This window comes from Peromyscus leucopus, chromosome 18, assembly GCF_004664715.2.
Source record: "Peromyscus leucopus breed LL Stock chromosome 18, UCI_PerLeu_2.1, whole genome shotgun sequence".
Lineage (NCBI taxonomy): Eukaryota > Metazoa > Chordata > Mammalia > Rodentia > Cricetidae > Peromyscus > Peromyscus leucopus.
In genome coordinates, this window is record NC_051078.1 from 39,682,694 (window position 1) to 39,794,930 (window position 112,237).

The window sequence follows — 112,237 nt, forward strand, 5'->3', positions numbered from 1 at the left end:
TAAAAGTAAAATAAAATTCCTTTTCTATTTGTGCGTGCTCCCTGATTTCATTTTAATTGTATTTGTGCAAAGAAGTCCCCCAGGGAAGGAAAACAGAGTAAATAAACCATGGCTTACACTTTTCAAAGTGCCTCTGTATGTGTTACAGATCAGGGGGTAGCAATGGGAAGAGGTTCAACAATCTGAAAAGAAAGCTAAGCTAAATATAAAAATGAATAGTTAATTCTAGCTATAATTTTCCACCATACATATGCTTTTTCAGTTCCCATGCACTAACAAAGAAACATGTGCAACTAATTCTCTATTCATTTGCTGCAATACAGAGTCCTCCCACCTACCATATTCATGGGCTGGCTTCTTCCTGTTACCCAGCTGAAGCTGAAACCTGCCAATATGGAGACCAAGCTGGACTCAATTTGCAGCCAACAACAGAACGGGGATCATTGTGAGATTTTTTTTTTCTGGGCTCAGTAGTTCTCATCAGACTAAATGTATGTGTTTTATTCTGCATTACTACCAAATGCATTCCCAAAGCATTTTCCATTTTCCTGCAAGTCACAGTTTATATTATCATAAAAGGCCAGAACCGTTCGTGGAAAGCCTGGATCTGCATCAGAACATCTGGACTTCAACCCTGGTGTGACATTTCCTCAGTTTAGAAACCTTGGGGAGACATTGTGCACACAGGGGAATGTAATACACTCTTTCAGAGGTGTGTTAGCTTGCTGGGATTGCCATAATAAAACACTGCAGAGTAGATGGTGTAAAGAGGAGAAATACATTTCCACAGAATTCTGGAAGCTAGATGTTCCAGGGTTAGTATCTTCAGGTCTCTCTGCTTGGCAGTCTTCCTTGTCTTCACAGGTCTTACTTCCATTTGTCTTTAAATTGGATTAGGCTTGTCATAACTCCTTTGGTACTTTAAAGACCTCATCTCCACATAAGTCTCATGCTGATATAATGGGGATTGGAATTTTGACAGATGAACATGAACTTAGAAAGACAGTTCAGCCCACAAGAACAGAATAACAGATTTGCTGTTGTTTGTCTTGTCTGTCTGTCTGTTTGTGATGGATTTGCATATATCCCAGGCTGGGTGAACGTCCTGTGTAACTGAGGCTGGCCTTGAACTCTTAATCCTCCTACCTCTACTTCCCAAATGTGGGGATTATAGGCATGCAGACCACATTTGGCTGGTTAGCTGTCTTGCAAATCAGATTAAGACTACTTAGCTCTAAGTAGATGTTCAATAAATGCTAGTTAAATCTAAACAAGTAAATTTTTAAAATTATTATTTCTAATGTTATCTATATATCTCCACTTGGTGAATAAATTGGTGGTAAAGGTAAATTTTAAATGACAAGACTATATCCTTATAGGAATACACAGCCCCTATCTTGTTTTTAGAAGTAATTTCATGCTTGAACTAATTCCTTTGCTCTTTTGAGATTTAGCATAATCAAGGAGAAGTTATTTTACTTTGATAGTCATAAGCTCATATGCTCATTGGAGTCATAAGAACTTTAGCATCATGGGAGTTCTGAGTGTTTTCAAAGTTTTAATAGTCGTAGCTGACTTACATTCTATTCTAAATTACAAATTTTTAGTATTTTTTACTTATTAGCGTGTGTGTGTGTGTGTGTGTGAGAGAGAGAGAGAGAGAGAGAGAGAGAGAGAGAGAGAGAGAGAGAGAGAGAGAGAGAGAGAGAGAGGTGCTGGCTTATATATGGAGGTCAGAGGACACCTTTCAGTAACCAGGTCTCTGTCTCCTGGAGATTTGATGCAGGTCATCTTGCTTATGTGACCAGCACTTTTACCTGTTAAGCCGCATTACTGTCCCCAAACCATAAACATTTCAGTTGATTGCTCAACTCCTAAGTTCAAATAAAAGGATGTGTTCCTACTGCATATAGTAAAATTGTAAAAGAAGGGAAATGGTAATTGTATTGATAAGTACATTAGTACATACTCTACTAGTGAATGAATTCATTATTGATAAGTGAAACATAAGGGGAAAGAAACCTTCCAATGCTTTTTTGGGATTTAGGCTAGAAATAGAAGAAGAAGAAGAAGAAGGTGACCCCTCTAATAGTCTCAGTCATTAAATTGTTCAGCTCCACCAGTTGAGAATGCCTGAAGCCCTGGGTTTGACCTCCAGAACTGCAGAAACCAGGGGTGCACATGCCTGTAACCCCAGCACCCCAGAGGTGTAGGCAGGAGGATCCCAAGTTCAAGGTCTTTTGTTTTTTGTTTGTTTGTTTTTGGTTTTCGAGACAGGGTTTCTCTGTGTAGCTTCACCTCTCCTGGAACTGGCTTTGGAGACCAGGCTGGCCTCGAACTCACAGAGCTCCACCTGCCTCTGCTCCCAAGTGCTGGGATTAAAGGTGTGTGCCACCACCACCCGGCGAAAGATGTATTCTTACATCTATCTCTGGAATTTATTTAAAATTGTAAATGACTGCTACATTTCTTGTTAAATGATTAAAATTGGAGTCCTATCATCCTACAAAACAATCTGTAAAGTGAGTTAGTGATTGCTGGCAGTGCACCGGGTTCTTCGTTAACTGAAATACCATTGTTTTGGACTTCCACTAAATCCATATGATTAGAGTTGATCCAGAATAAAAAGTAGAAATTTTCTTCTTTAATGGTTGATGACAATAATGATATCGGTGGCAAGGATGAAGAAAACATAATGGTCCAGTGTAGATGATTGATTTAGACATCATTATCCCTTCTGTACTTTTCATTTTGGCAAACATTATCCTCTGTTACTGACAGTGACTTGACATGATTGTAACTTTAGTGTACAGACATTATAGTCTCAAAATCAGCTACCAAGTATATTTTTTGGTTACTTCCACATTCCTAAATTTGTTACAGCCATATGAGCTTATGAAGATATTAAGCATCAAATAATAGAATTTTGTGGAAACAGTATTATATTAATAATCCTACAATTCAGTCTATATTGCTCACAAAATAGCTATTATTAAAAATATGATTGTGTGTTTTTAATATTATATTTGTTCTGGGAAAAGGCAGTTCTGTTTCACAGAAAATGGATTTTTAGTCACTTTAAATTGATGCTTATCAAGTACATTTTATTTTGTGACTAGCAATCTCTTAGAGAAAGCATGTTGCTATTTTATATCAAAATCCCCTCAAAAGCATTATTGAAATATAATTTATATATCATAGTTTATCTATTTTAAGTGTAAGGCTGTATAATATATAGAATTATGCAAATACCACCAGACTCAAGATTCAGGTTTTAGAGTGTTTTAATCTGTGCCTTGTGCCCTCCTTCTCCCCTCCCCTGCAGTCAAACCATCCCTTATCTGTGACCTATAGCTGCAGGCCAGCTACTTCTATTTTTCCATAATTTCATATTCATATTTTATCTCCATGACTGACTTCTTTTACATCAAGGAGTGAACTGTGTTCTTGCTATAGTACAGTTAACTCCTAATAATGCTTATTTATCTTTCTTCTTAAGTTTTTAAGATTTATTTGTTTTCTGCATAGGATTATTCTGCCCACATCTATGTCTGTGCACCACGTGAATGCTTAGTGCCCATGGAGACCAGAAGAGGGCGTCAGCTCCCCTGGAATGGGAGTTGCAGATGGTTGTGGGCCATTATGTGGATGTTGGAGGTCAAAACTACAAGTGCTCTTAACTGCTAAGCCTCTTTTTTTACCTTTCTTAAATGTGAAATGAGATAAGATACAACAAGTCAAACCACACAACAATAAACCCAATCAGGACATTTGTAAAGACACTCAACAGAAAGAAAATTAACTTTGTTGGCCTTTAGAGGGTTTAGATTAAATCCACATCACACTACCACACTCCTATCTGAATATCTTCCAACAACTGAACTGAAAGTATTGGTGAAGATGTGGTATAACTGGAATGTCATATTTTGCTGGTACAATTGGAATATCATGTATTACTAGTGGCAATATATAGTGGTACAACTACTATGAAGTAGATTGAGTGTGTCTTCAAAATGCAAACTGTACGTACCACATGACCCTGCAAGTCTACTCCTAGATGTTTGTCTAAGAGAAGTGGAAATATATCTCCATATAAAAACTTTGCATACATGTTCCCTTAACAGCATTATTCCTAATAGCCCCTTATTTATCTTTCTTAAATGTGAAAAGATTCTGAAAACATCCATATGAGTAACACTATACAAACTGAGCAGGTTATATTTGGGAATATATATGTATATAGCTACATTTATATGTAGCAACAACAATTAGTGAAGAAAGAGGTCATGGATTTGAAGGAGGGTTGGCAGGGGAATATGGGAGGGTTTGAAGAGAGGAGGGGGAAATGATATAACTGTATTCTCAGAAATGATAGAAAAATCTAGATGGATTTAACCTTTGCAGTGGTGTCAACAGTCATAAACTCCTCCAAACAACAAATATTTTCTTTACTATGATGTTTGTGAGAGTCACCAATGTTATTCTGAATATCACTACTTTATGTATTATTTGCTGAATTATATTCTGCTGAACATATGTGCTGCTACAAGCCACAAAAATACACCAAGTAGGATTTCAGTTGATTATAACAAAGCTAATACCTGGAAGAAGCCAAGGGCCTTCCAGAGGTCAAGCTGAGGCTCAAGGAACCTTGGTGATATTTGGCTTTTGATTATCAGCCATTTCCTGCTATGAGTTTCTTGTGTGCTATTGTAGCTTTTCCATCATTTATTGGGCACCATTTCCCCTCTACTAAAGTAATATTCAGATAACCTTCTGTGCTAACAGCTATGCACAGCCAGAACCCCAGTCAAGCCTCCCTGTAATTACTGTCATTGGCAGTATCTGAACAGGACCATCCATGGAGGGATGAAAGTACCTTATCAGAGATACCTCTGTATTCTCTAAGAACAGACTTAAGCATCCAAGGCCAAACAAAACAACACCTGTCTCCTAGGTCAGGAGGATAGCTTTATTTCTTATACAATTTAGGGTGAGACCCTCCTTTCTTATGGCCTTACTAATAGACTCCTAATTTCTTACCTAACCACTTCTAGGAATGTAGATTGAGCACATAAATTCCCTTCTTGATATACTAACTAATCATTAGCTCTCTATTGACCTCCTCCTTTACCACTCTACTTTTGGGTTATAAAAGAAAGCCTGGTGGTCACTGCTTAAGGAAAATTCTTACCTGCCTTTATGACCCCTTAAGAATTCAAGCCTGGTGACCTTGCTCTGCCAGAGGATTGCTATTGCTTGGGTTTATAACTGGATTCCTGAGAGACTTAGAAAAAACTGAGAGACAGAGAACTGAGAGAGGAGTGTTTTTGGAGAGAACTTGAAGATGAGACAGAGAAGAAACAAGAGAACCGAAGAACTAGATGGGTAAGAACTGGAGAGGAACGAACTAGATGGGAAGAACTAGATTGAAGAGCACCAGAGGAACAAGATGGAAGATAAGGAAGATCCAGATGGGGAAGAACAAGATGAGGAAGAACAAGATGAGAGAAAAGAAGATGGGAGAGGAGCTGATATGGGAAAGAACTACATGGATGAGAACATAGATGGGGCAGAATTATGATGAAGGAATTAAGATAGAACCTAGAGGGGACAGCAGATAAATGTAGAGAGAAATCAGGCAAGAAAGGAGCTAGGCATGAGAGAAGAATAGAAGCTTGTAGAGAACCGACACAGAATAATAAAGTGTATGGACTAAGGAGTTTCATGTACATAGATTCATTTCTTTTCATCAAAGACTAAATTACCAGATGGTTGTAGATTCTTCTCGGACCCTGGGTGGGGACTATCGAGGGGCTGGACCCTCATCGTCCCCGATAACATGCCAAGTTTTCTCCAGTCGCCAAATGATAGCTGTGGTGGTTTGAGTGAGAACAGCTCCCATTGGCTTGTGTTTGAATACTTGGTCCCCAGCTCTCAAACTGTTTAGGAAAGATCGTGGGGTGTGGCCTTGTTAGAGGAGGTGTGTCACAGGAGGTGGGCTTTGAGGTTTCAAAAGTGCATGTCATTTACAGCTAACTCTCTTCCTTCCCTTCCCTTCCCTTCTCTTCCCTTCCCTTCCCTTCCCTTCCCTTCCCTCCACTCCCCTCCCCTCCCCTCCCCCCTTCTCTCTCCTGCCCCGTTCTTGTGGATCAAGATGTAAGTTCTCAGCTACTGCTCCAGTGAGATGCCTGCCTGCCTGCCTGCTGTGCTTCCTGTCATGATGGTCATAGACTCATCCTCTGAAACTGTGAAGCTCTCAGTAAACTTATTCTATAAGTTGCCTTGATCATGGTGCTTTGTCACAGCAATTGAAAAGTAATTAAGACAATAACAACTTTAGTTATTTCTATTGGTTGGCTATTAGGAATAATGCCGCTATGGGAACATGTATACAAAGTTTTTATGTGGAGATATATTTCAACTTCTCTTAGACAAACATCTAGGAGTAGACTTGCAGGGTCATGTGGTAAGTACAGTTTGCATTTTGAAGACACACTCAATCTACTTCATAGTAGTTGTACCACTTTATATTGCCACTAGCAATACATGACATTCCAATTGTACCAGCAAAATATGACATTCCAGTTATACCACATCTCCACCAATACTTTGAAGTTCAGTTGTTGGAAGATATTCAGATAGGAGTGTGGTAGTGTGATGTGGATTTAATCTAAACTCTGTAAAGACCAACGAAGTTAATTTTCTTTCTGTTGAGTATCTGCACAAATGCCCTGATTGGGTTTATTGTTGTTTGGCTTGATTTGTTATATCTTAGTATTAACTTGTATACATTCTAAATTAGATATAAAAACAAATGTTTAGTCAGAAAAATGCTTTGCGAATGTTTTCACCCAGGATGTAGGTTACCTTCTCATTTTTCTAATGATTTTCCAAGCAAAGTACTCTTTTGAAATTTGTTTAACATTTTTATACATATTTTATATTTTCTGTGTCTTAACTCAAGGCTGCAAAGTTTTTCTTGTATGTCTTCATATGTTTGAATTAATTTTGATATGAAGCAAAGAGAGCATCCGAGTTCACTTCTCTCTCTTATTTTGTTTACATTTATCTAATGTATGTGGGTGTTTTGCCTGCATGGGTACCTGTGCTTCATATGTGTGCAGTGTCCACAGAGGCCAGAACAAGGTGTCAGAAACCCTGTCACTGGAATTATAAATTGTTGTGAGCTGCCATGTGGGTGCTGGGAATTGAACCCAAGTTCTATGGAAGAGCAGTCAGTATTAACTGCTAAGTCATTTCGCCAGCCCCCTCATTTCTTATCCAAATTACTACCTAGTTACTTCAAAATCACTTTCTGAAAAGATTCTTCTTTTCCCCTTGAAGGAATTGACCTAAGTATGGTTCACTTCTGGATTCTCAATTCTGTTCCATTGATCTATGTGGTTATCTTCATGAATTCTTCATGTTTAATCATCCAGAACAGGTTAATATTTAGAGAAGATGAACGTATTTGATACTCTCCACTGAAATAAATAGTTCATCAGAATTTAAATATAGTAGCGGCCAAAGAAAATAAATCTTTCTAAAAAAAAAAAGTTTTACCACACATTTTAAGACAAAAATAATGAATTAATTTGGCTATTTTTTTATTGGCACCTAGAAAAAATTAGAAGAGAAACACTTACTGCTTAAAGAAATAAACTATTGTTAACAACTACTACACTGCTTATATTCATCTAGAAAAAATATATCTGGAAAGGATAAATAAACACTATTATGAGATGGTTGTAGCATAATAAGAGCCATACCTAGTTCCTTGAGAATTGGGTGAGGTCTTTAGCCATCAGCAATTACATTAATGGATACAAAGCATAAGACTCCGTGATTGGCCCAGGGCACAGCTCAGTGTTTACATCGCATGAACGAAACCCTGGGCTCCATGCCAGCAATGCCTGTGATCCCAACACTAGGAAGGCAGAGGCAGATGGATCCAAAGCTCATGGTCACTGTCAGCTACGTAGTGAGTAAATGACAGCAGATACATGATACGAGGTCTCAAAAAATGTGTAAAGTAAAATAAAAAAGAAAGACTCACTGATTCAACCAAAACTATGGTCAAAAATTTTGAGTTTGAGGAAGAAAAATACAAGAGTTGCTACAGAACTAGAGATGCACAGATGTTTCTATTTTCAAAATGTAAGAAAGTAAAGCTAATAAGCATAATATTGAAAGCAGGCAGTCACAGGACAGATGATGCACAGTTTATTAACATCTTTCAGGAGAAGATAAAAGTTTTGCTTCACTAAATGACTGAAATTACATATCTGAAAATAGCAAACTTAAGTCCTCAATTATTTTAAGTAGTCAGTAAATATGTCTTTAAAACAAACAAAAAAACCTCAAACCTATCTCTGGAAATATATATATATATATATATATATATATATATATATATATATATATATATATATTACAAATGAATAAAAATAAAAAAAATACAGAAAGACTTGAAAATTGATTTTTTTTTTTCGAGACAGGGTTTCTCTGTGCAGCTTTGTACCTTTCCTGGATCTTGCTCTGTAGATCAGGCTGGCCTCAAACTCACAAAGATCCATCTGCCTGGCTCTGCCCCCTGAGTGCTGGGATTAAAGGCGTGCGCCGCCGCCACCGAAAATTGATTTTTGCTATGCTTTTTTTGTTTGTTTATTTTTGTTTTGTTTTTTTTTGAGACAGAGTTTCTCTGTGTAGCTTTGTGCCTTTCCTGGAACTCACTTGGTAGCCCAGGCTGGCCTGGAACTCACAGAGATCCATCTGGCACTGCCTCCCAAGTGTTGGGATTAAAGGTGTGTGCCACCACTGCCTGGCTTGATTTTTGCTATGCTTAATTCTACACTTTAAATAACTGAAAGTCTTAATGACATGGTGTAGCTGGAGTTATCTCCAGTCCTGCCTGGGCCCGCAGCCACTCCGAACTTGCTATCTACTTCTTATATCTTTTTTTAATTAATTAATTTATTTTTCTATTATCAGCTTGATACAGTATAAATTCTTATCCTAATAGTGAGATGTTTGATTGAGGCTTGCCCAGTAATTGAGTAAAGCCAAAACTTATTATAAGCCACAGTCATCCTACAGAATGGGAAAAGACCTTTACCAACCCCACATCTGACAGAGGACTAATCTCCCAAGTATATAAAGAACTCAAGAAACTAGACATCAAAATACTGAACAATTCAATTTTAAAAATGGGCTAAAGAGCTAAACAGAGAATTCTCAAAAGAAGAATCACAAATGGCTGAAAGACATTTAAGGAATTGCTCAACATCCTTTAACATCAGAGAAATGCAAATCAAAACGACTCTGAGATACCACCTTACACCTGTCAGAATGGCTACGATCAAAAACACCAATGACAGTCAATGTTGGAGAGGATGTGGAGCAAAGGGAACACTCCTCCACTGTTGGTGGGAATGTAAACTTGTACAACCACTGTGGAAATCAGTACGGCAGTTTCTCAGAAAATTAGGAATCGATCTACCTCAAGACCCAGCCATACCACTCTTGGGCATAGTTCTTATATCTTAATCCATTTCTATAAATCTATACCTTGCCACGTGCTCGTGGCTTACCGGTATCTGTACATCTTACTTCTCATGGCAGCGGCTGGCAGCATCTCCTGACTCAGCCTCCCACTTGCCAGCCTTCTCCTCTCTCCTTGTCCCACCTATCCTTCCTGCCTGGCTCCTGGCCAATCAGCATTTTATTTATCAATCAATCATAGCAACACATTCACAGCATCCCCAGCAACATGGATTCATCTCCAGTCATTCAAAATGGCCCTCTTCTCCTGGTGACAGGGAAGGAAACAAAGTGTCAACTGGGTAATACCAGAGTCCAGGTTAAATACGTGAATTTAGACTTCGAGGAAGAAGCCAGAGCTAGGAATGTGAATTTGGGCATGGTCATATACTCTTGCTAGTAATGGTTATTGTTCATTGTCAACCGAGGCTAGAATCACCTGTAAACTAGGTAGGCCTTGAGCCTATGGGAGATCGTCCTGACCACATTAAATGAGTTATGAAGACCCACCCTGTGTGGGAACCATTCCCTGGCTAGATCCTGGAATGTATCCATGGAGAAAAGAGCTGAGAAACGGCATCATTCACCCTTCCTCATTCCCTGGTTGTGGATCCAATGTGCCAAGCTGGTTCCTGTTGCCTTGACATGCCCATCATGAGGGACTGCACCTTGAACTGGGAGCTGAAACAATCCCCTTCTCACTGAAGTTACCTTTGTCAGAGTATTTCATCTCTGCGACAAGAAGTAGCTAAGGCCATACTTAGTCGTGAGACTGGAGCCCCATCCTGATGGACATGGATAGACTGGCAGGGGGCAGGCAGGGGAGGGGGCTGCTCACTGAAAACCCTACCTTGAACTCTGAAGACCTTAATAGCTGCATGTTATTAGCAATAAAAGTAAGAGAGTAGCCGGGCGGCAGTGGTGCATGCCTTTAATCCCAGAACTCAGGAGGCAGAGCCAGGTGGATCTCTGTGAGTTCGAGGCCAGCCTGGTCTACAGAGTGAGATCCAGGACAGTCACCAAAACTACACAAAGAAACCTTGTCTCAAAACACCAAAAGAAAGAAAGAAACAAAGAAAGGAAGGAAGAAAGAAGAGAAAAGTAAGGGAGCAGTGAGTGGACAAACTTCATGTCTGATGTGATGTGGGAGGATAGAGAATTTGTCTTTCAGTTATTTTACTTTTCACAGTACAATATTAAGCAAGTGTCTGATTTGAGTGGGACAAAGGAAAGAGTATGGAACGTCTGTGGTGGAAAAAATATTAAATGTCTGATTGAGGAGTGTTACAGTGAAAACAGAGGGATTGCTAGCAGCTCTGATGATGACTTAACAGCACTTTGCATTCATGAATTTCAATTAAGATTAGTAGACAAAAGGTCAAGAGAAAAGACAATTAGTGAAATAACTAAAGAAAACATTTAGAGTGAATGCCAAGAAAAAAAGAAACAAATGGCTAAAAATGCTGTAGAAACACTTGAAAATGTTTTTTTTTTCTAACTAAGTAATCAGCCCATGGATACAGGTCATAAGTGCATGCAAGAGCATATTCTTTTTTTATTATTCAGAAATTTTTTATTCATTTCATATACCAACCACAGATCCCCTCATCCCTTCTCCTGCTCCTCCCCAGCCTTCCCCCTCACCCTACCTCTCATGTCCTCCTCTGAAAAGGTAAGGCCTCCCATGGGAAGTCAGTAAAGCCCGGCACATTCAGCTGAGGCAGATCCAAACCCCTCCCTCTGCATCAAGGCTGTGCAAGGTGTCCCACCGTAGGCAATGGGCTCCAAAAAGCCAGTTCATGCACCAGGGACAGATCCTATTCCCACTGTCCAGGGGGCCCCTTAAACAGACCAAGCTACACAACTGTCTCCCCCATGCAGAGGGCCCAGGCTAGTCCCATGCAGGCTCCACAGCTGTCAATCCAAAGTTCATGAGTTCCCACTGGTTTGGTTCGGTTGTATCTGTAAGTTTCCCCATCATGGGCTTGATGCCCCTTGCTCATAGAATCCCTCTTCCCTCTTTTCAACTGGACTTTTGGAGCTCAGCCTGGTGCTCAGCCATGGGTCTCTACATCTGTTTCCATCAGCTACTCGATAAAGGCTCTAGGATGACAGAGCATTTACCAATCTGATCAGGGGGGGGGGGGGAGTAGGCCAGCTCAGGCACCCCCTCCACCACTGCTAGTAGTCTAACTGGAGTCATCCTTGTGGATTCCTGGGAACTTCCCTAGCACCTGGTTCCTCCCTATCCCCATGATGTCTCCCTATATCAAGGTATCTCCTTCATTACTCTCCCACTCCATTCCTGTTTCAGCCCAAACATACTGTTCCTTTATGTTCTCATGCCCCATCCTGTACCCTCCATTGCCTATCCTCATCCCGTTTACTTATAGAAATCTCATCTCTTTTCCCTTCCCAGTGCGATCCATTCATCCCTCTTAGGGTCCTCCTTGTTACCTACCTTCTCTGGAGCTGTGTGTTGTAGTTTGGTTATCCTTTGCTTTACAGCTAGTATCCACTTATGAGTGAGAACATATCACATTTGTCTTTCTGAGTCTGGGTTACCTGGGTTACCTCACTCATGATGATATTTTCTAGTTCTATGCATTTGCCTGCAAATTTCATGATGTCATTGTTTTTTACTACTGAATAGTACTCCATTGCATATATGTGCCACATTTTCTTTATTCATTCTTACGGTTGAAGGTCATCTAGGTTGTTTCCAGTTCCTGGCCATTATGAATAATGCTGCTATGAACATAGTTGAGCATGTGTCCTTGTAGTATGATTGAGTATTCCTTGGGTATATGCCCAAGAGTGGTATAGTTGAGTCTTGAGGTAGATTGATTCCCAATTGTTTGAGAAACCACCATACTGATTTTCAAAGTGGCTATACAAGTTTGCACTCCCACCAACAGTGGAGGAGTGTTCCCCTTGCTCCACATCCTCTCCAACATAAGTTGTCATCAGTGTTTTTTATCATAGCCATTCTGACAGATGAAGATGGTATCTCAGAGTCTTTTGGGTTAGGAACACACCTACTGGTATAATAAGACATTTGGCAGCCTAATCCCATTACCTACACATCCTGTGCACACATCCAAGCAATGCTCCTAGCAACCCCAGAATCCCTCTCGGTCCCCACTTGCGTCAAACAACTCACACACTCCTCTGAAAATAGTGTAAGTTTCTCCTCCCCTAACAACATCAAACTTAGGCAGTTTCTATTCAAATATGTTCCCAACGTACCCAGGATGAAGAATGAAATGGTTGATTTGGCCAGAACATGTAAGCAATATGTCAAACTGTGTCCTTTAAGTGAACTTTTTTTTAATTATTGCTTTTATTTTTTGGAGATTATTGTACAATTACAGCATTTCTTCCTTCCCTTTCTCCCTCCAAACCCTCCCCTAGAACCCCCTTGCTTTCTTTCAAATTCATGGCCTCTTTTTCATTAATTGTTGCTATACATATCTATGTGTATGTATGTATGCATGTATATCCACACATACATGCATGCATACATACTCACACACAAGTAAGTACAGCCTGCTCAGTCTGTATAACGTTACTTTGATGTGTATTTTCAGGATAGACCATGTGATGTCACATAACCAGTTGGTGTGCTCTTCCCTGGGGAAGACTATTTCTCCCGCTTTCAGCATTGTTAGTTGTTTGTAGTTCCCTGAAGGGTTCAGACCTTGCAGTCTTTCCTCTCTCCATGTCTTCTGCATGTCCTTTTGCTCTTGTTTTTTGTCCACTTTGTGTGTGGGCTGTCATGTTGGTGAGCCCCTATGGGTGTGACTTCTAACATTTCCAGTAAACACAATCTTTACTACACTGTTGGTGGGAGTGCAAACTTGTACAGCCACTTTGGAAATCAGTATGGAGGTTTCTCAAACAACTGGGAATCAATCTACCTCAAGACCCAGCTATACCACTCTTGGGCATAGACCCAAGGAATACTCAATCATACGACAAGGGCACTTGCTCACCTATGTTCATAACAGCAATATTCATAATGGCCAGGACCTGGAAACAACCTAGATGACCTTCAACCAAAGATTGAATACAGAAACAGCAAATTCCCTGATTCTCTGGCTCTGACAATCTTTCCACCCTCTTCCTCAGTGAACGCTAAGCCTTGTGTGCTGTGGGATGTTCTGTATGGCAAATGTTTTGCTCTGATTGGTCAATAAATAAAACACTGATTGGCCAGTGGCTAGGCAGGAAGTATAGGTGGGACTAACAGAGAGGAGAAAAGAAAGAACAAGAAGGCAGAAGGAGTCACTGCCAGCCGCTGCCAGGACAAGCAGCATGTGAAGATGCCGGTAAGCCACAAGTCACGTGGCAAGGTATAGACTTATGGAAATGGATTAATTTAAGATATAAGAACAGTTAGTAAGAAGCCTGCCATGACCATACAGTTTGTAAGCAATATAAGTCTCTGTGTTTACTTGGTTGGGTCTGAGCGGCTGTGGGACTTGTGGGTGACTGAGATTTGTCCTGACTGTGGGCAAGGCAGGAAAACTCTAGCTACACTTGCGTACAAGAGTTGTGTTGCTGATGTATACACCGGGACTGGACTCTACAACTCTGTAATTGCTTGTTTTCTATAATGTTCTGTGTCTGTTGCTAAGAGAAGTTTCCTTGGTTGGGTGGGTGGGTAAGGATTCTACTTATCTGTAGGTAAAAGGACAAATGTTTAGAATGTAGTTAGGGATTATGCTGGTTTACTAAAGTGGTGGTTGTAGGTTCTCTTCCAAGATCTATGAATTTGCCAGCCCTGGGTAGTTGGCTAGGTTTCTGATACTTGAATTAAGCTCCACAAACCAAGAGAAGTCCAAGACTGCCAGAAGCTTGAAGAGGCAATGAGAAACTACCTTCAGAGAGCATGACCCTGCTGACTATTCTATGTTAGTGTTCCACTGCTGTGATAAACACTGTGACCAAAAGTAACTTGGGGAGGAAAGGGTTTCTTTCAGTTTCCGGTTGGAGTCCATCATGAAGAGAAGTCAGGGAAGGAACTCAAGATAGAGTAGCCTGGAGGTAGGAACTGAAGCAGAGGCCATGAAGAAATGCTGCATTTTGTTGCTCCTGATAGCTTGCTCAATTACCTTTCCTAGCAACCCAGGACCACCGGCCAAGGGGTGGCACTACCCATAGTGGGCTGGGCCCTTCCACGTTAATCATTAATTAAGAAGAAGCCCCCACAGACCTGTTCACAGGCCAATGTGATGGAGGTATTTTCTCAATTGAGGTTCCCTTGTCCCAGATGACTCGGCTTGTGTCACATTGACAAACAAACAAACAAACAAAAAACCAATAGCCAGCACACACTCACTCAAATTTGACTTCTAGCTTCTAGAGTCTGGAGGCAATAAATGCCTATCATTATCAGCTACCCAGTTTGAGGGGTTTTGTCATGACCACCCTTGGAAATTAATATATGAAGTTAATCTCTACATGATCAAACCACGATAGAAATTCTTAAAAGGTCAAGTAAAACCATTCCCTCACATAGACTGAATTCTTACGTTTTTCTGTTGCACTTGTATACAATAAACATTGTTAGATCTGATTTTAAATGCCTCCTATGACGACACCTGCACAGTAACCCAGCCTAAAGAAAACACATGCTTATGCCGATTGGTTTAACTTAAAACACATGAGAAATTGCAGTTGGGATTCTAATGCTGTTTGGCAATCATACTGTATTGCTCTATTAATTTATTCTCCCATAAGAGCGTTTATCTGCCAGGTGGTGGTGGCGCACACCTTTAATCCCAGCACTCAGGAGGCAGAGGCAGGTGGATCTCTGTGAGTTCGAGGCCAGCCTGGGCTACAGAGTGAGTTCCAGGAAAAGGCGCAAAGCTACACAGAGAAACCCTGTCTCAAAAAACCAAGAGAGAGAGAGAGAGAGAGAGAGAGAGAGAGAGAGAGAGAGAGAGAGAGAGTTTATCTTTCCTTTCTCAAAATCTTCAGTACCTACTCCCTAATCCCTAGAACAACCTATCTCAAGAAGAACACAAAACACCTTTAAGATTCTTATGCAAGCTCCCATACCTTCATTTGTTCCCCGGGTCCCTCTTCTGCATCTGCTCATAGCTAAAAGCAACCCTCCCAATTATGCACCATATTCTGAGTGTCCCTCTCATGCCAACCTAAAGAAATTGCTCCCAAATTCCCCTTTGCTCCTCTTGCATACAATGTCTCCTGTTGAGTCGTTCCCATTATCTAATATTTGACATTTAATAAACCAAACGATAAAAAAAATAGTGCTAACTTTTTTTTTAGCCTGCTTCACTTCCAGTCACACATACCCCTTTCTTCCATGGGGGTGACATTTATTCCAGTTTATACTTAATTAATTAACTCGTGGCTTAATTATTAATGGTGCCCTTTTCAAATGTTTCAGTTGGCGCTGCAGTCATGGGGTCCTTTTGAATGTAAAACATCTTGAAAGAGTTCGCTGGTCGCTCTCTCCCAGTTTCTCTGCTTCCATCCTCCGAGGACCTGCTGCAAACTGGAATTCCCTCACAGCTGCTCCTCTGAGACTGCTCTTTCCTGTCCTCAGCCATGCTCACACTGTGAAATGGAACGGGTGCTTTTGGCCTTCGGGCAGCATTCACCACAGTCGATCACCCCCCATCCCAGTCGATCACCCCCCATCCAAGACCATCATCCCCCCATCCCAATCGATCACCCCCCCATCCCAGTCGATCACCCCCCATCCCAGACCATCATCCCCCCATCCCAGTCGATCACCCCCCATCCCAGTCAATCACCCCCCATCCCAGACCATCATCCCCCCATCCCAGTCGATCACCCCCCATCCCAGTCGATCACCCCCCATCCCAGTCCATCATCCCCCATCCCAGTCGACCCCCGCATCCCAGGGGTTGGCTTTCATAGCTATCCCACCTTCTCTGCTGTCCCTTAGGGGGAAACACATGTGCCAGCTGGTAGAAGGAAGAAGGAAGAGGGAAGCACAGGCCCCTCCCTTTAAGGGAACGTCCCACAAGCAACATGCCACTCTTCCCCTTCCTAAACATGGCCACCACAGCTGCACAAGAGGCCTGGAATTATGTTATTCAGATACACATTTGCATGCATATATATGCAAATACATTTTCATGTATACACATGCTCCAGAAAACCACCTAAGCACTGGGGAATCTGTTATTATGGAAGAAGGGAAGAGAAAATATTAGAGACCAGTTAGCATAATAATTTTCAAGCTTACTATAGGAATTTCTTCCCTAGTAATATGAAAAAAACAACCACTTTAAAAATATGATGAGAGGAGGTGATAAAGTTAATAACAAAAATATTTCTATTTCACATAGCTCAACAGTATAGATTTGAGGACCCAGATATAAGTTCATGTAACTATAGTTACCTGCTTTTTTAGCAAAGATGCCTAAAATATACACTGGAGAAAAGACAGTATCTTCCCCAAATAGTGCTGGGGAAGCTGAGTTTCAACATGCAGAAAAATAAAACTAGATCCTTATTCATCACTGTGCACAAAGCTCAACTCCAAATGGATCAAAGACCTTAACGTAAGACCTGGAACTTGGAGGGAAAAGTAGAAAATGTGCATCAGCTCTCAGGCACAGGTAGGAATGTTCCAAATAAGACTCCCATAGTTCAGGAAGGAAGACCAAGAGCCCACAAATGGGATGTTAAGAAACTAAAAACTTGTGCACAGCAAAGGAGACTGTGAAGCGGATAAACACACAGCCCACAAAGTGGGAGAGAATCTTTGCCAGCCACTCACCCGACATTCTTGAGTTCACATAAAGAACTAAGAAACTAAACATTAAGGTAATAAACCACCCAATTACAAATTGGGCTGTGGAACTGAAGAGAAAATCCTCAAAGGAAGAAATGCAGACGGCTAGAAAACACTTAACTTTTGAAAGTATTCAACATCCTTAGACGCCAGGGAACTGTCAACCGAAACTAAAAACTTCATCTCCCCTGAGTAAGCATGGCCGTCGTCGTCAGCAACACAGATCACAATGCAGATGTGTGGTGAACGGGAACTCTTACACACTGATGGTGCGGGTGTGAACCAGTGCAACCACTTTGGAAATTAATCTAAGGATTAGAGCTGTCACGTGATACAGCTATACCATTCCTATGCATATAACCCCAAGGAGTTTAGATACAAATACAGACCATGGCAGCCCCAATTCCTTCATAGACGGGATGGATGGTCTCCAAGTTCCACCCTGGACTAGTTGCTGGTTGCCTGGGGGAGGAAGATCACTCTGTGCCATTGGTACATTTCCCATGTTCCTGTGGATGGTCCCACGGCCATGCACATACGGGAAGCACTAACTAGACTTCGTGGGTTATAAAAAAGAAAAACAAAATACTTCAGTCTTATTGTTATTGTTTTGGTTTTTCAAGACAGGATTTCTTTGGATAGCCTTGGCTATCCTGGATCTTGCTCTGTAGACCAGGCTGGCCTTGAACTCAGATTTCCAAGTCCTGGGATCAAAGGCATGTGCCACCACTGCCTGGCTCTTTAGTCTTACTATTTCACAGATTTCTTTTGCTTTTCCTTCACTGAAATTTAAAAGCATCAAATGTGTATAGAATCAAATGTTCTGGAGAATATGTCTTGTAAAAGTGATGGTATGGCCGGGCAGTGGTGGTGGCGCATGCCTTTAATCCCAGCACTCGGGAGGCAGAGCCAGGCAGATCTCTGTGAGTTTGAGGCCAGCTTGGTCTACAGAGTGAGATCCAGGACAGACACCAGAACTACACAGAGAAACCCTGTCTCGGGGGAAAAAAAGTGATGGCATGTACACTGCATATATAAAGAGTTCATAGAACTGAGAAGCAAAATACATAGGTCCCCGAGACATGTAAGAACAAGCTGGAGAGCTGGCTGCTAATTTACTAACTCTCTTTTCTTCTAAAGACACTTTCAGCTATCCTCAATTCTGAAAACCACCTTCTTGAACCCTCTGGAAAGTCCTCTCTTAGGATAATAATATTGCTTGATGCAGTTGATATACATTCAAGAATCCTAAAAAATCAATGCAACATACACTCGGTAAAAAAAAAAAAAAAATGTTCATTACAGAGTTGGGCACAATAATGTGCACAGAGGCACTGGGGAACACCCACAAAATTAATAGAAGAGTGATTGATAAATTTAATCTACCCATGAAGTATTATACAATAATTATAAAGAAACCAGTCATATCAGGAAACGTTCATCAGAAAAATATTCCATAGTTGAATAGATGCTAAGTAATTAGTGTAATTAGGAAATAAGAAAATGAGAAGTAACATTAAAAAATCCTTTATGTGCTCAAAAATGTATTAAAGTGCTATTTCCAAAACAAGTGGAGAGACCACCACTTGCGACATTCTCCGTGGAGCAGATGAGGCCAGGAGGGTCAGTGACAGAATGTGTCCTGCTACTGCGTTGAGGAGAGGGGGGCTGAGAGCTGAGGATGCCTGTGGTCTCCAGAAGCTGGGGCACCTTCCACAGCCAGAAAGGAAACAGCCTCCGTCCCGAAGCCAAAAAGAACCAATTTTAGCCACAGCCTGAATGAGCTCGGAAGCAAGTTCACCTTGGAACCCCAGAAAGCAATGCTGTCACCTTTTTTCAGCCTTTGTAACTAGGAGAGGGATCCAGCTGAGCCACACTGTACCAGGAAATGGTACCGTGACATATTTCTGGTAGTTTATTGCGCAACAACAGAAATTAATGAAGAGTGAAATGTAGTCTACTTAATGGGTGTCTGCAGTGGGTATAAGGAATACCTTTCAACTTAAAGTATGGCGATAAAATATCTATCACCTGGGAGAAAACTTAGTATCGGGCTTATACACAGGCAGGACTGCCAAGCGCATTGACTCACTTTTTGTTCTATAGTGCAGAGCCCCCCACAAAAGCCTCATCTGTGTCAAAATTGTTTACGAGACTCATTAACTGAGTAGAAAACATATGATTGTGGATGGTTGAAATGCTGCAGGTCCAGAGCCAAATTATCTTGCTCTGTCTTTTAAAACTCAGTCGTGTGTGTGTGTGTGTGTGTGTGTGTGTGTGTGTGTGTGTGTGTGACAGAGACAAAGAGACAGAGAGAGAGAGACAGAAAGAGAGAGACAGAGAGAGAGAGAGACAGAGAGCACCATGAAGGCCAGAAAAGGGTATCAGATCCCCTGGAGCTGGAGTTGCAGGCAGTTGCGAGCCACCATATGGGTGCTGGAAACCAAACTGGCGTCTCTACAAGAGCAGCAAGCACTCTCAATCTCTGAGCCATTTCTCCAAGCCTGGAGTTCCTTTAGTCTCTTTAATAGACATGCATTGCCCGTCTCTGTTTGGCCTAACATAATCGTGACTGTTATATAAGTCCTTTCCATACGTACTAACAAACCAGGAGTTTTCATCAACCCAAAGCCTAGCTAGTAATGTCGTCAGACGGTGTCTGAGACTCGGAGCAGAGATCGGTCCACCTTCCTGTAACCTGCTTGCCTGGCATCCCCACCTGGAGAGTGCCTTGATCCACGAGTCCTTGTACTGCCACCTTAAAAACCTCAGTTCCCATGTCATAACACAGTATTCGAGGCAACCCGAATTATCAGTGTTGCCAGGCCACGGTGGCTCATATTTGGCTCCAGAGCAATTTCCTTTGAGGTGAGAGCTTTGTTTTCATATTGACAATTATAACATCATCAAGGGAAGAAATTGTACAGTTGTCCAAAGTGAATCTGAGTAGATTTAAAAGAAGTAACTAAGGAATAGGTCTCAAGTATTTTGAGAGACAGCTCTGAGATCAGTGGTTCTCAACCTGCAGATTTCGACCTTTTTGGGGTGGCATATCAGATATTTATGATTATCAACAGTAGCAAAATTACAGTTATGAAGCAGCAACGAAATAATTTTATGGTTGGAGGTCACAACATGAGGAACTGCATTAAAGAGTTACAGCATTAGGAAGGTTGAGAACCACTGGGCTAGGTCAATAAGGCTAACAAAATCATCTACTTACAGATCACTGCATCACCTCCTTCCCAGGCCACTGCCTTCATATAAAGGATTGGTAGGGATGATGGGAAAACTGACTTTCCTAATTCTGGGTGTAAGTCACCCGAGGACTGGAAAATCACAGGTAGTCCGGATTTGTTTCCGGGTGGTAGATGATGCCTGCTGCCTTTCTGTTGATAGTTTCATGGGGCACAGTGTAACCATTCATTTACACATTGCTTATAGCTGACTTCGCTATGTGACAGGGTTGGGTACCTACAACAGAGACCACAAAACACATACCCTTTGTATAAACATAAATACTTTGCCCTTTGCAGGGAGAAAAAAAAATGTGCTGACTTCTGTCCTAATTGCTGCAATTAATAAGCACCCCTCCCCAAATGAACCTGAACCAAATTAAAGTTATACTAAACTAAAAGTTCAAAAACCCAACCACGGCCAGGCGGTGGTGGCGCACGCCTTTAATCCCAGCACTCGGGAGGCAGAGGCAGGCGGATCTCTGTGAGTTCGAGGCCAGCCTGGGCTACCAAGTGAGCTCCAGGAAAGGCACAAAACTACACAGAGAAACCCTGTCTCGAAAAACCAAAAAAAAAAAAAAAAAAAAAAAAACCCAACCACAATTACAAATGTACATACAAACACTTACGTATATTTGGGAAACCTGACTCGGCAGAAATGATCTTGAATGGTTATAAATCATACACATTACACACTGAGGATAAACGGTTGAAACCCATAAAAACATACTCCTTGAAGTATCTGGTCCAACAGCTGTAGCTTCTGGATCCAGCTACATATCCACGGCTGCTACCTTTGCGGGCCCTCACACCTCTGGCCTGCAGGTGGCGCTTTTCAGACTTGAGGACCAGTGTCATTTTGAGAAGTCTTCAGTCCTCAAAACTGGATTACATGGATTGACCTTATCAAAACATATTGAAATTGTCCACTTACCCTCACCTCTAGATTAAATCCACCTGGGAAGGGAGAGCTGGTTCCTCTCAGACCACTGCCTGCCACATAGATGCTAAAAACATGTCCGTGGGGTCATGAGTACGTCACATCTCACTACATCCCTCCTCAGTAAGACTGGCTTGAACGTTGGTGGTGGTTAGCAGACTGTATTTCCTCCTGTGTCTTTCTGGTGGGTTTCTGTTTGTTTGTTTGTTTGTTTTTCATTTATTTGGAGCAGGATTAGAGGGCAGAATGGTGACAGCTGCAGGCACTGTTCCCTCCTGTAGCCTCTTTCCTTTGAGACTGAGACAGTCCACCCTGCTGGGAAGCTTCAGGAAGTCCCTGAAACTGACAAGATTCACTAGGCCCCTCCGGCCAACAGTAAGCAATAAAGACTGCTTAGTCACTCTTGAACAAAGCAAGCTGCAAAGAAGACTCTTGAAACCAGACCAGGTTCCTGGAAGAAGCAGAAACCAGCCACGCTGCCTGGAAGATGGTAGAGCAACTGAGTTACTTGGAAAAGGCACTCCCAACCTGTTGAGCTGCCTGCAGGCTGTGCAGTGTGCTCCAGGTTCCCAACTTTTGTGAGCTGTCGCCCTTGCTGGGGTGGGCCTTGGTGATGCAGCTGTCTTTGAGTTATTTCTGGTCTTGTGTGTAACCCCTCACCCACATTCCTGTAAGTAAAACCAATAAAACTCAGGATTTACCAAGTTGGACTTTGGTGGTATTCGTACTTTGGTCCGTCATGGGCTCCCTATTTGGAGTGAACAGATTTGTGTGCTACATCTCTCCAGGAGAAGCTTTGTCACACACCTTCTTCCCCAAGTGGGTTCTTAAGATCTAACTCAGGTCATCGGGCATGACACCTACATCTTTACCTGTGGAGACATCTCAGTGGCTCCAGTCTTAGTCTCTTCTGGTACTGTGTGTGGCCATGTAATTCAAATACAACCAGCACTCTAGATCCGGTGATACGTCTGAACCAATGATGGCTTGGGCAGATTTGTGATCCATTCAAGAGCAGTAAAATATAATCAGTCACATGATGAATCCCTGGGAAAGGGTTTACTTTGAAAGGTACATGTTCACTTGACATCAAACCTGACAATATTCATTAACTAATTTTTTAAATAAAAGATTTCAGAATTGAAAAAAGATTAGCACTAGTGATTTTTCCTAGTACTAAAAATGTATTTCACTCATTTCATAAAGCATAAAGGATATTGTTTTCATATTTCTCAGGAACCTTTAAATGTTTTGACATCAAATGTGCTGGCCACATATATGCTAACTCCAATATTTCCACATTCACATGAGTTGTCCTATATGCCAATGGTAATTCACTGGGTTACCTCTAATGGGTCATAAAAACCATCATGCTTATTATGTCTTCCATCATGTTAACTTTGGACTTCTCAAGAACCGAACAAAAATGTACCAAATATAATTAAACAAACTGATGGTATAAAAACATTACTCCGTATTTAAAAAGAAAAGTTAAAATATTGAAATTGAAACTAGAAAGCTAGCTCAGCAGTTAAGAGCAGGTACTAACTAGTCTTCTAGAGGACCTGAGCTTGATTCCTAGCACTCACGTGGGCTGGCTCACAACCACCCTTCACTCCGGCTTCTGTAGGCACATGTACTGACACACACCACCCACACACAGACAAGCACATACATAGAACGACAAATACTAAAAGTGTATAAATTAAAATTAACTTGCTGGGCTGAGGAGATAGCCCAGTTGATAAAGTACTTGCCACAGAGGCATGAGAAGCTGGGTTGTGATCCCTGGGACCCATGTAAAAAGAGCCAGGCATGATGACACATGTGTAATCTTCATGTTAGGAAGACAAGTGGGTCTCCGGAGCTCACTGGCCAGCCAGGCCGGCCAAATCAGCGAGCTTCAGGTTTGGTGAGAGACCCTGTGTCCAAAAATAAGATGGCAAGTAATCTGAGAGGACAGCCCACATCAACCTGCAGCGTCCACACACATGAACACACGTGTGCAATACACACATGCATGCAGAGACAGACAGACACACACACATCATAGCGCCTCTGGGTACAAGTTAAAACAGGATTATTTGTGTGTTTGAACGAATTAGGCACAACTGAAATTCGGAGTACCCATCACTCTCCCAAGAGAAAGCATTTCAGACGCTGCTCACTTGGACTCTTTCCACTCTGTTCAGCAAATGGGTTTGGCAGATCTCAACAGCCATACCAGCATATGTCACAACAAAAGCCAGATGACACTGAGTAGCAGTATCATGGTGGTGTGCTTACTTTCCACCTTGACATCAACTAGAAGTTCAGATGTTCCAAATTCTGCGAACAGTAGGGCCCGGATTCCCACATTGCTACTTTACATTTTCCCCACTGTGGACACACAGAGTCCCCACCCCAACTTCTAGTCTCTGCCCATGCTCCATCTCCATCTCTCTTAAATCCAACTAAGGAAAAATCTAATACCTGAAGAAAAAAAAAAACAACTCTTCAATATCTTATTTTAGTCTTTCCATAAATTGACTAAGCACCTATGTCCAGTACTGTATTAGGCCCAAGAAATGCAGTTTAATAACGACAATGACATAAACCTCCTGTCCTCGTGGAGTTTACAATCGAGTAGATCAGACACTAATCAGATACATCTAAAGTTACAAAGGCATAGCGCAGGAGAGGTGTGGTCAGGTGAGAAGGTCCATCAGCTGGTCTTAAAGAAATCAGGGGATGTTTCCCTTAAGAGATGGGGACAGGCTAAGATCTGAGAGCAACAGGAATGAGCTACGCAATGAGAAGCGACGTGTTTCAAACCTCTGAAATGTGTGCACAAAGCATGTAGTTTTCCTTCCAGATGCTTAGATCAGGACAAGGACAGGAAGACAAAATAAAACACGGTTTAAAAAAAAAAAAAAAAAAAAACGGGGCTAAGTGGTAATGAGAATAATAGCTGGCCTCTACTTTAGGTGTGTTTTAAGTGCTATGTGTACAGCTTAACCTTTTGAATGCTCAGAATTAACATTGGATGGCAGTACTTTCACACGAGGTCAAAGACTTATTGTTGAACTATAATAGTAAGCTACTAAGGGTTTTTATTCTAGGGACTAGAACAACTTTGATTAAAATTGCCTAAAAGTCAGCATGCAGTGTCTAGTTGGGTTTTATTCCCTATCATAAGGTAACTCCATTTAAACTCTTCGTGAGGATAAGTATACTTTTTAGGAGGCTCCCATACCAGTCGGTTTCCGTATGGCTTTTTCAAAAGGCTTGTACTGTTAGTGATCCCTCCCAATACGATACCCATACGAACTCACAGTGGTTGTGAGAGCACGCACTAGTGAGACAGAGTTCGAGCAAGAAGGAAGAGGCAATGAAGACCACCACCCCAAGCTGAGAAGCCACTGTCAGTTGACTGCTCATGGGAAGGTCAGTGTTGTTCACTGGTGTGACCTCGGTGTGATGACCACACTCCAGGACAGGTCCTACCGTCCAGGAGGAGTTGGCCAACACAAACTGGATTTGATGGGCAGACGACATAAAGCTGTGTGGGCAGGGAGGTGGGAAGAGCGCTGGGAGGGGTTGAGGAGGGGATGAGTATTATCAGAGTGCCTTGTATTCAATTATCAAAGATTTAATAAAAGCATTATCAATGGCAGAGGGGGCTCTGTTTAGAGTCAAGATCAAGAGTCCGAGGAGAATCCCAATGACTGTAGCACAGGCAGTGAGGAGACAACTGGAGCAATGCAGAATGAAGTTGGTGATGGCAGCTCAGTGCTTGGGAGAGCAAGCAGACGGACCAGGTGAAACGCAGACTTGGTGATGGAGTGCGGAAACAACGTGTCTTGGTACGAGATCTAGGTGACGGCGATGTCTGGACCAGGGTTGAACATAACACTGAAGCACATCCTTGGGTAGTGTGCTAGTCTGAGTGAGCATGCCCACTGGCTCACACATGTGGATAAGGGGTGCTGTTTGGCTAGGTTTAGGCAGTGTGGCCTTGCAGGGGGAAGTATGTCACCAGGGGCAAGCGTGGAGGTTTCAGGGCCAAGCACTATCTGTAGTTGGCTCTCTCAGCTTCCCGCTTAGAGTTCACACCGAACTGTCAGCTATTCCAGCCACCGCGCCTGCTGCCTGCCTGAGGCCCCTGCTCCGTCATCATGGATTCGAACCTTCCGGAAGCCTGAGCCCAAATAAACCCTTCTTTCTATCTGGTGCCTTGCCCCATGGTGTTTCATCACATTAATAGAAAAGTAATAATACAGGGGTAGATATGGGGGGAATTAGACAGAGGAGTGGGGAATGAATATGATTAAATCCATTGTATGCATGCATGGGATTCTCAAAGAATAAAAATAAACTAAGTTAATAGAGTATTATTAGATAAAATGTAAGTTTCATGCTAACAATTCTACTCTCCAACAACTAATATCAAATGTTAGTATTTTGAATTTCTAAGATATGAGAAAAGAATAAATATAATACACAACAAAATGTTCTTGGCATGTTAAGTGAAAAAAGCACACACACACACACACACACACACACACACACACACACACACACAGTGAGGTACTGGCAAAAGAAGAGACACAAATTCAAATATGAATGAAACAAATAGGAAGCCCAGAAATAAGCCTATGAATTTATAACCAACTCATGTTTGTTCAAAACACCAAGAATACAATGAAGAAAAGATAGCCACTTTAATAAATTGTGCTGAGAAAAATAGATGCAGAAGAATGAAATCACACCATCATCTTACACTAAATTCAAACATCAACTCAAAATAGATTAAATACTTAAACAAAAAAAATCAGATGTTGTAAAATTACTAGGAAAAAAAAAAAAGGAGGAAAAGCTCTATGACATTAGCCCACCAAAAAAAAAAGTTTAAAAATATAATCCCTGAGCTAGGGGTGGTGGCACACACCTTTGATCCCAACACTCAGGAGGCAGAGGCAGGTGGATCTCTGTGAGTCTGAGGACAGTGTGGTCTACAGAGCGAGCTCCAGGACAGCCAGGGCTACACAGAGAAACCCTGTCTCAAAAAACCAAAAAATAAAAATAATAATAATTATTATTGTATATATAAAGAAAAACAGGTAAGAAGGTGATTCATCCCTTTACCCCCTGCCTTGGCAAAGTCTGCAAATGAAAGATTATGTAAAATAAAAATACATACTAGCTCGCTTTAAATCAAGACCACATTACTAATTGTGCTTCAGTCAACTTAACTCTGAGCATCAGAGGTTTTTTTCCCTCACATTTCCAGCAGCTCAGTCCTGCTGACCTGCCACATCTGCGGTAGAAACATCGGAGATATTTCCTGAATCCTAAACCACTACAAAAAAGTACTTTCTATAAATAAAAAAACAACCGGACAAAGCATTTGGAATGCTCAGGATATTATCATCTCTGTTGTTTATATGATTTCTTGGGAAGGCCAAATACATTTTAAAGGAATAAGGAAAACATTCAGTGTCAGTAACATTAAACAACATAACATTGTACCATAGAAAAAATGTATATTTATATAGAATAGGTCAATCCTGAGAAACAGTGTCAGCTCAGAAGTTCATGTCCCATCCATCCTCCTGTGTGAGTCTGTTTTTGCTGAATACATACCTAGAAATCAAAGGTTAGCAGGCTATACATTCCAAAGCTCTAATTAGATCTTTGCACTTAATCTAAGGCTACATACAGTTTAGAGTAACATAGTTTCACATGATGTTGTAAATACTCTGAGGTAAGATAGTAACAATTTAATTTGTTCTTAGCTGTATGTTGGCTCCCAAACAGTGCCCATATTTTTAAATGACTTCAACTGAAAAGGATGATATGGGGAAGGTGAGAGGTAAATAATGCTCATAATAAAATTGAAATCACTCTGACACGAAATGTAAGAGAGTATGCAGTTTCTGCCAAGTCCTCAGATCCAGGGATGGCTGTAAGTCATGCCCACAGCAAAGCACCACAAATGTCAGAGCAAGGGCCGGGGTTCCCAAGTACCTTTAAGAAAGAACAGTCCAGCTGTATCGTGGCCTATCTTAGATATATTTACATTTAGGGATGTGAGACTTAAAATAAACACCACTTACTTTATCAGAAATATATTGTCTTCAAAAACCTGTTTCTTAAAATACTCATGTACTTTTATTTCATAATTCATAATTAAGATTCTCTCATGTTGTTTTCAACCTTAACCCCCAGAAAATAGAATTCAAAATTTACCAATTACTCTTATAGAACACTGTGAGTTTGTATGTGTGTGTGCACACATGTAAACACACAGAGACACACATCACAGAAATTTAATCAAAACTAGCTTTATATTTTCATATGAGCAAACACGTGTGTAATATGATACTACAGGAATGGTAGGAAATTGTTTTATGTGTGTGAAAAAAATTCTCTGAAAACATTCTCCTTAAAGAGGACAGATAAAGAAATATTAAAATAGTATTAATTGAAATTTTTATAGTTACAAATACTGCCAAATATAGCAAGAAAAATTGTTTTTTTTACTTCTAATGATAAACATTTAATGGAATGTACAAGTAATGCTTTTAAGTCACTTGCCCACATACTATAATATTTGTGCTTTTTATTTTTACATTTGTACCTTATGCAAACCTCCCCATCATTTAAGGTGCCTTTCTTTTCACATTTTCAAGTTACTTTATAAACTCAGTAGGGTCAATAGTTTTCAGTTTGTAAACTCAGTAATTATATAATTTATTAATCTGATTGGACTTTTTACAGCAATTAAATATAGAATTTAAGCACATAATTTTAATAACATTTAAAATGTAAGCCTTCTTTTACATTAGCCCTAAAAGCATCTGATTTTTTTGTAAATAAGAGTAAATTATTAACAGTGAAATAAATGCAGCAATCTGTATGAGCACAACAGGTCTCGTTTTTCTTTTTCAAATGTTTCTAAGGAGACAGTGAAATCAGGACCTGGCATCTCGTCACGGTTTTACAGTGTGACAGTGTGAGCTGCTGCCTCGGCTGGACCGTCCAGCAGCTGACTGACCGACCCCCGCACCCGAGTTTCTCACGGCTTTGGAACACTCATCACTCCACCGTACTGTTTCGCTTTATTTTCATGGAAAGGAGAATCTCCCCCTCACTGGTTACATCCGGGTTTTAAACACAACCGTCCGACTCCAGAGCTGCAGTCCGAGTTCTCGTGGCCACTCGAGCTACTCAAGGGCCATCCTCTTCATTTGATGGAGAAGGGCGTCTCGGGCCGAGTGCGCCTCCGCGAGCGCCGTTTTCGCTTGAGCCAGCTGCTGCTTAAGAGACTCGTTCTCCTCCAGGAGCTGAAACGACACAATCGGAAAACAAGCGGCTGTCATCGCTTCCAGGAATGTAACTATTTTATGTGGCATCACTTGGGATGGTAAACCACCCAGTGCTGGTGAGCAAGTCCCCTTGGGCTGAAAATTGCTTCCAGGAGCTATTTGAAAGCACTTACTATGCAATTAAAAGTGTTCCTAAATTTTGACCCAGTAATTCAAAATACTAATTAACTTCTCAATTTCAAATGTAACAGTGATTTAGTTTGGCCGTAACATCCTTGGGCCTCTGTGTCTTCAGTCACAGTGACCTCCTTTCTCCCTTCTAAGCCTCTGTCCTCTGGCTTCTCTGCCAGCTCCTTCAACTTTACACCTTCCCCCATATTCCTCTTTCCATCTCAGGAAGAACCCTGAGTTTCCACGGTCTATTAGATTTCACAGTCGGTCACTTTCCCTCTCTTAGACGGCCTTTTCTATCCATAGGTTCAATGGCTCACAGACAAGAGACATCCTGGCCCAGAGCGAGTCTCTCCTCATCTCCAGACTCACGTTCCCAATAACCCAGTAGGCATTTTCTTTCAGTGGTCAAAACTTTCTGAGTCTTCAAGTACTCTGCCCTTGCAGCGCCACAGCGTATGAGGATGCAATGAACACTAAGGATGGTCGGTATTTACAGAGATCAATTACAGGTCAGTTTCTACACAGTCACTTCTGCCATCTAGGGAACCCTTGAATAGATCAATGCCCTCCTCCTCCTGCACAGAATTAGAGCTCTGCAGAACAGTGCTGTGATTTATAATTGCAGACAATCAGAAGCAACTTGGATGTCAAGAAATGTCAAACAGAAGGCTCAGAAATGATAATACATCCACATCCAGCCACTGAAATAAGCTTGAAGCAAATGTAATAATATAAGAAACATGCTATACAAGGCTAAGCGAAATACAGTATACACACTTGAAAACTAAGTTACGATTCTGGAAGGACAAAAACACTGACAGTACTTCAAGAAGGAGGAGTAAACGGGATGTTTTCTTCCCTTGCTCAGCATCAATAACCCTAGCATCTAATGCTCACACACAGCAAGTCATCAATATGCTTTATTTAAATGCATCAACGGTGTTTTAACTATTAGTATTTTAGTAACTGTCATGTGCTAGAATTTCCTATTACCTGTTTCCTTGTAAAGTCAAAAGCGCATTCAGGACAGCTGACGGACTGAGAAGGCCAAAGGACCTCGGGGCTTGTCTGAGTGGCCTGGGTGATACTGTGTTGCTTCCGCACATCACACTTCCCACTGGTCAGCACCACTGAATCACTGTTGGCATTGTCTTGGAAATCAGCTCCAGTGTTAAACATGTGAGAATCTGATCAAACAAATAAAATGCTAAGATAACAATTCCAGGTCATTTGACAAATCTTTAAAGTTCTATTATGAAGCCTAATTTTAAAATGAGAATATAGCTGTTAGTATGAGGACCGTGGTATGTGGTAGAAAAATAGGGGAAGAAAAAACACAGTAAAATAAAAATCTCACTCTTTCAAAAGATCTCAAGACAATAACAACATGCCAAGAAACTAAAAAAAATAAGATCAAGATGCTTGTGACAGAGACATAAACAACCTGTACAAAATATTGGTAAAGTGAATACCCCACATGTGAAAATATGAGGAGACCCTGGGCAAGTAGTAAGGAATGCAAGATTGCCTTACGTTAAAAAAAAATCAAATAATTCTATACATGTACAGAGTTATAAGGGCTATGCGATCGCTTCAGAGCCTGTAGAAAAGGCTCCTGAGGGCTGGCATGGTGGCACATGTCCTTAATCCAGCACTTGGGAGGCAGACCGGGGCAGCCTGGTCAAGATGTGAATTCAAGGACAGTCAAGGCTATGTAGTGAAAAAAACCAAAAATGAAAAAAGGCACTTGAAAAATCCTAAACCTTGGGAACAGAAGGGAATTTCCTCATTGTGATAGAGATAGACACCCCACAGCTGTATACTTGGTGGTACTTTTCCTTTGTCCAAATCAGAAACACGACAAGGATGTGTTTTCTTACAACCTCAATACTGTATGGTGATATTTTGTTTGTGCTCTAACAAATAAAGCTTGCCTGGAGATCATAGTGTAGAACTAGCCACTAGTTAACCATAGAGGCCAGGCAGTAGTGGTTCACACCTTTAATCCCAGCACTTGGGAGGAGGAAGCAGGAAGATCAGGAGTTCAAGGCCACCCTGGGCTACACAAGACTGAACCAGTCTAAAAGAGAAACAAAACCAGGCAGTGGAAGCCCACACTTTTAATCCCAGCACTAGGGAAGTGGAGTCAGTAATATAAAGCAGGAGGAAACAGGAGCTCAGCCCTCTTCGTTCTGAGGATTCCGTAGAGGTAAGAAGTCTCTAGTGGCTGACTCCTTTACTTCACTGATCTTTCAGCATTTACCCTGGTATCTGACTCTGGGTTTTTATTATTAAGACCAATTAGAAACCATGTTACATTACTGCCCTGGAGGTTCCTAGCCATCACAACTGGGCAGGTAAGGAAATTAAGAAATTCAAACTGAAAGGGAGGAGCAAGACACTTACAGGTAATAGGATCTTGTACACACAAAAAGCATAAGAAATTGCCTAAAAAATTAGACAATTGGAGGGTTGGAGAGATGTCTCAGAGGTTAAGAGTGCTAGCTGCTCTTCCAGAGGTCCTGAGTTCAATTCCCAGCAAGCCACATGGCAGCTCACAACCGTCTATAGGATCTGATGATCTCTTCTGGTGTGCAGATATGCATGCAAACAAAAAAACTGGTATACGTAAAAATAAACAAATCTAAATAAAAAACTAAACAATTAGAACTAATAATTCTGTTCAGCAAGGTTATAGAATTAAAAAACAGTAGTGCAAAAATGAACTATATTTATGTACCACTATACAGAATAATCTTAAAATGAAATTAAGAAAATAATTCCAAGCTGGGCATGGTGGCATACACCTTTAATCCCAGCACTCGGGAGGCAGAGGCAGACGGATCTCTGTGAGTTAAAGGCCAGCCTGGTCTCAGCCTGAGGTCCAGGACAGCCAGGACTTTTAAACAAAGAAATCCTGTCTCAAAAAAAGGAAAAAATAATTCCATTTAAAATGTCTTCAATATTGGCATGAGCCCTGTGTTCAACTCCCAAAACCACCCAAAAATACTTTCAGAGAAAAGAATACTTAAATTTAGAAAAACTGTAACATATCCTCTGGGCCACATGCAGCTGTGTCTGTCTATAGCCCCAACCCTAGAGAGGCAGGGGAAAGATGCCAAGTCCCAGGCTGGCCTGGGCTGCAAAGGAAGACCATCTCTCAAAACAAAAACCCCTATAACTCTGGAAATTTATATCATTGTTGCAGAGATTAAAGATGATCAAAACAGACAGAAAGCATTCCCAGGTCCACATACTGAAGACTTAATATTGTTAAGATGGCAATATTTTCCAACAGACTTATAGCTTTAAGGCAGTATCTATCAGAATCTGAGCTTGCTTCTTTGTGGAAATTATTAAGCTGTTTCTAAAACTCATGGAACTACAAGAGAATCCGGAGTCAAATGATACTGAAAAAATACAACAGTAATGGATGACTTCCATTTTCCATGTCAACACTTCCTCTAAGACCACCTAGTAACCAAGACAGAGTAAAGCGGCCCTAAGGATGCATGGAATTGCAATATGGCTGAGAACCCAGAAGGAAATCGTGTCTGTGGTCCCCAATATACCAAATACCACCAACTCCAACTTACCATGTTGAGTTAAAGAGCTACATTTAAGAACTAAGTCTATAAAACTCTTAAAGGAAGGCATAAGGGTATGTCTTTGGGCTTGGTGATAGATTCCAAGGAAATCCAAAAGGGAACAGGAAAACTAGACTTCATTTGAATTAAATATGGCTATGCTTCCCATCTAGTTAAGTTCTCAAGATGTGTTTATTTTGTTTTATATATTTGAGTTTTGCATGTGCATCTGTGCATTTGTGTGTCGTAGAAACCAGAAGAGGACATTAAATCCTCTAGAACTTGAACAGGTTTTCACCTAGGGCCCATGACCTACCTTGTCTAAAGTTCTTGGCCTCATTTAACAGTATGAGGTATAAGCTCAATCTCATGGAACCGGCTTTAAATCCAATTAAAAACTGGTTGGTTACTATTATAATATGCATGCTACTACTGCAAGAGTGGGCATATCTCACAACCAAGTTATTACTGTAGCTCATAAGGTGGGATGGATGCCTACTCTTCTCCCCACTAGTGTGTCCAGCACTGCCCAGCACTATGGATGCTAGCTAGCTAGTAGGAGTGAGTGAAGCTTCCAGTTGAGGACCAGCTCCAATCCTCCATATTCTATGCCACAAATATGCGGTGTCTTCAGCAACAGACCTAACCTTCACAAAGTGGAGAGTAACCAAGTTGGTTACGCTATACTGGCAACATGCTATAATGTTTAAGGAAGACTGTGGAACCCCACTGGCTAACAACTCAAGATGTAACCCATTCTGGGGGTTTTATTTGGTAGCACATTATGTCTAGTTGGGGTATTGTCTTCCTCATTATATGATGACTATATTTAAATTATATGTATGTGAAAGCTTCTACAGTCATAGGTCACATGGCTTTCCAAAGGCCTTTAGTCCTATTAATCCTCCCATCCCACTTCTCCCTTTATTCCTCTATAGCCTCGAAGAAGCCCTCCTTCCCCTGGTCCCTTCCTGGCTATGCAACCTCTGTGGGTATTCTAAATCAAACACTCATGTCTAAAGCACAAAGCAGCATCCATATATAAAAGAAACAGGCAATGTTGGTCTGTCTGGGTCTCGGGGACCTCGCACAGGATGTATGTTTCTAGCTCCATCCATTTACCTGCCTATTTCATACTTTCATTTTTCTTAACAGCTAAACAATTGTGTAACCCAGGTGTTCCTATGGGGAAATGGAAGGCAGAGAAGAGAAAGTTCCTGGCTTGCAGGCCAGCTAGCCCGGAGTAGAGTGGTGAGGGACAGAGAGACTCGGTCTCAAATAAGATAGACGAATGTGCACACACACACACACACACACACACACACACACACACACACACACACACAGATGGGAGCAGGGTCACACAAAACCACAAAAGCCTTTCTTATTTTCATTCAAGACTCATCTGCAGAACAGGTATCAAGCTAACTACTGATGAGTTATTTCCAGGGTTTATATATAAATATCGTAGACTAATGTGCCAAAAGCGTTCCTCGGTCATCACTACTGCCAATCCTCACAATGAGTGACGTAAGCATCAGCACGTAGATGACTCAGTGACGTCACTCTCTGTACCTCTGATGTGGAAAGAGCCGTCATCATTCCTCTCCACCACAAGGTGATCAATATGCAGAGTCACAGGGCTGGGCTGCAGGGACACTGTGCTGCTCCGGGGACTGTCGTCCTAGAGGTAACCGACAAAATATTGGCGTGTTCTTATTAAAATATTAGAATAGGTGGTGCACGTCTTTAATCCCAACCCTCGGGAGGCAGAGGCAGGCAGATCTCTCTGTAAGTTTGAGCCCAGTCTGGTCTACAGAGTGAGTTCCAGGACAGCCAGAGCTACATAATGAGATCCTGTCTCAAAGGAAAAAAATAATTAAAATAGTCAACCGAAATAAACAGGACTTTAGTTCATTCTACTTTTAGTGAGTTATAAGTTTATAACTATATAATTTTAGTTTATATATCAAGAAAATTGCTCATTCGTTTTCATAAATTCTACCAGAGGACATCATTTAGAGAAGGCATGATTTCAGACATGAATCAAAGTCCAGAGAAGGTAATGCAGACATTTCTGAGACCAGGAACTTAGCTCTTCGCGTACTTTTAAATTTATCTTGGTGTTGGAAACTTGTATCTTCATTGGCATCACAGCGGCGACAGTGTCATCCTCCAAAAAGTGTTGGATATTCAACAGAGAAGAGGTCAGGAACTCGGTACTGAAGTTCTCTATGTGGCACTGGAGAAACCCATTTTTTTCTGCCAGCAGTGAGTGTATTACAGCACCAGGCCCACTTTGAAACCTCAGCGAAATCTCAGGAGAGGATTTGGGGTGAATTATAGCATTGTGGTCAGAACCTATGAAGCAAACATAAAAAACTGTTACTTTGTAACACTACTCAAAAGAACATTATATGCCATTAAGATTACAGTAAAAATATCAAGGAAACTACATATTAAAGGAATGTATGAAGCAGCTTTAATATTTATTAATTTACATGATTCTAAAATATAAATAAGATATAAGCATCATAATTTCACTTTTTCTAGGTAATTTCCAAATACAATACTGGCAGCTTTTCTACATTGTCTACTTTCTCATGACAGGGAAAATTCATGATCCACTCTGAAAGGATGTGCTCTTCAGACCAACCCCTGTGTGAGCACGCAGCGTTGTCTCTGGAGTAAGATGACCGCGGCAAAGCGGCCAGGGCACTTCAAGTGACTCTAGGCTCTGCACCTTCTTCACTAATCCGGGCCTTAAACAATGTTAAACTACACAGATAAGATGTTATCGAAACATTCCTGAAGGACACTTAAAAGTCAAATCATAGTAAAGAATATATGTAACTCATGGATAATTACATTTATGTATGGCTTGACTTTGTTCCAAGAAAGAATTTGAGTTGGTTTACCAAGATAAACACCAACATCTAAGAACAAATTTTAAAACTTCAATATAAGTTTTATAGAACATCTGGGGAGATGGCTCAGCGGTTAAGAGCACTGGCTGCTCCTTCAGAGGATCTATGTTCAATTCCCAGCAACCACATGGTGGCTCACAACCATCTGTAATGAGATCTGGCACCCTCTTCTGGTGTTCAGGCCAACATGCAGGCAAAACACTATACATAATAAAAATTTTAAAAAATCTCAAAAAAAAAAGGTCTGTTTACCCCTACCTCCCAGGATAGAAGTGACAGCGTACTTTCTGATACTATGCAAGCCAGTATTAATTTCTATACATTACGTATCATACAGAATTCTATACACATAGCAAAGAAAAATTTCACTCTGGCATTTTATTTAATACGGTTTTCCTTGAGCTGAGTCACAATAAAGACAGGACTATTAATGAGCCATGCATAGAACATAAGATAAATTTAAAACATATTAAGCATTTTGTGTGGAAAGTGGCTTAAAGAAACCCCTTACCAATTGGACGATTTCCAAGGTAATGCCGCAGACTGATGTTGCCTAACTGACTCGGCGTCACCTGGTTCACTTGAAGACAGATTTCGGTGTCTTCTCCTCGGATGTCAATCTCCCCGTTAATGCCAGTGATTTTAAACACCACAACTGACATCTATCAATGATTGTATAAATGCTGTTAGTACACCAAAGAAAATTAAGAATAATAAACGAAACAACTATTAACCTCTACAAATACGATTCTGACTTATCAATCAAAGTGCCCTCGCGGCCCAAAAAGCCTAGTGTTTGTGTTCTATAGCTTGAGCGTCTCCATTCAAAATCAGAAGTCACTACTTTCCAGTGATAATGCGAGGCCACACAGAAAATTCCACACCATTACGCTGTTTCACAAGACTATCAAAAACTGTATAAAATTACCTATAGGCTATGTGTATCAGGAATCTATGAGACATAACCAACTTTGGGTTTAGAATTGGGTTCTATACACAAGATATCTCATACTTACTTGTAAAAAGTTCTAAAATGCAAAAATTTGACTACTTCTGTACCCAAGAATTTTGGACAAAGGATGTTCAATCTTGGTAGGAAAACCCTAGCTGCTTTTGTTTTCAATCAGTAAAGAGAAAGTATTTTAGTTACAAAGAATAATAAGGTGACATTTCCACTCATGAATGGATGTTCACTGAAAGTAGGGTATGTCTAAATCCTTTCATAATATTTCACTGTGTCAGAACAGCTAAAAGAAACTAGCAACCTATTTCCTCTGGAGAAGGACCTGCATTGTAAAGACTGACTGACTGCCATCTGTGCCATCCAACTTAGAAAGTATACTCAAAGGGAACTAAAATATCCACCAAAATATAAGTGAGACAGAAGATGGAAAAAATGAAGAACAGACCCGCTCCCCACCCTTCTTCAGTACAAACAAAACAAACTTAGACAGTGAAGCACAGGAACAGCCAGTTGATTAAGCGGAAAGAACTTTCAAGAGTAGAGGCAGCAAAGTGACTCATTAGCATTGATGCAATCACTGTATAAAGTCCTACCCGATGTGCATGCATCAAGATGAAGGACAGACGCTGATGCAATCACTGTATGAGGTCCTACATGTGCATGCATCAAGATGAAGGACAGACACTGATGCAATCACTGTATAAAGTCCTACAGATGTGCATGCACCAAGATGAAGGACAGATGCTGATGCAATCACTGTATGAGGCCCTACGATGTGCATGCATCTAGATGAAGTACAAACATTGACGCAATCACTGTATAAGGTCCTTATGATGTGCATGCATCTAGATGAAGGACAGACATTGAAGCAATTACTGCATAAGGTCCTACAATGTGCATGCATCTAGATGAAGCACATCCCAGACCTCGGGGATGATTACCAGATCATCGCGGCTCTCCGGAGCGCCCTCTGAGTTGGTACTGATGGCGTCTGGAGAGGCTTCCCCACCACTCTGCATGTTTACACTGGTGTTCACACTCTCTGCCGGGCTCTGGCCATTTGTATTTGAGTTCCTTTTAATTGCTGAAATAATACAAAAGTAAATTAATAAATTAGAATCTCTATATATGTTCCAGCAATGTTTATATTTATCAAAAATGGACTACCCCCTTTACCTCTTTCAAGCAAAGCTTTGTTTAAATAGCACTAAGCAAATTAGGTCAAATTATGGTCTCTTAGTATAACAATCAAACATCAGAGATACTGCGCAGGCTAGATTGATATCAAATTGACACACCCATAGCCATCTGAGAGAAAGAAACCTCAACTAAGAAAATGCCTCTAAGATAGGGCTGTGAGCATTTTCTTAATTAGTGATTGATGGGGAAGGCCCAGCCCATTGTGGCTGGGGCCATCCTTGGGTTGGTGGTCCTGGTTTTGATAATAAAGCTGGCTCAGCAAGCCATGGGGAGCAAGCCAGTGAGCAGCACCCTCCATGGCCTCTGCATCAGCTCCTGCCTCCAGGTTCCTGCCCTGTTTGAGTTCCTGTCTTGACTTCCTTCAGTGATGAACAGCAATGCTGAAGTGTGAGCCTAAAAAACCCTTCCCTCCCCAGCTTGCTTTGTGGTCACAGCGTTTCATCACAGCAGTAGAAACCCCAGCTAAGACAAGATACCCCAGCCCTAAATGTGGGAAAACGACGACGACGACGATGACGACGACGACAATGATAGTAAGAATGAGACAGAGAGGCAGACTCCTGCTGCTGAGGCACACCGCCGCTGTAACGGGAAGTGCTGTCACTCCCCGTCCCCACCTCCCCACCCTGCACCGCCTCAGTCGGGGTGCCTCTCTGACTTCCGGGACGGCTCGCCGTGACTTTCCAGCCGCCTGAATGTTTCAGTGTTGTGCTCCCGTGCACCTCCGGCTCTCTACGGTAACAGATCATTTCTGTGTCTGTCACAGACCAGTACTGTACAGTACATAGAGAACTGTCACCAAAGCGGGATGACAGACGGCAAAGACACACTCCTACCAGCCCCGACTCAGCACTGTGCTCACTATGTAACTACCTTGTCTCCCCCCTGCTGGTGGTCAGTGTGGAATGCTCGGCAGGTTGTCCGCCTGCCGCGGCACCACAGAAGGTGTTTGTGATGGTAACTGTGGTATATGATGTTAATAGAGCATTTCAGAGTCTTCCTCACAGTCCAGGGATTAAGGATTCTACGATGGAAAGTTTTGCTAAACTGTACAAAATGTGAAACAGCTTTCCAGGCACAGGTCAGCAAGATGGCCTAGCCTGACAACGGGAGTTTGTCCCTGGAATCCACATGGTGGAGGAGAGGGACAACTTCTGCAAGCTGCCCTCTGACCTCGACACGCAGGCCATGGAAAACGTGTGCTACCCTGCCCCCCACACTCCAACCGGCAGGTAAATGGAAGGAAAGAAAAAGGAAACAGATGTAGGAAAACTAAACTGGGCTCAAATCATAAAGAACAGTTTCAGAAAGAACTAAGGAGTCTAAATTTCACAGCCTTGAAGCAATGAGAAGTTCCTGAGATCAAACTGGAAAATAATATGATCAGATTTATATTTGGGGGAGTAATCTGCTTATGGAATGGGGAAAAAAAAAACAAAACCAACCTGCAAATGAGCAAAGGAAGATGTGGGAGACTCACTGAACAGCCACCAGGAGGTGACACACTCTAGGAATACAGGGCTGGACGGACAGAAACTACGTCGTTCTGTCTGTCCGCCTGACGTAATTATCAATCACTGGTGTAACGGTAAGTACTAAGTAGCACTTCTTGTCAGAGCGTTCCTCGCTGATTACCTTTGCCCAACAACACATGGCTATCGCTTCCGTCGCTCTCCAGCTGCTCTTCCAGCATCATGCTGTCCAGTGAGACGGTGTCCAGGGAGACCTGGGAGGCACTCCTTTTCATGGTCTTGGAAGAAACTGAGAGTGGAGCTGGGGGGGCTGGGCAACGTTCCTTAGCTTTCACACTGTTAGCAAACAAAATTAAGAGGAAATTACTGCAGGTGTAGGAAAGAAGTTCACCTGAAAATACTCTCAAGATCGAGCTGTGGGAGAGCCAGTGCCCCCTCTAGTCCCAGCACTGGGAGGCAAAGGCGAACGGGGCAATGGCCTCCTCGCCATGCCAGGCCATCAAGGAAGACAACTTGTAGTAAAGCTAGCGTATCACACAGCATCCGAAAATACCACCAAAACGTAGAAGCTCAAAGGCTTCCCCCATTAGGAAAATAGACTCGTTTAATTCTACCAAAGGCACATCTTGTCACGAGGTTCCCTGGTCCCAAACAGAAGGAATAAATAAGCCAAAGGAAGGACAACAAAACTAAAACCATCTACATCCCAACGGTGTCGTTACCTTAAAGAGGACTGGGACTTAAGTGCTCTGGCTGTGGGCACCTCCTCTTTACTGTCCTCCAGGTTCTCGGGGAGGGAAGCCCCTTCAGGAAGGAGCGCTTCGGCTCTGAAAATTGACTCGATCGTTTCACTTCCTTTACCAGCTGAAGCATTTGAAGGTGCACTCTGACTCCCGCCGCCATTCAGGGAGTCACCTCTGTGGTTGAAGGCGCTGGCCGAGTCCGTGCGGTCCCGGTCCTTCCCGGGACTCTCCTCTGACGTCACTTCTCCTGAGGCCCGCTGGTAGACGAGGCCGCTGCTCTCATCCTCGCTGATCTTCCCTAAGTGTTTGTCTGATATGTAGTCCAGAAACGACGTGCCCGTCTGCAGGTTTGTGTCGCTGGCTGACTTAAAGAGCAGAGGATCCTTTAGAGGGACGTGGCTAAGGTCAACACTCATCGACCTGTTGTCGGACATGTGATTCAGAGCAGCGTTTCTGATTCGATGGACACCGCCACCGCCTTGTTTCCTCCTGGAAGACAAAAACCCCCCGTTGTCGGAGGGCAGGTAGTCGGGGAGCAGCGGGCTCACACCTTCAGAAGCAGGAGAGCGCAGCGTGCTCGCGTGGTCCACGGGGTGCAGCAGCAGGGCCAGCTCCGCACTCCTCAGCAGAACCCCAATGCAGACCGAGGTCTGAGAGGCAGGGCTGCCGGTCACGGCCTCCACGTCCTTCCGCAGGGTGTCCGAAAGCACAACCAGCGACTCGTGTATGAAGAGCAGCAGCAGATACTGGTAGTGATTGAGCTGCATGCTGACATGTTTATGAACACGGACCAGGACGTGGACATCCGCATCTGAAGACGAAGAGGGAAACCTTAAACACGGTTCAGACGCGGGTCTCGGACCACCGTTTGTCAGAGGCTCCGACTCCGTACTGTAGTATTCCTTCAGGAGCTTCTTCCGCTTCATTCGGCCAGCCAGGTCACTGGATTCACTTTGTGAGGAATTAAGAGACACCTGCTCACAAGTCTGGAGCTCCTTCTGTAACTCGGCATATCTCGTTGGTTGGCAAATCCAGATAGACAGAGGGAAGGAGTCTACGAAGCTTATTGGCCGCCCCTTTCCGCTTTTCATCCCTTCATAGTCTATCCAAAACTGGGAGAAGTACACCGCCCACACATCGGTGGCAGCAGACGTTTTCAGAGTGTTCTTATTCAACTTGGGAATGATATTCCCTTTATAAACTTCATGCATTTTGGTATCTTGTTCGTGAGCATGTCTCTGGAAGATGGGATGAAGAAGATTAAAACTGTCACAGGATTTGGGGAATCTAGTGTAGGTTTTGCTAAAGAAGTCGCAGTCTTTGAAGTCTTGAAACAAGGCCTCGAGATCCGAGTGGCGGCAGTGGGGGCAGTGCCTGGTGTTGGTGGCAGTCATTTCCGAGCTCTGGATAGACACCGTGTGGGGCTGATCTTGATGGCAGCCTGCTTTCACTTCAGAAGGGATGACAAACTGGAAGGGAAACAGTTCGTCTAGTTCAATTTACAAATCCCAACATCTTGATAAAACACAACAAAGTCTTGCAATTCTGTTTATGATACTTTCCCCAAAATACTTCCTTCCTCTCCTGATATAAATCCCAACTTCTCCCTCTGCCGAGTCTTCTAATAAATTAGGTTAACGAATTCACCACTGAAGAAGAGGACACACATCTTGCAAGACATCACGTGTGTTAACAATGCTCATGGTTATGTATTTTTAATCATGCAATAATCAGAAAAATCCAGGTGTGGAGGATGTAGCTCACTGATAAAAATGCATGCTATTATATACAAGGCCTTAGATTTGACATCCAGCACCACAGTACATAAGTGAATAGGTAAATAAATAGATGCATTTTTCAAAACTTACTAAGTGTTTATGAGTACACTGGGAAAAACTAAGTCTGAAAAACAATACTGATATTATTGTTAGTATTTTTAAATCCAAGTGTTTTAGGAGATGACAAGATAAATGACAGATGAGACAGACAGATGTCATCAGACTCGGATGTCTGGGCTGGGTGAGAGAGCGCACATCTGTAAACCCAGCACCAGATAAATGACAGATGAGACAGACGGATGTCATCAGACTTGGATGTCTGGGCTGGGTGCAAGCACACCTGTAATCCCAGCAGTAGGGAGAAACAGGCAGTTTTGTTCTGTCAAGAGAACAAAGCTAAAATGATGGTCAAACTTACTGAGATAATTCTCAAGAGTGAACTGAATCTAGTCTTTGAATGTTCCTATCAAAGAGTTCAAAGTGGTTTCTGGGTACTGTTTATACCCAGAAACTACAATGATCGTTATTTAGTTTGATCTCAAATGCAGTTCTATCTCAATTTATGCTAAACTGAGAAGATTTTTTATTTATGCCAGGAAATGTAGGCTATTTTTTGTGTAATTTTTTTAAAAAGAGGTTACAGTATATAATACATCAACAACAGACCTTGCAATAAATTGTCAGTTATGTCCAGGGTTTACTCCATTTACTAATCTGTTTTATATTTTAATCTTTTCCCTTTAAAAATCTAAGAATGTACACAGCTCAGATTAGCAGCTACTTACTCACAATTAAAAGGCCACTTTTTTGTTAACTTTGGATATAAATAATGGAATAATATGAACAAACACAACTCATACAATTTAAAAACTTTGTTGCAAATTTAACCTTTTTTAGAAGAAAACAATGTATAAACCCCGTAGCAGGGGAGGAAAGAACTAAAGATTTTTAAAGAGCTCTTTTGTAACATTTGTTTGTTTGTTTGTTTATATTTAGTGTTTATATACAGAGGTGTGTGGAGGTCAGGAGACAACTTGCAGGAGTCAGTTTTCCTTCCACGGTGTGGGACCTGAGGACTGAACTCGGGTAGGTCATCAGGCTTGGCTCTCAGCACTCTACCTGCTGAGCCAACCCACGAAATATTTACATTTTACTGCTATAGCTTACTTCAAGATAAACAGAGTTAGAGAAAAATTAAAATCATAAATAAACAAATGGGAAGAAAAGCAGTCCCTTAGATTTTCTATAACTGAAAATCAAAATTCGATCTTAAATTTCAACATAAAAATTGAAGATTATAGTTAAGTTAATTCACATCTAAACACTGTGTTATATCCTGAAATTATAACACTGTCAGTTGTATTTCTATAAAAATGGCTTTGCCCTCAGCTAGGTGTAATGGCACATGCCTTTAATCCCAGCACTTGGGAGGCAAAGGCAGGCAGATGGATCTATGTGAGTTCCAGGCCAGTCTGGTTTATATAGTGAATTCCAGGACACCAGCACTACAGAGTAAAACCCTGTCTGTCTGTCTGTCTGTCTCTCTCTAATCCTCTTACACACACACACACACATACAAAGAAAAAACAGCTTTGTTTTCGAAGCCTCTTGTATACAATACCTTTAGCATTAAGCCATCAACTCGAATATCAACGTGCTCATCAGACTTTGAATTGTCATTCAACTTGTACACAGCCATGAACTGATTAAGACTCTGCTTTAAATCTAGTAGAAACTGGTTTAACCATAAAATGCTTCTTTCATCTACAGTAAACTGTAGAGCATTCAGCTGGCTATACAGGTTGGGAGACGGAACTGTGGAGAAAAGAATGATAAGCACCATTAATGAACAGATGGTTATATTTCCTGAGAGAAGATATTCTTAACAAGTTGCCTTCTTTCTTAATAAATATCACATATGAAGTTAGATACGTGGCTAACAGCAAATACAGACATAAGACGTTTTTCAATGCTTCATTAACTGAAAAATATACTTTAATGTAAAATTAAATGTATAAACAGGAAGTACTACTAGATTCATACAGAAGCAAACTTCTAAAAACATCACCTTTTAAAAACACTGTCAAAGTCACGGCCCGTGTGTCCTGTCTTAAATCCTTCACTATCTGCATCGCCCTCTGTGTCCTCTACAGCCAGTCTGCTAGGAAAGCCATGTGCTGGACAAAAAGCCCAAGAGGAAGGAGCATGAGCAACTCACTTCCTCTTTAGTAAAGGCCTAGAACAGAGCTTTGGGCAGAGCAGTAATTCAAGTGTCTCGAATAATCTGTTAATACACACTAAACTAATGCTGATAATTAAAGGGAATTTCACTTCTGAAACCACAAGTATATTAACCATAAAAGCTACAGGTTTCCGAACAGTTTGACAAGGTCTTTATTCTGTAAAACTAAGAATCCTGACAGAGGACCCCAATTTTCCCTGTAACACGTGACACACCAAGTGAGGCTCCCCGTGGTTTCTAATAACAATGGTTCATAGTTAGGATAACCATAACTAATAGTTCAACAACAAATTGAACTATTCTTTCAATTTATTGGTACTAACTCCTACAGAACCAACTCGTGTTCTTAGTTGGATACATATAGATTTGTGTTGTTCAAAAGAAAAAGGCCTTTACTCCAGGGATGAGGTGAATGTCTTTCCACAGTGACACATCTGTACTCCCACAGGCCTAAGACCAATGGTGTAGGCTGAGGACGGACTGAAACTGCCCGGACCACCCTTAACTCGTTCATGCCGGGAGCTGGAGCCCGGTAACTGGAAGAACTTGAAAGACAGAAGGAGCAGCCAGTGAGATGGTTCTCGGGGCTGTGAAGATGACGAAGGTGACATTAAGTAGATAGGCGGGATTATTGGTCCAAGGACAAACTGTAAGAACAGAATATACGCCTGGAAGTAAAATGTGGACCTAGACAGCAGACATCCCTTCATCAGTCTGATCTGTAACAAAACTGAGTATGAATGGAATAAGTAATTCCACTGAGATGGTGGATGCCCAGTGCACATCACTGTCAGCAATGGCAAAATTCCTATAGCATCTGGGCTAAGGCATCTTAATGATATCCAAAGACAATACAAAGCTTCCACAGGCATACAGTTCATTTTAATGATCTAAACTTATCTAAAACAACTACTTCCTATGCATATAAATGTCTCAATTAAGTAAAGGAATCCTAGCAGGTAAGCATGAGCTGGGCTTTTGTAAGGATATAACAACTATGCACACGCGCATTATGTTTTCAAGTGGTCGGAGAGGAAACACACCACAATGCTCCCTTCTGTTGTTAAGGCACCATGAGTTAAACACTAACCTGAAGTACATGAAACTGAATTTAGGTCCACAAGGTGAAAACATGGTTAAAAAAATGTCAGGTGGCAAGAAACTATGTTTCTGAAAAGTAAAACCTTAAGAAGGAGAGGCAGGAATGGTGTGGTCTCTCCATCCCAGAGAATCGGGAATGGTATGCTCTTCCTATCCTGGAGAATCAGGAATGGTGTGCTCTCTCCATCCCAGAGAATCGGGAATGGTATGCTCTTCCTATCCTGGAGAATCAGGAATGGTGTGCTCTCTACATCCCAGAGAATCGGGAATGGTATGCTCTTCCTATCCTGGAGAATCAGGAATGGTGTGCTCTCTACATCCCAGAGAATCGGGAATGGTATGCTCTTCCTATCCTGGAGAATCAGGAATGGTGTGCTCTTTCCTCTCTGTATATCCATATACATGATAAATACTTTGTTTAGAGTCTTTGTTTTAAGTGACCAGTGCAGTAGCACATGCCTTTAATCTGAACACTGGAGGCAGAGGCAGGAGTTCAAGGCCAGCCTGGTCTATATAGCAAGCTCCAGGACAGCCAGGAATACATACAGAGACCCTGTCTTTAAAAAAAAAAAAAAAAAAAAAAAAAAGTAAAGCAAGAAAATAGGTATATGGGTATGTAATTTTGAGATTAAAGTCAGTCTTAAAAATGTTTTAGGAGAGAGAGAATGCATGCACAGAATTTCAGATCAAATTAAGAAAAAGAAATCCCAACATGTAGGAAACCAAAAGAAAGAATGAATATTCTACCAATAATCTGCATTTGACTTTGGGGACTTGTATTCATCTCTTCACTCAATTCATAAAAGCAAAAAAGATTCACCAAAGGTCTACATTTTATGCATTGTGCTAAGGACAAAGAACATAAGAGAAATAAAGCATGGTCCAATTCCATTAAAATTTCTATACATGAGATAAATACAAAATGAAAAAAGTGATTCAAGCCTCTCAGAGACCAGTTGTGATGCCAAGGTGTTTGTCTTTAGTAATAAAGGAAAGTAGAGTGCGGAGGAGAATGCTTCACACTCTGGCAGGGAGGGAGGGAGGGAGGGAGGGAGGGAGGGAGGGAGGGAGGGAGGGGATTTCTAGTTAAAGATGGTGAAGGCAGCAGCCTAGAGAAGACTAGAGAGCAAATGTAGCCCCCAAGCTGGGCACAGAGAAGGAAGGACACTGAGCAGCAGAGGGCTCTATGTGGTATTTCCAAGAGGGTCTCCAGATGACCGGGTAGCTCAGAGATATTCCTATTCTTATTTGTTGTTCTGGTGGGCGTCTGCTTGTCTCAGGCTGTGGTGATGCTGGGAACTAGAAGCAGGCATCAGAGATGCCGGGTGAGCATTCTAAACTAAGTCATACCTCAGCCCTAAAAACGTATCAACTTAGCTAGCAGAATCCTTTACTGGACTATAATCTTAAAGGAAGGGGGCAGGATGCAAATCAAATATGAAAAAGAGGCACATGTGTTAAAAACAAGTTCAAGAATACTGTATTTCTATGAGCCAAACTGCACACCCCACCCCATGCCTACAAACTTTTGTTTACGTTTTTAGATTCGGTAACTCAGTGACTATCTGGAGCCAGAGCTCCTGAAGAGGAATTAAGGCAAAGTGAGTCCATGTGAGAGGACCTTGTCCAGTGTGCCTGATGCACAGTGGTACACACCTTTAACCCCAACACTTAGGAGGCAGAGACCAGAGGCCAACCTGGTCAATACAGCAACTTCCAGGCCAGCCAACCAAGGCTACACAGTGAGATCCTGTCTCAAAAATGTTTGAAGGAAGTCATATAACCTGGAAACTAGTCTTAACTCCAAAAAAAAACCTTACTTGCAGAATGATGTGTTTTAATTAAATACAGCCATCACTGAGGGGTTCCAGCAAGATGAGACAAGGACAGACAAATGACTGTCCCGGGCCCTGGGGAACAGTACGGTACTGTGGGAAGGAAGCAATGGGTAGACCATGCCTGGGGTTCAGTTGTGCCGTTTCATTAGAAGACACTGAGAAAACGTTTCAACCCCATCTTCTAAGAAGAATGGTGGAGAGAACAAGTGATAAATGCACATACACAGAAAAATGCTGGAAAACGGAAAACTGAGGGGGGCCTAGATGTCATCAGTTTGGCACAAATAAGGGAAAGTATAATAAAATACTAGACATTTCTCTAAAGTGATTTCTAGAATGCCTTATTTTATAATAAAAGCAAAAACAACTTCAGGAGCATCAAAAATTCGTGTTGAAACTAAAAGCCTACCTTCCTAAGTCGACACTGGGTGGGGAGATGGGCCAGCTGCTCTCCCGCAGGCCCCAGGTCTGATCGCCAGCTCCCATGGGGCAGCTCAGAAGCACCTGTAACTCCAGTTCCCAGGCATCTGACACCCTCTTCTAGCTTCCTCACACACTACACGAGGTGGTGCACAGACATGCATGCAGGCAAAACATCCATGCACATAAAGTGAAAACTTTTAAATAAATACATCAGCATTAAGGAAACAGACCAAGTCTTGCGAGGATGAGGACCCGAGTCCTCAGAAGCCATGAACAGAAGCCAGGTCTGCCCAGCTCTAAGCCCAGCACGGGGAGTAAAGGCAGAGAGTCCCTGGGGCTGCTCAGCCAGCTGCCTAACATACCTGGTTATGTATAAGCCCCAGGCCAGGGAGACATCCTATCTCAAAAAACAAAGTGGGTCCAGCATGGTGGCACACACCCTTAGTCCCAGCCCTCAAGAAGGAGAGGCGTGTACATCTATGAGTTCAAGGCCAGCATGGTCTACACAGTGAGAGTACCAGGTCAGCGAGGGCTACATAGTGAGACTCTGTCTAAAAAAGCCAAAGAAAAAAACCAAGCAAACAAACAAAAATCAAAGTGGACAGTGCATAAAAAAATGACACCTGAAGTTGGTCTCTGACCTGTATATGCATATATCTGTGTACCTGAATACACATACACATACACACACACACACACACACACACACACACACACACACACAAAGATCTCAACACAAAGGAAGACTTTATTTTGAAGAATTATGGTGAAATGAAACAAAAGTGCATAATTTTAATATTCAAATAAACAAATATATAATCATTTTAACTGTAGGAAGCCAAAAGAGCCAAGAAAAATTCTTTACAACTAAAAGGAAACTTCAATTTTTTTCAATTTTAGTAAAATGGAGATTTATAATTCTCACTTATTTGCAAAGGAAAAAAAATGACAATTTTCTCCAATAACATTCATTCATACTTCATTTAACAAATAGGTAGTAAGCACAAAAAAGCAAGAAAAAAGCAAATAAAATCAATGACAAATGCCACAAGATTCCTGCCATCAAAGATGGTACAGTAAGGTGGAAAAAGAACATATGAGTAACTATTAACAATGTGTATAAATTTAGTATAAAGGGTATGTCCTAAACACAGTGATAAGAGTAGATTTTCCTGCATAAATTGATAAAACCCAAAATATTCACCCAATAATGAACAAACAATAGCTAAGTAAACTCTCTTACTTGGAAAATCTTTCCCATCTGGATAGTAATATTCTGTGAACTCTATATAGATAGCTGACATTTCTTGTGGAAGATACAGGGATTTTTTGTTGCAGGAAATCATACTTTTGGGGGAAGAACGACATTGCTCTGCTGTAGAGACCTGAGAAAACAAGTTTGCTTAAATTATACAGAATAAAGCCCTTCCCAAAGAACTTTCACAATGGACATACACATCACTTTGCATCTTAAAATACCATCTTAAAGTCTCTTCTGGGCTCTGTGGGTAAAGGTACTTGCTGCCAAGCCTGATAGCCACATGGTGAAGAGAACAGAGTCCTACAAGTTGTCCTCACACCTCAACGTATCTGCTGTTGTGTGCGGGGGTCAAGGGGTGGGTGACACACTAATACATAAGTAAATGAACAAAAATAATAATTAAAATGAAATATTTATTCGCCAACCATTCAGAAAACTCTATAACCAATTCAGATCTTTACCAATTAAAAACTTAACTTCGCTACACAGAGAAACCCTGTTCTGAAAAAAAAAAAAAAGAAAATAAAAGGCTTCACTTTGTACATTGTCTTTGGTAAACTTACTATTTTGAGCCTTAAAAATGACAGGAAACCAGCAATAATTGTATATTATTAGTCAATATAGATAAATAAGTGGCAGATTCAGGACACAGTGGATTGACAGCCAGAATAGTTTCTCAGTATATTCTTTATAATTCATTATAGGTTCTCTATATTGTGAAAACATGTTAGAGTTTGCCATTCAGAAAGAAAAACTCTGCAGACAGATGATGGTGTAGTCACCTAATGTGAATATACTTAATGTCAATGAATTGTAATTTTAAAATAATTATAATGAGGGCTGGAGAGAGATGGCTCAGAGGTTAAGAGCATTGACTGCTCTTCCAGAGGTCCTAAGTTCAATTCCCAGCACCACATGATGGCTCACAACCATCAATAATGAGATCTGGTGACCTCTTCTGGCGTCCAGGCAAACGTGCAGACAGAACATTGCATACATAACAAATAAATAAATCATAAAATATTATTAGTATCATTATCATCATCATCATCATGAGCCGGGCAGTGGTGGCGCACGCCTTTAATCCCAGCACTCAGGAGGCAGAGGTAGGTGGATCTCTGTGAGTTCGAGGCCAGCTTGGGCTACAGAGCGAGATCCAGGACAGGCTCCAAAGCTGCACAGAGAAACCCTGTCTCAAAAAACAAAAACAAAACAAAATAAAAGAAATAAACAAAAATAATTATAATGGAAAAGTATGTCAATTTTACAGAAATAATTGATGTAAAATACCTAACTATAAATAGTTCAGTCAAATCATTTGATTTCTTAGTTATTCCCAAGAGGACTTATTTTTAAGGCCCTAGATAGATTGTTTTCACATTGGGTTGGGGATGTGTACAATCCCTGAGGTTCAATCTCCAGCACTACACAATCCGGGCATGGTGCCTCATGCCTGTAACCCCAGGACTCTGAAGGTGGAGCCATGAGAAAAAGTTCAAGGTCAACAAGGCTGGAACACAGGAGAGCCACTATAACAAAGAGAGTATTAATTCTCATCAGATGATGTTTTATCGATTGATTTATTGGGCTAAGTTAGTAGGCTTGGAAAATATTTTAAGTTTCATTTGTTCAACAAATGTGTATATTTCTTTTTCATTCATTATTATTATTAAAAGTGTGTGTGTGTGTGTGTGTGTGTGTGTGTGTGTGTGAGTATGTGAGAGTATGTGTGTGTGTGTGTATGTGTGTGTGTGTGTGTGTAAGCGCACACGTGCCACGGTACACCACGGTACACACGTGGCAGTAAGAGGACAACTTCAGGGAGTCGGTTCTCTCATCCCATCACGTGGGTCCCCAGGCTTGGAGGCGAACACCTTCACCTGCTGAGCCGTCCCGCCAGCTCCGCGTGCGTCTATGTCTTGTGTGAAGTATTAAGAGAGTATATTTTCTGTTGACAATGTTTCTTCTTGAAATAATCCAATTTTCTTCTTTTTACACAAAGATTTGAGAAAGTTTACATCACATTATTTAAAAACTCCTCTGCACATACAGAAAAACCTAAATTATGTCAATTTAATAAACAAAAGCATATTTTAATTGTTAAAGTTATTAAAACGGAGATGAAATATCACTATTTTTTGTAACTTTTTTTTAAAATAATGTTTCTGGATACAGTTTTTTCACTACACTATGAACAATTTGAGATTATGAGTACTTGTTCTCCCTCATTTCTCTATGGTTTTATTTAAACGCTAAGATTTAAGGTTTACTTTAAAGCTGGGTATGGGAGTACATGCCTGCAACCCCAGCATTCAGGAGGTAGAGGCAGGAGTAAAAACAGCTCAAGGCCAGCCTCAGCTACATAGGGAACTCAAGGCTAGCCTATGCTACATGAGAGCCTGTCGCAAAGGAGAAAAAAAACAGCAACAATTAAGTAAGCTGCATTATATAAATAGTTTGTAAAGAAAGCTACTGCACAATGAGAAAATAATCAGGGCTTTAAGTGTACTTAAATAAAAACTTTTTAGATAAAGCAAGAGACTTACTACAATAAATGAGAACAGTTCATAAATAATTATATGAACCTAAGTGTGTCTATTTTTAAAAACAGGTCAAATAGACTTTTGTTGCTCTTGAAGACTGTGATATCAGGCCATGTTATATGATTACAGCTTGAGCGAAAGAGCGTGTAGGGGCAGAGTTCTTCCCATAAAAGTGAATTCACACTTTATAGGAGCAGAGTACAGCAAAAAGGCGTTTCAGGTTCTTCCACACAGACCGCTGTGCTCTAAGAAATTTGGTCTCCATGAAGAGCTCTGGGCTCTGCCCATGCTCCCTAGAGATAACTACAGACTATCATTTTCTCCTCACAATGCCAACTGATAAAGGCATGCAAATCGGAAGACTGTAGGCTGGACTGGTCACACTTGAAGTCTTATTAGTGGTTAGAGGTCAGGGAAGACGTTGGGTCATCTGCCATTAGTCTACTCAAAAATAAATTCAACCACAAAAGCAATCCTTCACGTATACAGTACACATCTGCACTGTGGGGCTAGGAAGGGACCTTGGGCCCAGTGAGCTACATCAACAGCCTGAATTTTACATCTAGAAGCCGTCCAGACTGTGCCCTGTGCATATGGCAGGCTCTACTTGTTCCCTTTTTCCTTATAACCAAAGTGAATCTGACAGATTCCAGTGAGTGCTGTGAGGACTGTGAGTGCAGCACTCACCCTGGTGTAACTTAGGGAGCCCCAAACTTGTAACAACCTGCAGTTCTATTCCCTTGACCTCGGTTTGTCCAATTCAAGATAATCACATAAATACAAATCAGTGAACTGTTATTTTCTACCCGGCATAATTTGCATTTCATAAAATTACTCTAGAGCTTTAAAGATAAGTGGTGGGGTTAATTGAGTTGCTTGAGATGAGGAGATCTAACACATACCTGGTATATATTGAAATCTGCAAGTCTAACGACAACAGAGCTGGACATCAGCTTGGCTTTGGATGGCTGAGGTAACACTGGTGGTGCTTTAGGAGTCCCTTTCAGCGTGGACTCTTTCTCTGTGAGAAACAAAAATTCCTCTCAATTCATTATAAAATTACTTTTCATAGCTACTCTTCTGCTACAGAGAAGACTACTAGAAACAGAAGAATGCTCCATTTCTCAAACAAGATAATACACAGAGAGACAAGTATGCCTTTATAATGGTTATTCTTTAAAACAAGAATCATATTTTAATTATATTTAAGTCACTCTCTCACAATGTTAAAAGTGAAAAATTAACAAGCCACTTAAGAATCTAAATACTCTAAGAGGACATTACTATTACTGGTTATACTAATCTGGGAAGTATTGAGGACTAGGGATCTGACTCAGCAGTTAAGAGCTCACGGTTCTCTTGCAGAGGACCCAAGTTTGGTTCCCAGGACCCATGTTAGGCAGCTCACATTCACTGCCTGTAATTTCAACTCTAAAGGACCCTGTGCTCTCTTCCGACTCCACAGACAATGCACTCCTGTGCATAAACCCATACACAAACATACACACATACACATTATTAAAAAGAAAACCACTGGAAAGTGCTTTGGTCTATAAAACCATTAGTCTACATCATCGGAATTTAAAATACTGCTTCTCATTCTCCCCTCGGCCCCTCCCCCATTTGAATGAACATGAGGGGACATCATTTGGTGAAATACCTGTTTGTGTGTGCTGGGGAGAGGCATGTGTTGGGGATTTAGGAGGTGAACCTACATTATGATCCTTCATAGCCTGTTTAAGCATTTCAACGTTGCATTCAAATTCATGTAACAACTCGTTAGCCCATCCATTCTTTGTTTTGGTTGCATCACTGAAATACATCCAATGATTACAACTATCTCCTGTAAAAGGAATAAGAGGAACTTCAATGTAAAGCTTTATATAAAACTCAGTCATTTTCTCAAGAGAGCAGCCTTTGTTCTGTTTTGAGAGGTTTTGATTGCAGGAGGGCTCACCATACCAGGCTTAAGTCTTTAATATTAAAAAAAAAAAAATCAGTTTATTTCTCTAACAGAATAAGAGCAAGACAGAGGAAAAAAGTATCAAAAGCAAATAACCCAGGTGACTTTCTATCTAGAACCTATCCTTGGGAAACAATGCTCAATTCAAAGCTAAAGATTCGGGCAGTTTTCACAGATGCTCAATTACCTGGCAAACAGCTACTGTAAAGAATCTCGGAAAAACACCAAGGAAAACCCTTCATCAAGACTTGTTGTCAAGTGACTAACCGTAATCTAATACCTAACGCTGACAAGATGATGGTTATCAAACATTTAAGGAAACAACAGAACTACACAACACAGGTTCCAATCATCAACAGATACATGTTTGGAGAGGACAAAGCAAAATCCAGACTAGGTTTCTTTGTAATGACTTAGAGAAGTTGCAGGAACACACAAAAGTTGAGAAAATAAAGTCTGCTCCATGACTATCTCCCCTTCTAAAATAAAAAGAATCTCCACAGTCAGAAAGCTTTTCTCTTCCCTCCAGACTGAGGCTGCATTGCTGGGTGTCCTGAGTGTCCTACTGCCCCCGGTGCTGGGCTCCCAGGCCTAGACAGCACAGCGGCCAGCTGAAAGGGTCTGGAACCCTTCCCAACTAGGGCAGGCCCTGAGACATGCCCTCCAAAAGCAACCCTGTCTGTGCCGACAGAGAATTGATAAGCACTGACGGGGAAGCCTGACATAAAAATCTTACTGCTTTTTAAAAGTACTGGAAATTCTATTATATTTTGTTTTTGTTTTCTTATTAGTGTAAATTACAAAATGAAAACAAATACTACCAAATCTCAGACATAGGTGTGATGGTTGAATTACTTGATTTGGCAATAAATTATCCTATTTTATTTTTGTTATTTGGTAGAAAAGAACATATCAATACTTGATGATTAAAGAGCCTATTAAATCTTATTTACTGATGAATTTAGAAAATATAGAAAAGTGGGAGGAAATTGCAAAATTATTTAAAAATTCAAACTATTACGACTTGATTTGTCACAAATCACAAAATAATACAAATACATGTTGTTATAATCCAATTCTTTATGTTTTAAAACATGTATTTAGTACTGATTTAGATAATTGTAATTCTTCTTCTCCTTCCTTTTCTCCCCACCCCCTTGCTCTGTGATGCTGTGGATCAACCCTACAGCCTCACACAAGCTATTCAAGTTCTCAACCATTTAGTGATACCTTAGCCCGAATCGGTCAGTTTCTAATTACAGTTTCTAATAATCTACATGAACCTCATTATGTCTAAGACAATTCTATATTCTTGGTAAAGTGCTGCCAGAAGAAAAACAGTAACAATATTGTGATCTCTTTTCTTCCTAATAAGTAAAAACAAATGAACAATTAAATTTTTTAAAAAATTGGCTATGTCATTTTAAAAGCAAGATTTGCGTATTTTAAATAAATTATTATACACACCTGCTTTATGATAAGGATAATAGTCTATGGTCAGCTGTGTGAAGGAGAGCTGCATAGCACCTCCACTAATACGTCTGTTGGACTCTGGGAAGAGAAAAAGAAGTGAGGGAGGGAAAAGGAGAGAAACACTAAGTAAACATTTGAAACATTGACTTTACCATTTAAGTCAGATTCCAAGTAGCAACAGTAAGTATACGTACCCAATATAAGTGATTAACTGGTTTATATCAACTAGTGCAACTTTTAGCATAGCTCCAGTCCTCATCTGCAGCCTTTGAAGTCAGCCCGTGAGAGGGCTCAGCAGATTAAAACACTTGTCAGCAAGCCTCAGGACCTGAGTTCAATTCCCAGCTCTCATAGAGGAAAGTCTCCCAAATGCTCTCCTCTGGCTTCCACATGTTTGGAGCTAATTGTTTCAGTACTCAGAATTTTTGTTTATTTGTTTTGGTTATTTGAAAGTGGTAAGCTATGTACAAAGCACATTATGAGTAGTTTCTGAGGTAGTGCTCAGTAATAAAAACAGTATTCTGAAGTAAAACCTACCAAACAGGTGAAATAAACATGGTAGGTAATAAAAGTGTCTTGGTTAGTTTTACCATCAGATGAGTTTTTTGTAAACTGATGACTATTTTGAAGCCTTTAAGATTTCACAACAGAGATGCCACTGCAGAACCCATACAGTGTGGGAGACATCACAATCCAGGGTACTTATGAGAGAGAAGTCACTGCAGAACCCATACAGTGTGGGAGACATCATAATCCAGGGTACTTAGGAGGGAGAAGTCACTGCAGAACCCATACAGTGTGGGAGACATCATCATCTAGGGTACTTAGGAGGGAGAAGTCACTGCAAACCCACACAGTGTGGGAGACATCATCCAGGGTACTTAGGAGGAGTAATAGCAGGTAAGCCAGGGCTTAGAAAATACTAAGCAAAAATGCTTAGTTTCACCAGCTCGTTTTGTTACTGTGCTTTAAAAAATTTTGGGTTTTTCCTTTTCAATCACTAAAGCAGAAAATGACAACTATAAATCAAAAGACACAAAGTGGGCAAAGAAAATGACAACAAATTCCTTTACAAACCCCACATCTTCTGCTCTCCATCCCTTCGTTTTTGGGCAGTACTGGACTGACTGAACCTAGGGCCTCTCACATGCCTTATACGTGCACTATCACAGAGATAGTCCCCCAGACGTGAGGGAAGAAAGTCGAGAGAGGGTCTAATTAACTCGCCCTACGCTGGCTCTGGACTCACTCTGTAGCTACTCACTGTGTAGAAACACAGACCTTGAGTTGGTGATCCTCCTGCCGTGAGGCCCCAGTGCTGGGATCGTAAGCCTGTACACTAGGCCAGCTCCCTCTATCCTTCCGATTGTTAGCCGACTCCTCCCCATTTCTCTGATGGCTGGAGAATAATTGCTTCTCCTAAGACTTTCTCAGCTTTAAAAACAATAAAACCCAAAAGATATTCTGACACAGGCCTGAAGAACTCAGGTCAAATATCTCCATTTTTAAGGGATCTTCGCTTCCTTCTAACACTCACCAAAATGATCTAAACACTGTCTCTGAGGTAAGCCTGCCTGCTGAACTCCCCCATGACTAGTGGGCCATTGACTCTGTGAGAGAGAAGCAGAAATACCGAGCACTCCAAGTGTGGAACGTGGGTTTTCAAAGTGACCAGGGATAGCTTCCTGCCTGTCCTATTACCCCAGTCCACTCAACACAGGCACACAAACTGAAAAAGGAGTCAGTTTCCTTATGAAATGCTGGGGGAGGGGACACAATGTTAGAGAGCCACACAGTCGTCTTTATGTGCACAAAGAACATGGATTCAGGGCTGCAGAGATGGCTCAGAGGTTAAGAGCACTCACTGCTCTTCTAGGGGACCTGAGTTCAATTCCCAGCACCCACACAGTAGCTCACAACCATTTGTAACTCTACTTCCAAGGGATCCACATCCTCTTGTGGCCTCCAGAGGAACTGAGCACACACCAGTGCACAGACACACTTGCAGGCAAATTACAAGACAACACAAGTTGATAGACAGGTGAGTTAATCACAATGCTTACCACATGTAAACACTTATGAATGGACTATAGGATAAAATGTATAGATAGTTTCAAAAGGCAATTCGAAGTTACTTTATTCAAGGATGTCATTTATTCAGTCTTGGTTACTGTTGCTGTTTTCAGACAGGGTCTCTTTATGCAGGCTGGCCTCAATGTTTCAAATGTTTCCTTTCTACACCAATCTGAATGATGATATTTTAATAGATACTATATATAATAAACAATACAGTATTGCAGTCAATTTGTAGAAAAGGCAAATAGTTTGATGTAAGATTACCTTTTTCTTTCGCATGAATATCGTCACAGATGTGTAGATCTAGATGTGAAATCACTAGATGGTGGGAGGTTTCCTTAACATCAAAGTCATTGAAGAATTTGACAATTGCATCGTTGAGATCAGGAGCATTGGCAGCCTGTGGGGTCTTCACGTGCTGGCTGGATGAGGCTGCAGTAGAGCTCTAAAGATTCCAAACCACATTATCACCGCCTGCTCACATCCTCAGAATGTCACACACGAACAAGCAACCCACAAGAAATGAGCATGATATAGTGTATGTTGTATCAGCAGCTCAGCTGCCTTAAGAATACCTTCTGAATTATATAAAAACAAAACTATACACAATCTGACTGCAAGCCTAATAAATTTCAGCAAATATCTGTACACACTTACATTCTTAGTTTTCCTCATCCTTACCTCTTCAATCAAAGCTGCTTTCTCCTCTGTATTTCTTTTTATGGCTAACAAAACTACATATTATCATTCTTAAGTCTTCAGCTTCCTTATCCGTAACTTCCAGAAGATGTAGGTATTGCTTTCCAATCTGGTTTGTTATGTCTTTTGAGTCATTATCAAAAACTCCTGCACACACTTCCTCTAGACTGGCTCCATTCTCTGTCCTCCTCATTAGCTCCTCTTCTATGACGCTATGACACTGTGACGCTGTCATAAATCGACTAAACTGCCCCAGAGAAAATTCCTACTAGCACCCAGATGCCAAAATGTACAAGGCCCCTCTTGTCTACACAGTCCACTTGTGCAGGAAAACTGCCCTGCTCTCGTCCTGTAGGCTGTCCCTAAATTTAAAATTAGGCTGACAGGGCAAGACATGGTGGCACACACCTCCCAGCACTCAGGAGGCAGAGGCAGGTTGAGCTATATAAGTTCAAGGCCAGCCTAGTCTACAAAGTATGTTCCAAGCCAGACAAGGCTACATAGTAAGATCCTGTCTCAAAAAAAAAAAAAAAAAAAAAAAAAAAAAAAAACAAAAACCCACAACAATAAAAAGTAAAAATAAATAAATTCAGCTCCCCCAGAGAGCTCAGGAGGTGGCACTTGGATAAGCATCACAAAACGGGCAGGATGAGACGGGACTCGCCGTCAGCTCTGTAGGTTTTTACTTGTTTCCCTGGCTATAAGCTCTGTAAAACTCTGCTCACACCAACAGGTAGAGCAGATGAGGGGATTTGTTTTCAAAATGGAATTCGGTACTTTACACTCCAAGTTACGTGCTAGGATTGACGACGTGCTTTACCATATGATATTGCTTCCAATAACCCAATCCTTCTACAGTTCTTTCTATGGTATATTCAAAACAAATAATGGAAGTCACTCGTCACTTAGTCATGAGAATCATTCATTTCTGGCAGCAAATATTCAAATTTCCTGTTTTGTTCCCAGAAGTATTTGTTCTTCCTGGACAAATCCATCACAGACTGGATTTTTGTAAGAGGGTGACTTCAGTTTCTTAAGAGGGTAAATGTAATTCTGGCACAGGAGAACATGTGGAACATCCCAAACCAGCATATTCTCAGGAGGTCAGAAGAGATAAAGAGCACATTAAGGTAGCAGGTATAGAACTCATTTCCTTAAAATGCAAGTCTCAGGAAAGAGTGTAGGGTGAGTGTGTGCTATGTGAACACAGGTCTCTCTCTGTGTGTCAGCATGTGCAGGTCAGAGGACAATCTCACCTTCCACCTAATTTGAGACATGATCTCTCTTTCGTAGCTCAGCCCACAACTTCCTGGATTCTCCTGTCTGCACCCCATCTTGTCACAGACACACACACTGTCTGCACCCCATCTTGTCACACACACACTGTCTGCACCCCATCTTGTCACACACACTGTCTGCACCCCATCTCGTCACACACACACTGTCTGCACCCCATCTCGTCACACACACTGTCTGCACCCCATCTTGTCACACACACTGTCTGCACCCCATCTTGTCACACACACACTGTCTGCACCTCATCTTGTCACAGACACACTGTCTGCACCCCATCTTGTCACAGACACACACACTGTCTGCACCCCATCTTGTCACACACACTGTCTGCACCCCATCTTGTCACACACACTGTCTGCACCCCATCTTGTCACACACACTGTCTGCACCCCATCTTGTCACACACACACTGTCTGCACCTCATCTTGTCACAGACACACTGTCTGCACCCCATCTTGTCACAGACACACACACTGTCTGCACCCCATCTTGTCACACACACTGTCTGCACCCCATCTTGTCACACACACTGTCTGCACCCCATCTTGCCACAGAGGCAGGAACTAGAGACGTTTTGAGGGTGCTGGGGATCCAAACTTGGATCCTAATGATGGTCCAGCAAGCACTTTCCCACAGACCCGTCTCCCTAGCTTGGTTCTTCACTCTGAGACACAATCTCATTAAGTTCCTTGCAAAGCCTCCCCAGATTCTGCAGTCAGTTTAAACTCCGGGGCTCCCCCCACTCATTCACCGCCTTCTCTCTTGGTTCTTCCCTTAGCACTGATGGAGAAGCCAGGTGTTTCGATTTCCCTCTCCCCAACACTCTCAAGCTATTGAAGGCAGGATCACACGTCTACTTTTCCGTCCAATTGTAAGCAAGCCAGCGTGAACAGCACGAAAGCCTGCAGTGTATGGCACGTCCATGTACCAAGCTCCATCACCAACAAGCTAAGATTGCTCAGAGGTATTAATATTACTGTGTTAAAAAAAACTTCATAGAAGTATGATTTCATAACATCTCACAAAATTTTAGGATGAGAAGTTATGAAATTTACTTCTACTTTTAATAAAATAATCAAATACACTACCCACTGGAATTTTCCATGTCTCTTCTACAAAGATATTTATGTATTAGTAATCAGGATTTAATACTGGGAAACACTGACAAAAAATTTTTTTTTATTCAGTTAAATGACACTTCTGACTCCCTATGGCCAACCCAGCACCAGTCATCAGAAAATTCTAGCGGAAGCTTTGTTTTCAGCTTTAGTGTCTCTGGACAGTTGTAGCTATCCAGCTGCCAGCCTTCAGTGCCTTCTCTTACACACCCAGGTTTTTCTGCCCTTTACCTCAAAAAATTAAACTCATTTCTAACACAAAAACTAATTGGTCTTATAGTATAAAACCCAGACCCAGATATTGGGGTAAATGCTGAAAGATCAGAGAAACAAAGGAACAAGCCACTGCCTCGTCTCACCTCTAGGACTCCTCAGCCTGAAGTTCCTCAGTTCCTGTCTCCTCGCGTCTTATATAACTTTCTCCGCCCACCATATAACTTCCTTTTAGTGCTAGAATTAAAGGCGTGTGATACCAAATACTGGGATTAAAGGTGTGTGCCACCACTGCCTGGCCTCTATGTTTACTCTAGTGGCTTGTTCTGTTCTCTGATCTTCAGGAAATTTTATTAGGGTACACAATATATCACCACACTGATTTTTTTTTTTTTTTTTTTTTTTTTACTTCCTGAAAAGGATTACTGGGCTAGGAAATGACTCGGTGCATAAAAACACTTACTATACAGGCATGAAGACTTGAGTTCAAGTCCCCAGCACTCACGTAAAAAGTGGGACACTGCCAACTCCAACCCTAGCACTGTGAGAGGACGTGATAGGATTCCTGGGGTTGGCGGCCATTCCAGCAGCAGGCTCAGTGAGAGACTATCACAGGAAATAAGGTGCAGGAGATGAAGCAGGAGACTCAACACACTCCTATGTCCACCATGCTCCCATGGGCGTGCACACATAAGGTTATACCATCAAATACTGCTACACCGCCAATAATTCTGTGCCCTGGACAAAGAGCTCCAAACAGAACAAGCACTAGACACACAGTAATGTCACATATAACATTATACTTGAATGGATTTAACCAAGAAGATACTTGGTTTCAGTGTTACAATATCACATAAAGGAAATAACCAACTCACCAATCTGTTGACACTAAGTTAAATGTTGTCTTTTTTTCTGTGAATTTGTAGCATACCTGTGCAGGTTCAGGAGCCATACTCTTCCTTTGTTCTGTTGACTTTTCTATTGCTTCACTAAGAGACTTTGCATACTGCACCATAGCCTTCAACTGGGAATCCGTTAAAACCCATAACAAGTCATCCAGTATTAGCACTAACTTCGTTGCGATGACATTGCAGTCTTTCAACTGTAATAAAAATGATTTAGAAAATTAATCCAAGACTAAAACTTACAACACCCTTACATTTATTAAAAGCATAAAGATTGTTAGTAGGATTAAATGTGGACGTGGATACTGCCTCCATTAAATAAGTATTTGAGCCTTCAGGATGGCTCAGTAGGCAGAGTCACTTGCCACCAAGCCTAATGGCCCGAGTCCAACCCTCAGGACCCCCGTAGTGGAAGGAGAGATCCAACATCCCTAAGCCACCCTCTGACCTCCACTAATAGCATGGCACGTGTCCCCCTTCCCACGAGATGAAGAATAATGAAAATGTAACAAATATTTATTGAGTGCCTATAAGACAGAAGACTATTTCCCAAAGCTAGAGATGATAGCGCTAAAAGAGACAGACAGGTTTCAGTACAAATTACATAGCATGTGCGTAATGTCTATGTGCAGGTGACAGCGCCTAATCGCTTCTGTTAACTGAACTCATCCTACCTGGGAAAGTGGAATTACAAGTCATCAAATACAAAAGGCCATTTCACCCACGGTTCACGTTTCTGGGAATCTCTGGGAAGCTCCGAGAAGCCTCCCTTCCTGGAACTTACCACAGCCATTTACGTTAATATGCCAGTGACACAGAGCACAGAGCACGCTGCTGAGTCTGTAATCGGGCCTGTTTTTAAAGGTATCATCTCCTCATTAAAGCTCATCACCAACCCCACTGCGCTCGCTCTCAGGCTCCAATACTCTTCCTGCTTGCTTCTTCGTTTATATATAGTTTCTAAGTTACCAGCGCCATCTTTTGTTGTCTGTTTGAGGCAGGATCTCTGGGTAACCAGAACTCTGCCTTCCGAGTGCTGGGCTAAAGCTGTGTGCCACCACGCCTGCCCCCCCAGCCAAATCTTAAAAACTTACTGATGGTTAAAGTGTTGGCTATCAATAATAAAAACCATGGTTGAGCAAAATTCAGTAAGAGAAACCTCTTCCTCCTCCTCCTCCTCAACTTCTTCACCACCCCCACCACCCCCCCCACCCCCGTTGCATTTAAGGACTAAACTCAGGGTCTTATTCATGCTAATTAAGCAATCTACCACAAGTTACACTCCCAGCCTGTGAAATGAAACTGTAAGACAGTAAATATTCAACAAATATCTGAATCTTAAAAAAATAAAATAAAATAAATAAAATAAAAAGATGCTGGAGAGATAGCTTAACAGTTAAGAGAAATGACTGCTCTTCCAGAGGACCCAGGTTCAACTCCCAGCACCCACATGGCAGCCCACAGCTGTCTGTAACTCCAAGATCTGATACCTTCACACAGACATACATGCAGGCAAAATACGAGCGCACATAAAATAAAAATAAACCAATTATTGTAAAAGATAAATAAAAATCCATTCAGTTGTTAGGAATACTAACCTTTGAGCACTTAAATCCTCATCTCTCAGACAGGAGTGCTGTAACTACCCAGCTCTCCATAGACTAGACCATTATCCCAGTCTGTCTGCGACAGCGTCCAGATCCACCACTCACGCTGTCCCTGTGCCACCTGACCATCTCCTGCCTGCTTTATCACCAACATAGGGACCAAAACGACCACTGTACTTACTCTTCTTTTAAGGGTGACTCTGATTTTTGACTGGTTAGTTATTAATCGAACAGGAGCACACATAATTTCAAGATGTGAACTTTGGGTGGCATCTGCTTCAATTCGAATCATCTGCCAATTAATTTCTTTAAATGTCAGAATCTAAGGAGAAAACAGAGATTAGGAGCACACACTCGTGCAAAATGAGAAAGTGTACATTTATGAAAGCAGAGAAATAATGTACCTTCTCTCTCCCTCTCCCTCTCCCTCTCCCTCTCCCTCTCCCTCTCTCTCTCTCTCTCTCTCTCTTTTGGTTTTTGGGTTTTGGGTTTTGTTTTTTTGAGACACGGTTTCTGTGTGTAGCTTTGCGCCTTTCCTGGATCTCGCTCTGTAGCCCAGGCTGGCTTTGAACTCACAGAGATCCCCCTGCCTCTGCCTCCCGAGCGCTGCGATTAAAGGCATGCGCCACCACCGCCCAGCTAATGTACCTTCTCAACTAATTTTTGTGACATTCTAAAAATGTTTGTCACACTACTTTCACTCTTCATCAAACTCAGCAGTGTACATTCAGAATTTACTCATCCGTGAGACTCTTGGCACTTTCATTTAGGAAATAACACAATCAACAAGTAGCTCTAGAGTCAGGTCTGAAACAGTGTCTGAATAAAACCCAAAAGGAGCTAAAGGCACTTACTGCGAAAAGCTGACCTGAGCTTGATCCCTGGAACCCACATAAATACAAGAGAGATGAGACTCCACAAAGTTGATCTCTGACCTCCACATGCATGCCATGGTGCATGCATGCATTAGTGCATACACACACACATGCACACATGCTCGCAAAGACATACGTGAACAGGCATACACACACACACACATGCACAGACACATAAATAGTCACATGTATATACATGCATATACACATGCACGCACACACACAGAAAATTTTAATTAAAAAGTAGGACTCATTACTTTCATAAGGTGAAAGATGTATATAGTAAAACATTAAAATACCAACATTTTATAATTAAATTATTTAGGTTAATAGAAAAGTACACTTATAAGTCCAGAAGAAAGAAATCTACTAGAATGTGATTCTGGGCAACCATAAATGTAACTATTTTATTTTGGGGTGTGTGTGTGTGTGTGTGTACGTGCACGTGCATATGGTGATATTTCATTTGTACTGAAATGTGATTTTATTTGTATGCTAATAAATAAAGTTGCCTGGGGGTCAGAGCTAATAGCAAGCCATAGCAGAAGCCGTGCGATGGTGGTGGTACACACCCAATCACATGACAGGCAGATCTCTGTGTGTTCAAGGACACAGCCAGCATGGAGACACATGCCTTTAATCTCAATACCAACCATAGAAACCTAGAGGTCTGTATAGACAGGTAGTGATGAGAAGGTCATGTGGTTGGGTTTACAACCAATGAGAAGGCACAACAGAAAGTCAATAAAAAGACAGATACACAAGAAGTAGATCTCTTGCTGAGGGGAAGGACAGCGGCAGTGGGTGATAAGAAGGCGGTTTTAAGTCTCAGCTCTTAGCTACTGCTCTGACCTCTTGGGCTTTTAATTCTGCCTTTGGCTCTGTGTTTCTTATTTAATAAGACTGTAACATCTATACATGCATGTATATCTAAGTACATGTATGTGTACCATATGTGCATGTGCCTGTAGAAACCAGAAAAGGGAGTCAGATCCCACTGGCACTGGAGTCAGAGGTGGCTGTGAGTCTGCCAGTGCAGGTCCTGGGAATCAAACTCAGGTCTTCTGCAATAGTATCAAGTACTAGCTGCTGGGCCGTCCCTCTGGCTGCTTTTTAAATTGATTTTGTGAGCATGTGTATTTATGTGTACATATGTGTGGGCACCCATGTGCCTCAGCAGGAGCCAGTTCTCTCCTTTGGGTCCCAGGGATGTTATTTAGGTCATCAGGATCGGCAGCAAATACCTTTAACCACTGAGCCATCTTGCTGGCTGCTGGTGCAATTTTAAATATCTCTGTTTATTTATCAACAACTAAAATGCTTTTTAGTACAAAAAGCCTTTTACCTCTCCTCTTTGTGGATCTTGGATTCGAGTAAACCTCAAGTCTGCATGTTCCCAGTGAGCATTGACACTATAGATTCGGAGCTGAGACAGTTCGAAGGAGGCGTTGAAAGCTTTTGCTCCAATTCTGATGACAATAGAATTCACAGAAACAGTAATTCCCTCCACAACTTTTTCAGCAAAGCCATATTCACTGGAAAAACAAAGCAAAACAGAAACAAGATAAAGGAAAAATAAAGTCATTAAAAATCACTGCTGGGGCTGGAGCGATGGCTCAGAGATTGAGAGCACCGACTGCCCTTCCAGAGGACCTGAGTTCAATTCCCAGCAACCACATGGTGGTTCACAACCATCTGTAATGGGATCTGCTGTCCTCTTCTGGCATGTAGGCATATATGCTGGCAGAATACTGTAAGCATAGTAAATAAATAACCCTTTAAAAAAAAATCACGCCGGGCGGTGGTGGCGCACGCCTTTAATCCCAGCACTCGGGAGGCAGAGGCAGGCGGATCTCTGTGAGTTCGAGGCCAGCCTGGGCTACCAAGTGAGTTCCAGGAAAAGGCGCAAAGCTACACAGAGAAACCCTGTCTCGAAAAACCAAAAAAAAAAAAAAAAAAAAAAAAAAATCACTGCTAATAGTCTTACATAAGTCTATATATACAATGCCCTAATATCTAACTCACGTTTCCAAAGTAAAAAATGAAAAAAAAAAAAAACCAGTCTTACTATACGCTTTCCTACCTTACAATAATATTAAAAGTATTTCTACCTTTTCTCCAACTCCTTCTGACTCTAACCAATCTAGAGTAGTACAATTACTCTACATAAATTTTAATCCATACTATGAAATCTCAAGTCTCTAGACAGAGAAGAATTATACAGTTAACATGACAGCCACCTTCCCTATCACTGTTACTCCTAGTCCGAATCTAAGCTCTGCAGCCAATGTCATCTCAGCACAGAACAGATGACATCATACTAACACACAGATCAGCCTAAGCTGGTTCGCTCCTTCCCGTGTGCATCCCCGGAGCCCCGAGCAGAGGTGCTGAGCTCCTACCAGCTCCTAAATAATATTTTTAAGATGTATTTTTATTTTATGCATATGAGTATTTGGCCTGCATGTATGTAAGTACACAGAGGCCAGAAGCCGATGCTGGAGCAGGAATTTCAGAAGGTTGTACACAGCCATGTGGGTGCTGGCAACCAAATCTGGATCTCTGCAAGGGCAGCAAGTACACCTAACTCCTAAGCTACCGCTCCAGCTCCAAAACAAGTAATTCTTAAAAATCCATTTCAGTCGGGCGGTGGTGGCACACGCCTTTAATCCCAGCGCTCGGGAGGCAGGTCCAGGCCAATCTCTGTGAGTTCAAGGCCAGCCTGGTCTACAGAGCGAGATCTAGGACAAGCATCAAAACTACACAGAGAAACCCTGTCTTGAAAAACAAAAAAACAAAAAAAACCCAGAAAAAAAAAATCCATTTCAACAAAGCTTATGTAACAGTCCAATGTTAACTATCTTTTTGTTGTTGTTTTTCTTTCTCTATGTAGCTCTGGCTGTCCTAGAACTCACTCTGTAGACCAGGATGGCCTCAAACTCACAAAGATCCACCTGCCTCTGCCTCCCACATTATTTAGGAATGACAAGAGTTCACTGATGCATAGGAAATGAAGTACAGAGAAATATTAAAGTTTCAAGACTCCTAGTGGTTGCCTGAAATCACAGATATTACCGAACTCCATACGCTAATTTTCCTATACATATACACCAACAGTGGAGCTGCATTTATAAGTTAGACACAAGAGGTTAACAGTAACTAATAATAACAGAGCAATTATAACAATACATGGTAATAAAAGTTAGGAGAATACAGACATTCTTAAGATAACTTTGTTTTTGAAACAGGATCTCAAATAAGTAGCCAAGGATGACCTTGAACTCCTATCCTTCTGCCTCTGACTCCTGAGGGCTGGGATTCCAGTCATACACAACCACATTTGCTGTATGTAATGCTGGATAAATCCAGGGCCTTGAACCTGCTAAGTAAATACTCTTATCTACTGAGCTACATCCCCAGCTCAAAATATCTTATGCTAAACACACCCTTCTTGTGATAATGTAAAAGAAATATAGGCCTATGTGATGAGATTAAATAAAGCAAACAGCTAACATATTATGATTTTTGTGAATTCCTATATACAAGAAAGCACCAATACATGACAACTGACCAATAACCCAGGCAGCTGCTGACTAACTGCCTATACAGCATGAACACACTGGACTAAAGAATGATTCACATCTCCAGCTAAACCTCAGTCTTTCATGACACTCATAATGGCATACATTTTTCAAACTTATGAATTGTTTAGTTCCAGAATTTTCCATCTAGTATTTTTAGAATGTCACTAGTCACAGTTAAATGAATACATGGAAAGTGAATCTGCAGTTAACTACAGTAATAAAAAATTAAAAGAGTATCTGATTTATAGAATGTTAAGCTCTTCTGCACTGCCTTCGGCTACTCATTACTATTTAACAATATGATAATCAAGAGAAATGATAAAATTTAAAAATAATCTGCTACTAACTAAATGTGGAAACTGTCTCATAAAGAGGTAGCTTAAGCAGAGGGTATCTGAGGTGAAAGGATTTTATATTCTCCTGTCCTGCTGCTGCAGATAAGAGAACCACCGCCATAGAGAGGAATACGCTGGGGGAAGAGAGAAGAGAATGGAAGAACGAGATGGGTAAGAACTTGAGAGGAACGAGCTGAGATGGGGAAGAACTAGATTGAAGAGCTAAAAGAGAGGACTAGAGGAACGAGATGGAAGATGAGGAAGAGCCAGATGGGGAAGAACAAGATGAGAAAGAGCCAGATGAGAGAGAAGGAGACGGGAGAGAAGCTGATGGGAGAAAGAACTAGATAGATGGGAACCTAGAAGGGACAGAACTAGATGAAGGAATTAAGATAGAACATAGAGGGGACAGTAGATAAATATAGAGAGAAATCAGGCAAGAAAGGAGCTAGACATGAGAACAGAACTGAAGCTGTGTATAAAGGATGTTATGCCAGAGGAATTAAAGCGAATGGATCAAAGAACTCTGAGTGCGTAGACTGATTTACCGACCCTAAAGATTCTCTGCTGGTTGATAGAGCCTTCCACGGACCCTGGGAGGGGACTATCGAGGGGCTGGACCCCCATAGTCCTCGTTACCTGGCGCCACGAACAGACTTAACTGTTTAGGTACTCAGGGGACTATGAGAAGTAGGTACTGAAGCATATCCAGGGATAGAGGTATCGCTTCACAGAGAGCTGCCCAGTTAGAGGTTCAACTCTCCGGGAGGTACGATTTTGGAGACCTCCGAAGTATCACCTATAACCAGCCCTCACCGAAGGATGCTGCAGATCCCGGGGACACCGGCCCCCCCGTTGGAGCGATTCCCTACCGATATCCACCCTTCTGAATGCTTAAGGGAAGTTCCTTGTTGTGTATCCTGCATTTTGGGCGTTAACTACTTAGATGCAAGAATGCAGAACATTGAGTCTGGAATGTGGACCATTGACAGCGAACTTCTGCCATCCGGGGGTTCCTCCATTTGTGCTGTAAGCCTGTACGTATTTAAGGTTTCTTCCCTCTTTCAATAAACGGCATTCGACATCAAAAAAAAAAAAAAAAAAAAAAAAAAAAAAGAGAGAGGAATACGCTGTGGTAGCCACAGAGAGCAGAGGACATGGCTTACCTCTGTCCTGAAGCAGTTGCAATTGGTGATGGACCGTTAGGGGCTCGTGGCTCTTCACATGCACTCATTTCCATTACAACTTTATCTAGAGACTAATACAAAATTAAATAATTAGAGATCTATGTGCACTGTGAAAGTATGAAGTGTATTTTCTTTCATTTATTTAGGGTCAAAGTTAACAGTTGCAAAAATGCTAAAAGGGAAGAAAGCATTCACTCCTCCACAAGGCACTGATCTCCTGGTGGAAAAGGTTACATATACATTCTATGAGTCTGGGGGAGGAAATACAGAAGCAGTCATTAACTGATGAGGTCACTAGATTTAATGGCAGCATAAACTCTAATCCCATTTGTATCCTCACATTACTGATAAATTATATATTAATGAAAGGGACTGAACTACATCTAGAAGTCTTTTCTTGAAATCTGAGACATAAGACATAAACTAAGCAAATTATGAAATGAGCAAGGCAAACACTCCCATAAGAAGAAAACTATCTTTTCCAGGTAATTTTTTTCTTGAGGATAGATCTAATGCTTTTAATAGAGAGTGTACTTACAAATCCAGACTTCTTCATTCTACATTTTAAATATAGCATTTATCACTATCTAAAAATCATCTTATTTTATTGTGTATTTGTTCAGTCAACCTCTGTTAAAATATAAATTTCTTCAGCTCAAAAAACTGGTGATTTCAGCTGGGCAGTGGTGGTGCATGCTTTTAATCCCAGCACTCAGGAGGCAGAAGCAAGTGGATTTGTGAGTTCAAGGCCAGCCTGGTCTACAGAGTGAGTTCCAGGACAGCCAGAGCTACACAGAGAAAAATCTTATCTCAAAAAACCACACAAAAGAGAGAGAGAGAGAGAGAGAGAGAGAGAGAGAGAGAGAGAGAGAGAGAGAGAAGAAAAAGAGAGAAAACGGGTGATTTCATAAAGAATATTTATGGAATGAGGCTAGGCTAGGGGTAGGAATTAACATGTTCAAGTACACAGATTCAGTCTGGAACACCACCTCAAAATCTGGAATGAATGAGTGAATCAGTGAAGACACGTGCTGCCAAGGTGGACACCTGAGTTTCCATGCTGGAACACATGGCAGAAGGAAAGAACCAACTCCTGCAAGTTGTGACTTTCTGGGTCAAAAGGGTTACTATGTGACACCCCGCTCCCACACCTTGAGGACGAATGAAGAGGTGCTGGGGAAAGATGGAGGCCAAGGGTTTGCTCTGCTTTGTTTTGTTCTTGTTCACTTGCTGTCTTTGTTTTGTTCTTGTTCACTTGCTGTCTTTGTTTTGATTTGTTTTGACTTTCTTTTGGGAGGGACCCTGCAAGGGTTAGGGGAAGATATTGGGGGGACCGGAGCTGAGTGGAATTAGGGAGCATGATGTGAAATTCCCAAAGAATCAATAAAGAAATTACATTAGAAAGGGGTTAAGTGATCTATCTTACTCAATTTTCTTTACATTACAGAACACATGACCAAACTTCCCAAGGAGAACAAAAACACAAAAAAGCCTGGGTCAAAAGTTATTGAAGTAATTCTATAATACGTCAGAGAAGAATGAAAATATGCAATACACCAACTGGATACAATGCCCTAGAAATAAAACCTTTAAAATCCCTCTTAAAGTTCAAGCTTCTCATACAACAGCTGAAAAAACTAAGCCCAATAAAAATAAAGCAAAAGCTAATAGATGGAAAGTCCAAGAAACAAAATATTAATATTTATAGAATAATTGATTTACACATGTAAATGCTTATTTTTCAAACAGTTTCACTACTCACCAAACAGATGGGATGTGTTTTCAGTTTTGTCCATGGAATCTACAAATAAAATATTTTCTTTAAAATGAATTATTAAAAATTATATGAAATACTAATCAACAGACATCTCTGTATATAGAAGAGAGGCAGCAACTTACAATATACATCTCTCCCAGACTGCAAATTACTATACAATTGAAATCAGGATCTCTATGTTATAGGAGAAAATCACTGAAATTATCTAAATAAGATAATCTACATGTTTTAACAGTCCTTAAAATACATTTTAATTACATAATTTAAGAATTCTCAACAAAGCATAATCAATGTTCTGTGTATCAATTTGTTTGACTTTAGAATTCCAACCAGTATTTTTGCAGCTATTCAAATAAATCCAAATCATTGATGAAAAATGCCAGCTACAACAAAGGAACAATGTTCAAACAGACCCAGTCATATCTTGGTTAATATTTGAGTCATAGACCCAAAGTAATGATGAATACCAAAGGATACAGAACGCTTTTCCAAAGGAAACACAAATTTTACTTTTATTTAAAAAAAAATTAGCACACATTGTCTCTCCCGAGCCAGCTCTCAGTCTAAGCCTGGCCTCTACCAGCACGAAGTTGGATGAACTGACATAGGATTAGACACAAACGTCAGGAGAATAGTAAGAACAATGTTAACAATAGTAAAGGAAATAGAAATCCTTAAATTTCTCCAAATTACCAACAAACACATGAAAGCGGATAAAACTCTAAACTAGCACGATAGCATGATGTCTACAGTAACAAATGACAATTCTCACATTTAAAATAAAGCATATAAATTTAAATCATTTCAATTGATAAGAAATCCTAAGGGGGGGATTATCATTGAATACATGCCAAAGTGAAGTAGTTAATTTATAACCAAGTAATTGTAGCAAACTATCAATAAAATTGTTTTAAACAAAATGTAACTGTAAGTTATTGGTATGACCTCAATTGCACTCATAAGGGATGAACAATCATCTATGTAGCTAGTTTCTGTGTAAGCTGTAGGAACAAAATGCTTCTTTATGGAATGACCTGAAGCTGAGTACTCATGTTCAAGGCTAGAGAGGACCAGAAGCTGACACCATGCGAAGTCTCCCCAGCCATCCAAGTCTTACCCTGATGGACGCTTTGTTACAGAACACTCTGTTGATAGCCAGCCAAGTGGGCAAATCCAGCATGTTCTGGAGCACCTCCTCATCCAGCTCCAGGTTCTTCAGCTCGCCTTCTCCTTTCAGGGTGCTTAGATTTATTTTGTCAGGAGATAAGTTTTTGGTAAATCTGAAAGGAAACACAAGTTACATTTATTTTAGTGTTAGTTAATGTTCCCCAGAGTCATCCTAACAAATACAGAGTATTAAAAAAGTAACAGCAACACTGACCACCGGAAGATCACAGGGATGGGATTTTTTTATCCGTGTCCACTGTCTTCATTGTTGCTTGATCTCTCATAGCCAAAGCTCTCTAATATTAAGGCTACAACGTAGGGGCACAGAGTTGAATGTCATATTCCTATCATAGCTGAAGGCAGGTTCTCATCACCTGTCAAACTGGATGAAAATGTAGGAAGGACACACGACCGTTTTCCAGGCACTATGGTCTTGACCCACTCCCTAGCACATTTTGTTCACTGTAGACTCCATCACAGAGGAGAGACACCACTGTGCTGTTAACCAAGGTAGAAGAAGTCAAGGGAAATGAGGGGCCCCTCTAACAGCAGCTCACATGGCAGCAGATATCGGTCATCATCCGAAGAACGATGCTCGACGGTCATAATGAGGATCGACCCAAACTACTTCAGAAATAAATTCTGGCACATGCATAGTGTTTTTAAAGTTTCTGAGGAAGGGAATCACACAGCTCCACTTAGAGGTTGGTTTTGGTGTCCTCTGGGTAACTCTCTAGAAATCAGTTATTCTGAGCTCTGAGGTAACTCTAGAAGCGCCCCTTGTCCTTTCTATAGGCTTAGCTACAGGAATCCGAAACTGAAATGTAAAGTACTTAATAACTGCTGGAAATCATAAGGACAGTGAACCTGTAACTGCAGTTGGACTCTCCACCATCTTTTTCTAAGAAGCATTCTTTAAAAGGCTTTCATGTAGTAAGGGCTGGGGATGTAGCTCGACGGTCATGTTTGTCTACCATGTGTTGGATTTGTCCACACGGCTCTGCAATCAACAGTTTCTGTAATGACGCTTGTATTAGGGGATATCTGTGGAAAACCTTTCCTATTTCCTTTTTAATTTCATCTCTACTTTTTAACATACTGCTTGAGATAATTCAACAAAGCATTTAATGGGTATTTTTTAATTAGAAACAAGTCAATGTAACAGTGAATGTGCTATAAGAGTTTTCCCAGGAGGGGAGAGACGGGAGTGACGTCTCGGTATCTAAGGACACTCGCTGCTCTATCTATCAGGAGGGGTGGAGTTCAGATCCCGGCACCTACAACAGACAGCTCGCAAACAGCTGTGGCTCTAGCTCCAGAAATCCAACACGCTCTGCTGGCCTCCATGAGCGAGCGCGCGCGCGCACACACACACACACACACACACACGTGCATTCACACAAACACATTTCACATAGATATGTACACATGTACAAACATAAATTAAATAAAGCCTTTTAAAAAATATTGACTGACGGATTGATTGATTGATTGATTGATTGTGTGTGTGTGTGTGTGTGTGTATGTGTATGTGCATGTGCATGTGTAAGTGCCCAAAAAAGGGCATCAGATCCCTTCTAGCTGGACAGTTGTGAGCTGCCTGATGTGGGTGCTAGAAACTGCACTAGTGTCTTTAGGAAGAGCATCAAGCGCTCTTAACAGCTAAGCCATAGCTCTCTAGAGCAGTGGTTCTCAACATTCCTAATGCTGTGACCCTTTAATACAGATCCTCCCGTTGTGGTGACCCCAACCGTAACATTATTTTCACTACTACTTCATAGCTGTAATTTTTCTATCATTGAGTCATAATGTAAATATCTGATATACAAGATATCTGATAGGCAACCTCCAAAGGGGTCAAGACACACAGGTTGAGAACCACTGCTCTAGACCCTAAAATAAAATCCTTTTAAAAGATTTACCCTGTGTGCCAGACAGAATGAGAAACTTGGACTTACATGCTTGATATCACAAATAATAACAGTAAACTACAAATCTATTTCCAGGACTTTCAGATATATTACTCAAACCTGAAAACAACCCCGTCTCTCAAATGAAAATCTCTAAATTTACCTGGCCACTCTTTATAAGTGCATTACTAGGCCTACAGGAAGGCTCCGTAGCTATGGGTACTTACCGCCAAGCCTGATGACCTGAGTTCAAGCACTGGTCCCACACAGGGGCAGGAGAGGACTCCTCTGCATTGTCCTCTGATTTTCACATCTGCTCAGTGGCCTCTCACCCATGCACACCCATCATACACAACAGGAATAAGTAAGTACTTTTTAAAGCCCTGTGACCGTGGAGAACCAGAATGATACAGTTGAGAGCAAAATTACCTTGGGCTCTCTAAGCCCCCTAAATATCCATTCCCTGCCCACCTCTGTGTTTCACCTGACACCCTGTAACTACTAGGTAAATCCATGGGAATGTACCACTCAGTTTCACCAACCAAAGACTAAGCATGTCATCAGACATCACCTGGAGCCCACAGCAGCGATTTCTTCCACTGGGCTATAACCTGCCTAGCTAGTGTCTCCACCAATGTATTGGATGTGACTTGATTTATGATTTCATTTGCTTTTTTACTATAAAAGCTTCATGAAACTGTTACCACGCTGAAACTGGTATTTGGGGTTCTCTGAATCTGTGTTCCTGGGCCATGGTCCTGACAGCTGTGGGTTTTGTTTTTTTGTTTGTTTGTTTGTTTTGTTTTTTGTCAGCACAAGGAGGTCAAAATTCATGGAGACCAAAATCACTAATCACTGTTATAAAAGTGTTACATTCCACATTCAGAATTCAGCATTTAATCTCAGGAACAACCAGAAATTGGTGAATAATTACATGAGGAAGGAAACTCGCTTGTTAAACACATTTAAGTGCATCTCATCCTTTAGATGCTTTGCCAAACTGACCAACAACAGCTTCTGAGAACACCATTCTTCTTTCTTTTTTCTTTTTCTTTTTTTCTTTCATTCATTTGTTTATTTTGGTTTTCAGGGCAGGGTTTTTCTATGTAGCCCTGGCTGTCCAGAAACTCACTCTGTAGACCATGCTGGCCTCAAACTCAAAGAGATCCACCTGATTCTTCTCCAAGTGCTGAAATTAAAGATGATTAAAGGCCTATGCCACCACCACCTGGCTACCATTCTTCTTTCCGTATCCGCCATCTCAAAGCTCCAGAATGCCTACCTCTTCCTCTACCAAGCAAACTCCTGCTTCTCTTTTATGGTGTAGTGCTGTAGTCCGGATGACAGATGCTCCCCCAAGAACCCTGTGCATAAAGGCTTGGTGTGAGACCGAGACATTAAAGAGGTGGGGCCTACACTGGGTGGTGGTGGCACACACCTTTAATCACCTTTAATCCCAGCATCGGGAGGCAGAGGCAGGCAGATCTCTGTGAGTTCAAAGCCAGCCTGGTCTACAGAGTGAGATCTAGGACAGGCACCAACACTACACAGAGAAACCCTGTCTTGAAAACAACAAACAACAACAAAAGAGGTGGAGCCCGATGACTTAGAGCTGCTTTATCTCACATACACACACACACACACACACACACACACACACACACACACACACACACACACACACAAAGCCTGCAAATGTCACAATGGATAGCTAACAACCCAATTACCTGACAACTGGGCCCTCATTTTGCATCTGTCTCCTTGTCTTCAATTTCAGATGAGATTCCTGCTCAGATCTGCACACAGGCCAACTAACCATTTAAGGAGGATCTGCATAAAACTGGAACCCAGGGTTGGCTAGCCCTAGATACACTCATCCTAACTCAACTCCCTTCCAGACTAAGGCACCAAGATAAAAGTAAAGTACTTCCAAGATTTGCAAGGACATCCAAAGGTTAGTTTTTACCCAGGTTCCACCTGTCCTGGAGCAGCATCTAGAAGCTTCTGGTCTTTGCTTGTAACTTGTAGTCACCTTAGGACTCTGGGACAGATTTTTAGGCAGATCACTTCATGGTGAGACTGCCTCTCTTCCCGACCCCCAACCCCCAGTCCATCCCACAAAACGGGGGGGGGGGGGGACCACTCTCTACTGACTTCTCTAAAACCTAGAAACTCCAGAACGGAGACGAGGACCAGCCAGAGCACAGTATGACAGACTCCTTAATTCCCGCCTCCCTCCCACCCCTGAGCTACTGTTTCTTCCTGCTGAATGCTTGATCTTGTCTTTACATTTTGGTCACACAGATTCTATTGCTGCCCCACCTTTCCGCCACTGGCTGTCCCTTGAATTCAGGAATGATGGTTGAGTCAGGCCTCTGACCGGTGACTCCTGTGACTGGTTTTTAGGTCCTTAGGGCTCTGGTCCCCCTGTCTTGTTCTCACTCCCACTCTCTCTGACTCCTAGAGTTCAAGATATAATCACTTGTTTGTTCCCAGTGTATTCTCCAGCCATTGCTATCTGCCATTTGCACCTGGTGATGCAGCCAGGGATCAATCCTGAGCCACTTGGACCCTGAGCCCTCAAAACTGTGAGCTAAATACTTCCCACATAGCCTGTGTCAGGTTCTCTAATACAGTGACAGACTATGCAGGTCAAATGGAACTAAGAAACACTCCCCGGCTTCTCCAAGTAGGCAGCCATTCTTTTCTGCGTATTTCTGGATTGTTTGCACTGTAACAATGGCAGGCTGTTATCAGAAGTTGACACTTCCGTCAAGGATTATTTTGAAGAGCTTTATAGACTTCATCTGAGCTAATAACTCTCTGAAGTGTGTATAATTATAGCCTTCATCCTAAAAGTGGAGAAACTAGGCTGGCAAAATGGAGCAGCAGGTGGGGGCATCTGGTGCCAAGCCTGAGAACCCACATGGTGGAAGATGAGAACCAAATTCTGCAAGTTGTCCTCCCCCTTCCACACTCACTCTATAACATATACACATGCATACACACAATAAATAAGTAAATGTAATTTGAAATTTTTAAGTGGTGAAACTAAGTCATTAAGATGTTAAATAATGGGCTGGAGAGATGGCTTGGTGTTACTCTTCAGAGAAGCCTGGTTCAGTTCCCAGCAGCCACATAGCAATTCACAAGTTCCAGGAGATCCAATGCCCTCTTCCGGCCTCACTGGGCACCAGGCATGCACACATGGCATGTACACAGACACACATAAAGGCAAAAACCCATACATACAAAATAATGAAAACATTTTTTAATTTTAAAAATGTTAAATAACATGCTCACAGACATACAAAGGCTAGAGTCAGGAACTGACACAGGCAGTCTGGTTCCTGAGCTCTACCGATGATGATAAAGAAACCAGAAATACACGTGGGGAAAAGGACAGCATCATCAACAATGGGTGCCAGTCAAACCGGATGTCTGTGTGTAGAGAAGCAAATCGAGCCATACTTATCGCCCTGCACAAGACTTCAAATGGGTCAAAGACCTCAACAGAAAACCAGAGACTCTGAACCTGCTGTTAGTTCTCCTGGTTGTGTTTACCAAGTTGAGTGAGGAAATGTCAGTTCTTGAGGGGACCAGAAAGTCAACAGAAAGCTCTGCATCCTAGAGACAGCAGGAAAAGGCACTTGGCTTCCACACTTGAAGAGGCCTTTTTCTATACTCTGGAACACAAAAATGTTTCCCCTTATACGTGACGAGCAAATACTTCCAAGAAATAGTTTCCTATCATTTATTTTATGATGCACTGTTCTATTTGATGACACATTCTCCATCTATAAAACTACCAAACTTTATTTTTTTGAGACTGTCTCATGTAGCCCAGGCTGGTCTCAAACCTGTTATGTGGCTAAGCATGACCTTAATTTCTGATCTTCCTGAATGCCAGGATTACAGGCAAGCATTCATATGTCTAGTTTACATGACACGGGATCCAGGGCTTCGTACATGCTAGGCAAGCACTAGACCAATAGACCAACTGAGTTACACACTCAGGCCCATGTCGTTAAATTTTGCATATGCTTCGCTTTCAGAGTTTATCACCAACTGGCCTATGGCACGTTTGATATAAGAGAAATATTTTGTATATGGGGTTACCAGGCACATTTAGATATTTACTCTCTATTCATTTTTTAATCAGGCAAAATTGTTTATCTCTGGAAATAATTTTAAGTGTAGTTTGCTGGAGTTTTTGTTTTGCTTTATTATTTTCTATGAATATTTTATCTGCATGTATGAGCACCATGTGTTTGCCTGGTGTTCAAGGAGACCCAAAGAGGCTGTCAGATCCCCTGAAACTGGAGTTACAGATGGTTGTGAGCCACTATGTGAGTGTTGGGAATCAAACCCAGGTCCTCTGGAAGAACAGCCAGTGATCTTAACTACTGAGCCATCTTGCTAGCTCCAGAAAAATAATTGTGTGTGTGTGTGTGTGTGTGTGTGTGTGTGTGTGTATGAGTTTATATGTACCATGTATATGCAGGTGCCTGGAAGAGTTATAGGTGGGTGTGAGCCTTCTGATGTGGGTTCTGAGAACTGATCCTGGGTCCTACATAAGAATAGTAAGCCCCACCCCCTTTTTATTGAGCCCTCATACAGCTCTGACTGGCCTGGAACTCACTATGTAGATCAGCACTGAACAACTCATGAACACACGTGAAAACTAACACCCTAGAGTTAGGAGGGGTGCGTTAGGCTTAGTTCTTCATTTTTATACTTCTCAGTATGCTCTGGAAGGAGTATTTACAACTTTCATAAAGACAAAACTTCAACAAAACACAAAAAGAAAAGCCTGGCAAAAGGTGAAAGATAGAAAGGATGAAAATATACGTAATTCACAGCAAACTGTTTTCAATTTGGTTCATAGTAATTTGGTTCTGCAAGGAGCCTGGGCCTGAAGATGAGACACAAAGAGGTCTGAATCCCAGTTCCGCCACAACTGTGTCACCTCTCTGACACGTGCTCATCCGTAGAATGGAAAATGCACTAAAATGATCTTACAAGTGGGCGCTATGTGAACCAGCCGATCCTAGCCAGGCGTCGTTAAGAAGCCTTCTCCTCCGTCTGCCTTCGTCTACTGAGCGGTGACTGCTGTCGCTGCCGTCTACTGAGCGGACTTTCATTAAGTGTATATTGCATGTTTTCCCCACGTGCAGAAGGGGAAAACACTAGACTCAAGTATTACCGTATGGAAGAGTGATGTGGCCACCTGTATTTTTCCAAGTGTTGCTGCAGAGTCTCTCTCCTAAGTTTACTTTGGAAGTTCCCAGACAGTGTAGTAATTCTCATGAACATTATCAATGAAAGGGGCATAGTACTGGACTTGGCTCTAAGTAGAATACATTCTAATCTGAATCAAGTCGATCATGTTAGCTTAGTGAATAATCATTATATATCTGAAAAGGTACCTAACTATTTTAAAGCTAAAGTGTCAAGGGGGAGGGGAAGAAACCTAGCCCAATGCCTTACACTTGAGAATATTTATTTGGAAGACAGAAAGAGAGGGAAGAATGGAACTGTGAAAACCTAAGGAGTATATTAACAGGAACTCAAAGGGTAATAGAGAGGAGAACTGCCTGGCTCAAATATGTCAAAGGGGAATGGCCCCAGAGAAGGGATCAGCAAAACTCTTACTCATTTCCTGTTCTCGTTCTCTCTTTCTCTCTCTCTCTCTCTCTCTCTCTCTCTCTCTCTCTCTCTCTCTCTCTCTCTCTCTCCAGTGTTGGGAAGATAACCCAGCGCCTCCTCACCTATGCTAGACGAGTGCTCTAACCACTATCTCCAGCCCCAATAATTCCTTAGAAAACTCAAAATACAGAGTAAATTTTCAACATTATGGCATGCAGAGTGGCTTATTTTAAAACTATATGGCCAGGATGAAGAGATGGCTCAGTGGTGAAGAGCACTGGCTGTTCTTGCAGAGGACCCAGGTTCAATTCCCACCTGACAGTTCAAACCGTCTATAACTACAGCTCTGGGGGATCCAACTCCGGCTTCCAGCCTCCACGGGCGCCAGGAACATTTGTGGGCATGTGGTACACAGACATATGCACAGACAAAACAGCCATACATGTAAAATAAAAATGTTTTTAATTAATAAAATAGATACAAACAAAACAGAAGTATATGGTCGGTAAGACAGCTCAGCGGGTAACAGCCTTGCTGCCAAGCCAAACAACATCTGAACCCCACTTGTGGAGAGAACCAACTCCTCAGGGTGTGCTCTAACCTACACACACACACACACACACACACACACACACACACACACACGTATTAAAGTGTACGTGAGTTGTGTTCCGCCACTGTAACAGACAAATGTTAATGTGAATGTGTGTATTTTATTGGCTATACCAATTTTGTTAAACATTTATTTATTTTTTGCAAGTGTTTTGCGAGCATGACTATCTGTGTACAACATGAGTGCCTGGTGTCTGTTAAGACAGAAGAGGGCTTTGGGTCCCCTGGAACTCTGTAGTTGCAGATGGGTGTGAGCTACCACGTGGGTGCTGGGAACTGAACCTGGGTCCCCTGCAAGAGCAAGGAGTGCTTTGAACTGCTGAGCCATCTCTCTAACTTATCTAACGTGTTTTTAACGTAGTAAACTTTAAAAATACTTAAAAACAAAAATAGCTTCTATTTTTAATAAGCATCTTAATTCACACCTAATACATGAAAACAAATTTACTAGCTTCTTAGCATAACAAAATATGCAATCTTCTGCAATAAAATTTACAAGCAAATGAATGTTGTGTGGTAGTTTGATCATGTTCTGATAATAAAGCATGCTTGGAGTCAGAGGGCAGAGCTAGCCACTAGGTCACCAAAATTAACCACCGAGGTTGTGGAGGACTCAGGACAGATAGGAGAGGAAGTGGAAAGGCAGGGCAGAGAGAGGATCTCAGTCCTTTTGGATGGAGGCAAGGAAGAGGTAGGAGTCACTGGTGGCAGCTCTGCTGCTTCTCTGATATTTCAGGTTCCTACCCTGATATCTGACTCCCAATTTGTTTACTGATAAAGATTAACTAGATTAACGCTTCATCTGGCATCCAATTTTTGCGGCACAAATTCACAATAGCCGCTTGCCCGCTGGAGCTGCACAAGGGAGCTGCACCTGCCAAAGTCACCAGCTGGCTTTTCCATTTCTTCCCCACACCCTTTGAGCGGGTCTGGGATTTTCCTGTTGCAGCCTCTCTACAGCAGTCTCCACAAGCCCCCAAACTCCACAAGCACCTGGGCTCACCCCTGGCAGAGTTAGCCCCCCACCACCGGCCAGCTCTGCCTTTGAACAGCTCTGTGCTCTCAATTCCCACCTGTCAATGCGCTGCTGGTACACGTTCCCACGTCCACCTTTCAGACAGCTGGCTTTTGGCTTCTTTTCCTCATGGGCTGTGGGCTTCCCCGGACCCCCTCCTCAGACTGCTGCCACACTAGGGTACATCCCTCAACACCCACTTGGGCAACTGCCACATACTCTCAGCTCACAACTATGTGCTATCAGCAGCAGCTGTCCTCAGCTAGGCTGAGCACTGCCTATGTTCTCTGTCCAGACAAGCTAGGCAGCAACAGCCAGCCTGACACTTCCCTGTCATCATCAGCAGACCTGGTGAGACACCTAGGAATTCTTAAAGCAGGGGATTAGCTACAGAGAGAGAGAGAAGAGGGTTTTTCCTCCATGTTAAAAATGGGAAACTTTACGAGGCACAGAGTTAGGTCTCTATATAGTTCCATAATGGATGGTTTGAAAATGGAACAATTAAATGAAGGGATAATCAACTTAGCTGGGATTGGCATAATGTCAATTATCATTTTGGTAAATTCTTGTTTTATCCTTAAAAAGGTTATTTGATAACAGTGCCAAATATAAAAAATTGACCGATAAGATAAAATCCTTAGAAAGACAGACTAATGGAACTAAGAAAAATATTCACACACACAGGAGTTCAAAAAAGTTACCACACCATTGCATTATGAAACTGAAGAGGAGCAACCCAACCTTAATTTATCCAGTTACCATTCAAGAACGACCACCAGATGATAGGCATCCCCAAGGTTATTCAGAAGTTAACTGGGATCCTTATTATTATTACCTTATTATTAGTACCACACAACCTACAGGGCAAGCAGTTATAGAAAACTCTAATCGTAGTTATAGAAAAATCTAATCACACTCTAAAAAATATGCTTAATAAACAGAAAGGGGTAATAAAGACCCCCAGAGATAGATTGCACAATGCTTTATTAACTTTAATTTTTTAATGCTAATGAAAACAGAACAATGTCTGTGGAGAGACATTGGATAATAGAAAAAAAAAAAAACTGCTGAATTAAATCAACCTGTATACTTTAAGGATGTATTGACCTCAGAATAGAAACCAGGATATGTATTACGTTGGGGAAGAGGCTTTGTTTTGTTTCACAGGAGAAGAAAAGCTATGGATACCATCAAAATTGATAAAGATTAGATTTGAACAGGAGAGATCTCTTGATTACAATAGGCATTAGTTCAACAAACAACAATCTAGACTAACTTATAAGACTAACAAATGCCTTTCATTCATCAGATATAACCTGCCAAAAAGGAACCTCCCCAAAGTCAGGGTGGGGCAGGGCTTCATTTTTGTCTTTATAGGAGAATGAAGGCATCCAACTAAGAAATCCAAAGACCACTGGACAAATGAGGCATCTGAAGAAAAAGAACAGTTGGGTGGTGGTGGCATATGCCTTTAATCCCAGCACTTCGGAGGCAGAGGCAGGTGGATCTTTGTGAGTTCGAGGCCAGCCTGGTCTACAGAGTGAGTTCCAGGACAGGCTCCAAAGCTAAACAGAGAAACCTTGTCTCTAAAAAACCAAAAAAAAAAAAGAAAGAAAAGGAAAATCAACAAATCATCCAGGGGAAATGTCCCAAGAAAAAGAGTAAATTGGCCTATTGGTATATTACACTTTCAACAGGATAAAATTTCATAAATTTTCCCAAATGTTTGTTCTCTACAGATATACAAGGCAAATGGTCTTTTTGTAGCCCCAGTCCAATTAAAAGTTAAAGCTGGCTTTAGAACTGGAGCATGGCTCTCTCCTTCTCTAAACCCAAGGATGCTTGTTAAAGGAAAATCCAAAATCTCTGTCTCCTGATATGGAACAGAAGAGAAACCAAAATTAAGGAACTATTCTATTGCCACTAATCTCATAATTCTCTGGTTTTATTTTGACTATTTAAAACTTTTCTTGAGGTATAAATATTATCTTAAAATTTATACAATTAATATATATATTTTAAATTTAATGTCATGGTATTAATGGTCAGAAAACTAACTAATTCTAGAAAAACTTTAGCTTCTTGTATATGATTTCTGGTTTGAGTCTCTATCAGGTATCTAAGAATTAAGTTTTTGTACTCTGGATGTATATAACAAATTGTGGTCTTTTAACCTCTTCAAGGTCTGCTGCATATGACATTTAAAATGTTTTAAGTTTTCTGCAGTGAATCATGACCTTGCCTAACAGTAACCTTTGAAGTTTCCAAAAGGATGGGGCCCCACAATGACAATTCCACCTGGAATATGGTAAAGCCACTAAGCTGACAAACACCACCCAAAGATCAGCTTTGAACTACAAACTGCTCAGGACAATTTCAAGGTGGCTTGCTAAAATGATCCAGCCTCACAGACTACTGTAGCCAGGACTTGAGACAAGTCCTGTACCTTCCCATTACACAGAGACTGGACAACAAATGATACAGCTAGCTCTCCCAGGACTTGACAATTATACCAATTCTTTTCATGGTCCCCTAAACATGCCATCACCCCCAGACAATAGGAAGTAATTTTAAGAACATGATGCCAACATTCCCAAGAGGTGGGTGAGTGGTTTTTGGTTGTTTAGTGGGTTATGGATAATTGTCATTGTTTAGGGGGGTTGGTTACAAGTTGTTATTGGTAATGGTCAAGAAAAAAGCTGAACAAAGGAGACTAGATTCAGGGGTCTCATTCTGAAAAGAAAAAGGGGGTATATAGAAATGATAGAGTAAAAGGGTAGATTGTTGGATCTACTTTTAAACCAAAAAAGCAACTTCTAGTCTTAAATATTTTACACTGGTATGGATTTTTGTATATTGATACAAATTTGAGGTTACTTTTGTTATACTATATTTATGATTCTACTCTTATTTAAGATATTTTTGTACACTGATACAAATTTAAGGTTATTTTTGTTAGAACATACTGTACATACCTTTCTACTCTTGTTTAAGGTATTGTACCTAAGTAGCTCATTTAACAATGTAATGCAAATTTCTAGTCTTTGAAAATTATTACAAACTACTTAGGATAATAAAGAAATGCAGGCTAGTAGTCACTAAAATCAAACTTGCAGTCATGTTAGCTATGTTTTCAAGGTCAAACAGAGATATATTTTAGATAGAGAGGTTATCTTCAAATACTTCAGAGATCTACAGAATATGGCATTTAAGATGTTTTATAAGGCTTGTTATGACAATGAGACATGTCTGCTCCTAGCAGCACCAATCTATGTCAGAGAAGATGATGGACATCAAAGAAACTCCATATGGAGTTTACTTTCTTTATGGCAAAAGTTAGCCACTGGGCTAGAAATTGCCCTTGTGTCAACTGCTGACAGTATGCTGTCCAAATTGGACAAACAGGACACAAAAGAAAGTGACTGCTGAACTTTGCCAAGACAAGGCACGACAGTCCTCTAAAAGTCCTGCTTCACAGAAAAGTCTGTTGGACATTCTAGGCCTATAGGCTGAAGATGGATGCCCCAACACTACAGAGGAACCGTGGGTGACTGTCCTTGCAGCCAGCAGTTTCTCTTGTTTCTTAGTTTTGGAAGTTGTTTGTTCTGCACTTCCTGTTTACTCAGGCAATATTATATCCTTCTCAGGTTGCTGATGTAATTGAAAATTAGATAGTCATATTTTTCCTTGTTTTTTTTCTTTCTTTCTTTTTTTTTTTTTTTTTTTTTTTTTTGGTTTTTCGAGACAGGGTTTCTCTGTGTAGCTTTGCACCTTTCCTGGAACTCAATTGGTAGCCCAGGCTGGCCTCGAACTCACAGAGATCCGCCTGGCTCTGCCTCCCGAGTGCTGGGATTAAAGGCGTGTGCCACCGCTGCCGCCACCGCCGCCGCCACCACCACCCGGCCTAGTTTTCCTTGTTACCAAATTCAGAAAAGAAAGTCACAAAATAGGTTAAAATATATAAGGTCGAGAGACATAAAAAGATAGTTTGGGGTTGGTAATACAAGTTAGCATAGAAAGTGATTTAGATACAACACTTTGGACTCACCAAGAATGGAGTATTTTCTTTGAATTTGCCAAATACAAATGGACTGGACATTGTTAATGTAATTATTGCCTGTATATAGTTTTGTACTTATTGTATATAGTTTTACTGTATTAATTAAAATCTTCCCTTTTACTTAGACAAAAAGGAGGAAATGTTGTGTGGTAGTTTGATCATGTTCTGATAATAAAGCGTGCTTGGAGTCAGAGGGCAGAGCTAGCCACTAGGTCACCAAAATTAACCAGCGAGGTTGTGGAGGACTCAGGACAGATAGGAGAGGAAGTAGTAAGGCAGGGCAGAGAGAGGATCTCAGCCCTTTTGGATGGAGGAAAGGAAGAGGTAGGAGTCACTGGTGGCTGCTCCACTGCTTCTTTGATCTTTCAGGTTCTTACCCTGATATCTGACTCCCAATTTTTTATTGAGAAAGATTAATTAGATTAAAACTTCAAATGAATTTTATTTAAATTACATTTTATAATCAATACTAAATTATGTCTAAAATGCTGCATTAAGTAATGATTTAAGGAAAACAAAGGAAAGTTTCATATAATCAAAGATTAACCATTTGATTAAGGGAGCACATCATAAACACATGGCAGGTAAGAGACCACTCACCACCTAGCATATGCCTCAGTTTCCTTATATGTAAAAGGGAAATGATAACAGCATCTCCTCAGAAAGGTGATTCTGAGGACTTTCCAAGTTAGAACATATAAGATGCTATAATAGGCCTAACATAGTAACTCAGGGAGTTTCAGTGCTCTTAATATTGTGATATGGCTTGAATAAGAACATGAACACTACACAGACAGATTACATAAAAATTTACCATACTTTTTTTTTTTTTTTTTTTTACAAATGATTTAGGCTTCATGCAATACACTGTAACTTGGAAGACACACATTCTTATACCTGACACCACACCATATCTATACCCATTTTCATCAAATTGGTGTTATAGTTTCATCATAAAAAGAAAGCTCTCTGGGGTGGCATTAGCCTGTGGTAACCTGAGCACTTGAAAAGCAGGATGAATAATGCAAAGATGGTCTAAACAGGAAGACTTAGTCTCAAACACGAAACAGGAACTGGTGAGAGGGCTCAGCGGGTAAAGGCGCCTGCCCCACACTTGACAACTTGAGTTTAATCCCTGGACCCATGTGAAGAAAGAAGAGAACTGACTCCCACAAGTTGTCTCTGACCTCCAGGAACACATACAGGCTCCAACACAAAAATTAATAAAAGTGTAATAAAAATCAAAAATAAGAACAAACGCAAAACAAACTTCCAATATCATATAGCTGTTTATTTGCCAAAGCAACGTGAGATTGTTATTTGTGAAACAAACCATATTTAGTTAAATATAATGTGTGAGGGTACAACATAACTTTTTAGAGCTAAAAAGAATATTAAAAGGCATCGGTGCTCTATGCTTTGAGTTCAAGGCCAGCCTGGTCTACAGATTGAGTTCCAGGACAGCCAAGGCTGTACAGGGAAACCCTGTCTCAGAAAAGACAAGAAAAGAGAGTTAAACCTAGCTGCTTATGCCTGTAATTCTTAGAAGATGGAGACAGAAGGAGATGTGCAAGGCTAGCCTGGGCTATATAGTAAGTTTGAGGCCAGCCTCTCAAACAAAAAAAAAAAAGCAAAGCAAAGAATCATAGAACATAAGCTTGCATACCCTCTCCTCACAGCATAAGCTTACATACCCTCTTCTGACAGCCCACCTTCCTTCCTTTGTGTCAACTTCTCCCATCCAAGACACTGTTTTCAGATCCCAGCAGTAAATATGCATTTAACTATTCTAAATGCTCATAAAGCATGCTTCGGACTATTGTGTGTATTCTTAGTCACACACCTGCACTATTCTTCTAAAGAGCTCATTTGCATCTTGAAAATATGTTACCAAATAACAGCTGTAATTACAAGCAAGCATTTGTATGTGACTGTATTTCACAGTACAGCATGAAAGTGTAGATTTCACGGAGAATTTAACAATACATGTTAAACTGTTGAATTAAACATTTTTTTTTTCTGGTAGGTATCCAAACTGCAGTTTTTAGATGGGGTCCATATTTTCACAAATTGTTTTGCAGGGAAAGGCAAATAACCACTGCACCGAGAAATGATTAAGTTTAGTCACACAGAAAACAAAACTAGACGGGTGCAGTGGCACACACTTTTAATCCCAGCACTCGGGAGGCAGAGGCAGGCGGATCTCTGTGAGTTTGAGGCCAGCCTGGTCTACAGAGTGAGTTCCAGGACAGCAAGACTATGTAGTGAGACCCTTTTTCTAAAAATGAGTAAAATCACTTCAAATTTGTTATTTTATTTTTGTTGAATTTTTAGAATTTGTTATTAATAAGTAAATACATATTGAATGACTGCCCACCACTCTTTTCTAAGAAACACCGCAAACATGGGAAGGTACACATTTAAACACTCTGAAATCTAGAGTTGATACAGCACTAACATGTTCTGTTCTTTCCTGCTGAAACACCAACTGATACACTACCTCAGGATCAAACTGACTGATAACAATTGTGACTAAGAAGAAAATAAATCAACATTTTAGAACAGAAGTCTTCAAAATGATTCTTTTCAATATTCTCAATTCTCCTAAGCTGGACACACAAAAACACCTTAAAATAAATGAGCACAAAAACACAATCATTAGTTAGAATCTCAAGGCTGCTTGTCTTTTCAAGGCTCAAACTCAACACAGAGCCGAGGATGCAGCTCCATGGCAGAGCTCTTACCCAACAAGCATAAGGTCCCGAGTTTGATACCCTAGCACACACACAAAGCATTACATATGCAGACATATCAAGGTATCATCGCTATATAAGCTCACACCTCACTGTATTCCTAACACCATTTCTAGAAAGATAAAGTTCCTTTAAACCATTGGTCTTTTTGTTTCGTCTTAAGACGGGGTCTCACTACATAGCCCTGGCAGGCCTAGAACTCTCTTTGTAGACCAGGCTGGCCTTGAACTCACAGATCTGCCTGCCTCTGCCTCCCTAGTGCCTCCACACCTGGCTTACAATACCACATTTGAAAGTCAACAAGAAAGGATACTTTTGGAATGACTTTTCTAAAACTGATAGACTGGCAGATTATTCATCTAAGAGCATTAAATTCTTAATCTACAAATAATCACATCTTTTCACAGTCCATGAAATGCACTATCCAGCCATTAAGTTCCCTCCAACTGAAACTGAGAAACAAATGAGGCTCTTCTCCTTTAGAGCCACCCATGCTCTCTTTCCCCGGAGCCACGCCCTGTCCTGTGAGCCTGACCCCTGCACACCAGCACTCTGGTCTCAAGGTAGTTGTCTCCTTCCTTCCCATTCCAGAGCGTATTTTTACAATCCTTACGTGTGTGTGTGTGTGTGTGTGTGTGTGTGTGTGTGTGTGTCCACTGCCTGTGGGAGCATGGGTGAGAGGCTGTCTACTGTCTACAGGAGCATGGGTGAGAGGCTGTCTACTGCCTGTGGGAGCATGGGTGAGAGACTGTCTACTGTCTACGGGAGCACGGGTGAGAGGCTGTCTACTGTCTACGGGAGCACGAGTGAGAGGCTGTCTACTGTCTATGGGAGCACGAGTGAGAGGCTGTCTACTGTCTATGGGAGCACGAGTGAGAGGCTGTCTACTGTCTATGGGAGCACGAGTGAGAGGCTGTCTACTGTCTATGGGAGCACGAGTGAGAGGCTGTCTACTGTCTATGGGAGCACGGGTGAGAGACTGTCTACTGTCTACAGGAGCACGGTGAGAGGCTGTCTACTGTCTATGGGAGCACGGTGAGAGACTGTCTACTGTCTACGGGAGCACGGGTGAGAGACTGTCTACGGGAGCACGGGTGAGAGACTGTCTACGGGAGCACGGGTGAGAGACTGTCTACGGGAGCACGGGTGAGAGACTGTCTACGGGAGCATGGGTGAGAGACTGTCTACTGTCTACGGGAGCACGGGTGAGAGGCTGTCTACTGTCTACGGGAGCACGGTGAGAGGCTGTCTACTGTCTATGGGAGCACAGTGAGAGACTGTCTACTGTCTACGGGAGCACGGGTGAGAGACTGTCTACTGCCTGTGGGAGCATGGGTGAGAGACTGTCTACTGTCTACGGGAGCACGGTGAGAGACTGTCTACAGGAGCATGGGTGAGAGACTGTCTACTGTCTATGGGAGCACGGTGAGAGACTGTCTACTGTCTACGGGAGCACGGTGAGAGACTGTCTACTGTCTACAGGAGCACGGGTGAGAAGCTGTCGACAAGAGCATGGCACCTTACCAGTGGCTGCACCACAGAAGAAAATGTCTCTCTACTTTGTTGTTTAATCTCAAGTCAGAGTGTCTGCTCGGCATGGCTCATTTTGTAAATGGTAGGGAAATCAAACAATTGTGAATAGCCAGTTTTTCAGTGTAAGCACTTGAAGCACAGAAGACACTGGGGGCCCAAGGACCATGTAAAACCCACCACCAGTGGCCTGTGGAAAGAACCCCACGGTTGCTCTTTTTAGGGAGGAATTGTGGCAGCATGTGAGAAAGTTACAGACAGAAACAACCAGTTTCCACAGCCAGTGACCACAGGGACTTTGCCTAGCGGGGCTCCCCATCAGAGAGTCAGTCATCTGGCGGGTCGACCTGTTGACTATCAGCTGTCATCTGCTGTATATTCTTAGTGGCCTCCGGCAAGCTGTGTTCTATGCACCGATACATCCTGTTCTGCCTGCAAGAGTTTTTTTTCAAAAAATATGAAGATGTTTCTAACATTAAAAACAGACAGACCATTGATTAAAATCTGGGTATCTAGACTGCTGAAATGTCAGGTGTGGCAAAACCCCACACTTCTCCTTCATGGGAAAGCTCAGCCGGCTCTGCAGAAACTTGAACAACAAGACATAGTCACTGTTGTTATTAGAGAAGAGCCTCTAGTGCATGCAATGCTACCACACAAAAGAAACAGGATAAACAGGAGGTAGGATGCCTGCCTCCTGAGTCCTGGGATTAAAGTGTATGCCACTACAGGGAGGCAGAGGCAGGCAGATCTCTGTGAGTTCGAGGCCAGCCTGGTCTACAAAGCAAGTTCCAGGGCAGTAGGGCTACATAGAGAAATCTTGTCTCGAAAAACAAAACAAGACAACTTTAGGAAAGCACCCCCAGAGATATGCTTTAAGAGAAAGTTTCTGCCTAGAAAAAGACAGAGACGACATTCAGACAGACGCAGCAGTGTGTTCAACGTTTATGACATGTCATATACATAGCGACCATCAGCAGATGTATTATAACACAGAACATCATACTATAGTGTAAGGCATTTCATCGGAAAGAAATGGTATGCCTTGAGGAAAAACACACAGGAAGGACTCTTTCCATGAGTCAGGGTTCTCATGTCCTCAAGGACACTGACTGTGGCTCAGTCCAGGAGGGGGAGGAGTCAAGATAAAAAGGACATGCAACTTGACTCTCGGTCCCATTGTCAATACAAGTCAACTCCCATCAACTTTATGAACTGAAGTTCAATTTTCAGAATTCTTTGAGGCCTTTAATCCCAAGCACTCAGGAGGCAGAGGCAGGTGGATCTCTGTGAGTTTGAGGCCAGCTTGGTCTGCAAAATGAGTTCCAGGATACTAAGGGCTAAATAGACAGACCCTGTTTCAAAAAAAAAAAAAATTCTTTGGGGGGAAAAAAATCTGTTATACACAAGCTTTTTAAAAAAAAAAAACTTCAACGTGAACCATCAAAAGAGTTAGCAAGAAATTAAGTAAGATTAGCATTTAAAACAGCTCTGGTAAATAGTGCTAAGGATAGAATAAAGAACTGTAAAACTAGAAGGAAATGAAAACATTTGGTTGCAAAAAAACCCCTGATAATTAGATCTGGAGAGTGAGAGCAGATATTCAAATGTGTGCCAAATAGTCTCCAAGTCTTAACTTCAGAACAAGAGGACGAACTGGAGAGAGCCTGGAGAGATGGCTCAGTGGTTCAGAGCACTTGCTGTTCCTGCAGAGGCCCCAGATCCAGTCCTCTGTGCCTACGTGACAGCCCAAACGGTCTTAACGCTATCCCAGGGACCAACTGCCTCTTCTGGGAACACAGTCACAGAGTGTACATCCATACACACAGGAAGAACACCACATACAATATAATAAATAAATACTTGTAAATGTGAGGACCAGTTAATATAAAGGAATCAGGACTGATTCAAATAGGGAGCTAACCTGGGTCTGGTGGCACAAGCCTGCAATCCAGCTCCCCAAGAGGCTACACAAATACAAGATGTGCCTAGGATGCAAAGTCAGTTCAAGGCCTGTCTGTCTGGAAAACTTGGTGAGACCTTGTCTCAAAAACAAAAACAAACTTTCAAGGGCTGGGGTACAGCTTACTGGCAAAGCTTAGCATGTACTTGGTCCTAGGGTCCATTCTCGGGCCTGGGAAGAACAGAAAAGCATAGGGAGGTAAATAAAAAAGAATTAAACCTGGAAATAACCCAAGTAATGACACACAAAATGGTTTAAACCTACACTACAGTTCTGGAGAGAGGCTCAACAGTTAAGAGCACTGCTGGTTTATTGCCCGCACCCACGTGGCTGCTCAGAACCCTCTGTGAGTCCAGTTCCTGGAGATGTGATGCTCTTTTCTGGCCTCCATGGACACCAGGCACCCACATGGTTCACAGACAAGCAATAGCATGTAAGCAAAACACCCATACACATAAAATAAATACATCTTAGCAAAAATCAAAAGAATAGAATACAATCATAATGCCTCATCTCCGATAAGATAAGCACTGACCGGAGGAGCCAATATTTGTTAAAGAGGTGCAAGGGAGAAAATGCAATGGATTGTGATTATGACTATATTTCATGTGCACCTGTCCCAGATGATTTACTGGATGTATATATAAAATCAGAATCATCCTTGAATGCCAACAAAAAAAAAAATCTTAATTACCAAGACACTTAAATGAATTTCAAAAGTGTCTAAAAGTTTGGCATTTTGCAGTGTGATCCAGATTCCAAAATGCCTACATGGAGTCAAGATGGGCAAGAATGGTGAACCGGCCAGGCCTTGGTCCCCAAATCACTGCCCAATAGCAAACGGAGACAAGCGTACTAACTGCCCATTCCCCCTCGGGCAGCTATGCAGTGAGGTCGACAGCTGGCCTGCACCTCCTGACTCCGCAGTCCTTTTATCCGAGTGTCTGAGTGTCCCATTAGCTGCCGCTACGTGCAAGTGCCACAGCCCTCCACCGATAACGATCTTCCAAAGAGACACGGAAGGTGAGAACAGAACGGGGAAAAGGCTGCAAAACTGCAAACTGATTCCGTTTCCACAGTTACGACTCTTTACTTAAATGCTAAAGGTCACAATTAATACTAAACACAAACTCTTAAGGCCTTCAGTGAAGGATGAGAAGTTATCAAAACATTTGTATGATTAAAAAAAGGTCTTCACACCTCAGTAATCCCATTAGACTGGGGAGCCATACATACCCATTAAAACATCGAATGCTAATGCCTATTGCAAAACAGCTGGCTGTAAATTATAAAACTGCCTTCTGCAACATCAGAAAAGGATGGTTACAACTTTCTGAGTTGCCAAACCATGTAAATTTAAAAAAAAAAAAAAAGGCATTCTAAAAGAGGATTTACATGAACGTGTAACTACCTAGTTTGACAAAATGAAATGATCTTTATGTGGGGCACCATCCGTGCTTATAGAAAGGAAAACAAAACTAGGGAAGAGAAGCATTACCTGGGCAGGAAATTCAGACAAAGGTCCCTAGTCCTGGTGAAAGCAAGCAGTCAGCTGCCAGGGTGTCCTAGACGCTTCTGGTGCTCACTTAGGTGATTGTGCAATTCACAGCGCACCAATCTCCACCACAGCCAGCAGGGGACGCTGTAGGGAATGGGGACACAGGGGACACAGAAGGGGGCAAGTTTAAGGGAAGGAAGAGGAGAGGAGTGAAATATTCAGCTGTGATGTGCTTACAAAAACACAGTTGTATCTCACACCAGATTACTTACAGGCAGATACTGCTGAAAACAATTTGAAAACAAATTAACTACACAGGAATTCCTCATCCTCTCTACCACTGCCGTTACTCTACTGTGTTGTATCCACTGTCTTTTTCGGAGACAGAGTTTCTCTATTTAAAAGTCCTTGCTATCCTGGAACTTGATTTGTAGCCCAGGCTGGCCTCAAACTCACGGAGATCCTCCTCCCTCTGCCTCCTAAGTGCCAGGATTAAAGGCACGCCCCACCATGCCAGGCTATATCCATTTGTATTTATTTGTTTGGTTTTGGTTTTTTTGAGACAGGGTTTCTCTGTGTAACTTTGGAGCCTGTCCTGGAACTTGCTCTGTAGAACAGGCTGACCTCTAGCACATATAAAAACACTAATAAAAATGAGATAGCTATGTCATATAAAGGTTATATAAAGGTTGAACAACTTAACATTAAATAAATTCAGACATTCTAAAAAAAATGCAGTCATACATGATGTATACATAATAAATAAATAAATGTTTAAAAACAAAAACAAAAACAAGCAACCTACAAATACAAATTACCACATCAGTTTAACTGCCCAAATCAATGAAATTTGTAGTTTTTGTTTCAGAGAACATTGAAGCATAATGTTACCTGTGAGAAATAAGCCAGCCTGGTATGGTGGCACACATCCCTACTGCCAGTACTCAAGAGGCAGACGCAGGTGAACTGCTGTTTGGGCTCAAGACCAGTCTGGGCTACAGAGTGAGTCCCAGGCCAGCCTAAGGTATGGTACTGGACCCTGCTTCTAAAGTGAAAAAGAAAGGAAGGCAGAGAGGGAGGAAGAGAGAGAAAAGAATAAATAACTCATAATCCAGAGAGTGTTCCAGTGATGGGCTATATCTGTATACAGAGTCTGGAGAGACGCATCACTAGCTGCTCTTCCAGAGGACCCATGTTCAATTCCCATCACTACCTACACAGTGGTTCACAAGTCTCTGTAACTCCAGTTCTGGAGAATCTGACACTCTCTTCTGGCCTCCAGGAACACTTCAGGTATGTGGTGCACAGACATACATGCAGGCAAAAAATTCATAACATAAAAATAAATAGAATCTCAAAATATTAAAAAATAAAGTATGTTAGAAAACCAATGTATTATTCAAAAAATTTTAATATATATTCTTTGAATGTCAAGTCAAATTTTTAAAACTACCAAAAAGGTATTGAGAACAAGTAATTTATATCCTATGTGCTTTACAGAGGCCAAAGCAGTCTAACTTAAAAATTTAACTAGTTTAACTTTCTCTGTGTGTGTTGCCTGCATGTATGGGCACCACATGATTATCTGGTACCTATAGAGGCCAGAAGAGGGCGCCAGATCCCCTCGAACTGGATTAAAGATAGCAGAGACCCACTATGGGTGCTGGGAACCAAAAAGAGTTCCTCTGCATGAACAGTAAGTGCTCTTAACTGCTGAGCCATCTCCATCCCCTTGTATAAATTCATTTCTCCAGCCTATTAAATGTGTTTCTAGACAACTGTTACATCCCATCTCTGTCACAGAAGCTAAAGAAGAAACGAGGACAACACAATCACAGTCACTGGCTTTGAACATCAGGGTATTCTGCCCATACAGAAAATGCAAACCACAGATACAACAAGAACAACAGCAAGAGCGTGTGTGTGTGTGTGTGTGTGTGTGTGTGTGTGTGTGTGTGTGTGTGACCAAACAAATCTTAAAATGAACATCAGGAAAGACTAACTTCATTAAAACTGCTCACAGGAAATATATTTGTAAAATGAAGCCTGAGCAAAGATGATCTTTCCTAAAGGGATATAGACACTAGTTTCAGGAAGCAGAAGAAAGGTGACAGATTTGGGTGGGGGGAATCACAAGCCAAATGGATGGCCTCAACAAACCTCAACTCCAATTCGTCCTGTAATAATCATCTACGCAGAAACTAAAAGATAACCACACAAAAATAGTGCCACTGTTATTCCCAGACTAAACCGCTGCATCTAAATCAGGTCATCAATAAAAAAGGCATGGAGGCATCCCATTTCATAACGAACACTGATAAATCAACCCATTCAAACCGATCTCTGATACCCTGCTCCCCAGCAGTCATCTCCAGTTTAGTTAATGACAACTCCATCTTGTCAGTGGTATCCTTTACTGCTCTTCTCTCTTAATCCACATCTTATCCGACGGTCAATGCTGGCTCCACCTTCCAAGTACATCCAGAAACTGACACTCAGCAGCTCCAAGGCATCTATCTACCTTGCTAATGTTTTTGTTTTGGTTGGTTTTGGTTTGGATTTTTTAACCTGAAGAGTTAACTATCTTCCTTGGCTTTTTGTTTTTTCTCTTGTCCTGTTCCTCACATGGCTGCCAAGGTGACCCGTGGCTGCAAACCGGCCACTGGTTTCCAGCCTCACTTCGCTGTAAAAGCCAGTCATTACCAGTTCCCACACTGATACTGGATACAGGGAAACTCTGTCCCACTAATAACAGAAATAAAGCCTGAAACTTGCAGAAAATGGCTCGGTGGTGAAGAGCATTGGCTGCTCTTCCAGAGGATCGGGTATGAGAGCCTTCATCTTCTACCTAGCCTATGCTGGCCTCCAACCCACAATGTAGCAAAGAATGACCTTGAACTTCCTGAATGTCCTTCTCCACATTACACATACTAGGATTATAGGCATGTACCATGCCTCCCTCCCCGTTTCAGACATGGAGCCTGGATAGATCTCCAGGCTCTGTGCACACTAGCCAAGATTCTACACCCCAAGCTGGAGATCCTACATCTTTGGTATTTGTACTTCAGCATGGCCTGGACTTGGTATCTGTCAGGTGAGGATCAAACCCAGGGCTGGAAGCATGCCAAACAAGCTCCTTGCCCTGGAGGTACGCTATCCCCAGCCGCAGCCTGTGTTTCCTTTCCTACCCCACTCTGGTTCACCTTACAGGAGGCCTCAGCACCTTTCAAAAGGACAAGGCACCACCCTCAGGGCTGTTGGCGTTTGCTCCATCACCTCTTCCAGGTGTCTGCCAATACTTTCCAGCCGCACACTGCTGACCACCACACTCAAGACTAACTTGAAACCCATCCCTAGCTTCCCATCCCTTTCTGTTACTTAAAATAGCACTTAACACATACTGTTACACGTTTCACTAAGTACTGTTTATTAAAATGTAAACGCCACGAGTGTGGGGATTTTTATCTATCTTTCTCATTGCAATATTCTTAGTACTACAGAGCAGTATTTTATATAAAGCAGGCACTCTTTATATATTTGCTTAAAAACTAATATACAGGGCTGGAGAGATGGCTCAGTGGTGAAGAGCACTGGTTGCTCTTCCAGAGGTCTTGAGTTCAATTTCCAGCAACCATATGGTGGCTTAGAACCATTTACAATGGGATCTGATGCCCTCTTCTGTCATGAAGATGTACAGGAAGACAGAACACACACATACATAAATAAATAAATCTTAAAAAAAAATAATATACATATATATCACTAGGGGTTACATTAAAATGAATACTATAAAAAATTACCTTTTTTTTTTTTTTTTTTTGGTTTTTCGAGATAGGGTTTCTGTGTAGTTTTTGGTGCCTGTCCTAGATCTCACTCTGTAGACCAGACTGGCCTCAAACTCACAGAGATCTGCCTGGCTCTGCCTCCCAAGTGCTGGGATTAAACGCGTGTGCCACCACCGCCTGGCTCAAAATTACTTTTAAATAATCTCAAATCTTATAAAAGTAAATTCATTTGTCCAAAAAGAAACTCAGTTTTCTCTTAGTTACCTGATCTAAGTAAACCAACTCCCACAAATTTCATACAGCAGTATAATTTAGAAATGGGCTATAAGCCCTATTAATGCTTCCTAGACCCGAATATAATCAATTAAAATCATCCTTGCATCTGTAATGTTCCACATGTTGTACATGTAAGTGCTCAGGACCTGGAATACATATCTATACACAAAGTATCAAGCTTTCTCACAAAGTGAAGCAAGCGTGCCAGAGGTCGAGGCCAAGGCTGAATTGACAGCACTTGGCAGCTGGAGGCAGGAAGATCAGCAGGCCCAAGCATGGTTTTGGAGATGGTGCAGTGAGGACGGATGCTTGCCACCAAACCTGATGACCTGAGTTACGTTCCCAGGACCTACATGGAAGAGATCCGACTCCCACAAGTTGTCCTCTAACTTTCCACATGCACACCATGGCATGCCTGCACCCACCACACACAATAAACGAAACACTTAGAAAACGTTAAGTGTTTTAAGCAAAGCTGTGATATCTATATAGCAAGAACTTGCCTCAAAATAAAACAAAACAACATGTGAAGCATGTGAAAACTTAGTCTTTGAATAGTGGCATAATTACTTAAGAAAGTAACTTTGTGTACATACTTGTATGTGAATACACATATGTGCACACAGATGTGGAGGTCAAAGGTTAATACCTCATTCACTCTCCACCTCATTTTTTTTTTTCAATATTTTGAGATAGACTGTCTCACTGAACCTGGAGCTCACCAATTCAGCTGGATTCGCTGGCCAGCAAGCTCTAGGGAGTCTCCTGTCTCCACCTTCCCAGCCCTGGGATTAAAGACATGCTGCTCCATCAGGCTGTTATGTGGGTGCTGGGATCTGAACTCAGGTCCTCGGGGTTGTGAAGGAAGCACTGTACCCACAAGTCATCTCCCAGCCTGCAATCCCCCTTTAAACTGCCCCCCCCCCCCGTTAGTTTACAAAACAACTCATACTGAGACACAGAAGCCTCTCCTCTTCCCACCCTCGCAGCTGGCTGGATCCAGAGACTCTCCAAACCTGGTTCTCCAAACACAGCAACAGACAGACACCAGGTTCTGAAGGATATCAGCATCCTTTCGATACATTGGTGTTCAACCTAAGCTACTCCAAGTTCATTTGTGGATGCTATATTTCCACTTCACATACTGTTCCCAGACCTAGACTCCACAAACAAGACTTCTTTACTAACCATCCTTCTATTAGCAGTCACACACACACCCCAGGAACGAAGTTCAGTTTCCTTAACACAGCAAATGAGGCCCATGAAAACCTAATTTAGTTAAGCCTATTACTGACATCAAAATGAGCAGCAATCTTGATTCAAAATCATTCTCTCCATAGCCAGATCTTCGCTGTCAGTGGTGGTTTAAGTGAGAATGCCCCTTACAGGCTCATCTATTGGAATGCTTGGTCCTCAGGTGGTGGAGCTGTCTGGGAAGGATTACGAGGTGTGGCCTTATCGAAGGAGGTGAGTCACTGCGGGCAGGCTTTGGACTTTCAAAAGTTCTTGTTATTCCCAGTTAACTTTCTCACTGCCTCCTACTTGTAGGAAAGGACGTGAGCTCTCAGCTACCGTCCCAGTGTTATGTCTGACTGCCTGCTGCCATGGTCCCCACCAGGATGGTCACAGACACAACTTCTGGAAATGTAAGCTCCCAACTCAATGATTTCTTTTGTGAGTTGCCTTGGTCATGGTGTCGCCTCACAGTTACAGAAAGGGAACTAAGACACTGTTCAACTCTTTGTCACCACAAATTGATCTATGAATAGCTAGAATTGGGCCATAAAGATTTTGTCTCCTAAGAATTTAAAAGTTGGCAGGAAAGATCAGAGAGTAAGAGTCCTAAGAAACAGGTCAATTGCCAAAGGAGCAATTTTCAACCAGAGCAGTTTTATGCCTCAGGGAACTTTTGGAAACTCTTAGAAATACTAAACACCCCACACCCACACTGTGTGGAAGAGTCCTCAACAGCAAAGAACTGTCTCGTCTAAGAGGTCTAGTCTAAGGAGCTGACAGACCCTGCTGAAGATAAAGGTCCAGGGCCTCTCCCAGGGCATTCACAGAGCCTCAGTGGCGTCCGCCTGTCTCACGGTTTGTGGTCAGATCTTCCCCTGAATCTGTGACCCACCCAACAGCTTCAACTACATTTCCCTTTTTACATAAATAGCCACATTTCTGTTGTTTGCAGACAAAGCAGCCTTAGCTAGTGAAGTTATCTAGCTCAACCATTTGATACACAGCTACATATTTTAAACCAGTTTCTCAGCTCTTCAGCTGCTGACATTTGGTCCCGATGAGTTTTTATTTTAAGAGGTCTCTGTGCTGTGCATGATAGTGTCTAGCTTCTCTACCTACCGGGTGCCAACGGAACCACCTTCCAAGTCATAGTAATCAAAAACATTGCCAAACGTCCCGCAAGGAACAAAGTGCAGTGATAGACAATCACAGCTTCAAACAAGATAAAGGCTCCACCCAGATGAGGTGCAGTCTACCAGGCGAACTCATCTCCAGAAGCGTAATATACTACGTCCTGAGGCTAAGGGGCAGGAAGGGAGCACTTGTACTTGGATCGTTGTTATCATTTTTCAGGTTCTGGCTGAATTAAAAGTGAATCTTTTGTCCCTGCGCACATATCTACACATGTGTACACAGAGACACAGAGTAACAAATAAAAAGGTCTAAAGGTGAAATGAAAGGTACTTCCTGCTCGATCTTCCTTTCTTCTATTGGTTTGAACATTTTAAAGAACTTCGTATTCCCTTATGGGGGGAGTGGAAGAAAAAAGATTCCCCTGTAACTACCTTCAACACATACCCTGTTCTAGTCTAAAATACTTTGGTAATTTCTCCTTGAATGGCTTTTCCTGTTTCATTTCTCTTGAAAATATAGCACTTCTAACCTCTTCCTTGTTCTCACCACACTCTGGGGGTTCAGATCATAGTTCAGATCAGGCAAGTACACAAGCTTTTCATTAACGTAAGAGGCACTCAGAAAACAAATATTGGGCAAGAAACAGAGATGTGGATTGACAATACTCAAATCATTCAGTATTTACTTCAAGTATGTGCCAGTCTCTTATAAAACAATTCCTTGTCCACACTTTTCCAACACGCCAACTTCAAAAGTATTGCCCAGCCTCCAATATTGCTAGTTTCAATCTTAAAATCTTATGGTTCGTTCAGAGTGCGCATTCTATTTTTTTCTAGACCAATGGTTCTCAACCTGTGGGTCACGACCCCTCCAGAGTCAAATAACCTTTTCATAGGGATGACATATCAGATATCCTGCATATCAGATGTTTACATTATGATTCATAACAGTAGAAAAATACAGTTATGAAGTAGCAATAATTTTGTGGTTGGGGGGTCACCACAACATGAGGAACTATATTAAAGGGTCACAACATCAGGAAGGTTGACGACCACTGATCTAGACAGACTTCTTCCTGGATGAGTCCCTACAAAAGAGCCTAAAAGGACTTGGACATTTTCCTAATTCTTCTTTTCTATGACAGGACAGGTACTGACTTCCCTCCCCCAAAGTATTTCAGTATTCCAGGCTGGCTTCAAACTCTGTATGATGCTAAGGATGACCTTGAGCTTCTGAGGATAACTTTGAATTGATAACCTCCACCTCCTAGGTGCTGAGATTATCGGAATGTCTCGTCACTCCCAGGTTATAAAATGTTGGAGATTGAACCCAATGCTTCCTGCATGATAGGCAAGCACTCTGCCAGCTTGGTAAACTGAGTCCCATCTCCAGAACACATATGGTAGTAGGTGAGAACCAACTTCTGCAAGCTGTCCTCAGACGCCCATACATTGGCTGGATCAAGCACGTAAGTGCACACTTGGACACACACAGTAAGTAAATGTAAAAATAAAATAATAATCTTAAAAAAATAAACTGCAAATGATTTCTCCATTAAAAAGAAAGAGAACACTAGTGTTCTAGAAACTTTCTCATTTGAAAAGAAATGCTCATTACTATTTACCACACAGGTGTAAGAAATCATGAAGATTATAAGTAATCCTAAGTACTTAACTCTAAGTATGCGGATATTATCTATGTTATAAAGTAAGCCATTACACTCCCGCTCTTAATCTTAAGAGTTCTTCCCAAATGGACTTGTACAAGAGAATTAAAGGATAATGCCCTAAGGCACTTATTGATTGAATTAAATTTTCTTCTAGGCACACAGAGTGGTACAGCACCATTATCCTTGGAAAAGAAATAAGCAATCAAACCATTGCCTCTGGATCGGAATTATAGAACTAGATCTAAGAAAGGGTAAGTAAATGTACCTCATATGAATCAGACCTACCTAAGTCATAAACATTATTTTAAAGAACTAAAACTCTTCCGAAATAAGATGACTCAGTATTGCACTGTCTACATAATTTTAAAAGAAATTCCCAACAAGGCGTGGTAGCGCAGACCTCAGGAAGTACTCAGGAAGCTAAGGTGGGATGACACTGAGCTTGAGGGTAGCCAGGGATTTGTCATGCATGAGTTACAGGACAGCCTGAGCTACATAACCTGTTTCAAATACACACACACACACACACACACACACACACACACACACACACACTTTCTAATTAGTGATCTTAAGAACCAAAGACCTGGTCACAAACTTTGCTACAGTTCGTTACTTTTTTGCACACATACTATATGTATTAAATTTTATTCAATCTAATGTCAAGGAAATATCTGCTGAATCACAGTATTGTTTTTATTCAGTATGTTCTCAGTGTATCACCTGGAGTATAAATAAATCGGGAGAATGAAGACTTGTGTTTACTATAAAAGTCTATCATTATACCTCCTTTAATCAGTTAAAAGTATTCATTAACTTACAAATAACAGAGAGAGAAAGAGATCCTACACCAAGGGCTCGGAATTCCCTGTCACCAACTTGGAACCGGATCCTACATTTAGCCTGTGTCTTGAGACAAATATGGAGAAGCCGAGAGCAGTAACAAACTGCCAGTTTACTGAGTCATGTTTCTGACTAAAACTGTGTTATGAAATGGAAAGAATGATCCGCCTTGGGTTCAAACACCAGAGGCGTTAACTCCCTGAAATTAAAAGGGTCCTCGGAAGCAAAATCCGAAAACTCTCCAGCAAGAACGATGCGGGCACTGAGACGACTCGGCGAAGAACTTGCCCGAGCTGAGAAACTCTTGCTTATTTACCTAAAACAAAAAAATCCCGGTTGTGCAAACAAGCACACCCTCCCATGCAACAGAGAGGGGACGCCAGGTAGGAACAATTGCAAGGTTAACGTTTCCCTGGGAAGGCAGCCTCAGCCCCGAGAGTCCACGAATACACACACACACACACACCCCAGCAGTCCTCGGGTAACGGAACCGCTCGCCTCCGAGCCCCGGGAGCTGCCGAGCCCGACCCGGTCCCAGCCCAACACCTGGGTGACGCCAGGGGACGTCATTCCGGCGGAGACCCCGGCCCGCCGAGCCCCGGCCACCCTCCGCGTGACTCGTGGAGAGGGGCCGGCCGGGGGGCGCCACCAGCGGCCGGGAGAGCCCGGGACCCCGGCGACCAGCGGAGGGGCCCGGCTCGCAACGCTCGCTCGCTCGCTGACCTGGAGAGGTGCTTCAGGATCTGTTTCTTGATGATCCCAGCCATGGTGCCCGCCGGGGCTCGAGCGCCGCTCTCTCGCTGTTTGCTCCTCACAGCCTCCTCCTCCTCCTCTCTTCGCGGCTGCCTCCTCTCGGTCCCGCCTCACCGGGCCGGGGGAGAGGCCCCGCCGGAGCGCTCACTCTCGGGAGAGACTCGAGGCCCTGGCCGAGGCCGCAGCCGCCGCAGCCGCCGCCGAGAGCCCGGAGCATGACGCTCAGGCCGCCGCGGACGCCGCCGGCGCCATCTTGGCTGCAGCATCACCTAAGAGACCGGGGGCGGGGAGAGGAGTCGGGGGCGGAGCGAAGGGTCGGGGGCGGAGCGAGCTCGAGGTGGGCGGGACCTGGGGGAGCTCCCTGCGTCCGGCAGGTCCCCCTTCGGACTCCTACCCGGGTCCTCCGCTGCCCTGATCCAGCAGGATCCATGGACTCCCATTCCCAGGAGCTCCTGGGGCTTTCATCGTTTCTTCACCTCTCCCTAATCGTGTCTTTGCCTCCATTGCTGACTTTCTCTCCCACGTCTTACTCCATTTCCTCCGATCTCAACTTTCGGCTCCATAAATAGCTCGGTTGGCGTTGCCCTTTTGACCATCTCAGCGTATTACCTCAGTTTCTTTTCTTTTGCTAAGATCTTTTCCCCTTAGCCGACAGCTGTAATACAGTGTTTCCTTTATTTATTCTAACCCTAAAAGAAGTAAAATTGACGGCACGTCCTATTAAATAGAATACATCTAAAGACCTAGAAATTAGAACGTCTGGGGCCAGTGAGATGGCTCAGCCAGTAAAAGCACTTGCCATGCAAACCTCAGGACTTGAGCTTCATGCCCAAACCACCATGAAGGAGAGAACTGATCCCGAAAGAAATTCTCCGGCCTCCACTTGTGCGTCCCTACACACACCTACACACACACACACACACACACACACACACACACACACACACATATTGTTAAATAGAATGCCAATATTGAAGTCCTGGTTAATATTTTTCCAGCTGTGGTTAACCTGGAAAGATTATTTTCGCTTTTAGCTTCACTTTGTGTGTGTGTGTGTGTGTGTGTGTGTGTGTGTGTGTGTGTGAATATGTACGAAACTTTGGGCACACAAGTGGAGGTCAGGAAACAGCCCTGGGCGGCAGTCCTTACGTTCTATGGTTTCCTTAACAGCTGCTTGCAGACTCCAGGTTAACTGGCTCTCCTAGGATTCTCTTGTTTCCTCCCTCATCTTGCCTAAAGAGTGCTGGGAATACAGACACCTGGCTTTATGCAGATTCCATTCAAGTCCTCATGCTTTCAAGACAAATGTATTGTCTGCTAAGCCAGCTCCCCCAGCCAGTTAGCCTCACTTTTAATCATCTTTAAAATATAAGGTCTGCTCTCGTAGATGGTTGAGCATGAGCCGAAGTAGGTACTTGTTGCTGTGTCTGGGCCATTTTTTGCTGGTCATCTGTTACAGAAGCAGGTCTGGAGAAAAGATATAAATATTTCATATATAGTTGGCAGTTAGGCAATGCAGTCACCTGAGGTGAAAAACAACCTTGTTATAGTTATCAATGCACGAAGCATGTCAGGTTAGCAAACAAGAATTCACCACAAAAGCCATCTGAGATATTTGGAAGTAGTCGAGCTGGGTAGGGTGATGCAAAGGTGATCAACACTTTGGCAACAGAGGCAGGAAGATTGATGTAAGTTTGAGGCCATCGTGATCTGCACAGCAACATCCTCTCCAAAATAAATAAATAAGGTTTTAAAAACTAACTCCAGCCGGGCGGTGGTGGCGCATGCCTTTAATCCCAGCACTCGGGAGGCAGAGCCAGGTGAATCTCTGTGAGTTCGAGGCCAGCCTGGACTACCAAGTGAGTCCCAGGAAAGGCGCAAAGCTACACAGAGAAACCCTGTCTCGAAAAAACCAAAAAAAAAAAAAAAAAAACCTAACTCCAAAGCAGAAATTGAACTGCGTGGACCTGTGACCCTTAACAACTCATAAAATGCCTGTTATGGGACCGACTCCTCCTTGGGGGCTGGCATGACAGTCAGGTGTTGTGCTTTAGAGCTTTACTAGACCAGAGACGGCTGCCTACAGCTGGCCACATCCTGTCCCTGGCCAGGTGACTCATCCACAGTCTCCTCCTGGAACACTGCTCTTCTCAGTCCCTGTGCTTGGAGAAGATAATGTTCCTCACCCCAGCCCCAACCCCTCTCTTCAGCCGACAAAGAGTGCCTTATCTTAAAAATAATTGTAGGTGGAGATCAGCTGTATTTACAGAAGAATAAGTGTTAAAAGCAACATTTGATTGAGGTTTACAGGTAACAAACACTTTTTTCTTTTCCTTTTCCTTTCTTTCTTTTTTTTTTTTTTTTGACTAGCTTTGTCCTGATTATGAACTATAAGAACAAACAAGTACAGAACAACAAAACAGAATACAAGGAAGTTAAAACATTCCTAAGGTCCAGGTCAGTCTCTGAGCACAGTACAGACTGGATAGTCTGGTGCAATTCAAACTGCCAACACCCACAGGTACCTTTCCTCTGCCCTGAGCTTCTTACAGAGTCATAATAGCTCTGACTACAGCAGTTTTCTGCCTACACTAGAAGTTTTAGTTTATATGCACGTGGAGTGCACACATGTATATGTAAAAGTTAGAAAAGAGATGGGTGAAATTAATCTTTAGTGTCTTTAAAAATTTTTTGGACCACTTTGATTCTAAAAACATACCTAAAAGGACACTTATATACCACTTATCTTCTGGTTTATTGAGAGATATGCCTGGGCTTGTTTTTTTGTTTGTTTGTTTTTTGGTTTTTGGGGTTTTTTGGGGGGGTTGTTTGTTTGGTTTTTCGAGACAGGGTTTCTTTGTGTAGCTCTGGCTGTCCTAGAACTCACTCAATAGACCAGGCTGGCCTCAAACTCACAGAGACCCACCTGCCTCTGCCTCCCGAGTGCTGGGATTAAAAGCAGGCACCACCACCGCCCAGCCGATACACCTGTTTTATGTGGATATAGAACTCAAATGTCAAATGTATCTCTGATATAGCGTGAAAACTTAATTTTAAAAGCTTAAAAATGCATGACAGTGCATGCCTAGAACTGTAAATAGTGAAAAGGCAAGTTCGTGGCCAGAACTGAGCGACTTGGTGAGATCAACAAAACAGAACAAAAGCCAGCAAAGGGCTGGGGGTGTAGCTCAGCGACAGAATGCTATCCCCCACACAAAGTTAATAACTGTTCATTTTTAATGGGAATTTTGAAAAGTTATAGGCAGATATGGGAAATCGCTGCACCTTCAGCCAACTCAGATATGGATGTGTGTGTGTGTGTGTGTGTGTGTGTGTGTGTGTGTGTGTGTGTGTATCAGAAATAATTATTTTCAAAGTAAGCTAGGGAAAATGAAAATGAACTAGGGAATTATAAAGATACAGTTGAGGTATAAAACAGTAGAAGAATATAGGGTAATCATATCAGCTTATCTACTTGGCTAGGTTTTTGTATTCAAATAAATGAGTATGTAAAAGTCATTTGAAATTTTCTCTATAAAAAAAAAGGAAATTGTTGAAATAGGAAAAGCTGTTACATTCTATCCCTCCATGTCACCCAGCCACAACTTGGTGTTTTTCAGAGACAAAAGTAACGAGAGTTATGTCTAAAAAAGGAAAAGAAATTGCACTACCTCCCGAGGGTGTAGCAGGAAGGTTTATGGGTTTTGGGGGGGATAGTTAATGCATAATCTAACGACCTGACTTGTTTTGAGGAGCGGGGATGTGGAATTACAATGGCTCCACGTGCCTGTAGTAATAGCCAATCAGGGGGTTGGGACAGCAGGACCATAGGAGGCCTGGAGCTTGAGGACAATGAGAGAGGCTGAGTGGAGAATAAGAGAGAGAGGGGAAGAGAGCCAGAACCAGAGAGAGAGTCAGAAAGGCGCACCTTGAGAATGGAAAAGGTAGCATGTGGGTTGATGAATCACTTTAACATTTAATCATATACTATAAAACAAGGCCTTTAAAAATATCTGGGGCTTTCTGGTAGTGACAACCTCCCTATAAGAAGACACCTCTTCAAAGGGACGCCTCCATCCCTCTCCAGAAAGGAAAGAGGAAGCAGGAAGTAGCTCATTTCTGCGGAGCCCCAGCTCCTCGTTCAAGGCTGTGAGATGCCCAGGCTGCTGAAAAGCCACCCCAGCCCTTAGCCCCAAGTACGCCCTTTTTTTTTTTTTCTATTTCAGCTCCCCTGTTCTTCTCTGCCTGCCCGGAGGAGGAAGAACAAGGCTGACAGAAAGATGTTCCTTCTGGAGGAAGCAGGATAAAAAAAGCACTCTGAGGTAAGTGGAAAACCATTCCGATAAACATGTGTCCGATATTTAAAACAACAACAAAAAACTAGGGTTGCCTAAACTAAAAGGTAAAAACTGTTTTTGCTGCCAAAGAGCGAACATCCGAGTGTGGATGTAGAGTCACATGACCAAGAACCAGAGCTCTGACACAACTCGAGCTCAAATGTTGCCTCAGACACTTTTCATTGTGTAAATTTGGGCAAGATTTCTTTTTTTTTTTTTTTTTTTTTTTGAAATGCTTTTCCAGGCTGTTATTTCACCTGTAGGAGATAATAGTATCTAACTTTGGGTAATTTGTGAGGCCTAAATGAGATTGTGCACATAGTTTGACGCACACTGGTGTTACTATTCGTTGCATAACGAGAACACAAAGAACAGAAAGCTTCACAAAAAACAGGAGGGTTTGCAGTACAGGTGGCCAGGTCTCAAAGGAACCCAAGACAAGTCTCACTCAGTACCTACCGGTGGCTCCTCCCAGCACTTTTAGCCACGCCCCCTACCCTGAGCCTCTCCAGCTCAGGGGCGGGGCTTCTGCTTCCGTTCCCCCAGCCTGATCCCTATATAACCGCAGAGATTTTTTGGCTACTGGGTGGGTCCTCTTGGTCTGCTTGCCCCTTTCTGGTTCTCCGTATCCCAGTCTCCTCTCACAGCTCGGATCATTCCACTGGCCTGGTTCAATGTGAACCCTCTGCCTGTTTTCTTCCTCATTTCTGTAATAAAAGTTTCTCCTCAAGCATACCCACAGCTGTCATGTCCTCATTCCTCTTTTTTTTTTTCATCCAGAGGTATTATTTCAAAAGACGAGTAAGACACTTTAATTTGCTTGAAAAAAAATAATAACTGACTTTGGCATTAAAGACTTGGGTTTGAAAGACGGCTTGTCAGAATTTTACACAACAGGAAAGGAAAGGTACTGAGCCTTTCTGAGCCCAGGGGTGGCACGAACCTTCATCACGATGTAAAGATCACTCAAGCTAATAAAGCGACTCAGAAAGGCACCGGACACAACAGACTGGGAGCTATCCGTAACTCACTAGGCGGGAAAGAGTGAGTGAGACAGACGGGACCCAAGTGTGACAAAGCACTCAAGTGTGAAAGTCACCGCTATAAACGGTTGGTGATCTAAGGTTGTAGTTGGAACAGCACAAAAGTTCCTTCTCCGGATAGCAACTGCTATAGAACCCGTCATTAATTACAGCTGCAGTTGCATTGTGGAAAATAAGCGATAACCGGTTCACACTGGCTCTTCCCTGACAGAGGGAACGCACAGTACCTCAAACTAGTATAAATTTAGTAGTGCTTTAAAATGAACAGGTTTGCTAATCGGCATTCAATCTGCAGACTGTAAGATTTAATTCAGTGGCAGCGCACTTTCCTAGAATAAATAAGGCTCTGGGTTTGATCCATAGGACCAGAAAAGAAAAGGAAAAAAAAAAAGCAAAATTTTTAAAAGGTTGGAAACATGATTATCCTAACAAATTCATAATGAACAAATGCCCTAATTTGCCTCTCTGTTGACATTATAAAACACTGACCACAGCCAACTTGTGTGAGGGAAGGGTTTATTTGGGTGAGAGGTTACAATCCATCATTGCTAGAAGCCTGGGCAGGAGCTCCACGAAGAAACCTGGAGGCAAGATCTGAAGCACAGACCACGGAAGAGGAACACCGCTCACCGACTTGCTTCCTCTGGCTTGCTCAGCTACTTTTCTTATCCAACCCGGGCCCACCTGCCCAGGAATGGCACAACCCACCCCACATAATCAGCAATCAAGCGAATACCCCATAGACAGGCTCATCAACCAGTCTGACAGAAGCAGTTCCTTAAAGGACATTCCCCTTTCTCAGGTGACTCTAGTTTGTGCAGAGTGGACAAAAAACTTAATGGGCACATAGGTCATAGATTTGTGAAATAATATTAATACAAGAACCTAAGTTTTATATATATATTCATTATGACTTAGATGATGCTTATGCTTAAAGACTCTTTTAAAAGTTGGATTTATGCCAGGTGTTGGTGGCACACGCCTTTAATCCCAGCACTCCGGAGGCAGAGCCAGGCGGATCTCTGTGAGTTTGAGGCCAGCCTGGTCTACAGCGTGAGATCCAGGACAGGCACCAAAAACCACACAAAGAAACTCTGTCTCAAAAAAACAAACAACAAAAAGTTGGATTTACATGCCTTTTATCCCAGCACTCAGGAGGCAGAGACAGGTGGATCTCTGTGAGTTCAAGGCCAGCCTCATCTGAGGAGACCCACAGAGGTTTCCTAGTGAAAACTGACTCAAGGTCCCAGAATCTGAGCTTGCTTTACCCATCAGGGCTGCATAAGGGGATGATTTGACCATGGGCGTGGTTACCAGGTGTTTGGAAGGGTCTGCACTTGGCTGTGCGGTGTGCTTTGATCTTGCAAGGGGGAGGTCTTTTTCCCCACCCCTTGGCATTGTTATAAAAAGTCCTTTTGAATAAACGGAAAGGGCTGTTGGGTACTGATCTAGGCTCTCCTGAAGTTACCTGTGTTTCCGTCTTTCTTCTCGTCAACTATGTCTCACTTTCTATCTAATATTTTCTTATCCCTCTCTCATAAAAACCCTTCAAAAGGTGGGAGCTGGCCTCCCACACTCATCTACAGAGCAAGTTCCAGGACAGTCAGGGCAGTTACATAGAAAAACCCTGTCTTGAAAAATCAGGGAAGGAAGGGAGGGAGGGAGGAAGGGAGGAAGGAAGGGAGGGAGGGAGGGAGGAGAGAAGGAAGGGAGGAAAGAAGGAAGGGACGAAGGAAGGAAGGGAGGAAAGAAGGAAGGAAGGGAGGAAAGAAGGAAGGGAGGAAGGAAGGAAGGGAAGAAGGAGGGAAGGAAAGAAGGAAGGAAGGAAGGGAAGAAGGAAGGAAGGGAAGAAAGAAGGAAGGAAGGGAAGAAAGAAGGAAGGAAGGGAAGAAAGAAGGAAGGAAGGGAAGAAGGAAAGAGACTATATTTTTAAAAGGGCTGGAATGATGGCTCAGTGGTTAAGAATACTGACTGCTCTTCCAGAGGACCTGGTTTCAATCCCCAATACCCACATGTCAATTCATAACTGTAACTCCAGTTCAAGGGGATCTGGCACCACCACACAGACATACATGCAAGCAAAACACTGATGCACATAAAAATATTTTTAAAATGTAAACAAAACAAAAGAAGTTGGATTTAAACACTTAAAAATATCTCTGCTAAAGGATGGGAAGGGGGTGTGCAAAGTGTGAAGGTGAAGAGAGGCAGAGATTTTATTTGTGCTGAAGCTGGTTCGGCTTGCTCATAAGAACCAATTATCTACATCTTCCCAGTTGTGACTCCTGTTTTGTGACTGCAGTGTGGGTTGAAATCAGCTATGATAATGGTAGTCTATTCACATAATAAAAATTACCAAACACTACAAACCAAGGCTTATTTCCATCCTCAGAGATCTAGCTGTTAGGCATTTACTACCATACCTCTATTACTGGGTTGGATTGTAACTGAAGATTGAGGAGATGGCTCAGCAGATAAAGGCACTTTACAGAAACATGTGCATGGATACTATATACATGTAGCGAAAATTATTTTGAGGCAGGCTTTCTCTGTCTAGCCCCGACTGTCTTAGAACTCACAGTGTAGATCAGGCTGGACTCAAACTCACAGAGATCCACCTGCCTCTATCACCCAAAGGAGTCGAGCCCCACGAATTGAGAACTGCTATCCTTGAGGCATGGGATCCTTTCAGCAGCTCTCAGTTTGGGCTCTCACTTCAAATGAATGTGTATTTTTGTGAGATAGAGCCTTCAGTGGTCGGGGTCTTGCCCTCAGAATACCTTTTGCAGTGCAAAGCTTCCTGCCAAAATGCACATTTTACACGTCTTTCGAATTCACTTTTTGCTCTCTCTCTCTCTCTCTCTCTCTCTCTCTCTCTCTCTCTCTCTCTCTCTCTCTCTCTCTCTCTCACACACACACACACACACACACACACACACTATAGACTAGGTAAGAGAAGTAAGCAGTGATTGTTCATAGCCGGGATGCTAACCTATCTAGAAATGATTTCTGCCAACCAATTAGCCCATTACTCCTGTATTAAGCCTCACATTAACTCTGAGAACATGGGCAGAAATATAGCTAGATTATTTGGGAGGACATAAGATAAATGAACTTTAGCTCAGTCCCCTCTGAGTGTCCTTGTTCTCCTCCAAATCCTCAAGATCTGGGGCATCACTGCCTACATTTCTCTTGGTATTTTGGTCTTCAAAAATTCTTCAAGAGTGCCCCATCATGCTCCACTTACAGTATGCCAAGGCTTTTCTACCCCAAAGTTCCAAAACTATCTACATTCCTCTTGCAAATCCGTTCCAAAGGCCTAAGAGTTACCCGGCTAGGTTATCACAGGAAGAGTCCCACTTCTTGGTACCAATATTCTGTATCACTTACCTTTATCATTACTGTATAACAATAACTGACAAAATTCAGTTAAGGGAGGAAGTATTATTATTTGGCTCACAGTTGGAGGGTACAGTCATGGCAGAAAAATCATGGTGGCAGGTGATGGAGGCAAGTCTGGTATCCATCTACATGGTATCCACAGCCAGGAACCAGAAAGCAATTAACCACTTCAGACTGAAAGTTTGAATGGGTCTTCATATCACAATGAATCGAACTAGAATAATCCCTCACATACATGCCCAGAAATTTGTCTCCAAGATAATTCCACATCCTGTCAAGTTGGCAGTCAATATAAACCATCACAGGAGGCTGATCAGATCTCTGATTTATAAAAATGCTTGCTAATCATTATGCTTTCATTTCAGAAGAGAAAAGAGAATGGAGGCTGGAAGGGCATTGAGAAGCTGGTGGCATTATTTCAGGTGAAAGATAAGGAAGTGCCAGTAGAGATGAAGCAAGATGAATCACAGATTCCGGAGATTTAGTCAAAGATGAGTGGACAGTAATTGGGGTTTTTGGCTTGGAGCACCGGGTGGATTTTGGAGGAATGCCAATAACTGAGATGTAAAAAGTGGGTGACAAGTGATTATTGGAGATATTTAGTGTTCAGTTTTCTGTCTTTAAGGCTTCCTGGGGATTTGGGGGTCAAAACATTTCAGACAGAAAATTCTGGTTTAGGAAGCACCTGTATTCGATGATAACTGAAGCCAAGATAAGAATCATCTTGATCGGCCGGGCGGTGGTGGCGCACGCCTTTAATCCCAGCACTTGGGAGGCAGAGGCAGGCGGATCTCTGTGAGTTTGAGGCCAGCCTGGGCTACCGAGTGAGTTCCAGGAAAGGCGCAAAGCTACATAGAGAAACCCTGTCTTGAAAAACCAAAAAAAAAAAAAAATCATCTTGGTGAGGAAAGCCAGAAGGAAGTTTAAATGAGAGAGGGCTGGCGCACAGTAGAAACAGGATCACAAGAGCGCAGTTGAAGGATATGGAATAAATAGAAATGATGGCTGTTGTATGATACAAGATTTAAAAGATTTGTGTGACAGGATTGGAGTAAACAGCCTGATCCATTTTTTGTTTGGAGGGAGTTTTTATTTTGTTGGTTTTGAGACTAGAACGCTACACATAGTGCCATCCTTGAACTTGCTATGTAGCCCAGGTGGGGCTGGAAGAGGTGATCCTCCTGCCTCAGCCTGAGGTCTTATCACTTCAGTGTTGAGTTGGATAAAAATAGTATGTTGGAAAAAATTAACTTTAGACATTCAGTTTTCCTTTTTTTTTTGTTCCTGGTGATCAAAACCCAGGGCTTTTGAAAGCACTCTACCACTGAGCTTCATTCCCACACCCTAATTAACTTTTTCTTTCTTTCTTTCTCTCTTTCTTTCTCTCTCTCTCTCTCTCTCTCTCTCTCTCTCT

At 41.9% G+C, this 112,237-nt stretch overlaps 1 protein-coding gene across 3 annotated transcripts; it reads right to left on the reverse strand.

Moving 5' to 3' along the window:
• Positions 1-26,905: 26,905 nt before the first annotated feature.
• Positions 26,906-102,321, reverse strand: Uhrf1bp1l (UHRF1 binding protein 1 like). 3 transcript variants are annotated; one of them, XM_028857188.2, is made up of 22 exons: positions 102,012-102,311; positions 92,346-92,489; positions 71,306-71,468; positions 70,174-70,212; positions 68,391-68,482; positions 64,651-64,840; positions 62,612-62,752; positions 60,850-61,020; positions 56,857-57,037; positions 54,511-54,594; positions 52,741-52,923; positions 51,983-52,101; positions 48,520-48,661; positions 43,294-43,487; positions 39,874-41,363; positions 39,315-39,487; positions 37,406-37,563; positions 36,027-36,177; positions 34,696-34,949; positions 34,164-34,272; positions 29,995-30,188; positions 26,906-28,845 (listed from the first exon to the last, which is right to left on the reverse strand). In XM_028857188.2, exons 3-22 carry the CDS (start codon positions 71,366-71,368, stop codon positions 28,726-28,728), a joined length of 4,248 nt encoding a protein of 1,415 aa, XP_028713021.1. In that variant the 5' UTR covers positions 71,369-71,468; positions 92,346-92,489; positions 102,012-102,311; the 3' UTR covers positions 26,906-28,725. The 3 variants fall into 3 exon arrangements, with proteins under 3 accessions (XP_028713021.1, XP_028713020.1, XP_028713019.1); XM_028857187.2 differs by lacking the exon at positions 92,346-92,489 and having other exon boundaries at positions 37,421-37,563; positions 102,012-102,321; XM_028857186.2 differs by lacking the exon at positions 92,346-92,489 and having other exon boundaries at positions 102,012-102,314.
• Between the last annotated feature and the right edge of the window lie 9,916 nt (positions 102,322-112,237).

What these genes read in the sequence shown, in the direction of transcription:
- Uhrf1bp1l (XM_028857186.2), bottom strand. Translation starts at nt 102,055, where the DNA reads ATGGCTGGGATCATCAAGAAACAGATCCTGAAGCACCTCTCCAG. An exon ending in AAGATCCACAAAGAGGAGAG is followed by an intron (nt 62,753 to 64,650) that starts GTAAAAGGCTTT and finishes TTTTCTCCTTAG; the next exon opens with ATTCTGACATTTAAAGAAAT. An exon ending in AAGTCCCAGTCCTCTTTAAG is followed by an intron (nt 39,488 to 39,873) that starts GTAACGACACCG and finishes GTTTGCTAACAG; the next exon opens with TGTGAAAGCTAAGGAACGTT.